The sequence below is a fragment of the Mytilus californianus genome, unplaced genomic scaffold, assembly GCF_021869535.1.
Source record: "Mytilus californianus isolate M0D057914Y unplaced genomic scaffold, xbMytCali1.0.p SCAF_9, whole genome shotgun sequence".
Lineage (NCBI taxonomy): Eukaryota > Metazoa > Mollusca > Bivalvia > Mytilida > Mytilidae > Mytilus > Mytilus californianus.
This window is the reverse complement of record NW_026262745.1, coordinates 85,279,456-85,423,634: the sequence shown is the minus strand read 5'-3', so window position 1 is coordinate 85,423,634 and position 144,179 is coordinate 85,279,456. Positions and strand designations below refer to the sequence as shown.

The following is a 144,179-nucleotide window of genomic DNA, read 5'->3' as shown; positions in this document are numbered from 1 at the left end:
GCGATTGTTGAACAATGGGATCAAATGCAAGCCACTGTTTTAGGTTAGAGTGAAGGTTGGTGCCTGTTAAAACGTTTAAACCCGCTGTATTTTTATGCACCTGTCCTAAGTCAGGAGCCTGTTGTTCAGTTGTTGTCGTGCTTTTGATTTTATTCCAGAAACGATTTATCATATATACGGTTGTCTCTTGTTGTCGTGAGTAAACATATCCATTAGATTCTTTCATGACTATGGTTTCTTTGATGTCCCCTGACAGATACAAAATTCATATTAATGGCCGTGGCAATCTATTCTATAATCCTTCGGTAAATTGGTAGTTCTCAGACAATATGTTGCAAAAATTGTTTATTCTAAATCGCATTTTACAGTTGATAGCATTGTTTGAATATATCGTTTCCTGAAATCGCAATTATTAATATAAATAGGAAGATGTGGTATGAGTGTCAAAAATTATGAAAAATTAAAAAGAATTTTATAAGATTTTCACAAATGGCTTTTAAAACTATATGCAATAAAATTATGAAAAGAAAAGTAGTGTTAGCGGACAACATTTCTCTTTGAATTACATGGATAAATCTAGAAGAATCTGAATATCTGAAAAAAAGGTAAATGAAAAACAAGAGTAGCGAACATCCTTAACGCTCAAGAGTTATTTACATCTATGGGTCATTTAAATATATGCTTCATTAGGTTGAAATCAACATTGTCTAATCGACATGTACTGTAAATTCAGAAATTATTGCGAGGTTTTTATTAATGCGAATAATGCGACTTCTTGAGTATCGCAATAATAAGAACTCGCATTCTTATATCAAACACATATATATATGTATGTAGCTTTTCATAAAATCGCAAGAATTAAATTCGCATTTCTGTTCATTTTTCAAAATTCGCAATAATAAATACACGCAATGATTTCTGAATTTACAGTATTCCAAATCCCGGAACATACTTACATAGTTGTGACCCTTCTTGTTGTCGGAAACTTTAAAATGGAAACAAAAAATTATGAACTAATTGAACAGAAACAATATTTTCTTCCCATCATTATTACTGTTATGCATATGCATGAGGGACTGGGTGGGGTTTACAGACTAGAGAATAATGGGCAATGCGGAACAAATGCAGAGTAATAGACAAAAATTGGAAAACAAAATAAAGAGTAGAGAATAATTGGGTGCTAAAATATAAAAATAGAGAATAATGGGCAAAATAAAAAAAAGAATAGAGACAATGGCAAATGAAGTTAAAGAATAAAGAAAGAATCTCCCATCTAGACCCTCATTTATATGTGTCATATGTTAAGTCCTAGTGATCATCATAAGTGGATCAAAGGATTCTGAAGTATTACTTTTAATTAATAATAATGTGCGATATTTTTATTATTTCGAAAAGTGTAATGGATAGCAATGCATAGGTAACGCAAAACAAATCGCATTTTAGAATTGATAGCATTGTTTCAATATATCGTTTCCTGAAATCGCAATTATTAATATAAATAAGAAGATGTGGTATGAGTGCCAATGAGACAACTCATCCATCCAAGTCACAATGTTTAAAAAGTTAACAATTATAGGTCAAAGTACGGCCTTCAACACGGAGCCTTGGCTCACACTGAACAGCAAGCTATAAAGGGCCTCAAAATAATAGCGCAAAACAATTCAAACAGGAAAACCAATGGTCTAATCTATATAAAAAAAACACCTATATATGAACCACACCAAAAACGACAACCACTGAACAACGTGGACCAGACCTATTCTCCTGGGTTTATTTCACATCAGAGCCATTCATTACAAAGTATTTCAATCCTACTGAATTTTACATTATTACAGCTCCGTGTGTTATAAAACTGATCAAACTGGAGAGATGGATTTATTGCATCATCATCTTTTTTTTTATAAATATTGGACTTATTGCGAAAAAAAGATACTAGTAAGGAGGAAATTCAAGCTTATCACAAACCACGTAAAGCAACAAAATTAGAATTGCACTTTTCTGCAATTGAAGCACGTGTGCATGTATTATATCATTAGCACTATTTAAACAGTCAATATGACACCACAAGTATCGTGGTTGGAAGATATAAAAACCAACAGAACACGAATGACCAACAAAAAGCAATATACATGTAGGAAAGATACACATGAAAATAATAACTTTGGGATGCGGCGGAGCTGCAAAACTTCAGATATAGCTGAAGAAAAAAAAAACAAAACAAAGACTTGTGCAAAAGAAAACGACAAAATACGAATGGCCAACAAAAAGCAACATTGGAATAATGTATATGTTTATGGCACCTGATTATTATTATAGACCGTATTGTAAACTCAAGATGCCTTGTTTTTTTTTGTGTACTTCTTAACCCCCTGACCATTTCTATGTATACTTATCTGACAAAGCTTTTGATTTTATTCCAGAAACAAACGATTTATTATATATACAGTCGTCTCTTGTTGTCGTGAGTAAACATATCCATTAGAGGCTTTCATGACTATGGTTTCTTTGATGTCCCCTGACAGATAAAAAAATCATATTAATGGCCGTGGCAATCTATTCTATAATCCTTCGGTAAATAGGTAGCTCTCAGACAACATGTCGCAAAAATTGTTTATTCCAAAGTAGATGGTTTTCTATCAGACTTTGTCATAGCAGTGCATTCCCCTCGAGCTTATGTAACTGACCAGGTCATGGAATAGAAGGAAACAGTTTTACATTTAAAGAAATCAGTCAGACAGATATATACTGTCAAATTGGAATAACAGATTTGTCGGCGCATGTCACGTTGCATGTGCTGTCTTTGTATGAATGTGCTGTCTGTACCAAAGACAAAACAGGAAAGATAACTTAGAAAAATGCCTTTTATCCCCGATTGATCAGCGATGTACATGTACACCTTTTATTGCCTGTGTAGAGTTTTTGTGTATATATATGTGAATATATATGATATATATATATATATATGTGAATTATGATATTTGATGACGTGATCAGCCATTTAAGTGATGTTGTGCTGTATCCAATACACCAAGTGACGCACTTTTGAATAATTCAACAAAAACACTAAACAAAAACTTACAAAAAAGAACCCCCGCTAAAAAAACCCTGAAGAGTAACAATGAGACATCTTATCGTATTTCAATTTTTTAGAACCAATAGAAAGGTTTGTGGGTAATTTCCTTATTTGTACATCAAAATGAAATAACGCTACGCCATTGGGTGGTTATCTATTGTTTAGAACGTTGTTAACCAATCACAACATTTTGGTGTACTCTTTAAAGATTTATCGACCATGCGTCACATTATATAAATAGCACTTAGCTGAGAGGGTGATAGAGCAGATTGTTAACCCGAGAAAACATTGTCAACTGAGGTGAAGCCAAGGTTGACAATTTCTTTTCGGAGGGTAACAATCTGCTCTATCACCCTCTCAGATATGTGTTATTTAATTTGTTCTGAATGTTCTGTTATTACTGTCTATTAAATTTCAAATTCAAAGTAATAAACTATGTCGTCTTGTACATAACAATCATTCGTACTTATTAAAGCGCACACTTGAGCAAGCGTCTCCGAGAAGGGTAATAGAGTATTTGCCATGGGATAGAGTAAATTGTCTTCCTCGTATTAACCAATCAAATCTGGCATTTTGACATGAAGTATAATAATTTGAAATGACGAATTTGACTTTTAATGAATGAAGAAAACATGTTTACTACAAAACGACCAGACAATAAACATATTAAGTTTACATTATCGAATATTTTAAAAGTCGGAATTGTATACTGCCTGCAATTCATATAAGATCTTACTGTTAGTGCCTCGCAGAAGGCATGTCATAAAGGGTCTGGATGGGGTCGATCTTCATTTCTGTATTCTTTCATTTTCCATTAATTTTGTTTATTATTGCTAATTATTGTCCTTTCTTTTATTTCATCACTCTGTTTTTCTCTATTCTTTATTTATTTTGCCCGTTATTCCCTATTTTTTTTAAATACTATCAAGACCCTCAGCTAGGACATCCATTCAGTAAATGACCCAAATACTTATATGAACGATTCAATATGAAACTTATTAGCTTTTTGTATTAAATTTTCGTGGAATTAAAAAACTAAAAGTTATCCAACAACTTCTTTTTTTAAAAAGTTGGAATTAAAGACGAACATAGTACCATGCTAATATACATCATTATACCTATGCCCATTCTCCGCCTGCTTCTGCTTCGGTTAACCTCATGTTCGCATAAGATCAGAGACAAAAATAAATGCCGTGTACATTGCAGGAAATTGTATTGCATTGTGCTGACTATATATGAATTTGGAGTAAAAGGATGAAAAAGATCCGGAATAATTTTTCAATGTTTTACGGTTCATCGTTTGTTGGTCCTATGTTTTAAGATTGTTTGATTTAGATAACATTATCTAATTTGTACAAACTCATTAAGCCTAACTTTAGGACCAAGTTTACACGAAATGAAAATCCCTTGATACGAAATATGTGCCAACTAAGCTCGAAGACAGACATTCTCGTTTTGTTTTATCTTCCAATACAAGAAAATAAGCCAGAAGTTCAAATCATCATATCTTTGTCTTGTACTGGATATCTAAACAAATAGAACTATAATTCTTTCATTGCTGAGTTGTATCCGACATAATTGATTGTAATTCCGGTAAACGAAATAAGGATCATACCGGCATCGATTATATAATAGAATCTCTGAAGCTGTTGCAACAAATAATGTCAATTTCAAAATTTTTCAATTAACGGAATGCTTGCCTCTGTCTCTGAAAATAAATCTTGATATAATGGAAGATAGACATGCAGTTTTTACGTCGAATTTTCTCAAAAGCTAACAACACAACACTGTTGTAAATAAGCCACTTGATCCAACAGTAATTATATAACGTCGATATGGAAAACATAGCATATATTTCATCTGAGTTAACTGGCATGAAACTTACATGCGTATTTATACCTTTCCTTGTTTTCCTCACTTGAGATTAGTGGGAATTTACAGTCTGCCAATTATTCAGAACATTTTTCGCTTTGAAAAGTAACAGGATACCAAAAATAGAATCATTTCTCAAAAGTTTTAGAGAAACCGACAGAAGCATGGCAAAAAATTTCCTTTGACATGAACATCACATAAAGTATTTCAAGAATTTACGATTCGTATGTCCAAAAATTTGATTTGTATACTAGAAGATGTTCATTAATTCCTATTTCATTCATTTGGATAAACACTGTCAAACTGTACCATTCTGACTCAACGCAGCGTTTCTTTTTCTTAGTTGAAGATAATATTAAAATAAGAAGATGTGGTATAATTGCCAATGAGAAAACTATCCACCAAAGTTCAAATGAAGTGAATGTAAGTAATTATAGACAACCGTACGGCCATCAACAATGAGAAAAAAACCCCGACATGAAAAATATAAAGCTTTTCGTGCCAGTTAATATGTTTGCACTATGATGATTGGTTGATTTTTCACGTGCAGTGGCAAATATTACATGCATATACTGGGTGATACTATGTTAGTATTTTATGATGAGTCCTTGTTGTACAAGACCAGCACGTTGATCCGGACTTTTAACAAGCTAGCTCGTAGAATGAGTGACATCAATATGTAGAAGTTCGTGTTGAGCTGAAGATTAGTTAGCCTGAAAATTGAAAACTCATAGGAACATTCAATCATGTCCGTTTCGGAAGTCTTTTTCATGATATATATATATAATATACACTGCTGAAGATTGAAATATTAACACTTGCATAAACGAAGTCTAGATTTTCAACGAAGTTAAAAATAAAATAACGAAAATAGTTAGCCATGGATGCTAATTTTTAGTTACATTTTCAAAAACTCTTTGAAGAGATCGGTATGTGACCTGTCCTAATGAGAAATTCCGTTCACGATGCAACAGAGCATCCAGTGGAAGTTTAAATGTCCACTTCTACATTCCAGTCGAACATATCACTTATATAGAATTAGTGTTAATTTGTTCTCATCTTGAAAATCTATGAAATATTTGCCACAGGATGTTAAGCAAACGACAACCAATCCATTGAAATTCCTCAAAAGAGTTGACAATAGGACAGCAGTCCTTTTGCGCCGATTGTTATTTTTCAAGATGTATCATTTGCGCCAAATATTATGTGTTCAAAGGTATCAATTGCGCTAATTTGTTGAATTCCTTGTGCCAATTTAACTGTTCTTATATCTATATATTTACCGTACGTAATAATCCTCAACAAAAAATTAGTAATCTAAGGTCAACTTTGCCAGAGGGTGTTGGAACCGTAGTTTCTTAATAATTTGTTAATTAAGGCATATCAAAAGAAAATTTAAGAAAAGTGTGTAATTAACCATGTCAGTAGTACGGAAGCACCGACTACGTACTGAGTTGATAATACCATCAGGGACATTCCACCGGCAGTGGTAGATGGTTTTTATTGTTTATTTAGGTTTCCTTTTATTATAAATATGCCCCGAATGTATACAGCTAAGGCTTTCCAAACTTTTTTGCCTGTGAGCATTCGTGATTAAGATTAAAAAGCCATTTGAAAGCAATGAATTTATAATGTCACAAGATTTCAAATAAATGGGCAATCATAATTACTCTGATTGTTATATTGAATATACACTTTAAGGCATAATGGCTATTTTCACTAGGCCAAAACAGTGAAGTAATTTTCCAACATTCGAGAAAATAAAGGGACATAATCATCCACATTAACATTTTCTTTAATTTCAAACGTGAAATTAGTTTTAAACTTGGTGTTACTATCATTGAATAGCATTGTTTCTATAATTGGTAGTGATATGAAACTTAAATCACCAAATGCTTCGACGGCGATAAATAATTCGTAATTTTATTCATGGAACTTTTATTTTATTTTAATAAAGATTACGATGAAATCAAAAGAAAGTTGATTAGATCTAAACACAATGACAACCAGGCAACAAGATCTTTTGTGTGGAGGCGGAATTGACTCAGACTTTTATTCTCTGCGGAATTCATATTTCAAAGAGTGCCAGTTAAATGAAATTGTTTAATTACATTATATTATTGAGGAATAGTAGAAAACTCAGTCAGATGATATTAGATGTCACGAAATCTTTCATGATTAGGAATTTTAATATTTTCTGTTCAAGGGATAAAAAAAAAATATCTTTCTCAGTTCATATCGTGCTCTTTGATCAGATTTCCCACGTTTTCATTTAATAAAAGAATAAAAGAAAATGTTGGATATGCTTTAATGAATAAGCAATCCAACGAAACAACATAAAAAAAAAGATATTTAAAGATCAGCATACGGACTTCAACTAGTTCAAAAAGAAAGTTTTCCAACCTAAGCTCCAAATTGCCCCGGTAGTTGTCTATCTCTTATATCGTCATCAACACAAGACTTTTCAAAATAAAACAAAATATTCAGATCTAAAAAATCTTAGCGATTAACTTGACCTTGAACTTAAGATTTTTTAATATATTTTTAATCAAATGCATTGATAAAATAGCTTGGTTTAATACTCATTTCGCGGCAAGGGTGTACTTACAACGATTGTAGCTGTAACAGACCTGTTTGGGCTAAACTGAACAGACATGCATCTCAATCGGGGATTGACGTCCCCAAAATTAACAATTAATACAAAAAGTTCTTTTAAGTGGTTTAACCCGGATCGAGGCCTCGAATTTGGACTGCCACTTGATAATACTGGAATGTTGGATAGAGCCAGATATTTTGTCTTGCAACAGGCCACCTACGGAATATTAAATAAGTTGCTGAAAGTTTTTTTTTAAATGCAGAGAGCATACATTGTACGTTAAAGTATAATGATGGCGAACCATGTCTTTGCACGGAATACGTTGATGTAATTATTGTAACCAAAGGGTTTTGGAAGTCAGTTTTATTTTCAAAATATAACCCAAACTCACGCTTACAACTAATATGTAAAGGTAAATTTACAGATTGAGAGTCTTGTTTCATTATTTTAGTAGTCCTTTAGGAATAAATTTGCAATTGTGTTATAGTTCATGAAACATAAACTTTATAATTTTAAGTACATTTTCGTTTCTAGGAATAATCATAAATACAGATAGATATTCCCATTTTTTTTGGAAACACTTTTAAAATACTTCATATTAATGTTTTCGCTGTTAAGACTCTAAGCTGTTAAGCTTTAAAACATATAAAACGTAATAACCGTCTCAATGCTCGCCTCGAGTATAGGAGGTCGATGTTTCGAGCAAAGGACGGTTTTAATCAAAGACTTAAAATTTGAAATTATCTGCTTCCGCGCTAAGCACGTGGCTTTTAGGAGAACGAACGAATACTGTTTATCTTGGAATCAGAATTATGTGTTTGGGTAGTGTAACATGTCTTTCTGTGGACTATTATGTCCATAACACGTTAAATAGATGTCCAAGCAAGTCGTTTTAGTAAAAAGAATACTCATATCGTATAAACATGTTATTGTCCTGGTATTCGTGTAATATTTGCCACTGGACAATAAACACCAATCAATTAAAACATAATCTTACATTACATGTATTTTAATCACCGTTTACGTTTTATAAAATTGAGAGTGGAAATGGGGAATGTGTCAAAGAGACAACAACCCGATCAAAGAGCAGAAAACAGCCCAAGGCCACCAATGGGTCTTCAACACAGTGAGAAAATCCCACACCCGGAGGCGGGCTTCAGCTGGCCTATAAACAAAAATGTGTACTAGTTCAGTGAAAATGCACGTCAAACTAAACACCGAAACATATAAATGAACGTTTTATGTCCATTACTATGTCATTCGCCTTTGCATTTCTTTTCAGGTTTTCCTTTTTTTTCTTTGCATATCATTTCACAAATCAACTACATGTATGCGCATACTAATCTGATTTTTTGCTGTTTGTTCTAATTTTGTGCTGTATTACCACTGTACAGATATTAGGGGAAATGTTGAGCGCGCACAAGCATATTAAACCGTTCCATGACTTTGTAATCCTGTAATTTTCTTTGTTCGTTTTCTGTCATAATTGTTTTTCGATCGTTTATTGTTGGATATATAGTATAAATCAAGCCGTAGATTTTCCTGTTTTATTTCTTCTTCATTTCGTTTTTCCGAGGCCTTTTATAGCTTGTATATTACTGTGCGGTATTGGTTTTTGCTCATTGTTTAATGCCCTACTGATCCCTGTAATTGTTTATGTAATTAGTTGTAGTTAAGACATATTGATAAATCCTAGAAGTTTTCCCCCAACAGACATTCGTATACATGAACGGAAAACAATAGGAATAATGGACTCTTTTTTGGATTTGCTTGATGATGAATATCAGATTGAAATGAATAACGAAATGTTTATGCTTTTTTTTTAATTTGCAATGAAATATTCATATTAAATATTCTGAATATAATATTTATAAGCTAAATTTTGTATCGAATTGTCAATTCCAATATTATTTTAAAAGTCATACATTGCAAAAAATGATTTATAGGAAAAGGCATAGGTTAAAATTATATAATCATATATATTTAAACTGCATATCAGTGAGTTAAATATTTTGTGTTGATAATGTCTTTAAATTTTTAAACAAAACCAGATTGAATTACTTTTCAAAATATTTCAGTTAAATATTTCAAGTCTCAGATGATAACACAGAATGTCATGTATAAATACTGGCCCGAAAAATATACATCTTTCAAACAAAAAGAATTAATTATCATCCGTTATATTTTGCAAAATATTTCTTAGCTTGAAAGTCTTGAAGAACATTTCTAAGATGCATGTTGGATGCGATAACAATTTTGTGAAATCACTACAATTATTGGTTATTGAAAGCTGTAGACCATTTTATTGCCTTAAAAATAAAAACAGAAAACCAATATCTTTGATTGTTTTGTTGAAATTTTGATATTTACATTATCGAATAAACACACAATCGATTGACAAAGATAGAAGTGCAGATATTTCCAACATACATCAAAGCGATGTACGAATTTCTGTCATAAACAATGAAAACAACACTTTATAAACTTAATGCGTCCGAAGCACTTTTCTGGATTTACCTTCATCAGGAACGCTCAAAGCCGAATATTTGAAAGCCAAGGATGTATAAAAACGAAAGAGCTATATAATCAAAAATGACATAAAATAATAGCCAAATCCTTCGAAGGCCAACTTTGAGTTGAAACCAAGCTTAGTTTCTTTAAAATTTCAAAATTTATAAACGGGCAAATTTATAAAGGTTTGTTATTAATCATGTCAGTATCGAAGTACTGACTACTGAGCTGATGATACCCTCGGGGACTGATAGTCCACCAGCAGAGGTACTTATTGGTGATAGAAACATATATATTCTCCCTTTGTTCCGCAGTAGATTAAGCGTGCTATAAATATACCGAGTGTATTGTCATATGACATAAACTTCACGCAAATGTAACCGACGTCGTGACGCTGGTGGTTTAAAGTACTTACCGGTACTTTCTCCGAATGTGACTAACCGAATTAGACTTATCATCGGGTTTGCACTTACATGAGCAACACGAATGGTGCCACATGTGGCGCAGGATCTGCTTACCCTTCAGGAGCACCTGGTATCACCCCCAGGTTTAGGTGGGGTGCGTGTTGCTCAGTCTTTAGTTTTCTATGTTGTGTTTTGTGTACTGTTGTTTTTCTGTTAGTCTTTTCTTTTTTTAGCCATGGCGTTGTCAGTTTATTGTCGCATTATGAGTTTGAATGTCCCTTTGGTATCTTTCGCCTCTCTTTTAAAGCTTGAGATTTAAAATAAGCCTAACAGTGTTAAGTAATTTCTGTTTCACTAAGTTGCACCCATATTTTGGTCACGACCAGTAAAATCAGGTGGAAACTCGTGTTTGATGATAAGTCATTGATCATGAGTAGCTAGGCAAATGGAAATTTTGTGTATCTAAAAGATAAAACAGACAAAATAAACGAAATGAACATTAAATAAAATATATCATCGCCGTTTACGCTGCTCAATCGTTTGTCATACACTAAGAAGACATCGTAGCAAACACTTATTACAGTTTAAATTTATTTACTGTAGAAAGTTTGAATCTTATATGAATACCACTATAAGAGTTTTCTTAGTTGTCATTCATATATTCATCAATTTCAACGTGATCTATCTTAGAAAAAAATCAAATAATCCTTTTAAAGAATTCGAAGACAATATATGTAAGACAGAACAGTAAGTCCATTGACAATGTTGACATTAGTGGATCCTCGTTATCATATTTTTTTCTTGAAAATACGAAATTGCGATTGAATAATTCTTATATGATTTGCATATCTACAAATATTTGAATCGCATTTTTCTCTTTAGACATTTTTGCTTTGGTTTACACTGCGCTTACTCACACACTTTTCATAAAAGTTCTTCGAACTTTTATTCAGTTTGTGAGTTAATCGCCCCAGTTTACACATCAATAACCTCTAGAAAAAATGTGTTTAATCCTATAATGTTATCTTGACATGATACTATCAAAAACCACTGTTTTCAACAACAACCAGGCTTTGTGAGAAGCGGCCTCACTGGTATTTTTTTATATAGATAAGCCAGTTTTCAAAGGGATCCCGTGTTTTTCATTTATATCCAACTTGGGTTACTAGTATCATTAAGGTGGTACCAAACACCTTGACTAAAATTAATTTGGCTCGTTTAATTTTCCTAAAAGTTTGACAAAATATTTACTTTGACCCTTTGACATAAATATAAAAATTTCAAAAAACTTGAACCACACACTATTATCGGAAAAATTTCATTGGATATATAGCAGTTTGACAAACACTAATTTTGATCATTGAGAAGCTTAATATTTCCTCAACAATAGAATGTGATTAAAACGTTCAGCTGATTTTTACAGAGTTATCTCCCTATTAAAACTGTAATTGTTTTAAGGTGGTACATAACACTATAGTATAGTGTTATATACCACCTTAAAACAATTACAGTTTTTACATAACGGAAACCTTGTGTTCACTTATGTGACATCCTCGAGAGGGCTCAACTGCTGTCACATACAATGCTCAATTATCTGGTGCATTAAAAGTGGTACCGTTTGTGTTATTATTGTTATCATTTTATATTAGCCTTAACTAATATTGTTACAATAAAGATGTATTCCGGGCATCATAAAGAATTGGTCGAACGTTGTCACGTCAACGCGTCACATTTGATTGCGAACACATGCTACGAATCTCTTAACGGACGTTTATCAATTATGACCCTATTGAAATTGATTCATAATCGCCTGTGACTAGTGAGTAATTTGACTGCATGTGTCACGTGTGAAGCAGGATATAGTTTATACTTTTCGGAGCATCTGGTATCAATTGAATTGGTTACACTTCCACATGCCTAAAGCCTTTGTGCTTTGTGTTCGCTATTTAACGTTGGTTGTTTTGGTTTTATTTGGTTCGTCCCCCTGATTCATTGTTTTTCGTTTATTTGACACATGAATTGTCCATATTGGTTTGGATTTTTTTTTCGCCTGAACAATAATGATTTGATATCTTTCGCCTGCTTGATATTAATTGTGGATGGGTGTAAATTTACCACTCTTCGTTTTTTCTCTTCAGAAAGAGACTTGTATTTTTAGTAGGATATACATGTCTAACCCTACAAGGCATGTTAGTTTCCCAAAAACCGTCTTTACCTTGGATTTTGTTGCTCAGTATTGTGTTGTCTGTGTTGTGCTTGTTGGACTGCTGTTTGTCTGTTAATTCATTTTTCTTTTGGCCATGGTGCTGTCTGTTTTTCTTCGAATCATAAAGATTCCTTTTAATATGTATTATTATGTTTTTAAATACCCTGTTGATATCATCTTCCCATATTTGCCATGATAAAACATGGAAAACTTCTTTTCTTAGACCAACATGCCTAACAGCTGAACATGTATATTAAAGATTACAACCCGTAGTAAAACATGAAACTAATCTGATAACAACATTTCAAGTATACAAGTCAAACAGTCTTCGCTTTTATTCCTTTCGTTGGTGTGACGTCATAGTTATTTTAAGAACCACACCGAAGGAAACATCAAGGTTTCATTCCTATGGTTTTTTTCAATAGATTCACTTGAAAAATATACCAATACGCTTATTAAGTAAACCGAGCAAAAGAAACCATCGAGACTGATTCTGCGATAAAACTTGTGTTGTTATTAAAACGTGTTAGACACTTGAGACAACTTCATTCATACGGATTCAATTGTATTTCCTTCCAGTATCGTCATCAGTGTGAACACGTACAATAACATTAATTTAACTTAGAAGCAGATAGCTTTTTCGTTCATGCTTTCAGGCTGACAGCATTATACTCTACCGAGCGGGACAACCGATATCACTTCCGGTTTTGGAAGAATTTTTCAACGACATAGCTTTTTAAAAGTAGTGCCTCTCTTTGTGTTTATAAACATGCACGTTCCACTTGTTTAATTAAAGGCACACACTAATCAGTTTTATTAGCCTCAAGGTTTACTTTTATCTATTGGTTAAGGACTCTTAACAGTTTTTTTCTTCCACTCCAATTTTCATATTTTTGCGTTTCTTCACAATCATTTGCATGCAAATTTTCCGTCAGGTTTTTTTTTTAAGGCAAAATGGAAGCTTTTCGTTTCCCAGTCACCTTTTGCGCAACCTACTCATCTGACGGAAGTCAACTTTGCAGTGCTGTGGTAGGATGTACGAGTAAAATGTATGATTGCAGTATATTTAAAATTTTGAAGGATATGGAAATATCTAAGGTTTTTTTGAAAATTCGTTGAAAATGTTTCTGATTTTTCATATATTGTCGCCTAGTGTGAACAAAAATTTCCGGTTCCCATAACGAGACAACAACGAAGCATTAAATATAAGAAAACACAACGCTGTAAACGCATGAGCGATTGGATGTTGAAATATCTAGTTTCTTATTTCAATGTTTGATAGAAAAAAAATATTATCTTTTAATACCAGTACAACATTGATTCAACGATCATTTGTCTTAACGTCAAAATGAAACAGATAAATGTAAACAAATCTGTGAAATGAATGATGCAATGATTTACGAGGAGGCGATTTATATTTCATAGAAAAAAAAATCAATCTAGGAATTGGGTTAATGTTTTGACTGCTGGTGAATTAAAAAAAAAACATAACTTCGGAAACACAAGGACGTTTACACTATTAATTTTCAAATATTGTTACAATGTTTTAAACATTTTATATTTTTTTGAAAGGAAAGAGAAAAAAATGCTTGTTTGCTTTGAAAATTTGTTAAAACAATGTTAACAATGTATACATGTAATTGGAAATTGCTTGATTAAAAAGTTGAAAAACATATTTGTCTCGTGAATCGTGTCTACAAACTATAAAGAATATCTGTACTCTCATAAAAGTGTAAATGGGTGAAGTTGTTCAGAAACTTGCCTGTCGTTCGGCGTGTTCTTCGAACTTAATTACAGACATGTAATTAACAACCTATCATGAAAATAAACATCAAACGAACAAACATTACAAACATTACAAAAACAACACAAAACAACACAAAACAACACAAAACAAGACAAGACAAGACAAACCAAGACAAGACAAGACAAACCAAGCCAAACAAAAACAGATAAGAACAAAAACCGAAAAACAAAACAAAACAAATAATAAACATAATAGAAAGCATAAGAAAAAAATACCTTGATATATAAAGTAGAAAACGAAAATTACTTTTTTGATTATTGGTATTCCAGTGATTATAGCATGAGGATATTTCACAGGCGTTCACAATCGAAATATTGATAACAAACAAAGAGACAATTATAACTCGAATGATACATCGCCCTCTTAAGGGCAGTGTAACCCAGAGGGGCGTTAAGGTAGTGATCGTAGTTTGCGAAATATATCGACTGGATTATTCAGGTAAGGTAGAAACGGTTGCTAGACAACAGTCGTTTGACCTGACTCTAGTCTCGATCATCCAGCCGCTTAATTTTCAAAGTATCGCTAAATTAAGATACAGACTTAAGTCAGGAATCTGATGTTCAGTAGTTGTCGTTTGTAGATGTGGTTCATAATTGTTTCTCGTTTTTCGTTTTTTATATAGATTAGACCGTTGGTTTTCCCGTTTGAATGGTTTTACACTAGTAATTTTTGGGGCCCTTAATAGCTTGCTGTTCGGTGTGAGCCAAGGCTCCGTGTTGAAGGCCGTACTTTGACCTATAATGGTTTACTTTTATAAATTTTGACTTGGATGGAGAGTTGTCTCATTGGCACTCATACCACATCTTCTTATATCTATTGAATATGTATCATGACCATTTACTTTTTTTTGCTATTTTTAAAAACCTAAGGCCACTAGTGCTTTTAGGTCTTTTATCATGCAGTGAATAAAAAATTAAAAAAAATTCTCAAAAATCATATGTATGGAGGTGGAGAGTTGTCTCATTGGCACTCATACCTATATAGCTATAGTATTGTCCTATGACGTCTACATTGGATTTATTAACTGTTACAGTTCTTCGGTTTTTTTATTACCCAAGCATGTTGTCGTTTTTATTATGCTAGCCTTCTACTAGATAATAAGATGGATCTGGAATTTCCGTAATGCAAAAATGAAACACCACCCCATCGTTACAACAATAACCGCGGAGAAAAAAACAGACATCTATAGACAAAATCAAATTAAATGTTTACACAATCTGTTAAACTTTTTATCTCTAAGTAAAGCTAAGTAAAATGGGAATACAAGAGACTATAATAGCTTACTATGCGGTATAAGTTTTGCTCATTATTGAAGGTCGTACGGTTACCTATATAGTTGTTTACTTCTACGTCATTTGGTCTCTGGTGGAGAGTTGTCTCATTGGCAATAATACCACATCTTATTTTATATCATCATCACCAAGTTCCTTTAAGGTAAAAAATTGGAATATAACTGAAACAACCACGAACCCGACTACGCGCTGTACATTCGTGCGTTATTGTTCGCGCATGCGTTAATTTTTTTGGTCATGCGTTCAATATCCATGCATGCATGCATTGGTGATTAAACATGCTTTACTGTGTATGCATGCGTTAATGTTTCGGCATGCTTATAGTTTCTGCATGCGTTAATGCTCCTGCATGCGTTAAAAAAATTAATATTCACGCAGCATACTTTAGTTTTCATGCACGCGTTATTACTTAATCATGTAATAGTGATCATCCATGTGTTAGCGTTCAATCATTCTTTAGTGTTCACTCATTTGTTAGCTTTCATTATTTATCACCTTTATTGAATATGATTTTCTACATCCCACGCAATTGATTAAAAGTCTCCAGTAAATTAATTAAATTTACATCTGCATATAGCTTTAATATATTTCATCCTCCAACACACAATATATATAACATGGCCACCTTAACTTAATTATATACATCATCAAATTCTTGACAATTCCAGATAGCTTATTCCCTTGGGTTAGCCCGATATGTCTATTGTCTCTAACTTTAGCAGTCGGAAAACAGACCAACATTTCTGTGGACTGAATACAAATTTCACTTCATTATGACATTTACACTTGTTCTTTCAGTTTGTGTCATAATAAGTGAAGCAATATTTGTTTCTTTTAATTAGTTCCTCCATTTTCTGGTTGTTGTTGTTTTTTTTGGGGGTTTTTTTTTTTGTATGGATAATTTGTTTTTTTCCCGTCTGTTACACTCACAGTTGGAAACTTCGTCATATCGAGAAGCGTATAATGATTTTTTCATGATTTTGCGCTGTGGGAAATGATTTAGTTCAGTGTTTCTGGACGACAAAAAATGACAAAATGTAAACATTGTATTTTTCCTAAAAGAAATTATAAAGATAAAATTTGACTTGTGATTGAATTAGCAATGTTTATAGCAATTATGTTAACTGTAATTGAAAAGTTTGTATTATATAAGTAATAATATGACACATATGTGTGTCCAGGCTTATGGAGGTACCTAGTTTAAAATGGGTTAATGGCATATTTATCCAGTACATACTGAGAAAAAAAACATCCTGTCAAGTTATAATCACAGATTTGTTGAAAAAATAGTGTAATGGGTTTTATGTATATCTAAATAAGGAATATTCGATTCAATTTTTTTATTAACGGATGCATTTTTTAGAGCATTATATATTTCATTGGCGCTGAGTAATTTCTAACGGCCTAGTCTAACACATTTTCAAATGTAATTTGCTCTTTGTTAGAACATGCAATTTAAACTTGCAATGCAATATTAGTTTAAAATTTGTCTAAATCACAGCCTGCATGTAGTAGGTTTTTTTCTTTTAAAGTTAAATTATGCAAGTCTCTACACCAACATATCATGCGAAGCGTTACGGTTTATAATAATTCTTTATTATTATACTTCAGGTCAAAATGCCAGATTTTGATTGGTTAATACGAGGGAGACAATTTACTCTATCACATGGAAAATACTCTATTACCCTTCACAGAGACGCTTGCTCAAGTTTGCGCTTTAATAAATACGGATGATTGTTATGTACAAGACGACATAGTTTATTACTTTGAATGTGAAAATAAGTAGACAGTAATAACAGAACATTCAGCTTCGCCTCAGTTGACAATGTTTTCTCGGGGTAACAATCTGCTCTATCACCCTCTCAGCTATGTGTTATTTATATATTGTAATATAAGTAAAACATAATATATAAGGTGCAGTTTTCAAAATGACTGCATTTATTGTACTAATGAAGCAATTTTAATCATTTTATATATGAAAACTCTATAGAGCAGATAATTTTTGATTTCAAACACTTTGAAAGCTTGTTTATCCATTTATTCAGAATAAAGTAATTTCAATTTCAAACAAAAACGTAAAACTCGAGAAAAAAAAAAAAAAAAAGAATTTAACCAAAGTAAAGTGGTTTACCTTCTCCATACTTCTCCACAAATACTTCGAAACGACAATTAAATATCAGAGGAAACTGAAAGAAGTATGTGAAAACAATCGTTAATTTGTAAGTGATTGGTTTACTTTCAATTTATATATTATTTTTACCAGGCTTCAACTTATGATGTAAAATATGTTTTAAATCTACCATGCTCTTCTTTGGACTTCTGTAATAAATGTCTAATATGTTTCTGTACTTTCTATTTACTTAAATATGGTTATTTTGAGGATTTGGACTCTTAATAATTTATCACATATCTTCCCGTCTATTACTTACATTAGTTGACTGAACCTTACATAGACAAACCGTCGTGGTATTCTTATAATTTTCTATATCCATTTTTGATAAAAAAAAAAAAAAAAAGAAAGAAGAGGAGATACATGTAGCTATATACTAGTATTTGATATCCAGGTGCAATGGTTTACCTCCCTATACAACTATAAAACCAGATTTCTGCATTCTAGTTTTTTGTCGGAACTATACTAGTTGGACATCGGAAGTTCAGGGTGGTCTGCATCATATATCGGTTAGTACTGTTACAGACAAATAAACCATAACCAAACAGGGTCCTTTGACGTCTACGCGACATAACACAATTGTTTTGAAATTATGTAAGTGGTACTATGATTGATTTTTTAAAAATTGTTTCAACTCAATTTTTCAGTACTACTCAGCAAATCAAGCATTGCAGAATTGGGGATATTACAGAATTAACAAAATTCAAGATCCATCTCCAATACAAATATTGAGTGGGGGTGGACAGCTTTTGAGGGAGGTGGGAGATGGGGGGCGGGAGGTGGGAGACAAAAAATAGGTGGGAGAGAAAAAAAGATTCTAAAAGTGGTCGGTGGGAGAAAGGGGGGGGGGGGGGAGGTGGGAGAAGGGTATCCCCCTGTCCACCCCCTCAATATTGGAAATGATTTTCATCATAATTCTTTTGTATTGAAGGGTTGTATCTCCAGAAAAACTCCATAAGCCTGGAAATGTAATGACGGGTCACATATACGATCGCTCGATAACGTTCATTTTTTTTAAAGTTCTGCTATTGTCCCTTTTCTACATACATGTACATCAATTCGATATTTGTTATAACGTACACGTGTTTTTAAATGTACTGAAAGAAATCATAATTTTGGCAAATAAGTCAATATTTTAAATTATAAAAATTCAGTGTCATGGTTTGGTTAAGTAATGCCATTGTTTAGTTATGTTTGTCATGGTTCAGTTTTGTAATTCATATATTATACATAAAATGTTCTGAGTGTAGACAATTTAAGTAAGACAGTTTTTAGATAGTTCCAATTTGAAAAATGAACATGAACGGTAAATGGCTTGCAGGCCAACAATACTGAGATATTAACACAGACGGGATTACGAGGGTTCTTACAAACCTTCACCTTTTCTTATCGATAGACGAGATAGAAAAAAAAAAAGAAAAAGACAAAAACGCTCAATTTCAATATTTAAAATACTCCTTTAAGTGAAGCAACCACGCATTATATCAATAAAAAGGTTTGTAGCTACTGGGAGCTAATCCAAATTACTCAAATTGCTGATGTAAATAATCACTCTAATATTGGACATTGCATAGACAAGCACAATCTTAACGCAAAGCAATGGAGAAAATTACGCGTTTGCGCAATTCTAATTGTAGCATTTGTTAACCAAGAACGCCCATTTAAGAAATGGGAGAGATTCAGTCTGTTTATTCCAGATCACAGTCCTCGCTAATGACAACATGCACCAACCACGCCTCATATATACAGCATACTGGCAGATATGAAAATATTTAATTAATTATACAAGATTATCTGTACTAAAAATCTAATTTTATTAGCTTAAATATTTAGCTTGCTGATGAGAAACTGATTGTAGTGTAATAAGAGCCGAACATTAAATGCATTTAGATATTTGTTGTGCATGCTGTTGTTGGCTATTATATAATGAGTAATCCGAAATAGATTTACTTAATCATACGCAATATAGATTGTTTGGTTGACTTACTCGTTCAAATGAAAATGATAGAATCAATAAGTCCAACTAAATTTGATCCCTTGAATGATTAAAATTGACGCGATGGTATGTTGCGATAATACTCCTGAAATCAGCACTTTAGGGTGTCACTTAAAACATTTACACTTTGTCTCGTGTTCATGTAATGCTACCGGTAATCACACTTATTTGATTAAATTGAGAAATAGAGCCGGAAATAATTTGCTTCCGACCAATGGTACTTTTGACATTTACATCTCAATTAAGTGCGTAAACTGTCAACAAAACAAGTCATAGCCATGTTATAAGGTGATATTAGCATTATTGACTGTGAGGCGACAGATTGTGTTCAATTATTGGTTAAATGAGTTGATGGTTTAAGTATTACCACAATTTGTCCCGCTGTGTTATTTATTTTATTGATGAATGATAAAAAACAGATGGAGATTGAAATATTTCAAAAAGTTTAGTACGTACGGAGCGATGTCCATAAAATTACTGAATAATTTTGAACCGATCGGTTATTCCTGAATCTACTATGAAACCTTGAAAATACACACAGAGTTATATAGAGGTACACAAAGCTCAGAGGAAAGTTTGCTTCGATCTATTTGCGAAATAGGTGAGCAGCTTGGATGTCAATTAAGTAACCCACCGTTAAGACATTTTAAAATCTTTAAAGATGTATACCTTATTATGGAGAATCTTTTTGTGCAATACAGACCGACATAAAGCCATGTCAATCAAACAACATGATTATCTAATTGGATGAGCTGATCGAATAGATGATCAATGAACATAGCACTTTATAAATTTGTGCCAACAATATCCGAATAATTAGGATTTTTTTCATATATCAATTGAGATGTCAATGAAGCCAAACTTTTGATTGATTGATTGATGCTTGTTTGATGCTGTTTAACTTCACTTTCAGCACAATCGGCTTTAACGTGGCGGATATTTTTTACTGATGGGAAAAAATCGGAGTGCCCGGAAAGAACCACCGACTTTCGACAGGAAAACTGACATTCTTTCATAGATACAAAGATTTACTTAGTAAATTTGGCTGTACCTGTAGAAAACTGATTAAAAACGGTATTTCACATCCTAAATTTTACGGTAATATTGTACTTAAAGCGCGGAAATCACTATGTGATCCGTGTAAACTCATCGAACCTTTAAACAAGGTTATCTTACCAATGTTGTAATTAGATCTTTGAATATAGTTAACATTGGCACTAATATATATTTTGTCATTAGCAAATTAAAACATTAACTAAATTTGTATTCATTTCAAACGGGATGTATAAAGACACACCCACGTTCATTTTGATCTATAAAGAGGTTATTATATAACTACTAACTATCCTCTTACTGGCTGTCGATACATTTATTTTTGGCATTGCACAAGTCATGTCTTCTTTGACTGTCCATGATGTTTAAATACTAAATCCCTGGGATGTGGTTTAGTTGATTTTAGTCTCTGATGCATGATTTTTTATTATTAATTGTTTTTGGCTTTTAACTAGCTGTCGGTAACTGACTGCGAGAACTCTCAAATCGTTCTTTCTTGTTTATTTGACCTGTTGATACTAATTGAAATGCTTTTTTGTTATTCAATGTTTACCTATTCAGGGTTATATCTGGTCTATATACCAGCTTTGATAAGTGTTTGGTATTACTATAAATTTTCACTTCTTCTTACTATGAACATCAAAATTATTTATTTTGTAAAAATATTTCCTTTCTACATTTGAACTGTACACGTATATCTAACAACAAAATTATTTTCATTTACCTGTGTTTAAAGTAATTGCAAATGGCTGATATTTTTGTTCAAGCATATTGTTTTTCTTAAATTGTTTAACATTTCACAGCGGTATAACATGTAACTTTAATTATTTTTCCCTTAGTTTATTTATTTTGTATTTACATTGTATCATAGATCAAATTTATTTGTTCAGTGTGAGTTCACTGGTGTTAATATGTCTTTTGATTGAGTTAAGCCATTTCAATTGATATTTTATAGTGTGTATGTCTATGTTGTGATGTTACACTATTGTTTCAGATAAGGATGAAGGTTTGGTACCATTAAAACGTTTAAACCCGCTGCAATTGTTTGCACCTCAGGAATCTGATGTTCAGTAGTTGTCGTTTGTTGATGTGATTCATAAGTGTTTCTCGTTTCTCGTTTTTTATATAGATTAGACCGTTGGTTTTCCCGTTTGAATGGTTTTACACTAGTAATTTTTTGGGGCCCTTTATAGCTTGCTGTTCGGTGTGAGCCAAGGCTCCGTGTTAAAGACCGTACTTTGACCTATAATGGTTTACTTTTATAAATTGTGACTTGGATGGAGAGTTGTCTCATTTGCACTCATACATTTGTGTACCACATCTTCTTATATCTATTAGTTGATTAAGATTGGAGTCGAACATTGTGAAGGATTCTAACTCAAAACCACAGTGTTGACAGGCTAGCAATACTGTACAGTAGATGAACTACTATGACCAATCTGCCACTTAGTTCCTTGAATTTTACTAAAAAAGAATGCCGAAAATTTGGTGCCGACTTCACAAACTATTTTTTAAAAATGTATGTGTAAGTAACTTGTATCTTGATGATAAAAACCACCTGGCCCTGCTTTAATTAGAAATCATTCACGAAATCAAGGTGGTTCTAGTTTCTTGCGATGTCCGTTTGCTATAGATTTTGTTTAATTATGATTATCTTAAATACATTTTTCTCTCTGATTGTCTGTGATTTTCTATATCAAATATGGGAAACAGCTCAAATTTGATAAAAAAAAAAACACTAACTTCTCATGGCCCTAAATGGAACATGGAATAAAATGTGATATTAATACGAACGCTCTTTGCAACGAAACTGTATATATATATATGTATATAACTGTACGTGTTGAAATGTTAACCATAAGCGCTTTGTAACGTGTCCTTGAAATCCTGTTATTGTTTGAATAAGAAACAATAACTTTTTTTCAGCGTAATATTCCATCTTTCCAGCGCAACATTAAAATTTTTCCAGTGCATATTTGTCTTATTTTGACGACAAAAATGGCTGTAAATTTTACTATAAATCACCTTTTAAAAAAAGGGGGCGCCGCATGCGCCCCGTCTGAATCCGCGCCTGCAAAGTGTTTAATGTTCACTGTATTACTGGACAAGATATAATTTTATTCATGCCAAGTATTTTTTTTTCGAAACAAAGGTCAATTCTGCACAATCTTATTAAAATATATGCAAATTTAACAAAGACAAATAGGGGACAACAATGGTGGTATTACCCCTTTTAAGGCAATATGCACATGCATTATATCATTGACTTTCAAATATTCGGCTTTGGTCGTTACTTGTGAATTGAATCCAGAAAAGTGCCTCGAACACATGAAATTTATACATTTTTTCCCTTGTATGTACTCTCATTTCTGAAATAATTTTATGCTATTTCATTGAAATTTTGTGAAAATGGAATATTCTGAGGGGATTACAAAATATACATTACAGACAAAATTGCCGTTTTAAAAGGGCTGTACATGTACCATGAATGATTAACGATCTGTCTTATTAGTAGGAAGAGCAGTATTCTGTGTTATGGGGAGCTTTTCTGACTTATTGAACTCTTGGAGTCAATGGAGTCAGTAAACTTTTATGAAAATAGTTCAATCAGCTTCAAAATGTCAATGACTCATTTATCATCAAATTCCTTATATACATGATAGCTATAGTTACCCCAAAATTTTGAAATTGTAACCTAAAATGATCAAATTTTTAGGGAAGAAGAAGTATAAATGGACCAAAGGGAATTTATAATGAAGACATAGAGATGCATTCGAGATGTTTGTAATATTTAAGTATTCTTTTGTATCCTATTTAACTGTGTTCGTACAAGCATTTCTTCTCAAATAGCTGTATGATGTCGTTTTGCATCATACTAATTTTCTTAAAAACAATTAAACTGATTATGGCAAAACTTGACAGTCATCCTTCAAAAATTCAGTATTTCAAAGGAAAAAATCTCAAATAGTTTTTTCAACATTAATGTCTTATATATGATCTTTCCGTGAGGGTTGTATAGGCAGGGATACAGTTTGTTCCACCTTGGTGTTGTTTCCCTTTACAAAAATTCTTAAATTGGAAAAATTGACCGTAATTTAAAAATGGTTTAAAGAATTCAACTTCACGTGTAATACTTGTAAAGGAATAACGGTCGAAAGAAATTACTTTTTAAAAAGATTTTTTAAAAGATTTTTATAGTTTGTTCTTATGTTGTGCTGTTACACCACTGTCCCAGGTTAGGGGAGGGTTGAGCGCTCACAAACATGTTTAACCCAGCCACATTCTTTATGTACCTGTCCCAAATCAGGAGCCTGTAGTTCAGTGGTTGTCGTTGGTTCATGTCTGTCATATTTGTTTATAAATTAGGCCGTTAAATTGAATTGTTTCATAATTTTCATGCGGGGCCGTTTTTATAGCCGACTATACGGTATGGGGTTTTCTTTTCTCATTGTTGAAGGCCGTAAGGTTGCCTATAATTGCTTACATCCACTTTATTTGAACTTGGGTGGATAGTTGTCTCATTGGCAATAATACCTCATCTCCTTATTTTTGTATATTAGCGTAAAGTCTACTTATTATGATCATTATTTTGATAATAGACTTTAAATGGAATATTCATTCTATTTATAGTTATGTATTCCATTTTATTCTTCTATAATGAGGTGTAGGTAAAATTTTGTCACAGAAGGAAATTATGGAGGCAATTAGCACATATCCAAAGTAGGCTTCGTTTGTATCATTCGCACAGTAGTTATTGCTACGATATACACTATACCCATAAGGGTGTGGATGGGAGTTTGCAGAATAGAGAATAATGGTTAACAATTATATAGAATAGAGAAAAATGGACAAAAAGATTAAAGAATAGAGAACAATGAGGTGCTAAAATACAAAGAATAGAGAGTAGTGAGAAAGTATAAAGAATAGAGAGAAATGGCCTAAAAAATTAAAGAATACAGAAATGAAGGACCCCCTCCAGACCCTCATCAATGTGTCATTATATATATTTTGATCATTTGTCAGATATATATAAACTTTGTACAGTAGACTAGTACACAGAAACTAAGAGTCCAACGCTATCAATCACACTCTGAGACAATGTTGGCTTTTGTCTGCTTTAGCTATTCTTTTGGTGGTCCCTAATGTATGGTTATTTAATTGTTATGCGTTTAAATGTAAAGCAATACGTTTTTGACTTCCATGCTGTTGATTCTTGCCTATCATGACGGTTAATTAGATAAAAATACAAATAACGATCAAAGAGAAATATTCCAATTACGTCATTGTTAGACAATCTAGTATTATTATGATATATAGTTTTTCATGTGACGCAATTTGTTTTTGAAGTTTTTGCTATTTTCGGCCCTGTTGGGGAGACAACTGGTTGATTTACCAAATTTTAACATGTTATACAAGCAAGTCTGGTAAAAGATCCTTTAGTTACTTGATCGTAGTGAGAAATGAAACATTCAATGCTTAACAAACAAATTACAATTGTTCAGAAACAATTTGACCTCAAATTGGCAGCCATGTAAAGGGAAATAACTCTATTTAACGTCTATCAAAAACTAGCACTGACATTTTTGAATCAGTTTATTCCTAATTTTCCTTGGAACAACATGTTGTCAAATTGTGTTAAAAACACAAACAAATATGGTTACAGAAGATTCAAATTTACATTCTGCATTGAAAGATAACTCAATTGTGGAACGGTACAATTTACATGTTGAAGTTGGTTGTAAACCTAAATCAGAATGATTTCCCTCAAGTACACATGCGCGGGGTTTTAGAGAATTACATAACAAGCCCCTGACGTCTAAGCACAAGTTATAACATCCCTTTTACACTACAATACATTAGTATTAAAACAACCCAATATAAAACCATTTCAATACTTTTTATTGTACACGAATACAATTTCAAAAAAAAAACAAAAAAATAAATCTCAAATAGCTTTTTTTTTTAGATATAAACAGCAGTTAGGGTCAACTGTTTGACTAAGATTGTCCGAGTTAGTATCTAGAACATGTCACAGCACTCTGAAATTGTTATCTCTTAGTACAATAAACTCAGTTAGACGGAGAGACGTGTGAAACACTTAACCACGTCCTAACAAAACAAACAAGTTTTTTTTTTAATCTCAGTTATAACTACTACCTATTCACCGTATCGATTCTTATATTGAAACTTATTATATCAACAGCCGTTTCTTTTATTCACACCTACTATTGTATTTTGCACTATTGTATACAATAAAGAGAAAAAAATCCGATGTAGATTTCTGAAATTATACGGTTGTCGATTTCTAGTTGAATATTACATTATGAAATGTAACTTCGTTTATTTATCAGATTTTTAAAACGATTTAAAATTACCACCTTTCAATCGTAATCGATACGTCTATCTTAAGAGTATACATTTATATACAATATATTTATGAATTATTGGTAATTTTATGCTTAATTTATGATATATCAACGTCTGATATTTGATTTAAAACCACGCTCATCCTATACCGTGTGTAAATACAAATGACACGGAATTTCCATTTTTCTATCGGAGTGTTTTCTTCATTTCCATCAAGTTGCTATGGATACTATGAAATCAACAATATATTCAGATGACAACCATAATGATTTATCCGAAATCACGTGGTTTTGCGTTTAGTCCGTTAGATCAGATTTTATATATACACAACAGGTATTCAAGAGAAAAAAATTAATAAACCTCAGAAAAAAATCATTTTACACTTGAATGGTGTCAATTCTCATGTGATGTTAATGTGTAATATGGAATTAAATGGGCTTTATTTCTAGAAAATTTAATTAATTACAACTCAAGCTGATATACAGAATTGTCTTGTTTTGGTGAGAATTACGAATTATATAAATATATATAAAAAGTTAACGGAAAAAGACAAAAAAGGAATTATAGTGAAAAATCAATTTAAGAGGATGTAAAATATTATTGAAATAGTTTGTGATTTTCTTTATAAGGTAAGTAGTTCATTTTTTTCATTTCTATTATGATACATATGTATATATTATTGTACTTAACCACTGTCAAAAATAATTTCAAACATAAAATATGTTGATTTTTTTTTTAGATAAATTGAAATATCTAGTACACTGAGGTTTTTAGGTCTTTATTAACTCCAAAATAGCAAAGTCTTGTACCACCTGAATATAATATATCGTTTTAGAATAATACTATTACAAATTTAAGAAAAAAACTGTTCAATGATATTGGTTTGTGTACAGGTCAAACGCCGTTTTCGGTTTTTTTTAGAAAACGAAATACGTAAATGGTATACCAGTTGACTGAAAATTACTTTTTTTTTTAAATAACTCTTCCGCGAACTAAGTTAGTAGATCGAATTTGAAAAACGAGTACCCGAGAAAAAACGAAAACAAGCGATACAATAATCAAAATTATATAAATATGTCATATTTCATTAAAGATGTAACCGTCTGTATTGTAAAACCAACATATAGGTTTTTTTTTTGTATATGCATGTATATAAAAGTTATCACAAACAGTTCTATGCATCTTAAAGAGATTGAATTTACGAAAGATTAAATTCACGAATACTTAAAATAGTATGTCCCCATTTCTATATTTCTGAATGTGTTTTAAAAGTTATAGACCATCATTTTGTATTAAAATGAAAGGATTATGCAGGTTAAGGAGAGGAAATAAAAAGTAAACGAAAGAAATTAAGCTTATAGTCATAAAATTGCCATTGATGGTTTTATGCCTCCATCTTAAATCATGATATTAAGTGTGTTAGAGGCATTAGTGCGTTGTGATTTTAATTACTCTTATTGTTGAAATTGACATGGCGTAAATAAAATTGTCGAATACCCATACAACAGGTCTTTTATTTATGACAGTACGTTATCTTCTTAAAATGGTAATGTAAACAAACTATTCATAAAATCAGCAGGGTTTGAAATTTGATTTTATGGGAACTTTCTTATGTTCCGCTGCGGCAGTTTTCTTTCAGTAATTTTCAACTGTATATTGTGATTTACTTATGATTTATATTTGAGGCATGCCAGACACTTTTGAATGAAAAAAAAGTGTCGTCTTGGAGTCGTTGAGCTATTATCATACCATGATCTATTAATTACCTTTAAAAGATCAAAAGTAATTGAATGTTGGTTGTTCTAAAAAGCATTTTTTTTCTGTCCGAAATATTTGATCGCGGCAGACCAGACTGATTGACTACCTGTTGGATTGAGAGTTTGATCGTTTAAAGATTAAGATATTGATTGATTGATCGAACTGATTGCTTAGTTATCAAATCGCGTATGCAATTGATCGTCAGTTAGATGCCATGTAATGGAATAAAGGAATTTAGTGTTTATATATATATATTACCCAATCTCCAGGGCCTGATCTAGGATTTTTGAACGTAGGGTTTAATTGTTGGAAAGTGAATAAAGTTCGTATGGTGAAATTTTTTTACGATTTTATGCTAAAAAAAAAGTTTCAACCAAAATGGGGAGTAGAGGGCGTACCCCCTCCCCCACTTGAATCCAGCAATGATGTCCAAACACCCAACACAAAGAAACAGCTTTCATTTATGTTATTAATTTAAAAGTCACAGCATGGTGAATAAGCTAACATATCAGTGCAAAACCAAGACGACCCCGAGCGCAGTTCTAAGCCGATTTATTTACCAGATGTCGCATACAACTCATCTGTAATTGATGAGCAAAGATGTGGAAATTGTGTTTAAAATTTTTCGATATTAAAAATGTGCCTAATCTTTCAGCGATTTAAAAAAGGTAAACATTGCATTATCTTGCAAAATTAATGAAAACGTCCTCCAAATGAATATTACATTTGTTTCAAAACACGAATGAAAAGACCAATGTAAATAGTGCATAAGAAATTTCATGAAAAAGACAAATCTAAAATCTTTTCCTACTTTGGGGAAGATTTAAAATGTTAAAACTTCTAGCCGATCGCTAGATTACTTGATTCGGTAAGTGTTTTTTTTTTAAATTACGTTGACAATAACGAAATGCTTGTAGTACAACCAAGAGGAGCTGCTATTTGATTAGCATAAAAGTGGGATAGTTATTGCCCACAGTGTTTTAAAGAACCATTAAAAAATCTGACAAAAGTCAAACGCACGTACTCAAGTTTGATTTAACTAGACTGTGTCTGAAACAACTGTAGATCTGCACATCTTAAAGAACCAAAAACCGTTCAGATAAAGTTTGTTGTTTTCAATGAACAACAAAACAAACAACAAAAACAGTCGTATATCCATATTTCAATGAGTGCTAACATCTCATTTAATATTTTATCCCAATGATCTTTAGATTCAGGACACTACCGAAAGTAGAAGGTCGGCATCATATTATCTTGACCTTTTCCTCGATATAAACATAGACTAGAATCAATGACAAACTTGATGATTTTAACTTTCCTAATTCCAATTGTTCACCTCTATTCCATCGGAATTGTTTATATGTTAGACTCTTGCATGTTCACACTATAGGGAATTCATTAACAGGGGTGTGCCCTTCCATAATTAAAGACAGAGATGTTGGGAAGAACGACTGACATCGACTTTTGTATGTTTGTCTTTTTCCATTTTAGCCATGGCGTTGTCAGTTTATTTTCGACTTATGAGTTGAATGTCCCTTTGGTATCCTTTGCCTCCCTTTTACAAACGTTTTACGGCCACCATCACGAATTGTTTGACATGTTGTCATGGTCTTGGATCTTTGGATACCAGTGTAGTCGTCTGATCTGACTATAGCCGATTGTGTACTACTCCAAATTGTGACAAAAAAAAAACAACACTAAAGTGCTTATAATAAATAGAAAGACTTGTTTCAGAAACATTATACAATATTCCGTTTTTCTGCAAATCAATGTGATAAACTTATAAACTTATGGCATTTTTAAGAATAGTAAGTGGATGTAAAAGTACGAGCTCTTTCAAGTGTTCCTTGCGGCATTACTTTGACTTCCCTGATTTTTTTTCTCTTCGTTGTAGATGGTGAAAATTTTCATGTGGCAATCATTAAAAATTTCATTATTTTATTTCAATCATGGGATTTGCTCGTTATTGAAAAAAAGGAATATGGGATAGACGCGTATACGCCATCAAGGGTCTCGGGACGATATATAACTTAACACATTATAATTTTATAGAACTTATAAAAGCGGTATACTACTGTTGCCTTTATTTTATAGACATCTGCCAATTTTTAAATACTGCATGTTTGCCCTCAATATGTCTCTTGGGTAATTTGTGTCGTTGAGTTTCTGTCTCGTTGACGCGTCTACCGCGCATATCCTTTTATTTATTATCAACATCACCATAGACAAAATTGATTAAACATTTGTATAATCTAAATGGAACAACATGGAATAAAATCAATTAATCTAATGACAAAAGTGCATTTAGTTTATTATTAATATTGTTCGCTATTTATTGTCATTCTTTATGTACATCGATAAAGTCATGACCTGCAATTACAATATTTGAACTCTGCTAAAGCAAGCAGGAACCCTGTTTTATTCTTTCTCCGGAAGTCAGACCTAGTCTATTATTAAACTTCCTTAGTCACGCGAGCGTCTCTGGGTTATGCGAGTTCGATTCACAATATGGCTAACACTGTTTGAACTGATTATGCATATATCTTTCATTACATTACAGGATCTTTTTATCCATAATGAACAGTCCTATTTACAATTATAGAAATGATAATTGGCAAACTATTTTATCGTGTGTCAAGAGTTGAAGGACTTTTCAATGGTTGTATAAGTACTCAACATTGTCTAGCATTTTAGACTCGGTAGAACAGTGGCATACTGTATCACGGGGTCCCTAGTTCGTTACCCGGCTAATATAGTGGCGATTTGTGAAGGAAAATAATGTTCTACTGTTTCATGTACAACAGGAAAGAAGACGGAGGGAATTTGTGGTTTATGCACTAGAACTAACATATGAAATTTTCATTTGTGTACTTTATTTTAATAGTTGGTAGGCGGTTTTTAGAATGAGATAAATAAAAATCAAACGCGTCCCCCGTTCTATCGGCCTCACGCAAGCGAAATGTTGTTAGTACTTGACTGTGAGCTTTCTTTTTAAGCGAACTGGAAGTTTTGTCTATTTGGAAAGGGTTGAAGAGGGGTTATGGGGAGGGGAAGAAGGGGAATGGCCTATGGGGAGGGGGCTGGGGATATGAAATCGAAATTGATTCTTTTTCGTGTGCTTATATTTTATACGTACTTTGTAACTGTAAAAGATAACTACAGTTTATCTTAAAAATTATTGAAACGAGACAATTAAAATGTGTTTTATGAGGCGGGGTACCAGTACATGCATATTTGATATCGCGGCATATTTTAGTGTAAATTTGGTCAGAAATAAACTCTCAATTTTCTTGAAGAATGTTAAAGATTTGATAACAAATTAATGTACCAGCTTGCAAATCGGAAATACTCAAACAATATCATTGAAGTTTTTGTTGAAGAAAATAATGATTGCAATTTGATATTTATTGATGTTTTTATTGAACGTTATACTATGATGGAATGTTAATGTTTGGCTGCCCTAGGGATTAGGATAATATCTATCCAGTCATCGGATCAATATATTTTGATGGTAGATTAATTTCTCAGGTGGTTCGATTTCATTTTAAGTAGACGACGATGCCCCTATGTTATCTTTTATATCCGGATCTGATCCGTATTCATACCGCACACACATCAGTTAATTTGAATACCTTTACTTCATTCGTTTGTCACACAGTTTGCATATTTTAAATATTTACAATTTTCATTAGAGGGACTTCGTCCGGTCCTTAATTATGTTTACAAATACATATGTAGCATCATTACAGCCCTGTGCTTGGCAGTGAATTTGCTCTTTTTTAAATACTTAACAATTTAATACATGTTTTCTTCAATTTTGTGAATTTTCACTGATCATTAAGAATGCACGTTAATGCAAGTTAGCGGATGATTCAGTTTTTTTACGAGAAAGAAAAATATTATCGATACATTACTTCTGCGTATGTGATTCTTAACACTTATTTAAAACCACTGTTGTGAAAAATAGAAGCCAGTAGGGTACACCGTACCCTCTAATTAGGTCACAAGGTCACGTTTAAAATTGTCTCGTGTCACCAGGTCGCTTTTAAGCAAAATTGACAGGTTAAGGTTTAACAATATACTTGTGTTAAATGTCGCAGGTTTTCAATGAGACGTCAGGTCGTAAGGTCGTCCACCATCACTACCACCCTAAACAGGGTCGAAGTTCAAATTTGATCATTATTTAGCCTCATAATATAAATCTAAGTTATAGAACACTTAAAACATAGAACAATCACGGATTGAGAAGAAGTTAATAAAATATTTATATACTATTGAGACGAAGATATTCATAGCAGTTTTTTAGGGTATTTTTCGATGCAATCCGAGATCTCAGATTTGCTATAACGAGGGTCGCACAGAATTAATCGTGATTCAAAGATTAAATGCATTTCTTCTATTCAACCACACGATATAGTAACAGTTTTACTGCATTTCAAGGCCAAAATTTGGCTAGGACTTATTTCTCGTTTAGAAATACCACAAACAAATACTTATCTGACCAGAATTACTGTACTGTTAATTATAGATTGTACCCATGCGGTTTTATTGCTGTTCTTCATCATAATTTTACAGTAAGTTCTTAGCTTAGGAGCAAAAGCTCACATTGTGCTAAAAGTTCAAACGGGTCTCTACAATCGCGCTTGAAAGGCAAAAGTTTAAAATGAATAAAAGAGGAAAAAAAATATTTTGGTTCTTTAAGTAGACATCTTTTCAAGTGAAAGATATTTCATCTTGATCTGTAAGACGAATCCAATTCACTTTCAATATTGACAAATTTATGGATAGTTTTATCAATTCTACGAGAAGTTAGCACAGCTTTTCACTTTCAATAAGTTAATAACTCGGTACGAATTTGTCGTTACAATTTTATTAAAAGCTTGACAATTGATTTTAATATAATAACAAAGCAATAATTTACGTCAATGATACAAGAGTAAAGAAAAACATTTTCCCAGGAAAGGATAAGATCTGTCAAAACCACGACTTGCAATTCGTGCAATACAAAAAGAATTTAAATGCAATGCAAATTTAAGCAATATAATACCATTGTCTTTACACGTCACTTCCTTTCCAAACACTTAAGGCACTGATCACTCCGTTTTTTTGGTTCGGTTCTTTTTTCTGGTGGAAGGGTTGGATAAATCATTTGATTATAACTATGTTTTAAAGGAAAACATGTTTTTGAAGGGAAATGAAAAAAAAAAATTGTTTCTTATGAAAATTCGTAAAAAAAATAATCTTGCTCCTATGCATTTAAGAGGAAAAACATTTTTTTTTCTTAATTTAAGTTGAAAACAATTGTTTCTCCCGATAGAAGGCTCATCCTACATCCACAAGAAATAAATGCTCGGCGTCTAAAAACTTATTAAATCTGTTTCCAATTGTCATATCTACTGAAGATATGAATGAACATTGATTGTTTGAATTGAATAATCAAGACATAAATATAAACATGTAATCAATAATAGTTTTGATTATATAACGATAGGTTTTTCTGTTGTAATGCACAGATGGTGACAGTTGCTTAAAGAACCGATTGAGATCTTTAATTACTCGCCTCAGATTGTTGGTTTACTAAAGGCAATCTGGTTCCTAGCTGTAAAAAGAGGGGCGAAAGATACCAGAGGAACAGTCAAACTCACAGATCGAAAACAAACCGACAACGCCATGGTCAATAAATAAAAAGACAAACAGACAAATAATAGCACACAAGACACAACATAGAAAACTAAAGACTAAGCAACACGAACCGCACCAAAACTGTGGGTGATCTTAGGTGCTCCGGAAGGGTAAGCAGATCCTGCTCATGTTATTACCAATCTGGTAAATAGTCTAAGTAAAACTGACTCCCCAAAAATGTACCAAGAACTAAGAAGACGATAAAACCGCACAACACACGCAATCAATTTCTAATCGAATGAATGTAAAAAACATCGACCAATGAACGGAAAAGAAGGCTAAGATGGACTTCATAGCTTACTGTGTGGTATGCGTTTTGCTCATTGTCGAAGGCCGTGCGGTGGCCTATAGATGCTACTTTCTACGTCATTTGATCTCTCATACCATATCTTCTTATTTTTATTTACTTATAGTATTCAAACTAATTTTTAAAAAAGGGACCAAAAGACTTTAATAAAGTCAAAACATGAAATAAAAACATGCGCCAACATCATGGAAAAATTATTTTTATAACGATAGATGGGGCCATTATGTTTCTGGTCTAAGTGTCCGCACATCCATTTGTCCGTGAATTCGTCTGTTCGTTTTTTTCCCGTAATGAGGTTAATTTTTTGGTTTAAAAGAGGGGCGAAAGATACCAGAGGGACAATCAAGCTCAAAAGTAGAAAACAAACTGACAACGACATGACTAAAAAAGAAAAAGACCAACAGACAAACTAAACTAGATAACCATTAAGTTGTAGTTTAACCACTGTATCACTAGCCTATCAACACAAGGTTGTGAGTTCGAATCCCGCACGGGGCAGGTGCACTTGACTGCAATCTTAATTGACTAGGACTGTCAGTTTTCCTCCCGAAGGTCGGTGGTTCTCTCCGGGACACCCCGGTTTCCTCCACCAATAAATACTGACCGCCACATAATAACCAATAGTGCTGAAAGTTGCGGTAATATCACTCAATTGATCGATCAACTTAAAACTTAGTACACATGTTCATTGAGGTGTGCACTTTTCAAAATGTATTTCCAAATTAGGTTTTTGACACGGAAAAGGAAAGGTGAAATGTGACCGAGGTATGATGTCCTATGGGCACATATTCTTGTTTTCCTTTTGAACTTTGTACTCGTCTTTATCTGTAATATATTTGAAATTAATAAAGAAAAAAAAACTACTTAGCACTTGGGGTTCGATTTAATCTTGTTTACAAACTAAACAGCGACAAAGGATATTCTGTCAGTGTTACATTAACTAAAAGCAGTAAAAGCATCTACTATGATTTTATAAAATGGTTTTTAATTTCATCTATCAAAATCAAAGAGTTCTTTAGACTAAATTTTAAATAATATTTACGTCTATATAAACAAATCACTTGAATTATCTCCAGCGAGCAAATTCATTTTAATGTACTCTACTTCAATGCATTTTATAAAATATAATAAAAACTTTTCCTTTGATAAATATTGAATTTTACATCTTTGTAAAACACAGCAATTCATTTTTGAAAACCATAGCTAATATCCTAATGGATTCTATCGAGTGATGGATCCAATGACGTCACAGGTTGCAAGATACTACTGCAGGATATTATGAACTATCATCAATATCTTAGGTCTCAGAATTTATAAGATATTGAACACATTTATTTGTAGTGCAGGTGATCGTGTCCACAAAATTATCTTAAGCTGTGTTTTATTGACCTCTGTAGTTCCTATATGATTTAGCTAAACTATTTAAAGCTAAATTTAAACTATAAAAAGTTTGTTGCGTCCAACGTTATTTTCTGCTTTAACCTTCGACGGGAATACGCGCACGTGAAAAAAAATGAATGCCAAGGTTGGATTTCTACTTAAACATGCGCAAAAGAGTCTAAAGAATGAAAAATTCATCTAAGGTAAACTTTGCCTGAGGGAGTTGGAACCTTACTTTTTCAATATAAGTTCTCCATTTATAGCAACACGACATGTGCCACATGTAGAGCAGGATTTGCTTCCCCTTCCCGAACACCTGAGATCACCCCGGTTTTTGTTGGGGTTCGTGTCGCTCAGTCTTTGGTTGTCTATGTTGTGTTTTATGTACTGTTGTTTATCTTTTTTTTTATGGTCTTTTTCTTTTTCTTTGTCATGGTTTTGTCAGTTTATTTCCGACTTATGAGTTTGAATGTCTTCTGGTATCTTTCGCTTCTCTTTTATCAACGGTGTTCACTTTTAATTGCAGAATTATATTACAAAACATGAGTTGATTATACCCTACTAAGTCTACTAAGTCCCCCAACAGTGGTCTCTGCCTATTGCCAGAAAATTAAAAATAAAAGGCAGAAATTTGTTGAATCCGAATCACTTTTCTTGTGCATTCAACAGGAACACCCATACACAAAAAAATTAATCTAAAGGATGTGTAACTACCTAAACACATTAAGAGCTATATGGTCAAAAAGAGCATAAAATTTTCAGAATAACCAAATTCATCTGTCAATTTTGACTAATGGAGTTATGAATTATTTTAAAATCATTTATCAATTTATTAACGCTGTCTAAATTTAATTGCAAAAGTATTTCATAAATCATGTCAGTACCTAAGCACAAATTACTGATTTGATGATACCACCGGAGACTTGCAGTCCATCAGCAGTGGTATCGACCTAGTGCTAGAAAAGAAATAATACCTCATAAATTTGTCATTTTTACGCATTTCTGGTTTTATCTTCAGACTTTATACTAAATATTTTAAGATGAAATCAAAAGATATATAACGACCTAAATATAAATAAGAAGATGTGGTATGAGTGCCAATGAGACAACTCTTCATCTAAATCAAGTACTTGGAGTTTAGTGTGACGTCCATTTTCACTGAACTAGTACACATTTTTGTTTAGGGGTCAGCTGAAGCCCGCCTCCGGGTGTGGGATTTTCTCGCTGTGTTGAAGACCCATTGGTGGCCTTGGACTGTTTTCTGCTCTTTTGTTGGGTTGTTGTCTCTTTGACACATTTCCCGTGTCCATTCTCAATTTTACTTTAAGACCTGTCTGATCAAAAGGGTATACAAGGATAACTTAAATTCACCAGAGGGGAAACTTTGCCTGATGGAGTTGGAACCTTAGTTTTTTTAGAATGATTTCTCAATTTATCAACTGAGAATTTAATTGCAAAAGTACATGTATGTTATAAATCATGGCAGTACGATACACCGACTACTAATTTTAAATATACAATATCAGGTCAATGTTAGAAAAATATAAACTTTTTTGTATGTGGCTTGGAAACTGGGGAAGGGCGAGGTTGTACCGAGGCCTTCCCCAGTTTTGTGCCGAATACAAAAAAGTTTATATTTTTCAAACGCAAACAAAGTGACAATGAAATGGCCAAAAACGAAAAAGGAGTACACAAAACACAACATTATTTCAGGAGCTCCGAAAGGGTAAGCAAATCCTGTACCAGTCGTGATGCTCTTGTAAATTAAAACCTGGTGATAAGTCTAATTCGGTAGGTCACATTCGAGGTAAAGAGGATGAGATGATGAGATTGTGATTACAACAATTGGAACATATCCGTCGTCATCTGTGAAACAGATATGCCATAACGGTCAACCACCTCATAAAAAACTATAATAGAACGGTCAATATAAAAATGTAAATAATGCGTAGCTGAGAGGGCAATAGAGGAGATTGATACTCTAAAAATAGGTAGTTGAGGTAACAATCTGATTTATCACTCTGTTAATATTATATAATGGATATTGAACCAACATTTAATATTCCAGATAGTTCTATAAATAAAAATTGAACTCTGCTTTATGCATTGATTTCAAATGTCAATACTAAAAGTGATCCTTTGGCCGCAATGGACTTTATATTTCAAACTATCAACTAATTATCGCTATCAATATTTAATGTTGTCGTGAAATGTTTGATATTTAATTTGTCCAATCTGAAAATTAAAAGATATCCCTCAGGAACTGTTTATTGTTAGATGGCATTTAAATACCTGAAACTTTCGAAACAACGCATTTTAGAAATGTGTTTCCTTTAAAATCTACGCATAAATTGCCTTATTGGAAAAGTATTGTCCCTCTGTATTACACGAAGAGCATATTTGCTTCATTTTGTCCCTTAATGTTTATAAATTGATTAATTAATCAACCAAACAATCATATATCATTTTTACCATCATATTTCACATTATGAATCTGTGTATCATCATCCACAATGGCATACATTTAAAACTCGATGAACAATTACTAATCGAGTACTCGTTGGTTTTATCGAGCGATACTCGAGTACTCGCTCGGGAATATATCTACAAACGGAAACACAAAATACGTATTTTACATTCTGTGGTTTGTTGTTCAATGGACGAAAAACCATCTACATAAGTATCTGGGACAAGGAATTACACACCATAATTAATAGCTCATTACCAACTAGTACTAATTATGTTAAAAAAACAATAATCTAATCCGTACAATTTAATAAACACCTATTTAAAAATTATAACAAGAATAACCATATCAAACAATAGTATTTGGTAATCGTTACGAAAACACCTTGAATGTTTACAAAAGCGTAAGGATTAGAAGTTTCACTATTCACTGAGGGTTACCAGAGGATGCAACGAATTTAAAAATAGTTTATTTGGAAACATTTTCTTGTCAACTATTATTTGGGACACTTTGGTTTTGCAACTTTGTAAATTACAGTCCCCTAACCTGGGACAGTGGTGTTAGAGCACAACATAAAAACAAACTATAAAAATCAGTTGAAAATGGCTCAACTCTTCAGATCTATACAAAGCAGAAACACATCTAACAAAACACAGACCGGACGTGGCAGGATATTTATACATCCCTAACAACAACAAAAAAGACACAAAGTACAAATCTGAGAGTACTCACAGTTACTGACAGCTAGTTTAAAAAGCCAATAACAAATAATAAAAGAAATCGTGTATCTAAAACTAATATATCAATCAGTACACATTCAACATCCAATGGATTTAGTGTAATAAGTTTATCTATAAGATTGATAAGTATGAACGGATCGTATATAAATTTCAACATCACCGTAAAATTTAGGATGTGCTATTCCGTCTGAAATAAGCTTTTTACAGGTACAGTCAACCTTGCAAAACCAATTCTTTGTATCTATGAAAGAATTTAGTAAAGGTTTTAAGTAATTTAAGGTAATAAAATACCTGACCTTATAATCAATAAATGCCTTCTCAGTCTTTCAGTCATTTTTTAGGATTATACATTGCGGTAAAATCAGTACTGGTCAGACTCTTCGCTTGCTGTCAATTCAGTTCTATTCAGTATGTTCAGCTGCCTTTTAACCAATTCAGTCTGATGATGACGTGTACAGGTAATCGACATCTACTGAACAGTCTGAACATATCTATAGGTTGAAATTCTGTAAATATAGACAATGCAATTTCCCATAGGAACTCCCTTTGCGGCTAAAACTGTGACACTTTTACTATGAAGTTTCGTGAAAAATAATATCCTAGAACGGAAAGTTTATATGCACTACTATTTTATTTAAAGGTCAAAATATAGGGCTGTGCGGCATATTTTCAACATTTATATGCCCTGAACTTCTAAGAGTTTAAACTTATACTAAAATTCTATACTACCCTTACCTCCATTTTTGGACCTCCTAAGAATTAAAATTTAGGCGCTACCATGTTTATCTATACTGGTTACATTCCCAAGTGATGTCTCTATGAGATGAAACACAGAGATCATAAATGGGAACCAGTACGTTAACAAATTAACATATCTATGAATATTATATATCTCCCCAAAAGAGGCGTGGTTTCAGAAACAGCTGTATTTACAAAGTGCAACCTATACAAACATTTATTCAAATAGAAAACTCTCTAAAAACACTTTTTCTCACAACAATACTTATGTATCAGAATTATAGCCTTAAAGAAATCACTGCATATACTCAAAGTTTCCTTTTACAGTACATTTTATACCCCTACCCCTGTTTCAATTTTTGAAAGAATTTGAAAACAAGACTTTAATTATTGCCAGCTTACCCTATGTGCATGTTTTCTGACATGAACTGTCTAAAACCTGTTTGAAACTATTCTGTTACAAATTGAAAGCATTTTAAAATACTATAAATGTAATGTTTAGTAGTTAATCATTCCAACATTCAAGATTATACAAAGTATCCAATCCTGCCTGTGTCTCCAGTCCATATCTTACTGTATGCCTATTTGTCAATGAAAGTTCACAATTTCTGCATCAAATGGTCAGTTTAGAATTCATGTTACAACAGTATCATCCCTAACCATATATCTAACATAAGTTAGTTAATATATGAACTATAAGTGTTTAAACAAAGCCATATTTGCAAAAGTTGTATTTATGAAGATATCAGTCTGGTGCATAAATGCACTAAAAGTTTGATAGAAATGACTGCTTACATCTGATTTTTGCATAACCTCCTAGCACAGTTATTGTTTTCTTTACGAAAGACCTTTGAAATAATAAAATCATAGCATTTAGAAGTTAAATTATCTGTTTTATGACCCAGGGGGAGGCATTTTTCTCTGTTTTTTGCCCCTGGGGCCTCACATTTCCTAAATGTTTTCCCTGTTTCTAGCAATGTGGAATATTTGGTACATATTTAGGATAGAACACACTATTGTAAGTTTTATTGAGGTCTTTTTATAATTCTAGCTTGTACTTTTTATGCCGCAGTCACAAAAAAGCACATTTAGGTGTTACGGCTTACTTTTGGGTTATCGACAGGACAAAAACACCCCACCAAAAATATTTAAGAAGGATCAATGAGTTGCAATGACTGCGAAGAGTAAATATAAGCACGCCTGAACAATTTAAATTACAAATAGGCATATATTATGAATTTATTTTTAATTCAGGGCTTTAAGTAAACAAAACATACTGTAAACTGTGAATTTATGCTGAATCATCATAGTTTAGGTCTAGGATTTTCTCAATCTTCATGAAATATTTATAAAACTTCATATTTGAGTTAAATTCTTCAAAATCTCTGACATAAACAAGATTTTGTGAAATTCTGTATGTTCTAATTTTTAACCCTATATAGGTTGCAATTCTGTAAATATAGACAATGCAATTTCCCATAGGAACTCCCTTTGCGGCTAAAACTGTGACACTTTTACAATGAAGTTTCGTGAAAAATAATATCCTAGAACGGAAAGTTTATATGCACTACTATTTTATTTAAAGGTCAAAATATAGGGCTGTGCGGCATATTTTCAACATTTATATGCCCTGAACTTCTAAGAGTTTAAACTTATACTAAAATTCTATACTACCTCCATTTTTGGACCTCCTAAGAATTAAAATTTAGGCGCTACCATGTTTATCTATACTGGTTACATTCCCAAGTGATGTCTCTATGAGATGAAACACAGAGATCATAAATGGGAACCAGTACGTTAACAAATTAACATATCTATGAATATTATATATCTCCCCAAAAGAGGCGTGGTTTCAGAAACAGCTGTATTTACAAAGTGCAACCTTTATTGACTGGAAGCGAATTGTCTGAACTGTACAGAATTTACCTCAGTGAATAATTCTGCAAATTGACTGCAAGACTGAAAAAAGACTTAATAATTTGTTGCTCAGTCATTTGAGAACTACTCAGATCAAAATGACAGTTTCAGATCAAAATTGATTGGCTGGTTCTTCTCTCTTTTTCAACCTCTTTCGTCATTGCTTTTTTTGGTCAAAAACTAGAAGATAGAGATCTTGAGTGACAGAATCTGTAAACAGAAAAAGTGATCGACAACGATAAATTCAGTCATGAATTCAATTCAATTTTAAATAATGTTTGAGAGTGTTCATTTGTTGAAAATGACACATGATCTTTATGTTGTTTTGTTATATTATTTGTTGAGTTGCTATTTTATTGTCGTACCAACATCGCTTATAATTTGTACTTTCATATTTATATGAAATAATTTTACGATGGTTACCCAAATGATTTATGAGTTTCGAACAGCGGTATACTACTGTTGCCTTTATTTACCACGATGGCTTCCCAAAACGGCTGGCTAAAAAACTGCACGAGTTGCACTTGAACTGTGAACGCTTAACAATTACACCATATAAAGAGAGCCGTTATAAACCAACAAACCAATAAAAATAGTTGTGCGTTAGTTTAGCTAGAAAATATTATATAATAAAAACAATTGGAATAAATTGAAAATTTCAGTCACAATGTGTAGTGTCCTTATTGACTATTTAGTGATCGATACTCTCTGAGGCATACTAAACAAACCACAGTTGTACTTTGACACACTAATTTATTTTTTTTTCAAACACAAATTCAGAACTTCTCGCTATGCTTGGATACATAAAAGGTGAAATGAAAAGGAAAATAAAAGGAGAAGAAAACAGTTCCCTATTTTTTTTACCTTGGAGTTTGGCAATTTTGTTATTACATTTTTTAGCTGGATCTAAATTGTCTCAACTCATGTCATAGACATTCAGATGAATATTTCAAAATGTGTAAAGCCAAAGAAGTGATTATCTGCAATCAAATATAATCTGGTGAAATGAAATCGATCATATATTGACCTCTAGATGCATTTTTTTTGTGTCGTTGGCTTGTGGTCTTATTGGCTTGTTGTCTCATTAACGTATATTTAGAATTTTCCATTATCCATGACAAATAGCAACAAGTGTCACTGTGTAATGGCAACTCAAAAACAACAAATATCGAAGTATCAATAAATAGTGACATTGAAAGACCAACTTGATCAAGATTATCTCACTAGCCAATCATCATCAGTTTTCCACTGTTCTTCTCACATCATTAGAGTGTCTTATTGGCTTTTGGTTCTGATATTTCCTCGCTGACACATCTTCAGAACGTTTATCTCATAACATCGTTCTTTTTGTTCTTTTCACATCACCCAAACGCTTGTTCCTCACAGTAAATACGAATATTTAAGCAGTTAGATGTGTTGTGATTTTCAGTCTCGATTATTTACATCAAAAGGGGGAGTTTTCTTCGGTACTGACCTTTGCTGTTTCCCTTGGTAATGTTTGATTATGTAATAATGGTTCAGTTTGACTTCTCCAGGTCTCAAGTTTGTGCATGTTCATAGTACAATCTAATTTACACTATGATAGTCGTACATTTGTCTAATCGTGAGCTCATTTGACTTATCCTTTCCTTTTAAGGAAACAATTGTAAGGATCAACGGCAATCCTTGCATTTTTTTTTTATGGTTTTGTTTGTAAATTTAAACACAGCTACTAAAGTTAATACCCAATAGTAATCACTAAAGACTTACAAATATCTCAGTGGGCGGTCATTATAATTCACGTTAATTCTTAGACAAACAACAGAGTAATGAATTTCCTAGATGATTAATTTGACTAATCAAGTACCAAGTCTACCAGATGTTGACAAATATTGATTTATTTAGTGAAAATGAATTGCTTTATCGTGGGATATTTCACAACATATGTCTCGTATTTACCGATCAAAAATCACAAGTGTGTTCATTATAAAAGCAACAATTTCTGAAATTTTTCTTTAATTTTATGTCCCAGGTTAATGAAAGGTATTAACACTGCAAAACAGTTTCGTGAAACTTAATCACTGATGTCCGCTATTTTGATCATTATATCTACGTGAAGTAGACACAATGGATGAACGATGGTTCTTTAAAAAGATGATATGAGCTCCAAGCTTCATCTGTTTTCGTTGGTAAGAAGCTTTGATTCTAGAAAGAAGCAGTAGTTAACTATAAAGCCGACGTGAGGGACACTGTTTTCGTTTTGGATATTGTCTTAGTTGATAAATGTTGTATTCGGTACAAAAGCTACGATTCTGACAACCTATGTAAACTGATATACAACTGTTTAAAATCCCCTATGCATACAATAAAATACTTCCAATGTAGTTATATGCGAACTTTCAGGTCGATCAATACTGATACACATTAATTAAGAACTGCAGGTTTATCACCGTGATTAGCAATGTAGTTAGAACCTTAATATTTCACTGAGTAGTACCTTTTTATTATATAATATGTACCTTTAATTGTTCAGTGTGAAGATTACATTTCGATATCGATTTTATTTATGGTTTTATAGACCTATTAAATTATCAAAGATCTGCCATGAACACAAAATTAAAAAGAAGCAAAATATTTAGATAACACATTAGACAACCACGGACTTTGATCAATCACCTATACCTGTTGGGGAACGGTGTATAATGCACATCTTTAATTGATTAAGAAGCTACTATCTATATTTCGACAAATGCAAGCTAGCGTGATGGATTATGTGATGTTATATTACGAAGTTTAAGTTAACTCGGAAATTGGAAATATAAACAGAAAGTTCACGGTTCTATACACACCTTTTAAAATATCATAAAAGCTGAATTCATAATTATTATGTTGATAAAAAATAGAAGTAGAATATCCTGCAACAATTAATTAACGCCATGTGCAGGACTCAAAAGTACCAAATAAAATTCATTACCATTTAAAGCTTAAATCATAAATAAAGTTGATAAAAAAAAAAAATGGAAAAGAAAATTTAATCCTGCTACAGTTAACTAACGCCAAGTACAAAATTAAAAAATAGCAAAATAAATACGTAACCATTTAAAGCTTAAATCATAAATATTATGTCGATTAAAAATAATGAAAATAAAAGAAAAATTAATCCTGCAACATTATCTAACGCCATGCAGGATTTAAAAAAAAACAAATTAAATTCGTGACCATGAATGTTTATGACAAGATCGTTTATTTGTGTTCTTCTTATGCTACATGTTATTTAAAAGAAACAGTAATTTAAATTCGTGCAGTAAACAGTTAAATAACAAGTAAATCTCTTGACATTTAGTGCGTAATATTGGAATAATAGAAGCATTAACGTATTTTTTGTATACTCCTAGTTCTCGGATAAATAAACATGGTGTTCGCCGAATTAAAAGTTAGCAACAGAGGGAAACAGTCATCATGCATAATATTCAAAAATATTTCTGAATATTATAATGAAAGTACGTAAGTTAACTGTGTAGAAATAATGTTTTAGAAACCAACGGAAATTCTTTAAAAAATACAGTTATCCCTATAGATCTTGAAAATAGTTCCCTTCTAGCATATCGTTCGTTCATTTCATTAACTTCCCGCGATATTACTACCACTTCCGTTTTAGTCCATGACGTCATTTTAACTGTTTTATTTGATAAACATATTGTTACCTCGAACGAAATTGTATGACTATGTTGGTTCATTGATGCCAATAATCTTTGAAATAATGACGCTTCAGTAATATTTTAGTATTTCCTTTTATATAGAAGAAGATTAGTAAACCAATACCAACATTAATATTTATGTATGTTTGATAGCTAGTTACTATCGTAAAACTCAATACATTTCATTAAACCCACAGATATCTAGTCTAATTGACTATTGTTCTTTTATTATGGAATCAGTTGTTTAGTATATTTAACCTTGGATGAAAATTCATTGGTGGTGTCTGTGGCTTAAATGCATGTTATGAAAGAAACGTTTTTAACAACGTGTTTTTGCAATTACTTATCTCTTGGAAGTTATAACTTAAAAGGATTAAAACATCAACACACCATCCGTAACGAGATTCAGATCAAAGTATTGTTCGATTCGAAGAACTATCAACACAAGTAGTATACATACACAGTTGAAAGTTCATCATACCGTTCAAATGTGAAAAAAAGACAAAATTAAAATCTACAAAAAGGTTTACGAGTTTTTATTGTCAATATCAGATGGTGTTGGATTATGGGAATGTCGCTGTTTCGGTCGTTCTGATTGGTCATCCGGATTGACGCTATCTACAAACACACTAATCAGAGACTGTCCAATCGGAACGTAATTTACTGCCGGGACGGAAGTTGACTTTCTGCATTTGTTAACTGATTGAAATATAAATTGAGTAGTAAAAATAATGTTCGTGCAGCTCGACAGATATCTGTCAACCAATTGTTATCAATAAACTCCGACAGTCTCTAAGTCTGCTGTTTCAAATCCATTTCAATTTTGTTTCTTATTTTGTCAAATCAAATTCTTATGCTTATATAGTTATATCAGTCCAGTAATCTTGTTTAAACGTCTTGATTGAAAACATTGCAAAACAATGTAAAAACGTCTAAGTTTATATTTGCAAGATCATACTTGGTGTGACTTAAGGAAACAAAACAATATATTGCTTGTCCTCTGTGCATATTGAGTATATTGGGACTTTCATTTATCCTTGGTAACTTAAAACACTTCGAATAGATAAAAAAGTAAAATAACAAAAATACCGAACTCCAAGGGAAACTCAAAACGGAAAGTCCTTTATAAAATGGCAAAATCAAAAGCTCAAACGATACAGGCATTTCCTTACGTAGAAAATGGTGGTTCAAACCTTGTTTTGTAGCTAGCTAAATCTTTCACTTGTACGACAGTCGCATAGAATTCCATTATATTGACAACAATGTGTGAGCAAAACAAACAGACCTAATAGGTAAATACGTCAAACATTGGTGTTCAGCAGTCAACATTGTAATATAATCTTAATCACTATAAAAACAAATAACTGTTGCAACAAACAAACACAAATGGCATAAAGACAAAGTACATCAGCAAAAATGAAAGACAAGAACTCAAAATTGACCATAGCACAATAACACAATGGCGGGATGTTTAAGTACCAATCCACGTCATAAGTACATTATCAAAAATGGATAAACAGTAAAGATTAAAAATATACAAGGACAAAAAGGAGAAACTTTACACGTAATTAAGATCATAAAAAAGAGGGGCGAAAGATACCAAAGGGACATTCAAACTCATAAGTCAAAAATAAACTGAAAAACGCCTTGGCTAAAAAAGAAAAAGACAAACAGACAAACAATAGTACACAAAACACAACATAGAAAACTAAAGACTGAGCGACAAGAACCCCATCAAAAACTGGGGGTGATCTCAGGTGCGCCGGAAGGGTAAGCAGATCCTGCTCCTCATGTGGCACCCGTCGTGTTGCTCATGTTAGTACAAACCCGGTAATAAGTCTAATTCGGTAGGTCACATTCGGGAAAAGAGGACGGGATTGTAGCTACGACGTTATGAACATATCTGCTATCATCTGTGAAACGGATATTCCGGAACGGTCAACCAACTCGTGATGGCGTCCGTAAAATTTATGAAGGGACGATTTCAACTTCACCACTTGGAACTCTTGGTTTAATGGCTTCATTCTCTATCAAGGAAATCATGGATAGGAAATACAAGCCCTGGCGTATCGTATCAACTGGGAGATACATACTCCATATGCAGGCGCTGCTGGAATGTTGCTACATAAAAATGGAAAGTTCACAATTTGGAAGCTGAAATCATCTCTTTTGTCATAAAGTTTTGTTTTCCCTCATTGTCAATTTGTAGATGTAAGTCCAGATATAAGGCAGACTTAACTGTATCTGTTGTATCCTTTATCTCAAGTTCGATGGGATAGATGCGTTCAACATAGTCCCCAAATTATGAACTATTTAGTGAGAGAACATCATCTATGTAGCGGAAAGTTAAGTTAAAGGATGCTAACTTCTTTTCTTCCTTCCTAAGAAGTTCCTGTATGATAATAAACAACGTCAGTACCTAGAAACTTAACTTCAAGACCATCATGTATTATTCATGTTATTTGTGAAGTTGATTCGGAACATTTATCAACAAGGTCTTGGTATCTTCCGATGAACTTTTTTAGAAACAGGACGAGACGTTCTTTGACATTACCTTGACTCATCAACTTTCTGCTCAGACACTGGTGACGTTTTATAAAGTCTGAGTAACAGCTGCAAGCTCTTGAATACCTAATGAGTTGGGAAATAATAGTCTGAATGTATACATTATATGTTTATGAGTTGGAATTAGGTCAATAATGATCGAACCTTGGTTATTTCTGTGGTCAATTTTAACTAAATAGTAACATAACAAAAATACCGAACTCTAAAGGGATATTCAAAACGGAAAGTCTTTTATAAAATGGCAAAATTAAAAGCATAAATATATACATAAAGGAACTTAAAAAGCAGATAAAAATTAAGGGTCCATGTGCTTGTTTTCGAGATATAAGCCATTGAAAATTTGGCGGGAAATGATTCTCTCTAGACTTTTCATACATTTAACATTGGCACCTTTTTTTCTTTCAAAAACTATGAAAAATTAACAAGGATTTTATAAGATTTTGAAATATGAATTTTTAAACTTTTTGTAATGATATTATGAAAAGAAAAGTAGGGGTTAGTGGGCAAAATTTTTAATGGCACTACATGGATAAAACCAGAGGATTCCGAATATCTGGCAAAAATTCATAAAACAAGAGAAGCGAACATCCTTAAAACAACAAATATAATAGTTTACATTCAAATTGTTATAGATGTAATCTAAGTTCCACGTAAGTCCCTGATCACATTTAGATATATTAGCAAAATCTAAAATAATTTCTTTACATTTCCAATTTAAAAGTTAAAATTCTATAGGCTTCGACATAAATATTTAAAAATGATATACGACTTTCATATTGGGGAAAATTTCTTTTACTTTCAAAAAATATGAAAGTACTGGTAATTTGATTGTACTTATAAATAATGATTCTTCGTTGTTTTATGTTGCTTATTATTCAGTTTTCTGTGACTGTTAAGTGCTTCTTTCAGATATGATGATGTCTTTGACCCTAACTGTATTTACATACAAGTTCTTCTCCGCCTGATGGTATTTGATTGCTACTGTGATATCCATAACAACTGAGTATGAACTCGCATGGCGGGTAGTGCATGCATAGCAGGAGACGCTTATAATTAACCTGTACACCCACCTAGTTATTCGCTTCTTTTGAAGTTCATTCGATGCCCCCAGATTTTGTTAATTTCCTTAATTTGTATCTTCTTAACCGATTTTTTAGCTTTGAACATTAGTAAACTACTGCTGCCAGAATTTATCATCTCATTGTATAGTTTTGATTGTAACCGTTGACATTCAATTTTGTCTGATATCAGGATTAATAAAAATTTCTATGATGATTGCTTTTTGTCAATATTGTAACGGATATATCAGAAGGTGTCAATTTCGAAACATTAATGTTAATTAAAATCTGGATTACTGAAATAGTATATAAATACCAGATATCTAGGTAACCACTCTATTTATAGTTGTCGGGTTACGGTGTCTTCGATGACGACGTAGATATTAGATTTACTTGTGTGAAACAGTTTGTTGACATGTACAGTTACATGATAATTTCAAACTCTTAGAAAATATTGTTTCACATTCGAAAATAAAGTTATTGGTTTTCAAACCTGACAAGAAAATGGCAGTCAAATAGAAGCAAATAAGAAAATTCTACTTTATTGTGAAAGGGCTAAGGAAAATCAACATCACGAATTCACTTAGCCATAATTTGTTTGAAAAAATAACAAAATTGTCATTAATTCTAGCATTTACAATAGTTAATACCAAGCGATGACTTGCTTTTAGAGAGATAAGCGCACGAGCTTGACATTTATCCAACCAACGTATGTAGTCAAATGTTACAAAATTTAAAACTATTTAACTGCCACAGGATTTTATAATTTTCTGGTAATGATCAGTTACTGTTTTATGCGAGTAATTTATTCATTCAAATGAATATGATTTTGGTGTTTTGTTATAATAGTTTTATACGTATTCAAAATTTTGTAATGACAATTCCATCATCAAAAACTATACCAATCTGTGACACAAAGACGAATCGCTCAATTCAATGCTGCGATGAATTAATTAAATACAACTCCCGTTATTTCATTTTTATTTTCTATTGGTTTGAATAATTCGATTTACGTACACAAAGAATAGAAACAATGTTCTAATCTTGATATATTTACATTTTTATACGATTTATGAATCAGTGCAGACAGACCGGAAACGGAACCGGAAGCTACGACAAGGACAGCGCCGGCAATGTAAAATAACACACATGACTTAAAACAAAACTAAGCTGTTCTATAATGCTAGACAACAAAACTATATCTAACAATGTAAATATTACGTTATATCTTCAAGTGTGCCTTGCAAAACCCTCTTTAACTCTTTGAAATACAACAAAAGTTTTATTTGCATTTATTATTACTGTTGCGTAATTCATAATCATATTTGTATGAACAAAAGAGGAAAGGGTGTATACTTCAATGAGATTCATCGAGGTGTATACTTCAATGAGATTCATCGAGGTGTATACTTCAATGAGATTCATCGAGGTGTATACTTCAATGAGATTTATTCGATTATACATCGTCTATACAATATTGCAGTCTCTAAAACTCTAAATCGCCCGATCAAACAATTGTGAATGAATTAAACAGATACTATCAATGACTTTGTCTAAATATTCGTACCAAATGCTCTCAAATCTAATAACAAAAAAGCCATAACTGCCATCTTAAAATACACCTGTGACGTACATCTTTTGTTTAAACTCTCCATTATTTTTCAGGAATGGAGAGTTATTTTGTATTGTTCATCTTCATTCATCCGGACGTTTTTCCCTTTGGATATTTCCATGGGCAATTTCTTAAAATGTGTTCACCCACTGAAATAATTCTAAAGGACGTAACGCGATATCGAATGAAAATGAAAACTTATTAAAACGGCTGATACTGGTTTTTTTTTAGGTGGGATCGTAGTAATACAATGAACACTAAATATCTCATTTTTAACAAACATCTTTTATTCTTGAGTCGTAATTCCATCGCATAAAATATAGTATCGAGTGCGCTAAAACCAAACAACACTATCCGAAATGTGTTTTCCGATGCAAATCTCGGCTGAATTTCTGTCACAGATAGTATACAAGCGGGTAAAAACGAATATCATTCATTGCGTGCCATTCCTCTTCTGTGCATCTACAAAATATTAACTGCGCTTACTCAGTTGAATTATGTTTTAATATTGAACACATTAACATTATTCAATAACGAAAAGTAGAGAAAAACTATATTTCACTAAGTCTTAATGATTTCTTTTTTAATTTTATCGTTTAAAATCCTTCTCCTTGAAATTTGAAATATTGTATTTTGATTTTGTACAGCAAAAATCGTTTGTTGCATTTTAATATATACATTAATAACAAAAGAGTTACTATGATAGTTTCTACGATAATATTGTGGTTTAATAGAATAAATATTTTAAGAAAATGAAATGATCAAAATGGACAAAATGCGGTGTATTATTTAAATGCTCGTTGTTATATACAATTTAAATATAGTACTAATGATTATACAATTTAAGGGGGTATGGATAAAATTTGAATGAGGTTTCTATTAAATAGTGGGCGCGGTTTTTATTCAATTTTTGACAGTAACGCGTAACATAATAAAATTATTTCAGTTGTTTTTATATGTCCAGTGGAAAATATTACAGATATATCGGCATTGCAAATGACGTAGTTTTTCACTTTAGTTAAAGACATACAAATCGGAATCAAGAAATGTTTTTATTCATGTGGATTTTTTAAAAACCTTTTTGATTCCTATCTGATAATAGGGAAGAATGAAAAATACTTCTAAGTTGCCTGGATTACTATTTAAGACTCATCTAAAAAATGCATACAATTTAATATAAAATAATTGCATTTGGTATAATTATATAAAAGAAATGGGTGTTTTTAATTGACCAAGCTATTTGTCCTCGGTCAGTAATAATGGCCTCGGAGGCTGTAATGTCCCTCGGCGTTGCCTCGTGCCATTACATACATCCTCGACCATAATAACAGGCGTTGTACATATAGCAGGAACATTATCAAAACACTCATTAATTAATACAATAGTAATACTAGTAGGAGGTATAGCTAGCTATAAGACCAGGAGTTACCCACAAGTTTCTTGGGAACATGGCTATCCAAAGTCAGGAATATGACAGTTGTTTTTCCACTCGTTGGTTGTACGAGTCGAGCTTTTGGTATTTTCATTTTTTATGGACTTCCCCTTTTTGAATTTACCGTGGAGTTCGGTATCTTTGTTACTAAATTTTTCACAACTCTCAACATCTATTGCTTCACGCTCAACATCTACTCCATCACTCTCAACATCTATTGCATCACTCTCAACATTTATTGCATCACTCTCAACATCTATTGCATCACTCTAAACATCTATTGCATCACTCTCAGCATCTATTGCATCACTCTCAACATCTATTCCATCACGTTCAACATCTATTGCTCTGTTTCTGTTGTTTTACAAAGTTTAATATTATACTGTTGTCAATACCATTTTAAACAATCAATAGTCCTTTTCTAATATAGAAATTGCATGCACTTTTAAGAGATTAAAGAGGTTTTTAAGGACAGTTTGTTAATAAACATGCTTCGACAGAATATCAAATGGAAGAAAGCAAAAAAAAAATGTATTTCTTGACATTTGCAATTCACCCCTTTTATCTCTGTCAATTTTAAAACAACTTGTAGGCTGAAATCACATTATATTGAAAATGGCAATTAGATATGAAAATGAAACTTTTATTTTATTACGTAATGTTGTAAAAGACGTGGAACTCAAACTAACATGATAAGTCACGTGTGTTTACAATTATTTGTTAAGTAACTGATTTGGTCTGATATGTTTCAATTTCAAATGCTGTTATCGCTAAATCATGTTAATACGTTAATAAGATAAATTTCACCGTAAACCAGTCGTTAAACTGTTTCTATGGACCATAGATAAACGTACGCGGGGTTATGTCAGAAAGTATACAATAAAAAATGATAAATGGCAAATATCAATCAATATATTCAAATATTTCTGGAACTAAATTGTCTGGTGTAGTGTCAATAAAAATGTTCATGGTGTGAACAGGTCAAATGTTTAATTTGACAGGCGAAATTTGTTTATCTTGGAAATATTTTTGTCAGGAGAATATGGAAATAGAAGTGCTAATAAAATCCACTTTGATCAAGTTTTGTTGACTAAAGCATCTAATATTTTATTCATTAAAGGATAAACTGCCTGAAACCAACATCTAAAAATATTAAATCACAAAAATAGAATTTTTCCCTGCATATATGCATTGTGCATGGAAATGAATACCAGCTTACACATCCATCATCCATCTATTGAACTTTAGATATAAGACTTAAAGTGAATTAACGCAAGGATTTTGTCTGAAGTGTAGATACAGGGTATCAATTTAGTTACTCAAATCAATGTTATTTTCAAACATTGAATAAAGAAGCATTGTATGTTCTCAAATCGCATGTAATTCCGTTTGTTTGCATATAACCCAATTCCAAGGATAACATATATACATGTATATGAAAAATATAACATCACGCTTAAAAATCCCACCGAGAGTTCATCGTCTTAGTACTAGATAGCTCCCCATGTTGTTCTGTTAGCCGGCCTATTTTCTTATGGTAAAATTAAACGAAGACTAATTGACATGTGTGCTATCAAAACTGATTTTATTTACACAAAAATAACTGCAAAAAGTAAAAAAACAAAAATAACCAAACTCCAAGGAAAATTCAAAACGGAAAGTCTCATATCAGTAAATGTCAAAATCAAAACTCAAACACATCAAATGGAAAACAACTGTCACATTCCTGACTTGGTACAGGCATTTCCTTATACAACTGTCACATTCTTGACTTGGTACAGGCATTTCCTTATACAACTGTCACATTCCTGACTTGGTACAGACATTTCCTTATACAACTGTCACATTCCTGACTTGGTACAGACATTTCCTTATACAACTGTCACATTCCTGACTTGGTACAGACATTTCCTTATACAACTGTCACATTCCTGACTTGGTACAGGCATTTCCTTATACAACTGTCACATTCCTGACTTGGTACAGGCATTTCCTTATACAACTGTCACACTCTTGACTTGGTACAGGCATTTCCTTATACAACTGTCACATTCCTGACTTGGTACAGGCATTTCCTTATACAACTGTCACACTCTTGACTTGGTACAGGCATTTCCTTATACAACTGTCACATTCCTGACTTGGTACAGGCATTTCCTTATACAACTGTCACATTCCTGACTTGGTACAGGCATTTCCTTATACAACTGTCACATTCCTGACTTGGTACAGGCATCTCCTTATACAACTGTCACATTCCTGACTTGGTACAGGCATCTCCTTATACAACTGTCACATTCCTGACTTGGTACAGGCATCTCCTTATACAACTGTCACATTCCTGACTTGGTACAGGCATTTCCTTATACAACTGTCACATTCCTGACTTGGTACAGGCATTTCCTTATACAACTGTCACATTCCTGACTTGGTACAGGCATTTCCTTATACAACTGTCACATTCTTGACTTGGTACAGGCATTTCCTTATACAACTGTCACATTCTTGACTTGGTACAGGCATTTCCTTATACAACTGTCACATTCCTGACTTGGTACAGGCATTTCCTTATACAACTGTCACATTCCTGACTTGGTACAGGCATTTCCTTATACAACTGTCACATTCCTGACTTGGTACAGGCATTTCCTTATACAACTGTCACATTCCTGACTTGGTACAGGCATTTCCTTATACAACTGTCACATTCCTGACTTGGTACAGGCATTTCCTTATACAACTGTCACATTCCTGACTTGGTACAGGCATTTCCTTATACAACTGTCACATTCTTGACTTGGTACAGGCATTTCCTTATGCAACTGTCACATATTAAAACGAATGACAATGAGACTATATAGTGTGAAGCCTTAATCTCGGTCAACCTACTTTGCAGTACTACGTATTTGATTTGTTATTTAATATTTTTACATTCTAAATATTTTTACATTCTAAATATTTTTACATTTTGGCATTGGATTTTAGGCTAATAACTATCAATCCATCGTTATAAAACGTTGACCTTGAAGTCATAATTGCATACTTTTAGAACCTTTTTTTTCTGTAACATAAGGGACCATTAATGCATTTCATTTCAGGCAAACTGTGCAATAGGTCAATATATAACACGATCAACAATATTCATGCATATGATATTAACAGTTGGTATACATAATATTTTTATAGCTTACCTTTCATTTTTTTCAGATATGTATTTTGTGAATATTTAGAATGACATCATCGAGTAAGCCAAATGAAAACCTGACAATTCAGATACCAAAGACAGTAGTAGAAACAGATTTAGACGTGATAGAAAACGGAGGTATAAGTCCTCAGTTATCAATCCGAACAGAAGATGACGCCTGTTCGGAAATAATTCGCATTGATCCTCAAACTCCAGATGAGAGACCTTCGGCTCTAGGAAGATTTGTTCAGACACTTCAGGTTAGTCGTTAGTGTTGTGTTGGATGCGACTGTCATACAAGTGAAAGGTTCCTACTTACCCCTTATCCATCTAGACCACACTTCGTAAGATTAAAACACGCCACAAAAAAACCTTCAGAGTGCAAAATCTGCAGTTTTGATTATAATTATGAAAAATCTGCAGTTATGTTAATGTTAATCAAAATCAACTAAATGAATAAATTTAAACTTTTGTTTTATAAGGTATCGTTTGTGGTTCGTGCTTTCACATATTTACAGGTTTTGCTCTTTAAACAAACCACAGTTTATTTCATGCGCGTTTAAAAGTAATATAAACTGTAAGGTGCACAACCATCCTTAGTCATGTTCGTATTCAAAACAATATTTAAGTGACAATCCAATCTGACTTTGTTTATTTAGATGTAAGCGTCATATAAAGACGCATTTGGGGTTTATATTTGTGCGTAGTTAATCCCCGAACTTTAAAGTGCACTTGGTTACATGTCCTCAAGATCATTCAAGCATTAAAAAGGATAATAAAGTGCATTTCTTGTGAAGTAAAGTGGCCTTTATGACTTCCGTTTGCTAAAAAAAAATTATAAATTAAATACGGCTGCAAAAATATGAGAAAAAAATAGAAATACAATGCAATACATAGTACTTAAAAGGGGGGTCTGTATGGGGGTCATTCTTTTCTATACTCTTGAATTATTCAGGTCATTTTTTTTTTTTTTTATCTTTTTGCCTATTATTCTCTATTCTTAAATATAGACTCTGTTATCCTCAATTTTATTTTTTGGACCATTTTTCTGTAGTATCAGCCCATGATTCCCTGTTCTGTAAATCCCATTCAGATCCTTCTTAAGCAGTTAATAATATCAACACCTATTGCACTAAAATACAGAGCTTCGATTCTTTATTGAAGTCTACCATGCAGTAATAAGAACATGTTAAGGGATTAACTTTGTATACAGAAGAAGTTTATTTTATGCAAATTTACCTGTTCACTTAAGAACTACTGCATATTAAATCATGTCAAATCATAGTTGACTTCATACAGAGAATTATGAACGTGCATTTATTTAATGCAAGATATTCCAATAACATTGACTTCGTGGAGGGAATCTTCATTGCACTGACGACAAAATATGATTACACATCAAAATAGTTACACACAACTTACAAATTTTGGCTACAAATAATCTTTTTGAAAAAGAAATAAAATTCACAAAACTAGCAAAAAGACTTACAAATATTTCTTACACAGCATTCCAATTTGTGGTTTCTGGGACACTTTACCAGAGCTTTCTCGAAAAGTGACGCTTTAACGTAAATTTTTCTTGTGGCATCATATTTTTTTCTTTTGACGTCACTGTCTAAACAGCAGCATTTTATCTATATTTGAAAAAACAAGTGAAACAATAAATGTGAAGGAAGGAGATGGGCTGGTAGTTATGACTTGGTATTTTGATTGCCAAAGAAAGAAAAGATCATTTTGAATTGTTTCACATTTTTGTCTTGCCGTGGCCTTTTATAGCTATCTTTGCAGTATAGGTTTTGTTCATTGTTAAAGGTCGTACAGTTCCCTATACCGGTATTGGAGGGTCTGGATTTGGGGGGGGGGGGGGGGGGGTTCCTCCATTTCTGTATTCTTTATATTTTAAGCCATTTTTCTCTATACTTTATTTTCTCGCCCTTTATTGTCATTATTCTCTATTCTGTGAACCCCATCCAGACCCTCATATTTGTTTTATACTATTCCTTTGGTTTCTGGTTGATAGTTGTTTTAATCTAGAAATCTATTTCCTATTTTTTGTTGTTGTTGGGTTGTTCTTTAGTGGATATAACTTGTTTTAACATGATAAAGGCGTTGCATTTACTAATCAGTTGTGAACCTTTTAAATGGATAAGGTTTTGGAGAACTGAAACCAGATCTATGCCAAGCTGGAATATTTTTCTCCTTAGAGGTCGCTCGTAAGCAAGTGGTAAATTATAGATAAATATTTTCAAGAACATACTACACTATAATCCTGCATTACAGATTTTCATTTGCTTAGGGAATTTCATTTAGTATAGAAATCCACTAGTGTTTAAACAAAAGCCAGAAACTAATTTAATATTAACCTATTAAATAATCCTCAAACAAAGCAATATGCTCTGAAACGTTAATAATGTACTCTGTGAAAAGCAGCATTTACAATGATTTTATAACTATTAAACTCTCTTAACCTATCCCACAGGGCAAACTTTTCAAACACACATGCTTTATTAGAGAACAGTTTTTGTTCAAATATTGTTTCATATTGCTTGCGCGAGTTTGTTATTGACCTTTGATGGAAAATATGTTGTATTGTCTTTACATTCAAGGACAATATGCTGACAAATATGTTAAATGAATGAGAACGTTCCGAACACATCTTTACATTTAAGGACAATATGCTGACAAATAAGTTAAATGAAACAGAACGTTCCGAACATATCTTTACATTCAAGGACAATATGCTGACAAATATGTTTAAATGAAACAGAACGTTCCAAACATATCTTTGCATTTAAGGACAGTATGCTGAAAAATATGTTTAGATGAAACAGAACGTTCCGATATGTTAAAATGAAACAGAACGTTCCGAATATGTTAAAATGAAACAGAACGTTCCGAACAGTTGATTCAATTAAGATATCACTGAAATTAGTTATTTCAGAACCATCAGGAAATCCGATGCCATTTGATTGTTAAGCGTGTTAATAAATTCCATTTCTTGTGCTTAACTTTCAATATGTCGAGTTCCTTTTTATTATCAAGATGAAGAATTACAATTAGTTACAATTAATGTTGATATTTTTTAAGGAATGAAAAGTATGTTCATTGGTGTGAATAAGTTCGTGTTTGGTCTATAAATAGCACTGTACCTTACCCTAATAATTTAGTCGTTATATATGTTGGTGCTACGATGGCAAGAGATCGATTACGGGGAACCGAATTACTCAGATTACGTTATTAGCAGGATTTGATTCCTAAAATTCTTTGATTTTAGAGAGTTAAGCAAATAAAACAAAGTATCCGATAAATCGACCAATAACATACGACATCTGTTTTTTTATTTACTTTTTTTAAATAAATGGATGTTGTTAAATTTGTTGACAGGAAGCTTAACAATTAGGCATACAATGTTCTTTTCGAATATACTGCAGATCAATGCTAATTTTCTCATATGGATATCACAATTAGGGTGAAAAGGTAAACCTTAATCAGAACATACTCAGTCTGTTGCAGATAATTCTTATTTTGTACTTTTGCCTTGATTACTCTTCCGTTAGTTCATTCTTGACGAAACAAATAGGTTATAACATAAAAAAGGAAGAAAACTAATTAAGGTTACAGCTGTTTACAATCAAGTTGTATCGGCCCAAACCTATATGCACTTGAAAGATCATCAAGGGTCAGTGAAGCCCCAATAACGTGTATGAAATATCGGTGAAGACATGAATCATAATCCGGAAATATTTGGCTCTATCAAAATGCATAAATGTATGAATTTTTCCCACTTTTAATTATCTCTCTTCCAAGATGTGTAAGGATACTTGATCGAATCTTTAGATAAAGCAAATTGTTACCAGCAAGAGGCAACAAATAGTTTAATCTATATTCAAATACAATGCCGGAATTAGTTAAAGTTTTGCCGACATTTCATTCTTACAATAGTTAAGAAATTACCTTTCATCATTTCAATAGTTGGCACCATTGTGTCAAACTGTGTTAATCATGAGGAAGTCAGACCGAGGCTTACTTATGGAGTTGGTTTTATGAAAGTCTAGGCCATGTGCATGGCTTAATATTTATGCTTGGGTTTTCTTAAAAATATAAGCTGCACACAGCTAATAATATGATGTTAACTTATTTACCAAAGTTGCACTTACACATTAACATGTCCCTGTTGAGGGAATCTGCCATGTTGTAAAACATACGATTTTCCGCAAATTTGCATATCTGATTTCCAAATAGAACCGTGAAAATAATAAGACCGTCCTCTTTCCCAGGTTACACCTGGTCTCATATCAAAGGCAGATTAGAAATTCCTGCAGTTCTGTCGTTGTGATACAGCGTAGAGATATCAACCCAATTGAGGCATCCTGACATAAAAATCAAACATGACAGTATATACAACAGAATGAGAACCTTGCAAAATAAACCCTCTTATCTAATTTCATAGTGTCAAAAGTTCAATAATTTGAAGTAATGAATTGTTTAAAAGTTTTTTTTTCTGATTTACTTGTAGATTGTAATAATGGTTAAAAAAATCGTTTTTATGAATAACTTCTCATGCAATATCGTCATATATTTTTGAAAATTGCTGTCCTTTATGCTCTCTTTAAACGGTGACTCAGTTTGCCATATACTTTCGTACGTATACTGTATGGTGCAAGAAAAGTCAACAGCGATCGTAATAATAAGGGGGCCTCAGTGGCTCAGTGGTCTAAGTAGTTCAACTACTGTAATCACTAGCCTGTCAACACTGAGGTTGTGAGTTCGAACCTCGCTCGTGCCGGTGCACGCGACTTCAATCATGATTGACTAGGATTGTCAGTTTTCATACCGAAGGTCGGTGGTTTTCTCCGGGGACTCCGGTTTCCTCCACCAATAAAGACTGACCGCCACGAAATAGCACAATAGTGTTGAAAGTGGTGAAAAACACACATCAATCAATCAATCGTAATAATAAGTTAAGACCATGTTCTTTTTGTAAAAGAATAAATGGAAAAAGTGCTGAAATGCCAAAATGTCAGGTTTCGTTAAAACAAAAACGTCAGCAACTTGTATTTCAATGTTTCCCATATGTATACTTAACCAATGGTGTCAAGAGCATGAGTTTTGATTTGTTTTGCCATTAACAAGACCAGTAACTATTTGATGTTTCAATAAATGGTCTATTTACAAACGTACATCAATCTTATAAGTATTACACAGGGAGACATTATTTTCGCATTGTTCAAACATGACAGTACTAATACTCCGGTTAGCATGTCCCTGCGGTGTACTCGGGTTGTAATTGTTACAGTGATAAAGTTTATTGAAAGTCGATACAATCATTAAGAGTAACAGGAAAGTCTCAGAATGCTTTCTCTAAATGGATTTTTTGTATTTATATTTATAAATGAACAAAATATAGGTTATAAGATTTAAAGAGATTCTTTATACTTGAATTTATAAAATCTTAATGAAATAAAATTTAAAAAAAAACAAACAACAAAAAACACTAAAGAATTATTGAATTATATATCAGCATAATACTAAATTATAAAGTCAAATCAATTATTTCAGTCAATTATATTGTAGGTCCTATAATATTTATTGAAGTGAACCCTCTAAAAGGAATAGTATGGATGGACATTGTCTACATCATCTCTAAACCCCCATTAACCCCCTCCCCTAGAAAAAAGGAAAACACATACACACATACGCATGAAATACAAAAGAACGCAACCCACAAATGACACAAGGGAAAACATGTCATTTTGTAGAATAGAGATCGAAAGTATTTAAATAAATGAAGAATATAATTTTCTAAACTATTCGCTTTTTGTATTAGATTTTCAACAAAACTCAATAATTTACTGTTTTCGTCATGAAAGTAAATGATCATTGCAGTATTTTATTTGTCTGTGTTTTATTTTATCTTTCTATAATTTGATTTTGACTCTCTGTGTGCGCTTAACATTTAAAAGTGGTTTTATAGAAACTTTACAAATTAAGTGCTAATTTCTGAAAAAGTATATCTTGAGATGGTCCCTTCACGACATCTTGTTTTGTCCGGTCACGAGTGTTTGCTATATGTGGTATTTAATTACAAATTTGCTTGAATACGTTTTTATGATAATTGCAATGATAACACTAATCCAGTAATTCTTTGTTGACTTTATTTGGTTATATTAATATCAAGTTGTTTGTCCATGTGATCGTAAAGAGGAATTGGTTTGATCAAATCACGTGAACTTTTGCCTTCTGCTTTTTATTACTACAGTGATCGATGACTTAATAGTTGTCATGTTCAATTATTTCTTTATTATGATTGGTTGTATTTCTTCTTTGCCTAATAATATATCTTACCTTTAAAACATACAAAAATGAATTGATCGATTGATTGTTGTTTGCATGACGTCCAGTGGCAAATATTTCATGCATATCTATTAGATTGTGTCACATTGGATGTACTGTACCCATTTCGATCGGATGTGACTGCACATTTAAACAATAGGACCTCCTTCTTAGAATTGATTTTAATGCAGGACGGGAACAGTAGAATTTATTTAATATATACCCTGGTCGACATATGGCATTTTCCGTTTAAAAAGAACTATGTCGTACCTTTTTTACTGAGTTAAAAAAGGCAAATAAAAAATACCAAGAATATTTGCAAAAACTAACTTCTATGTTGTAGTTGTCTATAAAAGATTTGCATTCTGTATAAAGTGTGCTACTGAAATACAACACACATTTAACATAGTTTATCGAACATACATGCAATGGGTTCTAGTACGGTGCAAAAATCCAGTTTCAGCGTAAAAAACCTTTGAACCAATAAAGAGATATTGAAAGATTTTTATGAGTATATAAATCTAATTTTGAATTGTACGTGTATTTAAATGCTGCTTTTTCCGTAACAATACTATCAAATATGCTTGAAATAACGCAATATAAATATTTATATCTCTACCTATAGATCATCAGAGTCCTATATACATATTATTAGTAAACATGGTTTAATAAGAATGACATTCTAAAAATTTTATAGGCCTTTAAAAAATCATTTGTTTCAAAGAAATTTGCAGTAAAGCAAACTTATCATAGATACTGTAAGTACATGCATGAGGAAGTACGAAAGAAATAAGAAAGTTCCGAAAATAAAACCATAAATTAGGATCCCGCTGGAGTCGGTTTCACACAAAAAAACTTACGACTAAGATTGATCGTAAGTCATGAATAATTCAGTATGTTAAAGGGGCTTTGAATGGAGTCTTTGGATTTCTTGAAAAAAAGGTGGCCCAACACAGCTTTCGTTGATTTCTTACATTACGTGATTAAATGGAACAGTGGTTTCAACCTTCGAGCCTCCTTTTGGGATCCGCATATTGGCAGTCGTTTTCATTCTGTATTTATACAAATAAAAATTCAGAGATTATCAAACCCACTATTTTACTAGAAGTCAGGAGAGGCCAAAAAATCGTCGTCATGCATCAATAGACCAATAAACAAACAAACAAACAAATTATACAACGAAACTAAATTTTCATCATAGAAAAGATCTAAACGTTTACGTGTACAAACAACACACACACACACCCTTAAAGTGTTGGACAATACGAACTACCGCCAGAAAACTCTCGTTTCCGTTCCCGTTCTTTCACTCTCTTTCTTTCTGAATTAATGGTGTAATATTTTTACATTGTATTTTTCCAATACAATCGATATCATAATATACATTTCCATGGCGATATATGATATATTTGACCCTTTAGTGCATTATGTTATTAAACATGTTATATGTAATGACTTATGTTCGTCCATTTGATACGTGACATCTGGCCATTAGTCGTATTTCTCTCAAAGATGATAATTTAAGCAATATCAAAGTTCTGTCATCCCTTCAATTAATTTTCTCAGATTTCCCCCAGAAATCAATTAATTGTCTTGAAATACATAAAAATAAAGTATATACAGATAGACAATTAGCCAACAATATGGCATAGTCAACGATGAAAGGATAGAACAACGGTATCTGATCCTTGCGGTATTTTCTTTTTTTATTTCATTAGTACAACTGGATTAAAAATACCCCCAATAGTTCATTATAGATCTAATTGTACGATTGTAATTTTTGCCTCTTGTTCAAATAATAAGATAAAAAAGTCAAAGAAGATACCAAAGGGCCAATGAGATGTAGAACCACTTATTCGCGCCGGGTCAGAAAGAACATACAAGAAAGTATTACATATTGTAAACAAAACAGTTCCCTCGCATAGCTGTAACTTTGTCAATAAGTAAAGTATTTGTCTAATTTTGTTAAAAATTGAAATCTTCAGGCCTTTAAATCATTAAGGAACACTTGATGAAAGTTTCCTTTAAATTACACTGTTCCTTTAATACCTACGTAATGTAAAAAATATATATGAAATTAAAATAGGAGGGCATATTTGGCCCGGCATTAAGATCATCAGTATACCTGCTTTTATAATACTTAACTTCCGGGAACCAGTGCGCTCTAATATGTATAATAAAGAATAAAAAAACGTACATATAAACAATAATCCACAAGCACTGAACTGAGGATTTAATTTAAGCATCATCTTGCCCATGCACTTTAAACCAGATTAAAATTGTATACGTCAGACGCGCGTTTCGTCTACAAAAGACTCATCAGTGAATCAAAAAAGCTTAAAAGGCCAAATAAAGTACGAAGTTGAAGAGCATAAAATTCGGGTCCCCGCAAGATGATTGGTTACTTTTCAATATGTACTTTTCATTTTTTATTTTCTTTGTTTTTTCTTGATTTCTTATATTCATTTTGCAGTCTCAACTTTTTTGTTTACCTAAAACCAAATTTAGTGCTTCGAGCCGTTGTACATATTCCGATAATATCAATTTACTTTTCTTTGTATCTTTCTGATTAAGTAAGTCATAGTTACTTAAGTTCAACTACCAATATTGAATCAAATTCTATCTGAATATAATACTACAAAGCTTACATAACTTTGTTTTGTCAACTGTAACCCAAAACCTACTGATTTTAGATTATATATGGTAAATCTTTTAAAACCTCTTTTAGAAAGATCAGATACACCTAGTTATTTTTTGGCTTTTTAATTTACATATATCCCAGAGAACGATATTTTATCTGATAATTAATTATATCATTCATTCCCACTGGAATGATTTCCATATTTTCAAAAGATAGTCTGAAGCACTATTTCTGACGGATTAAGAAGATTCATGCGCGAAAACGTGCTGGCTCGCCATCAATCATTGATATATTCATTAACAGGTAGAATGAAGATCGTTATATGCTGTATTAATCAAGAAGCTATACAAATGAGAAATTTTACTAAAATATTGACCCTCAGAGGGATTTTTGCTTAATAATTAATTGAACCAATCTCTTATTAAACGTCGAAAATATTAAAGGTCAGATGAATATTGCAAATGAAATTCTTTTGATTTCTAAAAGCATCAGACAAAAGTATCGGAATGAAAACTATCATTTGAACTTATCAAATCAACTAAGCTATCAATCCCATTGATAAATGGATTTTAGTATAAGATTGACTTTTTATCCACATTTCATCTGAAGGTCAAGATTTAGGAACTGTAGTGTGTGTATATTTATATATATATATATATCGTTCGTGACTGTCAAGGGCGTTTAATTGTGTTAATTTCGGCACTCTTTAGACAACCAAGATATTATACAAGCCGGACTGACCGATTAATTCAGTCGTTATATTTCGCTGCTCTACGATGGCAAGACAAGACAAGACAAATACTTTATTAAAGTCTCACCACTTGTTACATATAAAATATACCGCATATTAAAACACAAGTTAACAAGAGCCACTCTATAAAGAGTTATGAGAGACTATAAAACATTTTTTCTTAAAATATAATACAAATACAAGTCAACTTTCATGAGTAAAAAATACATTTTCGCTTTATTAAAATTTCATTGCAGATTTTGGCAGTATAAAATACCATATTTTCATTTGTAAAAAGAAATATCATTTTTTCATTATCAGACATATGTAAAAAATTCTAATCAACAATACTAGCACGATTAAAAATAACATTACGAATATCTGAATATACAGGACAGTTTAACAAAACATGTTTTTCATCATCAACGTCATCAGTACAATTAAAACATACTCTATTTTCAATATAAATATTTTCAAAACGACCAGTTTTAATTCTGATGGGTGCTACACCACATCTAAATTTGGCTACAGCACTCCTGTATCTACCTGGTATATTAAAAATCAAAAAAATCAAAAAAATTTTTACACCATATACATTTTTGAACATTCTATTTGTACGTAATTTATTTTTATTATTTGACATAATTTTTTCATACCATTCTTCCTTAAATTTTTCAAAACATACATTTTCGATATTCTTAATTAAATCCTTGTTCAATATAGCACCATTGCACAAATATTCCATATCAAGTTCTTTAAACTTATTTTTTACTCTACATTAATCTTGCAAGTAGAGAAATCGATTACGGGGAGGGTCGAAATTGTTCCGGATACCAACCAGTCATTTTGTTTATTCAGAAGTTATTGGATATTTGAATAAACTGCAAGCGAATTAAGATGTTATCACTAAATTAACCTCAGTTAAAAGTTTGATAATGGATTTACAGTCTTAGAAATTATATAGTCTTGCCAGACATTCAAAATATTTAAAAAAAAAGATATGAAGGGTACGGTAATTAGACAGCAACCCATGGACAGAAATACATTTATGTTAAAAGCATCTTAAGAGGAACATACAGATAGACTGGTACCTATACAATTTGTCGGGCTCCAATTCATCCCGTCGATCTCGATTATTATTTATCTCAATGTTAATATTACATCAAAACAATATGTTCAGTGTGAACCTATTTTTTATTGCAGCCTCCACGGGTTGAGATCTCGTGGTCAAGGTTATTGATAGACATCATTTTAGCATACCAAAAGGTTTTTCGTCTTACATAAAAACCAAAAAACACATACAAACAAAGAAAACATCACTCTGGCCTAAGTTGTCGCGTGATCCACATGATTTGGTTGAAACACCTGTCATCCAATCAGAAGAAATAGAGTTGAATATCATACTTAAGCATCTTTAAGCAGACGGTTAAATTTCAATGTTATCTTTATGCTTCGTTTACATCATGATTTTTGTAGACTTCTGCTGTTGTCAGATTTATTTTTACCACAACGGGCACCAAGTGCTATCTAAATAAAGAAACAAATAACCTTATCAGAAAATTCAATTGTTGGTTTATCGCTTTTAGTCTTGATTTAGTTTTCCCAAGTGGTGGTATTCTCAATTTATCTAGAATATACAATTTATGGTGTCTGATACAGTGATTCATTGAACCTTCCTTTATTTCATTTCACCTGAGACAATGTGATATCGAACAATTTTATGTGTTATTGCTTCATTTAATCCTGAGCTGATAGGGGTGTTTTTTTTTAAATCAAAGTTTCGTAAATCATAACTCTGATATGACAAGCTATTTGCTCCGTTTACAAAAGTAGCTGATTTATCCTAAATTAACCTTAGCAATTTAACATAATATCGGGTACTTACTATATAACTGTTTCAATAGCCATATTTCTTTTTACGAACATAGGCGTTTCCATATTTCTAAGAAAATACAATATTCGGAAATATGCATTACACCAAATCAAGATGTTTCTTTATTTATTAAGATTGATGTTTTTCACCATGGCTTCAGTTCGATACTATCTTTCACTGTGCGTTTAAAAATACTATTGACAGTAAATTAATTGTCCATATTTGATTACATCAAGCTTGGTGTTATGAGGGTAGGAATGCCCTTTATCATTTGTAAAAAAAAACCTTTTTGATACTGTTTGTCAAATGAGACTAAACTTTTTATCATTATTCGTCAAATTACATTTTTGAGCTACCGTTAGCGCCATACGGAGTAAATTGTTTATCTATGTCGTTATTTTTGTCAAATGTTTACCATAATTCGTCAAGGGGCCACTGCCATTCCCTCATTCATATATTTGTCTCTTCTTATTCTATTTACGAGGTTTGAACATCGGTAAAATATTGACTCATTAATTCATAAATATCAGACAAACAATGCGTGCATGAATGCCAATAAAAACACGTTCAATTTTTAAATTAGAACAAATTGCGAGAATACAACTACGTATGCACGCTCATCTGTAATCAGATCTTAATATTTCAATGGAATTTTTCAAATCTGTATACAATTTTTGAAATCTGTATACATTAACATAATGTAAGGTATCACAGATTATCCTGCAATCGACCTTTCTACTATACTAATACAGGTGTACAGATAACACGAAGCGATATACGTATACTAGACGTATATAGTCTCCTCGTATCCTGCTTCTGTTGCGAGCGAACGGTTATGTCAAATTACTGTTTATGTCACAGTTCAATTTGGGGTCCTCATTGTGGTCCGCGTTTAAGTCATGTCGATTTCTTTCAAAAACAAATTCAACGATTGGGATGGGGAAAAATGTACAAAATTAATTGCAGGATAAAGATAATAACGGTTTAGTGTCTTTAAATATCAGCTGTATTTGTACTCTGCTCGAAACAGGAGTAATAGCTCGCTGAAGCTCGCATTACACCTGTTTCTTAGCCTCGTACAAATACAGCTGATATTTAAAGACACTAAACGGTTATTGTCTATTTACACGTAAGAGTATATTCTATATGTAGACATATCAATAGTTATGAATATAGAAATCGATGTCAATTTTGAAAGTGTCTGAGAATAATCTCCTTTGCAATCTTAAAAAATATATATATTAATAAATAATTTAAATAAAAAGTTCCAAATCAATTAATAGAAATGTATTACTTTAAATTTTAAAACTTATTAAGACTAATTTATAACCTTCAGCTATAGACCTGTCACCTACATGTAAAAGGTTATATTGACGACAGATTTTCTATTAAAATATCAAATAACAACTCATACAATATGTTGTTAGCTTTTACATTTTGCTAGTGAACACTCCTTGTATTTGAACAGAATGAAGACCTTCAATCATTTAACTTCCTCACATAATAAGAATTCCCTCTGGTGGACATTATTCTATTCTTAACAATGTCTAAAGTGACATTCTTTATGTGTTTGCTAAACATTTTATAATAATGTTTCCTTTACAAAACGTATCGTTTCTAGCCCGCAACCGATTTGTAAGTTATATCTTCCGTCATTGCAACTCATTAGAAAATAAGTTTACGTTAATTAAGTTTTTTTAATCTTCTTTAATCAATATTGTTTAAATTACGATTCTTGATTAGCGTTTCACCCTATCATATCAGGGTCTGGATGGGATTTACAGAAAAGAGAATAATGTGCTAATACTGCTGAAAAAAATAGGCCAAAAAATTTAAGAATATAGAAAAATGTCAGAAAAAATAAAGAATAGAGAATAATGGGGTGTTAAAGGGCAATTTTCATAAAGAAAAGAGAAAAATGGCAAAAAGAATTAAAAAATACAGAAATTAAGGACCCCAACCCCCACCCTCATCCAGAGCCTCTGTTATTCTATTTAATTATGTCATTACAACGAAGCTTATTTGTGTGTAACGTCTCTACCAATTACTACTTGCTGTTTACTCTTCAGATCAATATGTCAGCATACCTTTACAACGCTTTAAGATGTAATTGCAATTAGTGTTATTCGATTATGTTGTTTGTAAGAAGAAAATCAGTCTAGTGGAAAAAAATGTCCGCATGGTTATTTGGTTTTAAGGAGTTTTAACAAGAAATACTTCTTAATCTTAATTCAGTCAAAGGCATTGGTTTTTTAATTAGAATGTATTCGATGTTTTATGTAGGTTAATATAGGGTTATACACATTTTTGTCTAGAGTTTATTGGTGTATGAACTGGGCCAATTAACTCACTAATTGAATAAAAGTCCGAATGATTTTTTGTAAAGTTTATGAATGTAAAGTTTAAAAAATGTATTTTATCCTTAAAATTCTCAACCCCCAAAAAATTTTATTATTATTTTCAAACTTTTTTTGGAACGCTGTGAGTTCATTGACGGTGTATCGCGCATGAACATATGACAGTACAATCGACATATATGTCTAGATGCGTGTTAGGTTGTGAAAGTAGTTCCGATAACATGGTCTAACAAGGGGACAATTCCAACGAACCAACCACATTCAAACATTTGTAAATATGCAAATCATACAAGAATTATCAATACAAAGAACAAACTATGCCGTGTTTAAAAAATACTATTATAATGATTGTTCGTTCGTTATTTGGTAACACATCAATATGCGTGGTTGTTCTTTTGACAACTTACCTTATCACAACTTAGTTTTTGCGATTAGGCCTTTAAAGCCAACTTGACGGAGATTTATACTTGCGGTTTTGTAAATATGTTGATTTATTCATATAAGAACAGACTATGTTTTACATATTTACCAGTGACAATTTATATTTGCGTTATCGTACGCATTTTACTCGCAAAACTCACGTGAATAAATCGCTCGCAGAAATGAAATGGTTAACAGGATTCCAATGCGGTTAAGATTTAAAGGGTTGCTATTGTCCACAATTGTTTAACAGATTTCTCCTTTCTGATTTTTGAATTTAAGGGGCAAGAAGTGGCATAATCATACCTTCTTCTTTATATCAAAGAGATATATATCCCTGAACGTATATAGACCACTTTTATTTAATATCTAGCATCGTTACCCATTCAATTAAAAGATCAACTTTGATATGAATAATACTTGTCACTGGACATTAAATAAGTCACAAGCATTGATTTCGATACTTTGTAAAACAAAAACAGTATTGATTTATGGTCCATCAATTATAGCAGTGGTATAAATATCGAACATCTGAGGCTTGCATGGTCTATCTACATGTAACAAACGAACAACGCCATCGTACCTTTCAAACCGTATACACAGATATATATATATATATATATACAATGTAAAACTGTATGCTGTAAAAGAAAAGACGAGTTTAAATTGTATTCGGAAAGTACAATTCCAACAATTTTAAGATGAACGTTCAGAAACTTATGTTTTTATGTCGCTAAAGGTATGAGTCAATATTCAATTCACCATTCCATACCACATTAAAAGAAAAATAACAAAGAGAAAGATTACTCGAAAACAGTCAAATCTGAACTGGGTATATATCCGTAATTTTATTTCAGTTCTCCAATGCGAATTAACGATGTTAAATCTGCATGTCCAATTGAGTTTAGTTCTCTAATTGACATATATCGGTATTGTCATGTTTTTAAATTTTGATTTCTATGTCTGTCCGATTCCATTACGGTTACATTATCTCATTTATAGAGACCGTTTTCAAAGAACAATTTCGACTAAGAATAACTTGTCCCAGGCAAGCAATAAATGTCAAAACTACAAATTGAAAATTGTTACGAAATTGCGAAGATTACTATTTTATTTTCCAATAAAAGAGATTTTTCCTATGTTTTCTAGTGCAATTTATTCTTAAAATCTGTTAGAATTCAATTACTTGTTTCCAAGAGCCAGTGTGGAAAAAAATGCAACATATTGAAAAATCTTTTGTGTTACTATTTAATATTAGGTATGGAAACTTCATCAACATTATAACTGTTATTCCAAGGGGATTTCTTTGTCTGTATTCTGCATTGTAAAAGCTAACAGGCCGTAAATCTTAAATGTCGTTATGCTATTAATTTTGAACAATATTATGTTACACAAAGTCATTTTTACTTCATCCTCCATTTAATTACATAAACACAGATGGAAACCTTAATGAGACAGATAGCTATCCAACCACACAATTAATTAATAATAATAAAAAATAGTTTATAAAGTCAAGCAAACTCTAAATCGAGATTTTAAGTTAATTCAGGGATAAAAACCAATTCACTTAAGATCAAAACAAAAATCCACAATTAAGACTTAATTTCCTTACATTACAAAACACAGACATATACATGTATACAGCGAGAAACAACCACAAAAGACTTTCTCTTATAGTTGATGTGTTTCCCTCGGTTTTGGTTTGTGACCCGGGTTTGTTTCAGTTAAATCGATTTATGACTATTGAACAGCGGTATACTACTGTTGCCTTTATTTCTTACTTGGCAAAGGCAAATTGTGATGTGGTATGTTTAAGTAAGCATTCTGAGATGAGGGGGTAAACGTAAATGAGACAGAACAATGAGAGTATATGCTTGATTTGGATAGAGTATTTGACAAAGTCTTTTTGTTTTTTTCGATCACTGAAATAAAAAAAGGATAGAGGGAAGGACGCCCATTATAAAAATTTGCACTGACTCCTCATTGTGCCTTATAACACTTGTTTTATAGACGACAACGACAAAAAAAACAACGACATAAAACCGAAGATAACGATTAAAAAAATGAAATTAAAACAAAAACGAAAACGGAAAAAAAATTTCAAAGAAACAACCTGATTGATTTACGAAATAAACCATAAACGATAAAAGATATAGTTTCAAATCAGGAGAAAAAAAATGTGCTAAATCATGACAATTCATTCCCATTGGATTGACATACAAATATGGTCATATGACCTTCTTCCGTCTGACCGTTACTGTGGATCGAGGATGAGAAGAATTGTATTATGTTGCGCGGAACTTATGAATATAAATATTATACGGTTGAACTTACGGTTGCAACGAGGAAGATCAATAAAATGACGTGCATGGAGAGTGACACGCTCTTTTCACGTTAAAGACTCTTGCAACAACTATTAAGGGGCCCGTTTGTGATTTGTGATTTTTTGTGTTTTAACGCCACTTTTAAGCACCGCTTTTGGACTATTTCGTGGCGGCCAGTTTTTATTGGTGGAGGAAGCCGGAGTGCCCGGAGAAAACCACCGACCTTCGATAGGAAAACTGACAATCCTTGTCAATTAAGATTGGAGTCGAGTGCACCCGCACGAGCGGGGTTCGAACTCACAACCTCAGTGTTGACTGGCTAGTGATTACAGTAGTAGCTACTTAGACCACTCGGCCACCGAGGCCCCCGGCCCGTTTGTGACATAATAAGGTGATTTTTATGTCCATATCCAACATATCCTCTTTTGAAGTGGAATTCTACATTTTTCATTCTCCATCCCAAGCCACACACTTTGCAGATTCTAATTTTGATGTATTGCATAATTATTTGTCGTCCTTAATATCCTTGAAATATATTTACTAACTTTGCCACGATTAATCAAACAATCCGATTGCCTATGGTTAATAGTGTCAGATATCAGTCAACATGCGCTTACTCAAGAAAAGTTAACATCAGAATAATTTGAAAATAGACATGCAGTTATAACCGAAGGCTAGGTAGGATGGATGTTTAGATTTATGTTTAATGTACAGTGGCAAATATTACTAACATGTTTGTGTTTAACGTCCATGTAACGTCCAGTGGCAAATATTACTTGCATGTCAGCGCTAAAGAAATAAAACAGCACGTTCAATAATTTCATGCTTCCGCAGCGCTTTTCTGGATTGTCAGGAACGCTAAAACAGGTTAATGAATACGATATGAATATGACACACTGAACTTGATTTTTAAGGTGCTACCTCATGAGGTAACAGTCAATGCACATGAAAACATGTCGCCCATCCCGTACACGTTATTCTGCTTCAGACCCAAGCAATCTCAGTGCTTTTACGTCTAATACAGTGGTCATGGTGTAAGAGCAACAAATACCATTTTTCCAGTCTTTGGTTTGAAGCAGTCAAGGTTCGACTCCACCACCTCAAAACACTTGAGGCGAGCACGCTAAATAGTCAGAGACCGCTAAGGCTGTTCGTATAGGTAGGAGTAAATTGAAAAAAGTCATGTTAGAAGCTGAACTGAGTTGAGTTTATTATGTGTTTCACTTTGACGACATAGTAATAAAGTAAAACAACAACCTCTATAAACAAGGATTTTCAAAGGGGAAAACTAAAACACATTTGCCCCCGATAAACCATACAAATATAAACAAAGGATAGAGTAAAAAAGACTAAAAACCAAAAGCCAAACGAAACCGTGTGTATTTTCTATTGATTATATTGATACAAAATTAATATTGACAAAGGTACAAGCGTGAACTTTATTTTCATCCATTTCTTTTATTTCATTTCAACACAATATGTCGTATCCATTATAATCTATCTGAATTTATGTTAGTGTAATAGTCCCAGATTTATGACAATGAAAATAGCAACTTAAAGATATTTGTAATTCATATCTTGAATACCATTGAAGAAAGGGAAATATTAAACAAATAACAAACAATTTAATCTACAAATTGATTCGCTACCAGCTGCCGCCAATCATTGTTAAACAATTCTATTGGAATTCTACCTGCGACAAACATGCTAATCTTATATCTACGATGCAGCTCCCCATACACAAAGGGTAACCCTGTGGCGGTTCAATGACTCGTGGTGTCATTAATGCGATAATTAACACCAACATGGCACTAGAAAGCCAATAAATTGTCGCGATATCAATATTGAATCACATGATCATAGATTAAATGGCATGTAAATAGGTGCAAATTCTGTAATGGTTTATTAGGCAGCAAGTCTATGAACGGTTTCATTTCAATAATTGCAATTGGAGAACTTACTAGAACAGGTATCATTATTACGAAACTGATTAGACCTACGAGTTTTATATCATTGATTATGTAAACAATCCGGTTACACGGAAGGATTATCAGCAATAAAGATAAATTTATACTTTCAATAAGTAAAGAAGGCTTTGGTTCGGGAATCAGTGTTTCTTCACACGTAAAAGTGAAACGTTACCCCAGTCGAATTGTTATTTCTTATAATCTTATTTGTAGTTCAAGCAATAACTAAAAGGATATAAACTAGCTATAAAACTAGGTTTAATCCACCATTTTCTACATAAGGAAATGCCTGTACCAATTCAGGAATATGACAGTTGTTTTCCATTCGTTTGATGTGTTTTAGCTTTTGTTTTTGCAATTTGAAAATGGACTTTTTTTATGAATGAAATAGTTGCAACTCTAATCTTTTCAAATAATAATCAATCAATCAATCAATCAATTAATAAACATCTAAAATTCACTTCGAAACCGACCTTCTGCGATTCAGTGTATTAAATACGACTTTAATATCAAATAGGGATTGAAAGAGTATTCGAGAGTTCTGAAAAATTGGTCGACATATAGTTTCAATTCAATTTGACGAATCACAGCTACCGGTATAGGCTCGTAACACTACCGCTATGGGTTCGAGACACCAACGGTATGGGTTCGAGGCACTTCATGTATATACCATTGTTGGTTCGAGACACTACCGGTATACCGTAACGGTCACAGAATAACGACGAAAGAAAAGAAAAATGCATTCATATCTAATCTCATCAATGATTATATTTAATACAGATTAATTTTCTATTTTTGTTCATGTGTGTCTTTTAATGTAAATATTTTGTTTCCATAATTAATACAACTTAATTACATAAGAGTGTAACGTTTGTAGTTATGGGAAAACCGTATTAGTTCAGTGGACCATTTATGTAAATTTCTTGTAAATATTTTCCAGGATCTGAATAAAAGTGCATTTATTTTATTCCTGAATTCGATCAATTTTATTTTAATAGTGAACAATCTACAGTAACTGGCATGTTGTCGACTTTTTCTTCACAATAATATGATTAAAAGAGTATAAAGATAAGGAGATGAGGTATGATTGCCAATGAGACAACTATCCACCAAAGTTCAAATATGGTGGATGTAAGCAATTATAGGCAACCGTCCGGCCTTCAACAATGAGAAAAACCCATACCGTATAGTCGGCTATAAAAGGCCCCGACATGAAAAATATGAGACAATTCAATTGAGAAAACTAACGGCCTAATTTATAACAAAACAATTAACGAAAAACAAATATGACAGGCATAAACCAAAGACAACCACTGAACTACAGGCTCCTGATTGGGACAGGCACATAAAGAATGTGGCGGAGATAAACATGTTTGTGAGCGCTCAACCCTCCCCTAACCTGGGACAGTGTTATAACAGCACAACATAAGAACCAACTATAAAGATCAGTTGAAAAAGGCCCAACTCATCAGATCGATACAAAGAAGAAAAACATCAAACATAAACACAGATCGGACGTGGCGGGGAATTTATCAAACCCTCATTTCTACAAAAATGTAACAACAAAAAGGACACTAAGTACAGATATGAGAGTACTCTCAATTACTGACAGCTAGTTCAAAGCCAATAGCAACTAATACAAAAAGCATGTATCTAAGACTAAAATATCAATCAGTACACACCCAACATCCTATGGATTTAGTGTAAAGACGTCATTAACAGTCAGAGAAAAACATGACCTTCTGCAATGCCAAAATAAAGGTATCGACAGACTGGAGTAACGTTAAAGTGCATATGTGTATAACAAAACTATTTAGTTTGATTTTACTGAAAGTACTGAAATTTGAGGGAGAAAATTTAAACAAAATTAAACAAATGAATCTAAAACTCAGACAGTTAATCAAATCAGTAACAAATAAATAAACAAACAAGAACTGTTACATGAATATGCCAATTAGAATTTGACTTCCCCAAAACGTGTTCATACCCAGAACGAAAAACGAGGAAATTTTGTTTTCACTATTTTTAACGAATCACGATATTTCGTTAAAGATATGTTGATATTTTCAGCACAAGTCAGGAAAAGTTATAGGTTTGCAATAAAATGATTGTCACTTTAATTTGAGCTTAAGACAAAATATCTATGAATACTTGAAATTTCAGACTTTAACATGGAAAGTAATGGACCTTGAATTAGTGGTTTTATTTCTTACACTGCTGTGCATGAAACCTGATGTGTATAACATATTGTTTCGATAGGTGTATGTCAGTATTACGAAGAAAACACGGTATTTCTTGAAACTTATAATTCCTTTCATAGTATATAACCATAACATGACTTATAGCTTTAAGTGTAGACCACATAGTGCTTCTCTAATGCAGTTTTTTGTACTTTGTCGCAAAACTAAAGAGGGTCGAAAATTAAATGGTAATTTACGTAATTGGACAACTTAATCACCCACAGTTTTTGGTGGAGTTCGTGTTGCTCAGTCTTTGGTTTTCTATGTTGTGTTTTGTATACTGTTGTTTGTCTGTTGGTCTTTTTTTTTTAGCCATGGCGTTGTCAGTTTATTCTTGACTTATGAGTTTGAATGTCCCTTTGCATTGGTATCTGTCGCCTCTCTTTAAATGTAACGAATTGAGTTCGCTGTAAAGTATTTGAAAATTCGTAAAAGAAAAATCTTGAATTTGTTATGATGAATAACTTTATAGATGTATAATGAAATAAAAATCCAATGTAACGAATTACAAAATCTGGAAACATATAATGGGATCTTTAAACAGATTCTTAAATTCGGCATGTTTACGACTTCTAGAATTCTTCGAGGGTGGTAAAGGGTTTTTTTCGTGCAACGTGTTTTGCCATTTTTATTTCACGTGCAGCCGTGAAAAAGGTTCGTTTTTCACCGTGTTTCGTGAAATCGGTAAAAAGATCAACCTACAAGAAATTTTTAATTGTTCGTTCATCGTGAAATGGCAATTTTATTTCGCGTTCTTCTGTGCAGATACCCACCTTAACGCCCTCGTTCTTCGTTTGGCTCCCAAAGACGTCGACATTTAATTTCATTTCAAATAAGTATGACAAACAAGAAAATTGCGTGTTAATATTTATCAGTTACAAAAGATTGGTTTTCAAACGCGACACAGACTTCAAATTAATTCATAAAAATCAATGTCTGTGATCAAGTTTGTTGCAAATTAATATGAAAAAGTGGTAGGATTTGTGTTATCTCGAGAAATTCCAGACTACAATTTATTCACAAATTAACCTTTCTGTACTTTTAATTTTGTGATTCCTTAAGTAGAAATTATTTGCATAAAGATCAGTTATTTTATACTTTACAATAATATTATTACAAAATTGCGTGTCTCCATTTTCATGATTCAGCCTCTTGAAATCTCGTGCACAGTAATTAGTTTTCTCGTTACTTCCGTGACTCAAAACTTGTTAGTAAATAAAATAATCATAGATACCAGGCTTAAAATTTTGTTCGCCAGACGCGCGTTTCATTTACAAAAGACTCGTCAGTGGAGCTCGAATCAAAATGTTAAAAAGGTCGAATAAAGTACGAAGTTGAAGAACATTAGATGCAGCTGATGGTTGTGTAATGCCGAACTAACCTCAACATTCGGAACAGACGATCGCCTTCTAAAAATAAAGTCTTCAACATATATATAAAGTTTTAAATATTCAGTTATTATTATACCTCTTTTTAGAATATTTGTTTCACTTATTTTCAAGGGGTCCAAAATCGCGGTCTTTCGTTATTTAGGTCATAGGTTTATGTTTCTTGACGTACATGTACACTTGTATTAAAGTATGGCATATTTACACTAAGAACATGATTACTTCGTCTTTTATTTGCAAACAAAAAACAAAACAAAAAAACCACAAAAAAACAAAAAAATACAGGATCTCGTCAGTTAATCATTACTGACCACGAAAATTGACTCTGATCAGGGTTGATTGGTTCTGCTCGGGAACTTCCCGTCATGAGATAGTTAGACAGAAGAACATGTACTCTAGTGATTTTAAAGAATAGCATTTGGCATGCTTAATTATAACATTTTCAGTTTATGTTTAGCCCAATAAAAATAACTACAAAAGATAGTTAAAAACAGCTTGACTTCCTTATTGCAAATCAATGCATAACATTTGAACGTTAAACGAAAATAATGTACATTTGTATTAAAATATTAAAATAATGTTCAGTCTACATTCAACCTGATAAATGTTAATCGAGGAAGCATGTAGATTAATTTTCACTTCCAGTTAAGAGGTGGAAAATAACGTTTACAGGTATTTGATGGACTTTTCATACAGTGATTATCTCTTATAAAAACGCGTTGAAATATTTACTAATTTCAGATAAAAAAAAAACTGATCAAAGATAAAAGATTTATAATTTTGTACGCCAGACTCGCTTTCGTCTAAAAAAAGACTCTTCAGTGACGCTCGAATCCAAAAAGTTAAAACGCCAAATAAAGTACAACGTTGAAGAGCATTAAGAGCCAAACAATCCGAAAGGTTTTGTCAAATGCAGCTTATTCATTGGGAAGAAAATCATTAGTATTTCGGGCGTTTTAAAGTCTTGTAAACAGTTGTTAAAATATATGACAATACTACTGGGCTGGTGGTACCCTTAGGGAGGAAACCCCCAGCAGCAGTGGGATCGACCCAGTGGTTGTTAAAAAAAACTCATCAACGATACCAGGCTTATAATTTAATACGCCTGACGCGCGTTTCGTCTCATATGTGACGCTCGACAAATTTAAAAGGCCAAATAAAGTTCGAAGTGGAAGAGAATTAAGGTTAAACAATTTCAAAAGATTATCTATTGATAGGGTAGAAAATCCTTAGTATTTCGAACATTTTAAAGTTTTGTAAACAATTATTATCAATATGACAATATGAATGATGATTCATGTCAACACAGAAGTGCTTACTACTGGGCTGGTGATATCCTTGGATAGGATATTTCAACCAGCTATGACATGGACCCAGTGGTTGTAAAAAACTCATCATAGACGGCTGTAAACCTTTTAAATTTGTTTTATACAAAGTCCTCATTACATCAAATATCATATTAAACCATTTGTATAACTCGGCATTTGCAGAAACGTATGTTGTTTTTTTCTCTACTAAATACGAAATAACGCTTGCATAGAATTACAAGAATAGTAGTCGACTCTGTTAAAGATGTTTATATGAACATGAGATATTGTCTAACTTACAACTACATTTGAGCATTTGATTATAATTTTTCAGAATATTGTTATCTGTTTGAAACTTTTCCACCATTTATATCGATTCAATGTTTCGACATTATTTGCAGTACATGTATGTGTACGGAAGCGAAATAGCGCCACACCAACTTTTTTCTTATATTTCTTCCTATGTTTGGGTTATAACGCAAACCTTTGCAAAATAACGCAAACCTTTGCGAAATAACGCGAAACTTTAACACAAACATAGGAAGAAATATATAAAAAAAAAAACATGTGTGGCGCTATTACGCTTCCGTACATGTGTGGCGCTATTACGCTTCCGTACATGTGTGGCGCTATTACGCTTCCGTACATGTGTTCCAAAACATATAAATATTTAAATCAATGTAAGCATTAAATCATATATTTGTTTAGTAGCCCACAATCTGTTACAACTATTAAATGTTCGTATAGTTGTGTTGCAACTGAGCAGAAATTGATTTGACCACCTCCTGACTGTCTATAATAATAGTTGGAATTTTCAATTTCATGCAGATAAAACATCAAAGAAACGTCTTAGTGCAGTTTAAAGTAAAATAATTCAATATTTTTCACTTACAATGATCATACTAACTTTCTGTGCAGTATTTGATTATGTACGAAACTATGGAAAATATCAATCTCTAAATTTAAACGGCTACCGATTCGCATAAAAAAATAGAATGAAAACAAAATAATACAAAGAACATATGATAGGTACATGTATATAAGAAATACAACATCTGCGCCATCTATTGTTATGAATCGTTTTGATTGTTTAATACTCACTCTCAAATATTTTTTATCTGATTTTTTTGGTTCTTATTGGATCTGTTTATTAATTATCCATTATTCATTTAAAAGCATTTAATTTGTAGTTTTGTTTCCGTAAATAAGTTCATCGGACCTGTTAATCAGAATATGTCAAGCTTCTTTTTTCTTTGCTTGATGATTTAAGATACGCCAATTATAGTCTCTAACCATATCAAAAGTAAATATGACAAAAAACAAATTTAATTGACCTCCTTGTTGTCAGTTTTATTTAACATTCTCTACGCATGTCCGTGCAGTTCTTCTACACTATGACACAAGTGAAAACTCGTATCTATGATTTCAGTAAGACATCAATGTTAGTTGCGTTGATGAGAAGGCGTACTTCTATTAAAAACATGACACATGGAAATCAGGGTACTTTCCCCCTTTTAGAAAACTTGATGCCAATGCCAGTTGATGAGAGTTACTCTAGTTGGTAATGCACAACCTTATAATTGTCTGTAGTTTTTTTATGTTTGAAATCAATTTTAGAGAGCTGGTTTTAGTTTTTAAAATATACTTGGATTATTTCTGTCTTCTATTTTTAAACGGATTTTTACCCCTCTTATTCTTTTTCTGCAATACGGTGGTTTCGCAACTCTTGCAACAAAGTTTTAATTAAATGCTACCAATTAAAGTCCGCTTGTTCGTTAAAAACACATACTAAAGTATATTCAAATATTCGAGTTTTTAAAATGTATGGTCTTGTTTATTTCTACACAATTTGAATATTTGCTGTATATATAGTATTTCCCTTGTGTTTGTTAACACCATTCAATTAAAAGATGTGGTATGATTGCCAATGAGATAACTCTCCGCCAGACACCAAATGACGTAGAAGTTAACAACAATAGGTCACCGTACGGCCTTCAACAATGAGCAAAACCCATACCGCGTTGTAAGCTATGAAGGTCTCGAAATGACAAATGTAAAACAATTCAAACGAGAAAACTAACAACCTTATAAATGTTCAAAACAATAAACGAAAAACAAATATGATATATACAGCATCAAACGACAACCACTGAATTACGGGCTCCTGACTTGGGACAGGCACACACATACTGTGGCGGGGTTAAAAATGTTTGCTGACGCCAAACCCTCCCCCTGAACTGGGACAGAGCCGGGTTTAACAGTACAAAATAAGAACGTACTATAGAAATCATTTGAAAAAGACTTAACTTTTTAGATCGATACAAAACACATAAAAACCCTACCAAAAACACAAAATACACAAAGTACAGATCTGAGAGCACTCTCAGTTACAAAGCTAGTCCAAAGCCAATAACAACTACCAAAAAGGCATGTGTCTAAGACTAAAATATGTTAAAATCAGTACACATACAGATCTAAAGGGTTTAATGTAAACCCGTCATTAACATTCAGAGAAAAACATGACCTTGTGCAATGTATACAAGTCAGCTGTACCTGAAGATCTGTGACAGCAGTAAAAGCGCTAGAAAATATGATCAATTGAAACCGTTATTATCTTTTATTAACTCACGTATATGTATATACGATCAACATTGCAAAAAATCTTAGGAAAATAAACATTCTTTAAAGTTTTTTATTGATATTTTCAAAGAAAGTCTGCCTTTATGCGATCTTTCTGCTCTGTTTGAGTTAAATCAGTTCTAGAAAAAAAAAATACTGTATAAAATAGATGGATTTACATGGAAAACAACGGAAACAAGTTCTGCAATTTATTTTACTGCAGGAATTTAAATATGCCAGAAAGCAAGAACAAAAGGTCACGATGCGTTTTGCTTGTTTTGTTTGAAAGAGTGCAGATTTCATGGTGTTTGTGTGGGAGATTATTTATGATTATCATGCATTAATGACATCTATAACATGACGTTAGTTTTAAATGTGTTAATTTCAATCATTTTCATTCATGCCAGAGCGTAGCGTATTATGATACTTATAATGTGGCGATGATTTTGTACTAAGTATCCATGAACTATTTGCCGCTGGACGTTGAGTCAGAAAGAATCAATCATAATGGTGGTAAAACAAGCCCCTAAAAAAGCATAGAGAATCTTAGAAAAATAGAAAAAATGCATTATTTATTGTAGGGGTCGATGCCACTGCTGGTGGACGTTTCGTCCCCGAGGGTATCACCAGCCCAGTAGTCAGCACTTCGGTGTTGACATGAATATCAATTATATGGTCATTTTTATAAATTTCCTGTTTACAAAATTTTGAATTTTTCGAAAAACTAATGATTTTCTTATCCCAGGCATAGATTACCTTAGCCGTATTTGGTACAACTTTTTGGAATTTTTGGTCCACAATGCTCTTCAACTTTGTACTTGTTTGGCTTTATAACTATTTTATTCTGAGCGTCACTGATGAGTCTTATGTAGACGAAACGCGCGTCAATCCTGGTACCGTTGATAACTAATTATTAACTGATGAAACATTTATCGACATTCATCGTAAATCCAAATGCTGAAATTTGAGGTTTAAAGTTGATTATATTACGTGTTCTAGGTTACGTTCTGACCTTTGATGTTGCTTGATGGTATTGCATATTGCTGATAGTATAAAGCGGCCTGAGCGAAACTAATAGTAAGTTGTTAATAAAAGGCCAATTTAACGTCCTTATCAACGCCTTGCTCTCTTCTAGTCTCGATCCTTTATCATGGAGTATGATTTTGGAAATCGCTCTCACGCCTAGCAAAGATATGCTTTTTACACCGCGTCGAAAAATACAGTTGAAGCATAAGTAAGATTACATAGATTGCAGATCAGCGCATGTGGTTTGCCTTTCACGGTTCAGTAACAAGTTCTTTTGTCCTTGATAGTACTGTTCATATGTTTTAATAAGTTCCATTTCAAGCGACAATATTTATAGTCAATTTTCAAATTTATGGCTATGGTTCCAGTTTTTGATTTGGTGCCTAGGGAAACATTTCATATGTAGTATGAGCATGATTTGTTTTGCGTGGTCTGTAAAATAAAACATTATGACCACGTCAATGTATCAACATGTTTGATAAGAAAAGGGGGTTGCAAAATATGTGGTTATGTCAACTTGTTAATCCGCTACTTCTTGAAAACGGGATTACAGAATTCATTCAACCGTGCACAGATGTTTCTACAGAAAATAAGGTGTGTGCACCTGCTATTCATAATTTATAATCTACGTGATTTGTATGGTGTTCTATTCCAAAAAAACAGTGACTTTAACCAGTTCTTATTCTATTAATAAGACACAGCGAGTGACATCTGTCCACCAAGAGTACGTCTTCATTTGAAAACACACTTTTGCTTATCTTTCATCAGCAAATGAACCTTCAATGGTCTTTTTAAACGCTGCGTAAATTTTGTTATAACTTAACACTATATAATTATCTAATTATTCTTTATATCCACAGGGGACACTCTTTTGAAAGACAAGCAAAATAACTTGTCTTACTGACCTAACATGTTATTTTATCAACGTCTTATTTGTTCTGATAAAGCTGTCACATCTAATAGGACCTAGAATCAATATGGGTGTCACGATTATTCTTTCCTTACATCAATTCTAGAAATTACACTTGAGATTTGTTTGATAGTATTGTAATTGTATTGATTTTGGCAAAATTGAAGCTTTGAAACTGATTAATTGTACAATTTGTGAACGTTGTCTGTGATATCTTGTCAAACAATAGAATTTTCTGTTTGGATAAGCATGTCATATGTGTTTGATGCTTTGATTAAATGTTCTACAACGATAGATAGATTGTAATTCGTTTAGAAATATATTTTCGAATAAAGAGACAAAGTGTATAAGACAGAAAGAGCGCCGCCGCCTCCACCAAAAGGATATAAATATGTTGTTTTTTTTTAAAGAATGAGTGATTCTAGTGCAAAATAATGACTCTCTGTTATAGTTTCTGTACGTATAAATATGTAATTCAACTGCCGACCACCACCAAAAGAGATCACATCAAATTTCAGGGGAAACAATTTGCAAGCTTTGCGTTTCATATTTGAAAATTAAACTGTTTCGAGTGAAGACTTGCTGCAGAGAAAGAATCCAAATATGTTTTAGTCCTTAAATGGGACACTTTTATTATTATTATTATTATTAGGTCTTTCCACTTTTCTGTGGAAAGACCTATTGTATTTGTTCTGATTATTATTATTTTCTTCCGCCAAATTTTGTTCTCGCGTAACATTTTTGTTTCGCAATATGTCGCTAAGATATTTCTTATATAGTATCATATAGTTTATGCGCTTTTTATTTTCACCCATGCTAAGCCGAACAATTTTCTTTCTAAGAGTTATCTCCCCGAACACTGTTTTCCTTGTGACTTCATCTCCACCGTAACCGTAAAGGAAAGCGACAAATTTTTTTTATAAAATTGCTTGTTACATGTATATCCTTCGCATGATTTGTCCTATTTTGACCGAAGCAATATGAACGCTCCATATGAGAGTTATTTCCCCTTATGTATTTGATATAAGTGATATGCATTTCTATCTTGTAAACCATAAGTGAAAGAGACCTAGGATCTTTTGATTTGAGGCCCTTGGTCCAAAAAAATGAAAATTAGGTCAAGGTCAAAGGTCAGGGTCATATTCTAAATTTTGAATTTGGCTTTTTTTCACTTATTTCCAAAAACCGTATAAGATATCGACAAATTATTTTTACTAAATTGTTATTTGCGACATGTCGTAACACGTAATTTTTGATTGCAAGGGTACGTTGAACGTAAAAGGGAGTTTTCTCCCCTCTTGTATTTAAAAATACGCGTATGGTGATATAACTCATTAACTAAATATAATTAAGACCTATGGTCTTTTGATTTGAGGTCCTTGGTTTATGACCTTGAAATTGATCTCAAGGTCATAGCTTAATTTGACGTTCTAGATTTTGACCTTTGCTTTTACCTCATATGTATACATGATAAAGCCATGAGACTTTTGGCAATAGGTATCAAACCATTTAACCTTGAAAAAACAACCAGAAGTGACCTTGTGTAAACCGGAAGTAGCTATATTTTGTACTTTCTTAATATAAAAGTATATAGAACCAGATATTTTTGGAATCAGTGTCAAGTAAATATTCAGATAGTATCGGAAGTATAATTTTTCAAACCGGAAGTAACGAATTATCTCCCTTATTTAAAAAAATATTGTATAGAAACCATATATTTTTGGAATCAGCATACAATAAGCTATCATTTGACCATTAAAATGACATTTTTAAACTAATTCTACTACTTTCATATTAAAATTCATGGTTTTTGGTGGAAAGACCTTCAATTGTTCTCTGAACAATTGGTTTTTAATTATTATTATTATTATTATTGTTGTTGTTTTTGTTGTTGTTGTTGTTGTTGTTGTTGTTGTTGTTGTTGTTATAAATAATTTTTTTTTTTTTTTTTCAATATTTCAAACAGGAAATAAATCGAAGCAAATCACGTGATAACGGATTACATCAAATGGATACGAAACATTAGATTTGAATTAATTTGTAAAATAAAATCGTCATTTTGAGGAGAAAAAATATTTGTACACGGAACTGTTGTATCAGAAGAATCAATTATTGGAATTCTTCTGTATAATTACAAAGATTACGTTGGATTTTAAAATCGTGTAAAATATTGTTATTTGATAGTTTTCTTGGTAATTACGATAACAGAAGCTGTCGCAGGATTTCATGGAGCTTTAGATTAATCGTCAAAAAGAATAAGACATGTCTTTTGTCTTGTAATGTCAATGACATTCAGACAATGATATTCAGAAAATGAAATTAAGGCAATGACATAAAGGCAATGACATTAAGACAATGATATTCAGACAATGTTATTAAGACAATGACATTCGGAAAGTGATATTCAGAAAATGATATTCATACAATGACATTCAGAAAATGATATTCAGACAATGACATTCATGCAATGACATTCAGACAATGACATTATTTATTCATCGATTGCATCACGATAGGATCCATGTTAGTTTCTTAATGTAATTAAAGTTTACTTGGAATTTAAAAAACGAAGTATCAAAGAAGAATGGAAATAGGACACATCATATGAATCTATTGGAACTCGTAAAAAAGCCACTCGTAACTAAAGAAGAATACTTTACAAAAAATAAGAATTGTTTCATGTCATTGACATCTGATAACTCTCTTATCCAATGCTCCTCGACCCCACAAATAAAGTATAAATAAGAAAAAATCACAAACTAAAACACACAAAACATGACACGAAAACACAAATACAAATACAAATGTGTTTCGATTATACAAATACAAATGTGTTTCGATTTGTCATTAATCAGGACCTTGGTTTTCTCGTATGCAATGTTTCACATTTTGTAATGTCGGGGAGGACCTTTTAAAATGACTATACAATACTGGTTTTGCTCATTGTTGAAGGTTGTACGGTGACGTAAGATTGCTTACATCCACAAAATTTTGGTGGATACTAGTAGTTGTCATATCACATTTCCTTATTTTTATTCCGGTTTGAAACAAATTATGTTTAATAAAATTGTAACTAACTAAGATCGATCTTCAGGTAATGAGAAACTTTAAACGAAGGCTGTGTGTGTCATCGCTAGGATTTCGCCAGCAAAGCGAGTAACGTTCACCAATATAAAAATATTAAGGTGTGGTATGATTGCCGATGAGACAACTCTCCACCGGAGACAAAATATGTATATATACAAAAAGTATAATACATTTATTTATAAACCTTTAATTTTTCAATTTGTTATTTTTATAATTTAAGGTGATAAAAGCATGGGCATCAGGGAGATGGAAAGCACGGACGCTGCCACAGCGACCAGATTCGTTTTTGGAAAGAGTCGCAATGGGTGGAACAGAGGCAAAACTGACGCCAGGAGATCGGCGGACAAGAAAAATCTCAGATATCAGGTAAATATGATTAATTGATTGTTGGTGTTTAATACGACTTACAGCACACTTGGCCGTATTAAAGTGACCCGTTTTTTGTGGTGGAGGAAGGCGGAGTACCCGGAGAGAAAAATAGAGAGACCTGATACGAAAAAAGGTCCCGTTGATTAGAAATAACAGTATTGAATGTTATTGGTTCATAAGAACACGTAATGAACTTGACATTGTACAGTCACAACATCTTTGTCATTTATCTTATAGGCACCACCATTCATCTTTTGTGAGGACCATTGTTTTTGTTCTTTTGACATACTATTTTTTTTTAAACTTTATGCGAATGCAAACTATTTTTTCACAATAACATGCAAGAACAAAATTTGTTTTTTCATGCAATGTTGATTTTGATTTTAAATATATTTTAGATAGAAACAAATTATTTTTGTTTCACTATGATCCTTCTGAAACATTTTTTTTTGAAATGACCGACCCCCTCCCCATATACACACTTAAACACACACAATAGATGGAAAGAATGTGCTTTAATAAATAGGTATTTAATGAGCCAACTATATTTTGTGCTTCTGCTTTGCGTAACTTTTATTCTTAGATTATGCAATTTGACAAACTTATAGTGGGCCCAAAAGTTCAGTCTTTATAAAATGCTGCTTAAATGTTTAAATTACGTCACACTTAAGAAGAATGAAAGACAAATGTGTATATTAGGCATGCTAAGAACCAATAATTTGATATCAACATGTCTTTCTAGAAATTAATGCTCTTTTTCAGACATGCTTTAAACTACATTAAATGCAAACTATAAAATAGCAGTTAAACATATCGTAGCTATGTATAAAACCTTCCAAATGTTGTACAGAGTCATCACATAACAAATAAATAAATACCATACTGTCAAAATAGCAGACATGAGGATGTACTGTATAGTGAATAGTTAGTCATCACAGTCATGTAACAATTACAGCTCTCCTACGAAAGTCTTGTAGACTATTGCTGACTATAGATATAGAAAATGTCGCTATTGGCAGATCTTAACATGTCGAATGAAAGCCAATAAATAATGCAATTAATCGCACATTTGTATTCCTTCGATAAATTGCAGTTTCCAAATACTTTGTAGGATTTTTGTTTCAGAACGTTTTTGTGTTTTACATGCATACGTCTGGTGACAAATCTCACAAGCATAATTCCTGGACATGCATGAAATATTTACCACTGGACTTTAGAAAACAACAATCATTCAATAAATCTAGTGCATATTCAGGATTCTGGTCGTGTTTACTCTCGGCAAAATCTCACATCTTCTCTGCTTTTTATTTTTTTAAATCTGGTTCCAGTATCATTGCACACATACCATTACACTTCACCGTTATTGTCTAAGTATACATGTAGATGTTCTTTATTTGAAATGTTTGATACTGTGAATATAGAAAGAAAAACAAAACTATCGTAAGCGGTTAGTAACTATATAGTAGGTATAAGAAATAGTTGAACCACCATCGAAGTACTATATCTTATTTCACCCTATCGTTTTTTTTTTTCTTTGTTTGATTAGCTTATTATTAATGAGTTTTTTGCCTGTATAGACACAATTTATTTTGTCCTCCATTTCCCAGCGTTAACAGAGAAGGTTGTTTACAATTTCTGATTAATTTTAGAAAATCTACATGCTCTATGTCGATTGCCCATTTAACAGAATTGTAATTTAGTAAATAAATCAACCGCATTATTTCCCGAACGGACGGTGTCCACTTAATAGAAAATGTCCTTGCACGGAAACACAAATCAATAATAAAAAAATAAACAATTCGTATATGTCTGACTGAAATTAATTGGAAGTCTGTACACTAACATTTGTCAATTTCTCCGTCAATCCCGCAATGAATTATGGGATATGTTTATATATATGAATGTGTTTCCTCAACGAAAAAAGCATCAAAATAAAAACTGGTAGACATTTCAATTCCATAATAATCTATTTCTTTATCTTGATCAAGAATGAGTTATTATTTTTCTGTCGTAGTAATCTTGAGGAAAGAAAATATCTTAATTAATAAATCTGCATCTGGACTTTTCTTGTTATCGGCAGCAAAACGATCTGACAAATGTATATTTTTTCTCAATGCCTTAAGCTATCGCCCAAACAAATTGAACTGTAAGAACTTACCAATTCTATACGAAACAAATGTCTCTGAAAAAATGGGATTAACTTCTGCATTTGCATAGGCTGATTCTTATTTTTTATCACAGTCAAGATTGAAAAATTACAGAGTGGAAATCATTAGATTGCGTTCCTAAATATCTTGATATAAATACCTATGTGAAATGTTTAAATTAATTGTTATAAAGCATGTAATCAAACATTTTCATTTCCCTGAAACACGACAAAAATTGAGATCATGTGATTAGCACGGTACAATCTTGTGATTTATGTAATTACAAGGTGACCTCATCACGCGTCCAATCAAATTCCTCGTGGAGGAAGTTCGGTACAAAACTTTCTAAGAAATTATCAATGAAAATCTCCAATAGACGAAGCCTGTGAAATACATTTTCCCATCTTGAGTGTATTAATGAATGTCTTTTATACTGTGAAGCCATCTACACGTGGAACAAATAGAAACATCTATGGTATTACAGACGGAATCAATGAAACAGAAAAATATGCTTTTTGTGAATGAGAGATTTCACAACATAAAAACTAGTATACATAATGGAAAAGATGCGACATGGTGTATTAATTTATCACATTAAATCACTACATGCATTTAAAAAAAAAGATATTAATTACAATTCTTCATCTCAACGTCAAAGTGAGCTAGTCTTCAACGTAGAGCAAAATCTCACACCTCATCGTAAATTCAAGGCGGGCTTTTATTATAAAGTAACCCGTATGTAAAAATAAGAAACCTTCAAAAACGATTTTTGGTTGTTCTTTCTCGGTCACTTCAGTACATATCTAGTTTGAACTGAGATATTATTAATTGATCAAATGAAGGTTATATGTGCCCATACTTTGACGCGAACTTTTTCAAATAAATCAATTTTAATTCCACCGAGCTTTAATGAATATCGTTTATCATGAACAAGGCAGGAAATTTCCATAAGTGTGATAAATAATGATATTAATACTTGGCTCCATCATTTGAGCTGAACGGCAAACATTGTTTTTCCATTTCAATATTGAAACAGTAAATAATGGATTGCTTTGCATTTAATTAAATAAAATTCTCAACTCGAACAAGGTCAGAAGATTTAAAAGAAACCTGGCTTTTGATATATAAGAACGTATCTAAGATCAAAGACGTATGACTTTTTTGTTGAAATTCGATGCAGATTTTATTCATTTTTAATAATAGTATTTAATAAAGATAGAAGTATGGAAATAAATGCTATCGACACTCTTGTTCCTTCTTGAAACATGAATGGTACCATTGACATTGTACCATTGTGAAAACGATTTCTGTGTTAGCAACTAAAATAGCAACAATGGTACGCTGCGTAATGACATTCTTATTGAACAAGTATTTATGACAGCAACCAAACCAAACACATGCACACTTAAACTGGGAAAAAAGAAGAAAAAATAAAGAAACTGGTAATTGGTATGTGTGTCAGTTTCTTAGATAAAGGAGTTTTTTTTAAAGAAATATCACTAACTTAATATTTGTTTGATTTATTGTACAAAATATTGAAAACAACACGTTTAATAATTGCATGCGTCCGAAGCGCTTTTCTGGATTTACCTTCATCAGGAACGCTCAAAGCCAAACATTTGAAATCCGAGGGATGTATAAATACCGAAACAGTTGAAGAGCTATATGACAAAAATACATAAAACAAATAGCCAAATTCATCTAAGGTCAACTTTGCCTGAGGGAGTTGAAACCTTAGTTTCTTTATAATTTCAAAATTTATAAACGGACAATTTTAGAAAGGTTTGTTATAAATCATGTCAGTACCGAAGTATGTTAGACCCCTCTAACAAGAAATTTGTTTTGCATGCACACGTATAAAAATTGCGGTTTTTATCCAACGCAATCATAGGTTTGAACGCTGTTTTCAATTTAGACTTGTATATATATATATATATATATATATATATATATAGAGGGGTCTAAATACAGCACAAACAACATTTTCCAAAAGACCAAAAAAGTATATTTTAACAAAACGCATTTGACTAACAGGTCGAACAACAAATGTTCTTAAACCCTGCTGACTGCCATTGGCGATTGCCAAATAAACGGATCACCGATGTGATAAATGGATCTTAATTATAAATTTCATACTAAACAGAAAACAATAAACTGGCGGAAAAGATGATATACCGCAAACAAAAGGTGCAAAGGTTTTTGTACACCATATCCGGATTTGGACAATTAATGTCTCTTCAGTGATGTTAGGAATCGAAACGGTATTTGGAAGGCCATATAATTTACCTCAAGTTAGGATAGACTCTTGAATTTTGAGGAGTCAAAATAGGATGAACGGATCATATAAACCCGAAGGCAAATATAATACAAGCCCAAACGAAAAAATATAAACAAGTCTAAATTGAAAACAACGTTCAAACCTATGATTGCGTTGGATAAAAATCGCAATTTTTATACGTGTGCATGCAAAACAAATTTCCTGTTAGAGGGGTCTACATACAGCACAAACAACATTTTCCAAAAGACCAAAAAAAGTGAGAAAGTATATTTTAACAAAACGCATTTGACTAACAGGTCGAACAACAAATGTTCTTAAACCCTGCTGACTGCCATTGGCGATTGCCAAATAAACGGATCACCGATGTAATAAATGGGTCTTAATTTTAAATTTAATACTAAACAGAAAACAATAAACTTGCGGAAAAGATGGTATACCGCAAACAAAAGGTGCAAAGTTTTTTGTACACCATATCCATATATATATATACCTGCACAGCCGGTCGATTTTACTTGCTCCCAAAATTAACTTCATAAAGAAGGGATTCCGGGAAGACCGATAGTATCTGCCAATGGCCACCCAACCGAAAAAATATCCGAATTCGTTGATTACCATCTTAGACCACATGTTAGAACAATGTCATCCTACATTCAAGATAGTTTTTAAAACAGATTATTTGAAGGAAATGGATTCATTAAATCCCTTACCAAACAACACAATTTTGGTATCGATGGATGTGTGTTCTTTATGCACCAATATTCCAAAGAATGAAGGAGTAGTCGATTGTGAAAAAGTATGGAACAATCGTAAGGATAAAAATCCCCCAACCGACTGTCTGGTTCAGTTGCTGAAACTAGTGCTCGAAAACAACAATTTTATATTCAACGACCAGCACTACTTGCAGATTGATGGTACCAGTATTGGAACCAAAATGGCACCTTCTTTTGCAATATTTTCATGGGGAGTCTCGAAGAACGCATCCTTTCGAATGTACCATACAAACCCTTGTCTTGGATCCGTTATTTTGATGACATCGACATCAAATGGAACGAAACTGCAGAACATCTACAAGATTTTCTAGATTTCTGTAATAACTTTCATCAATCTATAAAGTTCACATTTAAGTTTCAAAAAATAAAATTGCGTTTCTCGACACCACCATAACTTTAGAAAACGGAGACATGACAACCGACCTTCACACCAAACAAAAAAAAAAACAACCAATTTCTCTCTCCGAAGAGTTGTCACCTAAAACACTGTTCCCGAAGCATTCCGTACAGTCAAGCTATCAGGTTAAAGCGGATTTGCTCATCGGAATCAAAATTAAACCACCGTTTGGGACAACTCAGACAACAACTTAAATCAAGAGGTTATAAGAAAAAAAAACATTTCAGAAGCTTTCGATAAAGCAAACGAAAAAGACCGAACAAACCTACTTGAATATAAAGAAAAGACGGCCCAGACAAATAAAATTCCGTTTGTTGTCAGCTTTCATCCTGATCTGGCAAATCTTTCATCTATTGTCCACAAACACTGGCGTCTTGTTGAAAATGATCCTTCCTTAAAAGAGATTTTTCCATCACCTCCCGTTATGGCTTACCGCAGACCCAAAAACCTCAAAGATATTCTAGTTACATCTAAAGCATCTAAACAAGAGATATCGACAATAGGAGGTTATAAACCATGCGGAAGAGGCAATTGTAAGTGCTGCAAAGTCGCCAACATTGAAACCCAATTCGTCAGCACAGTCACAAAGAATAAATACAACATATTCATAACATCCAATTGCAAAACGCAAAATTGTATTTATGTTCTAACGTGTGGAACTTGCAAGTTGCAATATGTTGGTGAAACAGAAACACCATTCAACATCCGACTGAATAACAATCGGTCATTTTATACAAAAGAAAGAAACTGCCCAATCACAAGACATCTTTTAAGAGAAGGGCATGATTTTGAAAACGTCACATTTCAAATCATTGAGAAAAACCAAAATTGGGACACTCAAGGAAGACAAGAGAGAGAGAGAGATTTTGGATGAATCAGTTACGAACTCTTGAACCTGATGGATTCAATGAGAGAGACGAGAAAAGATTTAAAAACAAATCAAAACAATAATCTTGAGATTTGTACAATTTACAGAACATCAATAAATTTGTTAAACTTTTACCCAAACTTTGTGTAGTTTAAGCTACAAAAATATATATTTTTTTTTATAGAACATCAATAAATATATTAAACTTTTACTCCAACTTTGTGAAGTTTTAAGCTACAAAAATATTTTTTTGTCATGCATCCGATTTCACCTTGATAGATGCACACGCCTTATGAAGCTAGTTTGTCTAGCGAAATATTGCGTATTTCTATCTAAAATCTAATAGAACTTTTAAATGTATCAATTAGCGTGTTTAAGTTATATTCTTAGGCATTTATATAATTTTAATTCAGTAACTGTATCAGTTTATTTTCACAAGCTGATCCAAGCCTAAATAGATTGGATGTTGATTGTTGCTATTTTTAGACATTATATATATATATATATACAATATGTTAATATGATCCGTTCATCCTATTTCGACTCTTCAAAATTCAAGAGTCTATCCAAAATTGACGTAAATTGTATGGCTTTCCAAATACCGTTTCGATTCCTAACATCACTGAAGAGACATTAATTGTCGAAATCCGGATATGGTGTACTAATTTTCGCACCTTTTGTTTGCGGTATACCATCTTTTCCGCAATTTTATTGTTTTCTGTTTGGTATTAAATTAATAGTTAAGATCCATTTTGTTACATCTGGTGATCCGTTTATTTGGCAATCGCCAATTGCAGTCAGCAGGGTTTAAGAACATCCGTTGTTCGACCTGCTAGTCAAATGCGTTTTGTTAAAATATACTTTTTCACTTTTTTTTGGTCTTTTGGAAATGTTGTTTGTGCTGTATTTAGACCCCTCTACCAAGAAATTTGTTTTGCATGCACACGTGTAAAAATTGCGGTTTTTATCCAACGCAATCATAGGTTTGAACGTTGTTTTCAATTTAGACTTGTATATATATGTATATATATTTATTTAATATGTGATATTTGCCACTGGATATTAAGCTAAACCAACAAAGAAATGTATTACACACTCAGAGGGAGATATTGTCACCATCGGAATTTGAGAGATTATAAATTTCTTCTGATATCAGATTGATCTCAGAACAAATCTTTTCCAAGACTCTGTTTAAAATGAAATTTATTTAGAATATACTAGTAATACATTGGTTTAGCCATTTTTTTTAAAAATCAAAATGACTTTGTCTATTGAAATATGCGTATGCAAATTCATAAAAATACATTCTAATGCGTGCTGCTCGTTTTCATGGTTAGACTCAACGAGGTTTTTTTTTGCCTCCATATATGTTGAACGATATTTCGAGTGGAATCATCTCGCTAGTAATGGACACAACGTTAGTTTTCAATCACCATGGAAACGTACCGAAAAATTTGTAAAACAGCAAACCAACGGTATAATCAAAGATAACAAAGAACAAAATATTACAAGAAATAAGATTAAGACAACTATTGATAAAAAGATGAGGCATGTGGAACACTTACCCCCCCCCCCCCTTTTTTTGCCCTTTCGAAAAAGAAAGAATGAAAAAGGAAAGATAAGAAAACGCTGTGGCTGCTCACCAAACAATCCTTCAGATTACAAGAAACATGCAATTTCCGTTAAAAATATGTTTTTCTTTTCAGATACTGGAAAGGTTTTGTTGTGGATCCGTCGCAGTCTTACTACTATCGTTGGTTATTTGTTATATCTATTGCCGTCCTTTACAATATTATTTTCATCATCGCTCGAGCAACATTTATAGAGATGCAACAAGAGTATACAGCTTTATGGTTCACTCTGGACTACTGTAGTGATTTCTTGTACATATTAGATATGGTTGTCTCTCTCAAAACAGGTATTTATAAAAAAATATAATATTTAGGAATCTACCATTTTTAAAAGGAGTGTTCAGGATTTTGCCACTGCAATATATATACTCACTGTAAAATATTGGTGCATTTGGTACGGTCGTTTCTGAAAATATGCATATATCAACTGATTTTTATAGTTTGGTCTTATGTTGAGCTGTTACACCACTATCCCATGTGTGTGGGAGATTTGGAGTTCCCGCAAACATGTTAACAATGTCGCATTTTGCATGATTGTGTCTATTCCAAGTCAGTGGCTGCCGTTTGTTGCTGTTTATTATATTATTTTTTTGCTTATTGTCTTTTACTTAAATCAGGCCATAATTTTCTCGATTAAATTGTTTTACATTTCATTAATACTGATTGGGCATTGTATATCTTGCTATGTGGTATGAGTTTGTCTCATTGTTGAAGGCCGTACTGTGACCTAAATAGTTGCTAACTTCTACGTAATTTGGTCTCTAGTGGAATGTTGTCTCAGTGACAATCATACCACATCTTATCATTTATACATTTAATAGCATTATCAGGGGCATTTTGTCTGCACATAATGCGAAATTTCAACAATTTATGTCTCTTTAGTGATGCTCGAGGACAAAATATTTGAAATCTAAAATCTAATACAAACTTCTAAAAGCTGATAACAACGTTGATCTTGATATGTAGCCACGACGAGTTTGATGTGTAGCCGTTTGCACTCGATATGAGTTGTCTGATTCATTGAATAATGTCATAGATCAACATATCTTACTTCAGATTCCCAAACTTTTGCTTATTTCGGTACAGTTTTCTCTTTACAAATGTTTTATCGTCCAGACATCTTGAACGATCTGATAATTATACTCTATATATTCTTGCGTCCCTACTTTCATTCTTGCTAATGGAAGCGTATGGACAAACTATCTTGTTAATAGAAATGACTCGAAATAGAAAACCAGACCGAACCTTAATATAAAAATAAAGAGATGTGGTATGATTGCCAATGAGAAAAATATACACCAGAGTTCAGGGACCAGATAATGACTCTATATCATACCTCCTCCTTTGTACTCTTCATATATATTTGGATAAAATATGCTATATTCAGAATTTCAAGGAAATTACATATGTCTCTTTTTTTTCAAACCATGTAGTTTATGATATAAATCCATGTTTGAATTTTATTTAATATAGAAATATATATCGTGTATAAAATGTTTTATCGAAAGTGTCTGTGTCATTTTGGGTTTAAATTGATTTCTACAAATAGCATCAAAACATTTCAACAGTCACTGACCATGGGTGTTTTACAGTTTCAACAACGTTGTAAAATCAGCATTTCAAACCAGTTTAACAAGCTGTTTGATGTACTAATGCCATGTATAATTCCAGTTTTATTTATTTGATTTAATTACAAAAAGACATAACATTTGGATGCGTTCTTGTCACGAAATCAGATAATTGTTTTGTGTTTGATTATTTAATCCAATATCTCCGAAATGTTCTTTTATTTTCCAATATCATTCTAAACAAGTCAATTAACTGTTCAAACAAAGTCATATATATAGACAAGTAACGATATGACATTTCGAGGGCAAATTAACCGCCATTCGGAAGTAATGACATCCGGGAGCATAGATTTGTGCAGGCTAATTGTGACAACATTTTTTGTGTATTAAAAACTTCATCCAATATTTATATTTAATAGAGAAAAACGTCAAATGCGAAAGAGAAAAAAATGGCTTTATGTCATCCCTGAACGATTGCACGAGAATATTATCCGCCATTCGGAAGTAATGACATCCGGGAGCATAGATGTTTACACGCTAATTGTGACAACATATTTTGTGTATTCAAAATATAATCAAATATTAATATTTAATAGAGAAAAATGTCAACTGCGAGAGAGGAAAAAATTGCTTAATGTCAACCCTGACTGATAGCAACGTCATTCGGAAGTAATGCATTCGGAAACTGAACATCCGGGTACATGACAAATGATGGTTCGCTAATAGCGACAAAATGTTTGCGTTTTCATCAACTAGTTAAATATTAGCATTTGATAGAGAAAAAATATCGTCTTCGAGAGAGGTGAAAAAAATGATTTGATTTTCATCTTTACTGTTAAAACATAAATACTCCAGACCTATATATGTTGAATGAGAATTAGCGAAATGATAATGACGTATTGCCAGTTTATTTTTGTTATTTGTTGGAAATCATTAATTAATAAATAGTCAAACAGCAATCAACCACCCTTTTCTCCTCTAGCTCCGGTTGTCTTTTGACGTCATACAGGTACAAAATGTATGAGTATTTCGCAGACGACACGTGTTCACGTGCTAGCTTCATATAAATTATCCGCTCAGTTAATAAATTTCTGAAGTAACATCCGAAAAGTAACATTTTAAGATAATGAGATCATTTTAAGGCTATAATTCAGAATCTTTTAAGGTTTAATGGCTTTTAGATATTGTTTCCTAGAATCAACAGATCTATTGACGACGAAAGATTTATGACTTCTCTTGTATGCGAAAAAAAGCTTTTAATAGGAAACAATTTTCCATAAAATGAAGGAAATAAGACAAACTGTAGTCCTTATACAACCTGATATTTTTCTTTCTCACGCATGTCACGTGAATTAATATTACACATAATTGAATAGATAAGATATATGTTAAAAGAAATATACGACTTGCAAATCTTTATTTTTTGTCTTCCATGACATGTATGATTATTCAGTCTTATTGGGATCGGTACAATCATCTTTTCCTACACAAAGTTGATAATGGATTGGCTTTTTCCTGCTGTTGTAACTCAAGTCAAAGCTTTGAAGAAAACAAAAATGAAGGATATTGAACAATACGACAGCTACACATACATGTACCAAAAAAGCCAAGTAATTAAAAAAAAAAAAAAAAAAATAACCTTTGTCTCTAATTTTTGATTGATCGATATTAAAATCAATCTAAAGATACTAGTTTAAAACCCCGTCACGTTAAAGTGTCGTAATAAAGACAGGAACTTATAGTCAGGGGACTGCCTTTTAAAATATTTTGATATTTTTGGTTATAATTTAGGGAATCTAGTATTGACGACTGATCTTTGATAGCATTTGATAAATTAAGTCATGATTTGTTTCTACTCGGGGGCTATTTAGAGCTTTGCGTATTATAAAGACAGTCATGCAGGTATCTGCTATTCGGAAAATGTATGTTGACCTAGATCTTGAAGTCCTTGGGGTTTATTGTCTCATTTAAATGTATCCAACATCTCATTTTATTTATATTAAATTTGGATGAAACGCATTTTGACAAAACGACATTGATTTAACAGGGTACAATCCGTAGTATATTTTAAGTATTATTATAGTAAATCATGTTTTCCGTAAAAGAGCACTCTTGAAAGGGAAATTCAACAATTTTATTTTCAGGAAATCTGAAAAAAGATCAAACAGATATAGTTATTGCTTATTTATTCTAGAGATTACTTCTATTATGAAAATAAGAAGATATTGTTTGATTGCCAATGAGACAACTCTACCAGAGAATGGCCTTCAACAATGAGCAAAACCCATACCGCATAGTAAGCTATAACAGTCCCCGAAATGACAAGTTTAAAACAATTCAAACGAGAAAACTAACGGCCTGATTTATAACCAAAACAATAAACGAAAAACAAATATGATATACAGAAACAAATAACAACCACTGAATTTAGACAGGAACATACAGGATGTGGCGGGGGTTAAACATGCTTGCTTGCGCCAAACTCTCCCCCTAACCTGGGACAGTGTTGTAACAGTACAACATAAGAACATATAAAAATCAGTTGAAAAGGGATTAACTGATCCACATCGATACAAAGCACACAAAACCCCTAAACAAACACAAAAGACACAAAGTAAAGATCTGTGAGTGCTCGAAGTTACTAAAAGTTTATTAAAAGCCAACAACAACTATTGTCAACTAATAAGAAATATTGTGTCTAAGACTAAAATATCAATCAGTACACATACAACATCCAATGGATTTAGTGTAAAGACGTCACTAGCAGTGAGTTTGTGAATTGAATATGTTATGCAATCGATATCTAGCAAATTCATCTTGAACTTGTATTATGATGAATTGTTAGCTCCTTTTACACCGTGATACAAAGAACAGCAATAAAAGCTCTGTTCATTAGGTTTTGTTATTTGTGCGTTGCGTTTTTTGGTCATGAATTGTACCACTGTGTTGACGCTTCGGTTATAATGCTATACTACTGCTCCGTTTTTATCTGATAACTATTATGACGAGCAATGAAATGTCTGCCTCCAATGAAGGCATGTTTTTATTACAACTTATCCCGAGAATCCCGAAAAGATCTTTAGAAAATAAAGAATAAGAGAGCATTGTCAGATGTACGCGAAGAGCAAACATAGTGTCTATAATTTGATCAAGTTGAATTACGCCTAAAACAACTGTTTAGTAAGTAGGTACAATAAAAACTCGTATATATTTATCTTTAATCAAATGACGACTTTTCAACAGTATTTGTAAGCGCAGTGTATAAATAATTTTGTTCTTGTCTATTTTAGGTTATCTTGAAGAGGGTCTTCTTGTCAGAGATTTTTCAAAACTTCGAAAAAATTACTTAAGTTCAACAAACTTCAAAACAGATCTACTCAGCATTGTACCTACCGACTTTTTCTATCTAATAACTGGTACCAGTGTACCAGAGTTGCGGTTTAACAGAATTTTAAGATTCAATAGACTTTTGGAATTTTTCGATCGCACAGCAACTCGTACAAGCTTTACAAATATGGTGCGTATTCTGAACCTTGTTTTGTACATATTAATTATCATTCATTGGAACGCATGTATATACTTTGCTATGAGCAATGCAATAGGATTTGGAAGTGATGGTTGGGTGTATCCAAATACCACAAATAACCCAACAAATGCACGATTGACTAGAAAGTACATCTATAGTTTTTATTGGTCTACATTGACCTTGACAACAATCGGGGAAACCCCGACGCCAGAAAGAGACATCGAGTTTTTGTTCGTTGTTGTGGATTTTCTTATTGGTGTTTTAATATTCGCTACCATTGTTGGCAATGTTGGTAGCATGATTACCAACATGAACGCAGCGCGTGCAGAATTTCAATCAAAGATGGACGGGGTTAAGCAATACATGGAATTTCGAAAGGTTACGAAAGAATTAGAACAACGTGTGATTAAATGGTTTGACTATTTGTGGACCAATAAGAAATCATTAAACGAAGAGGAAGTGCTGATGTCACTTCCGGACAAACTAAAAGCGGAAATTGCAATTCACGTGCATTTAGATACGTTGAAACGGGTAGCGCTATTTCAAGACTGCGAACCAGGACTTTTAGTTGAATTAGTGCTAAAATTAAAACTGCAAGTGTTCAGTCCTGGTGATTATATTTGTCGTAAAGGGGATATAGGCAAAGAAATGTACATTGTCAAACGAGGACAATTAGGTGTGGTTTCCGATGATGGAAAACAGATTTTCGCTACTTTAAGAGAAGGTAGCGTGTTCGGAGAAATAAGCATTTTAAACATTGCAGGGAACAAGCATGGTAACAGACGAACCGCGAATATCCGTAGTATTGGATATAGTGATTTATTCTGTTTATCAAAAGATGATCTGTGGGAAGTATTAACACAATACCCTGATGCAAAACAAATTTTGATAGACAAAGGAAAGAAAATTTTAAGAAAAGACAACCTTCTAGACGAAGAACTTATGCAGCAAATGGAAGCTCAAGAAGAAACAACGGACCAAAAGCTACAACGCATTGATGGCAGTCTAGATACACTTCAAACTCGATTTGCACGTCTGCTTGCCGACTTCAATACAACACAACAAAAACTGAAGCAACGAATCACAAAAATAGAGAAAGTGTTACGAAAAGATGAGGATACTATCTCAAACTTTTCTGCGTTTGATAGTTGATAGTAATATAGGTAGATAAAATAACATATGTGTGCGTGCTATTAAAAAAATATAATATGATTGTAAGACACTTTGAAATTATTACAATAACAATCAATCAGTGATCAAACGGTAATTTTTCAACCTTAGATAAATTTGATATGCCACTACACTATATACGTCACCTTTTTTGCTGGCCTACATGCCAATGCCATACCGGGCAGAAAGTAGGTAAGTAAGTAACAAACCATATAATGCGTTACAAATGTTGTTCATATCCTAGTGCAGTGGATTTCAAAACATACATTTTCGTGATCTTCATAAGGAATGTGTGCCCGTATCTCATTTTTAGCCCCAATTACAATAATATTATACTTCAAAAGAGGGACGAAAGATACCAGAGGGACAGTCAGACTCATAGATCGAAAACAAACTGACAACGCCATGGCCAAAAATAAAAATACAAACAGACAAATAATAGTACAGATGACACAACATAGAAAACTAAAGACTAAGCAACACGAACCCCACCAAAAACTGGGGGTGATCTCAGGTGCTCCGGAAGGGTAAGCAGATCCTGATCCACATGTGGCAGCCGTCGTGTTCAATAGTAATTACAATCATCGAGTACAATTCTGGTCTTCGTTTTTTGTTCACATGGGATATATCTCGGATCCCCTGTAACGGTAACCAATCAAATTGCAGGATTTGCCCGGATATTTCACTCCAGTATCATATTCACCAATGATTGGCGTTAACTATCTCTGGGATAAGATAGGCTTAATATCAGGGTTTAGCGTTATTGTGATATTGTTATTATAGTCATTTTGGTGTTTTAGAATGTATACATTTACATTATACATGTATTACATTACATTGCGTTACATAATATCATTGTATTACATAACATTACATTACATTTTTTTACATAATGCGTATTTTATATAGCCCATTTGCAGATGAGAATTTAAAGCGTTCATAAAATGCTTTATAATAATGATATTTTACTATTGCTCAGATACATGGTATATTAAGCAAAATATGGTCCTTTTAATAAACAGTAGTAATGGAAATCAGTTGATCAAAACAACTCGAAAAGTGTGAATAGAACAATATTTAGGGTTTACAAGAGATGAAACGCATGTACTTTAAACGGAAAATTAAGATATTGCAAATGAAAGATTTATTCTTTATACCAAATGACAAATATGTAATTAAGGAATCACGTAAGTTATGCATTCGTTTAGTAAGTTTTATTTTTAACAATCTTTGAAACCTATTTATAATATGTTACAAATGTTATGAAATTAACATACATAGGGGAAACCCCCAACCAAGCTATCCAGAAAAAAAGATGTAAAAATATGAAAACATAACTATGATTTAACTATCTTAAACCATTCTGAACCATTGTAAATGACAATAACCATTATAACCTTTTCAACCTAAAACCATTTTAATACCTACACTGACAACCCAAGACAAATCTTAACTTTACGAACTGATCGTCTCAGATAATTTTTGTTTTTATTTTCAAATTTAATTGATTATAATATTGTACCTTCTACATTATACCTGCTTTAGTTATGGTTGTTTTATATACGTATCTCGTACCTTTCCTTGTCGCAGCACACAGAGACGGATAAGAAAATCCTCCGCCAGTTTAACTCAAACAGGACGTCAAATTATTTAGCACAGTGTAAAAGGTACAGCATAGGGACTTCTGTAAAAGCATTAAGTATACAATAGTCAATACAATACACAAATGGGGGAAGTAATTTAGAATAAATAATTAAAAGTTATTATAAATATTTTTAATATTAAATTGCCTTAGTGTTTAAATATGTTATTCTTTCCTTTTTAAATTTTAAACAAAATAAATAACTGCTCTATAGAATAAAGTGATCCTCAAATGACGTTAAGCATGCAATCTTTTTATTTTTAAAATATTTTAAGATATTTTTAAAATTGGTTAATTTTTTTATTACCAATTTTTTGTAAGTGTTATTTTCATGCTCTGTTAAATGTGTTACAGTTAAGTAAAACCACGAAGAGGAAGTATATAGACTTTAGCCTACTGTCCAATCCATTTTAGTTATTTCTTATTAAAATGTGTTTTAATTAAAGTAATGTTATATAGAGCAATTTTTCAGTTTTGTCTTTTTTGTATCCTTTTCACGAAGGCGTGATCTGTTATGTCAAAATGTAAACAATATTTTTATTTTGTGCAAAAATATGAAAGATAATTTGAGCTGCGTCGGGTAGAAATCGACCTTATGCAAGTTCACATATACATGTACATGTATAATACTTTGAATGATTTTGGAACATCCAAAAACGAAATAAAAGATGAATGTTGGTCTGTTTTGTAGGGTTCTTACTAAAAACTCAATTTTCAAACAGTTAGTAGCTAACAGACTTTGCATAGAGAAATTTTCAACCAGAAATAGGATAACAGATGTATTGATATTCATTTGTATAAGGTCGATTTCAATCCGACGCAGCTCATTTATTGATAACAAGGAACTTTACTGTCTATCATTGGCGCTGCTGTGCGTTTTCATGCCCTTTTGCAAAAGGGTAACATTATTTATACTTTAGCGATCATGACTTGATCAGTCTTTTTAAGTGTCTTTTACAGTGTGGTGACTCATATTATAAACGTTTTTTTTGTTTGTATTTTCAAATTGGTTAACAAATTCTTTATTGCACTAGATAGTTGTAAACAAATAACCATGCATTCTATATAGTACCGACCGTGCAAGACCCTCATGGGTAGTAAAGGTCGTGAAAAACCACCCTCATCATTCTATATAGGTTTATCACTGTGTGTTAGTCTTCAAATTAACCAGGGGATTCATTTGATTAATTTTGTGTTCTTCTTTGGAGTTATACATTGTTTTATTAATTTTCCATTTACTATAACTTTGCAATTATCTGTTTTCTCCGAGTACTGTTTGTTATTTTTCATTAATTACTGTTTAAATCTCACGTAATATTGCTGAAGGTTGTCGATTCTGTGACGTCAGCTATTTTAGATTGTCTCAAATGACATCGTAGTAGGATTGTGAGATATAATACATCCCACACCATCCATTTTATTTCAATAATCGCATGTCACTTACTTATAATAAAGATTATTATGTCTATTTATGTAAACGTTTCTTTCAGAAAATGACAGAATATTGCTTATATATCTATTAAAAGTTCCCAAATGTAAAGCATTTCCTAGTAAACAAGTTTGATACATTATTATATTGCAGGATAAATGTAACATGGTTAATATCGATAACATTAAACAAACAATGAAAGCTGAGAAAACCAACACGAGGTTTCATAGAGAAGAGGTATAGGAAATCTTAATCTATAACCTTAATTTCTAATTTATTTTAATAATGGGGTTTTGGGGGGTGGGGTGGAGGAATTCTATTTAGATCCTAAATTGCTCGAAAAAAATAATTTATTACCTCTCTCTTTCAGCTTTCAGAAGAGGAATGAAAAAACTGTTCTTTCCTTTGAAAATCAAGAAAAACAAAACTCAATGTTTTTTTTAAATGAAAGTGTTGTTCCTATATGTTATTGAAATTTTTTTTTTAATTAATGTAAACAAAAATATGTTCGAAGAAAAAGAAACAATGCTCCCCCCCCCCCCCCTCCACACCCCCATTCCACACACACACACACAAGATGCATGATCAGAACCTAGTTTTATATTTTGGTTGGTTTATAGTAAATAGTAAAGTATGTAGAGAAATGTATTCGGTAAAATGGAAAGCAAGCGGGAATTTACCAATTAATAAACAAATCCTCAAATCCTCAAAGATAAAACATTACAGCATTTATTGAATTTTATGTTATATTGTAGTGGAAATGGTTGATGATTTTTGACAGATTCAATAATATGCGTAGTTTTCCTTCGATGAAAAAAGATTGATTTAATTATAAGCAAAACATGGAACTAAAAGAGTCATTACTTCTCAATATCTATAAAGCCTACGTCATATTTACATGTTAGTACAGCACTTTGTGCAAAATACAGTTAACATGGTTTTTATGAATCCAGATATTAAGGATTTTCAATTATACACTTTTAAATGTTTTGTATAATTTACATGTGTGTCTTGCCTTTGAAGGCCACATACTTTTAAAATAAGCCACAAATCTTTATTTAGGTTGTTCTTTACTCATCAGAAAATTCAGCAGTATTACGAAACCCTCTTTTCAAATTACTCACCAAATATATCTATTCTATTAAGGTTTCAAGTTTAACGTAAAAACCACTCCTGTGAAATATTTATGACGAACGATATGAAAATAGTTGAGAATAATTCCATTTGAAAGTCAATATTCTTTTTCATGTCATTTAACACATAATTCATTTATATCTCAGAATTATGAGTTTTCAGAAAATGATTTTTTAGATAAATACTGCAAAGTGCTATCGCAAATTATTAGTTGTCACGTTTTTAAAGAATATAGAGATAATGCATGGCGTAACTTCAATTCAACACAAGTGCGCATGACGTCAATCTTTTGATTGTACTTCCTGTTCATCTGTTTTTATCTTTTTAGTATAATTTTCGGAATTTACAATTCTTGTAAGAGTAAGGCATACTCAGTAACTCAAATATAATTTAAAAAAAAAAATTTAGAAGCATAAGTGTCATGTTAACTCATCTTTTGGAATTGCATTGTATGCATAGAATTTTTTCCACAACAAAACATACGAATTTTGTTTTCATTTACTAGGGAAAATGGGTAGAGGTATAACGACACAATTACTTTACAGTAATGGAGCTTTCGAGAACATTTGTTACACTTTTTAATACAAAAATTGACGACTTGGTCTCGATTTTTCATTAATGAACCTTTATATGATTTTACTGGTGTAAACTGAGAAAAACTTTTTAAAAGTGGAATATTGTTTTATCAAATTGTGTATGTATATATACTAAAATTCAAATTTGTTTTTGATATAGCCATTACGACTTTCTTTCGGTGTTTTATATAGACAGATCCGAATTTGGTAACTGAAAAAGTTAATAAAGATATCACGATGCACACCATTTTATACTTTCTTAGCGTTTTGTTTTGAGCGTACTTGATAAAAGTAATATAGCCAAGAAACAAGTTTAAAATTCTCAAGTTTAATAGTTTTTCTTGGTTTAGTAATAGTTACCTCGCTAATATTAAAAATACAATAAAATTGAAGGGAACAACATCTAATTATTTGTAATGTTAGGAATAAAAAATAGTTTGACAAGTAGCCAACCCCGCATACACAGAATTTCTTAGTTCAATGTTTCCATAGGATTTAAAGAAAGCTGAAAAAATATAGAATGACACGAAACATCACGAAGGAATACACACACCATACTCGAAAAAAAAAGATGTGGAATCTGTCGGTGTTGTACGTTTAGTTCTTCAGAAAACGTCTATTGGTATATAGTTTTACTCTATCTAGTTTCAAATATAGTACATGTAAGCGGAGCTCTTTGAATGCAAAAATACTCCATGGCGTCATGTTTTTAAGTTCTAAAAAGATTTTAAGATTAAGAAATTCTCCATTGTGTAATGTTTCCCTGGTCTAATCTACAAAAAAAGAGCTCTTTTTGGTGGCAGCTATTGCAATTCTAAACAAAGTTTTTTTTTGCGTAGAAATCACACTTTGTTTTTTTGCGTAGAAATCACACTTAGTTTTTTGCGCAGAAATCACACTTTGTGGCATCATGATAGTGAAATGCATTCGTGATAAAACACCTTACTAATAGTTCTACAAAAACTTAAATAAAAACACTAAGATTATTGAAATCAAAGTGGTACAAAACGCCAAATGTGTAGGCAAAACTTATCTGTAATACATATTTTTGTCGATTATGAAACAGTTTTCCTCTGTATTACATGTAGGTCTTAATGGATAATGTGTGTACTAGTAATAAGATGTCTTACTGCTAAATAAACCGCAAAGATCGGAAATAGAAACTCGGGGCGAGGTTAAATGCCTGGAAAAGGTCATAAATTAAAACTTGTTTTCTTAGAAACGACAAACAGAAAGTTACTTTAGAGATAATATTTCATCGGTTATTGATAAGGTTTGATTGATAGCTTTCCGTCATTGAAAAAGAAACAAGAACATTAATTATATTTTTGATATATATATAATGAAATTGATCTGATATTGGTAACTTAAAAGTTTTCTTTTCTTAATAACGACAAGATTTTTTTCTATTTAGAAGTTATGGATTGAAACGAAAAACTAGTTAAACATCAACTGTATTTACATCCACGAAGAAAAGTAACTAAATATATGACCTATAATGGTTTACTTTTATAAATTTTGACTTGGATGGAGAGTTGTCTCATTGGCACTCATACCACATCTTCTTATATCTATATATGAAATAATGAAAGAAATGACACACACAAGCTTATTTTGTGAATTCTATTTTTTTAATTACTTCAAATGGCATATTGCAGGAATCATATGTTTATCTTTTATATGCATTGAAACTATAGAAATGTATGCACGACTATGGTCTGTGATATTAGTCCTTTTTCAGTTATGAAGGATTTGATTGGCCTCGATGTGATAAAGGAAGTCAGTATATTGTGTGTTTATGATTTTCAATAATAGAAGGAATGAACATGTCAGATGTATTCATATTCAATTTTACTTGCTTTAAATAAATACAATAGCTTGGACACATTCATGATAAGTCAACGCCTTTGTTTATTCGACACCCCTCCCCCCTCCCCAATCAGTTGAAAGAACTTTTGGAGAAATAGGCCTCTTATTAAAAAGCATTTTGGACTTTGGGAGAAAAAAGCCCTCTTACTTAATTGGTACGGGGAAATTGTTCTTTTTTAATAGTTTTATGCATATAAAAAGATTATTTTAAAATATGTAATTCTACTCAGGTTAAAGAAATGTTTCTCCAAAAATAATGAATAAGGAAATAACGTTAACAAGACAGGAAAATAGCAAAAATAAAAAAAACAACAACAACAAAAAAACACCAAAAACACCAACAACAAAAAGACATATAAAGGACAACACACAGTTTTCAATAATAGCCAGGTTTACCTATTCTGACATCGGACTCGGACTTCTTTTAAACTGAGTTTTACTGTGCGTATTGCTATGTGTTTCTTTATTCTACATTGGCTAGAGGTAAAGGGGGAGGGTGGAGATCTCACAAAACATGTTTAACCCCGCCGCATTTTTGCGCCTGTCCCAAGTCAGGAGCCTCTGGCCTTTGTTAGTCTTGTATGCTTTTTTAATTTTAGTTCATTTATATGTTTTGGAGTTTAGTATGACGTCCATTTTCACTGAACTAGTACACACTTTTATTTAGGGCCAGCTGAGGACCACCTCCGGGTGCGGGATTTTCTCGCTGCGTTGAAGACCCATTGGTGGCCTTCGGCTGTTGTCTGCTCTTTGGTCGGGTTGTTGTCTCTTTGACATATTTCCCATTTCCATTCTCAATTTTATTCTCAAATTATGCAATATATCCAGATTCAGACCGTGTGACATTTATATAAAAAAGCACAAAATCTGTATTAATTCAAGTTAACGTTAAGACAACTGTTTTTGTATTGTAATATTGGATGATATAAACTTGCTGAATGAAAACTTTTTTTTTGCCAAAAAAAACAATATTTTGAAATCATTATTTACAAATAATTTATTAGTTTACGTTGATACAATGTCTATGTAAATATATCTGGCTTCAATTTGATCATACTGGAACCTGCACAAATACGCTGTAAAAATACACATCATTATCGCATCTAACCGTAAGACGTGTGACGTAACACACGCTTTAGACAAGTCGCAAGAGACACTTATTATATAAATATGTAATATTGTAAATGTTATTATATGATAATCAAATATTTATGATTAATGCAGACGTGTATATAGTTTTGAAATATCATGTTACTATAAATGCAAATAGTATTTAATAATATAGATTCAGTCAAAACCATGTGACTATCGTCGAAGCTTGTTACTCTAATATTATTAAAATATATTGAAAATGAAAAAGAATATAACCACCATCAAGACTGTCATCCTATTACATTGCTAGACAAAAACAATGTTTACAAAAAAATAAAAGATAGTGAATAAACAAAAAATCTATATTCATTTAATGAGACAATCGCCCCATTTAAATAGATTCGATCGAAAACGTTAACATAGAAATGTATTTCAAGTTTGAAATACATTTATTTTTTAAAATGGTAAAGTCAGCTTTAGAGTTGCAAGCTTCTATAGTAAATATAACCACGTGATTGACACGTGATCAGCTTTGCATCAAAGACTACTAATTCTGTGTTAGTTTGTATATTCATAAAAAAACAACACTGTATGATATTGTTATTACTATTGTTTTGTTAAACTGTAAATATATGATAATAAAATTGTTTCACATCAATTTTTTCATTTGGTTTATGATATGATATAAAGTAGATATTTGTTGTGAGTCTTAATAGAAGAACAGCCCATTTAGAGCCAAGATGATGTTGAAACTGTAATTCGACCCTTGATTAAGTCTATTTATTGCTTTCGAACCTCATCAAAAGGTAAGCTTGACTGAAAAAATGCCTGGTAAACATCAATTGCCTTATTTAAAATCTTGCATTATTTGATTTCCATATAGGATACATGCTCTAAAACTGAAGAAAAATAAAGTATGCGATATTTTTCATTCGCATATCACACGTTTTAAATACGAACTCCATCAGTTTTTTTTCGCGGGCTAATCTTGGGAATTCTAGAAATATAAAACATTTAAGAGCATAAAAACCAAACGAACATACACCATACACAGTCTTAAGATCAACTTTGCCTGCTTGAGTTGCAACCAAAGGTTTTGTGGTCATACTTTTTGATACTCGAAATGAAAAAAATAACACCACACAAATATAAACTATTAAAATCATGCTTATATACAATAATGTATTAGCTACTGGTTACCTTATATATCTTTATTCTGTCAAACTTTACCATTACAATGGTATACAGACACTACATGACATCAATAATACAGACATAAATACATGAATACACAGAGCAAAATATGTACACTATTTACAATTATACTGATAGTATTTAGCCAGGAGGGCACACATGGGAATTTATAAATCTAATGAAAGTACACAGCTTTCTCAATTTAGATTTTATATTTAAATTCATAATTTTCTTAAACATAATTATATTTGGACGATATACATATATTTTACCAATACATTCGTTTCTTTTTACTGACATCTCTGTGCACATCATAATATAATGATACTCATCTCCAAGATCTTTAGAGTTACATAATTTACAATTTCGTCTATCTCTCTGAATATTTGTCCATCTCCCTATCTCAATGGGTAATTTATGGTTGATGGTTCTAAATTTGCATAAAGTATAAATATCACGAAATTCTAAAATATCAAAATAGTTCTCAAACCCAAAAGTATCCTTAAAAATTCGATAATTTAATGTCTTCGAACATGCTTGCACATTTGAAAACCATGTTTGTTGAAACTGATCTTGGAGTGATGTTCTGATTGTTTTCTTTAACCAAATGTCACTAATACATGTTTGAGATAACCACATAAAAGATAATCCCGTTTCATTAAAAATGGATTCAACATGGTTTTACCAACTAAACTTTACATCGTTTTCATTTGACAGCTTAAACAGTAGTTTATAAATGGTAGCTGATAATTTAGTCGGTTTACCACATACTAATTTCACCCAAAATGATACCATACAGACTTTAATATCTAAATTGATGGGATATCGTCCAAGTTCACCATATATTACACAATTTGGGGTAGAAGACTTTAGGTGCAGAAGAAGCTTACAGAATTTTAATTGAACTCTCTCCAGAATGTCGTTATTCCCAAACCCCCAAATTTCACAACCGTACAATAAGACCGGTTTCACTAATTTGTCAAATAAATCTAATTGACAACTAATAGATAACCCATGTTTTCTTCCCTTTTGGATCACCTCATACATTGCCTTTGTAGCTTTTTCTGCTAAGTGTTTTCTACAGTGTTTAAATGTGCCATTTCGTGACAAATAGATCCCAAGATAGTTGAATTCTTGAACGATATCTATAACAGAGTTATCATATGTAAAACTGAGATTTTTGGGTTGCCTTCCATTACTAAAAATTACAATTTTTGTCTTTTCTACATTAACTTTCATTTTCCAGACATCACAATATGAGTGGAATTTATCTAGCAATAATTGAAGATTTTTGCCGATTCCGCCATTAGCACAGTATCATCTGCATAGAGGATTGCAAACAGTTTAACATAAATATCTAATTTTTCTTCGAGTGCATCTTCAATAGTGTTCAAACCAATCAAGTTCTCGTTGATAAAAAAAGTTTTCCAAATCATTTAAGAAAAGTGAGAACAGAAAAGGAGATAAGTTTTCCCTTTGACGTAGGCCAATATTGCATGGTACGGCATCCTCGGAATCTGATATTAATTCAGTAGCTTTGTTTCTATTTTGTTTTGTTTTAATTTTTTGGGGGGAGGTGTTGGGGGGTGGGGGTTGGTCGTTATGTTTAAATTATTCTTTTTTTCTTAGACACCTCCTAAAAAAGATACTGCGAATGTTATAAAAAGATACGATTCTTACACAATGTTATTAATTGTTTGTACTCATTTATTCATATTTATAAAAGTTGATCAAATTCAGCAGTCGTAGTGTAAGAACCGTAACCAACTAATTGGTGGTAATAGAAGAGAAAATGGAAACGGTGAATGTGTCAAAGAGACAACTACCCAACAAAAGAGCAGCCCAAGACCACAAATGGGTCTTCAACGCAGTGAGAAAAGGCTAGAGATTACTGACTTGGGACAGGTGCAAAAATGTGTCGGGTTAAACGTGTTTTGTTAGACCTCAACCCTCCCCCTATACCTCTAGCCAATGTGGAATAAACAAACACATACCAAAACGCACAGTAAAATTCAATTTAAAAGAAGTAAATATTCAAATGCGAAAAAAAAGTTAACTCACAAAAATACTGAACTCCGAGGAAAATTCAAAACGGAAAGTCCCTAATCAAATGGCAAATCAAAAGCACAAACACATCAAACGAATAGACAACAACTGTCATATTCCTGACTTGGTACAGGCATTTCTTATGTAGAAAATAGTGGATTGAACCTGGTTTTATAGCGCCAAACCTCTCACTTGTATGACAGTCGCATCAAATTCCATTATATTGACAACGATGCGTGAATAAAACAAACAGACATAATAGGTAAAAATGTCAAAATAGGGGTATATCAGTCAACACCGTATGAGATGATTCAAAACATGTTTATTCCATTTGTATCACTCTGTTATTCTGTCTCATAGCAGTGATCGTGAAAAACGCCATACTTAATGGCAATGTGCATGTATTTATATCGAGCAATGCTATTTAGTTGGGTTCATTGTTTTTTGTCCTTAAACAATTTTGTTACCAATCGACGTTGTTGCAATTTTGACCAAATTTACAAGTGGTCGATGCCACTGCTGGTGGACGTCTCGTCCCCGAGGGTATCACCAGCCCAGTAGTCAGCACTTCTGTGTTGACATGAGTATCAAGTATGTGGTCATTTTATAAATTTCCTGTTTACAAAAGTATGAATTTTTCGAAATACTAAGGATTTTCTTATCCCAGGCATAGATTACCTTAGCCGTATTTGGCACAACTTTTTGAAATTTTAGGTCCTCAATGCTCTTCAACTTTGTACTTGTTTGGCTTAATAACTATTTTGATCTGAGCGTCACTGATGAGTCTTAAGTAGACGAAACGGGCGTCTGACGTATTAAATTATAATCCTGGTACCTTTGATAACTATTTACACAAAGTCAATAAAGTAAAAAGTTACCATTTTAAAATTCTAGTTATCAGGTTAACATTCTAAAGGAAGGCGTATTACAATACTTTTTCTAATGCGAATCGTCCAATACTTAATTTGGATATGCATGTTTATAGGTCATAGATAATAGATTCATTTTTGCTTATATGCTTTGTCTATATAGTGTCGATATGTCATTTAGTTTTTCTTTGTTGACATAGTTGTTTTTTTCTTATAGTGATTAAGATTATAACATAATGTTAACTGTTGTACCCAAATTTATTTTATTTTTACCTATTTTGTCTGTTTGCTTTCCTCACACATTGTTGTCAATATAATGGAATTCTATGCGACTGTCATACAAGTGAGAGGTTTAGCCAGCTATAAAACCAGGTTTAATCCAGCATTTTCTACATAAGAAAATGCCTGTACAAAGTCAGGAAGAAGACAGTTGTTTTCCGTTCGTTTGATGTGTTTGAGCTTTTGAATTTGCCATTTGATAATGGAGTTTACATTATAAATTTTCCTTGCAGTTCGGTATTTTCGCTATTTTACTATTTGTATTTTCAGCATCGAAAAGCATCTGAATTTAATTAAAATTGGTATACAGTTAACAATAATAAAAAAGTAACCCTCTGTCACAGCTATGGCAAAACAGGAGGCGTTTATAGAAACATTTAAACATTGTCTTTAAAATAATTATTAATAGCAAAGTAATAATTTAACGAAATTACATTTAGGAATAACTTGCTTTCATGTATAAAAACTGTTAATTGGGAGGTATTTCTTCCAGAATCGTTAGTGTTTTACTAGAGTACTCACATACTTTAGATCCTTATTGGAATGACAGATTGGACACCAAAAGTATGCCCGTCCAACTCAGTGACATTACATACATATTTCACAAGAATTCACATTCTTGAAATTATGATTGATTGGATTTTATATGTTGTCTGCGTTGTCTGCACTTCATATATGCGCATGTCTTTGTGACAAATTGCATGCTGGGTTTTGTCTTCTTTTCACAGTTTTTTGCTGCTTATATGCGCGCATTTCCTGGTAATGTGGTATATAACTTTATTTTCAATAAACCATATACATGGATATAGAGGAGACTTTTATGTACAAATATGCGCGCATTTCCTGGTGATCTGGTGAAGGAGGACGTGTTTGCCATCATCTTGTTTTCAAAGTTGTCTCCTGTTTACATGAATGTCCTGATGATGTGCAATTGTTTCTTGTGATTTATTTTTGGGGGGGATGTATTTGCTGATTGGTTTTCGACTGTTGTATTGTATTAAATTGATGCGTTGGTTGTCCTTTATCACAAATCAGCTATGGTCGTTTGGGGGCATATGCACTACATCCTGAATACGAAGAAGTTGAACCAGAATAATTGAAAGTACTGTCCTCTTAAATGAGACAATAATTATAATAAACGACTAGAAACCTATTAAACGAGTAGAGATATTCAAGGTTAACAAATATCTTCATTGGCAATGTTTACACAAGGTGTTTAACCTTCCAGAAACAGTTTTCTCAAGCATCACAGAAGAGACATTAAAATTCGTAATGCTAATTCTATATTGCAATCTTTGATAGACTTGATGTTACCCAGTTTGTTGTTTTTGTGTGTAGATATAGGAAGATGTAGTATGAGTGCCAATGAGACAACTCTCCATCCAAGTTACAATTTATAAAAGTAAACCATTATAGGTCAAGGTACGGCCTTCAACACGGAGCATTGGCTCACACCGAACAGCAAGCTATAAAGGGCCCCAAAAAATTACTAATGTAAAACCATTCAAACGGAAAAACCAACGGTCTAATCTATATAAAAACGAGAAACGAGAAACAAGTATGAACTACATAAACAGACGACAACTACTGTAATCAGATTCCTGACTTAGGACAGGTGCAAACATTTGCAGCGGGATTAAACGTTTTAATGGTACCAAACCTTCTCCCTTTTCTAAAACAATAGTATAACATCACAACATAGATTTGTTTATGTTTTCTTCCCAGTGCGCAAGTGTTCAAGTTATCAATTATGCGAGTTTGGAAAAATACTATGATCATAATTATTTTGACCTTTACCGTTTGACAACATGTTCTATTGTTATCAATTTTGTATATAAATAGGTTGGATAAACCCATTAAGCGTATAACAATTCGGCATGCTAGATTAATGCCTACTTCATAAATGCGTACTTCCCAATCAGGAATATTTGCGTCATCTCGCAAAAGTCTGCGTAATAACGCAAGCATAGGCAGAAATATTACAAAAGTACGTGTGGCACCAAAAAGGCTTTTAGAGAACTCGCAAACACTGAAAGCAAGTTCAAAGCAATTTTTTTTTTATCAATTATTATGTTAATACAAACACACTTATCAATGGAAAAGACCAGAATAGTGAAGAGCTATGAATTATTTACTAGTCCTTTTTAAAATATATACAGATATGCCATTAGAAATGTGTCATATATTATATGGTACCTCAAGTAAAACGTATTTAAAAGAGATACAGTAACTGGACCATGTTTGAACCGATATTGTATTCCATTAAAAGTTGAGTTACGGTTCTTACACTACGACTGCTGAATATGGTCAACTTTTATAAATATAAATAAATGAGTACGAGCAATTAATAACATTGTTTGAGAATCGCATCTTTTTATAACATTTGCAGTATCGTTTTTAGGAAGTGTCTGAGAAAAAAAGAATAATTTAAACATAACGACCCCAACCCACCCCACCCCCTAATCCCTCCCCAAACAAAACAAAATAGAAACAAAGCGTAAACGATGTTTAGACCCAGTGTTCACATTTTACATTATTTTGCACATTCTAGAAAATCAATGCCTTTTATGATGCAATCCTTTTATCATAAGACATTAATCTTGTCAAAAAAGCAAAACAACAATACCGAACTCCAAAGCAAAGTCAAAATGTGGGGAAGTCCATAAAAAATAACAAGATCAAATCAGAGATTCTCTGTTTTTAGATGAACCTTTTTTTTTTTTGGAAATCTTGTAGAAATCTACTACCATTAAATTAAACCAAAGAGATCCCCCTTTGAAAACTGATATTTGTTACATGGTGCATTGATGTTTCGTTATAAAATATTCAATAACCTTGCTCAATGTAAAATGTTATTGAAATAGTTCTTGAGTTTGTTTATATTAATAAAATGTTTTATAGAACAGGAAGCAGTTATCGAGGAGAAATGACTCCCCATTAAGAGCAGACTATTTTAAAGTTAAGTGAGAATATCATGAATATGTTGTCCCAGGCCAGTAACTCATCATTTTCTATTATCACTTGCGGCAAAAGGTTTTAGACCCTATGTTTTTCAAAGATTTATATCATATTTTCAAATGTGTATCATGTTTATGCTGTTATGAAATATGTATGGTTGACTACCTATTCAACCAAAATAAGGAATTAAGAACAATCAAGCAAGCTGACATGTTTAATCGTAAAAAATACACACACGACAAATAATACTCATCATTACAATATTGAACGAATAGCTTTTTCACTTCTTTAAACAAACATTCGCCGCTACAGAAACTTTTCATTTTTTTGCACTGTTTCATTACAAAATCATTCGATTGATATCATATAAATAACACATAGCTGAGAGGGTGATAGAGCAGATAATGACCCCGAGAAAACATTGTCAACTGAGGCGAAGCCAAGGTTGAGAATGTATTTTCGAGGGGTAACAATCTGCTCTATCACCTCTCAGATATGTGTTATTAAATTTATTATACTGAATGTTCTGTTATTACTGTCTATTAAATTTCAAATTCAAAGTAATAAACTATGTCGTTTTCAGTGTACATACTATTTATTAGCGCACACTTGAGCAAGCATTTCCGTGAAGGGTAAAAGATTATTTGCCATGGGATAGAGTAAATTGTCTCCCTCGTATCAACCAATCAAAATCTGGCATTTTGACATGAAGTATAATAATTATAAATGAACATGTTAAAACATAAAAGGTTGGAGAAATATCCAATTAACAACGATCTCCACATCTCATCTTCTTAAACAAAAATGAAATCTGGAATCGGAACCAATCGTTTTTATAGATTTAGCTAATTTCTTTATGTATTTACGTTACTAACATTTTAAAAGTTCAAAAAAGGTTTACAAAATGCCCAAACAAATACACATCTTGTCGAATGAATTTATTCAAACACAAATTATGTTATAGGAAACAAAAAAATTGGCAAACAAAAGAAAAAAGTAGAAAAAAAAGAAAACAAGAAGAAAACAAAATTGATGACTTTGTATGCTAAAATCATTTGACTGTTTAACGGAACAACGCATTTTATCAAAAATTTTAGAGTTAGTTTCGTAAATATGTACATCTTTTCCAATCAATAGCGTTTCAATATCAATGTGTATGTTTATATTTATAAGATCGTTAAAACAGTTTTTTGTCTCTGAAAATATTTTGCCTATATACCTTAATATAACACAGGCATTTGCCTCTGAAATATGTTTACCTTCAGAGACAAATGCCTGTGATTATTAACCAGAGATATTCGTTTGTTGTTATATAGTTGGCATTCTAGAAAGTAATGGATAGCATCAAACATCGCTTTTCTCTCTGTTTTTAAAGCTCATCCAAATAAATTTCCCTACACTGTACGAATATTGTATATATACAAGTATGTCCATCTGATAGCGTAATGCAACAATGGCTTCATTATATGCATTGTGGACATCATTAAAGGTTCTGGATTTTATCAGAAGCCGAAGGATTGGCTGCATTGATAAGTAAATGGGACTATTATTCATAAGAATGAGCATATTTATAGTTTTGTGAATCCTTGTAATGATTAACGAATCAACAAAAACCAAATATTAAGTTATCTATCAAACCATGTTATCAGCCTTTTCAAACAAACATTTATTACACTGCACTAAAATAAAGACAATGTTGTATTTATAACACTACGTAGAGATAAAAGTTTACAATATGGGTGGATCAACGTGTTTGTTTATTTTGCTTTATATTCGGTTTTGTGTGTCTTTCTTGCTGGAAGGAACTACAGCAACGCCATCAAATAGTTTGTCCGAAAACCATTATACAACACTATTACAACAGTATTCTCAAGTACTTAATGTGCTGGTTGAAGAACGACAGCTTCGTCAACGCCTCGAGGAATCCGTTACGCAAATGCACACAGAATTCACAAGCAAGATGAACCACCATATTCTAAATGAGACGGAAGTCTTAAAAATAAAACTTACAAAAATCGAAAAGAAATACTTCAACTTGAAGCAGGAGTTTGATAACCTTACACAGGATTATACTACAACTCAAATGGAATTAGCACTGTCTAGAAATATAACTGACCGCCTTAAAAACAGATTAGACGTATTGAGCCATTTGAAAGTTATCACTCAAATTCAGGATATGGGCAATCTCATGAATACCACAAACAACATACAGCACCAAGTTCAGTCCAATGAAAATCAAATCAAGGCCTTGAACTCAAAACAGCAAGCCAGAAACCAAGATTTAATAGCATTGTACAATCAGATTCGTGGTGTAGAGAACACATTACACAATGGTAAGTGATTACATCTTTGACAAATTTTATGAATGGTACCCATCGGTTTGTAAATTCAATTTGGGACAGTATAACCATTGACGAGACTCCACAGAGTTGTAAATACAACATGTTTAATTAGCTGTAGCAGATGACCAAAGTATGAAATAAAATAACAAAAATATCGAACTCCAAAGGAAAAGTCAAAACGAAAATTCCTTTATCAAATGACAAAATCAAAAGCTCAAACACATTAAACGAATGGAAATTAATTTTCATATTCGTGCCTTGGCACATGCATTTCGTTATGTAGAAAAATATAGAAATAAGCCTAGTTTTATAGCTAGCTAAATCTCTCACTAATATGACAGTTGCATAGAATTCCATTATATTGACAACGATGAGTGAACAAAACAAACATTCATAAAAGGTAAAAATGTCAAAATTTGGGGTTCAGCAGTCAACATGGTCAAAATTGTGTTATAATCTTAATCACTATAAAAACAAACACTTATGTCAATAAAGAAAAATAAAATAGTATATAGAAACTTTCTAGACAAAGCACATAAACAAAAATGAAAGACAAGAATACAAAATTTGACCATAGCACAATAACACAATTGTGGGATGTATAAATATCGAGCCGCGTCAAAAGGATATTACCAAAACTGGAATAAACAGTAAGGTTGAAAATAAACAAAGACAGATAAAAAGAACACAGTGACTATAATACGTAACTTAGATAATAAAAAACGTCAGTACCTAGAATCTGTATTTCAAGACCACCATGCATAATTTGTGTGAAGTTGATACGGAATACTTATAAACAAGGTCTTGATATCTTCAGATGAACTTTAAAAAAAAGGACGAGACGTTCTTTGACATAACCCTGCTTCATCAACTTTCTCATCAGAAACTGGTGACGTTTTATAAAGTTTGAGTAGCAGCTGCAAGCTCTTGAATACCGAATGAGTAGGGAAACGTATATTCCATATGCGGGGAAAGTTGGTATATTGCTGTTAAGGTGAGGGAAATTTATAATTGCAAAATTAAAATCGTCTCGTTTGTCATAGATTCTGGTACTGAGATGACCGCTTAGGTCAAATTCGAGGTATCAGTCTAAAAATGAGGCAGAGAATGATGTGTCTTGTTTTTTTAATTTCTAGTCCTGAATGAAATAATAATGGAACCCAATCAGAAAAGTCTGAATTGTTATTGGAAATAACATTATCAATATATCTGAATGATCTGGCTTCTTTGACGGTATTATGTATATATTAAGTTCACAATCAAAAGTGGTTACAAATTCACATGTTAAATTACGAATTTTATATTCACAAATAAAAGTAAAGAAACGTGTGTTTTGATCAGTCAACTTGTTTTATGATTCCACTGGATAGTTACGCTTATATATATATATAAACAAGTTTAAATTGAAAACAACGTTCAAACCTATGATTGCGTTGGATAAAAACCGCAATTTTTATACGTGTGCATGCGTGATTTTTTTTTTTGCCAAGTCTGGTACTCAACATTCTCAGCGTATGTCTGGTCATAAAGTGTGAACATGCGATTGTTGTTTTTAGTATTATTTACGTTTTACAGATAGACAAACTTGCACAGATACTTTTGGTGTCTTGAATGCAACGCAGTTGAGTATGCAAGAAAAAAATGATAGTACATTTGGTACGTATTTGTTTCCAAAATGCATTTAAAAAATTATCTTCGAAACTAGAACATCATTTTGAAAATCATTTCTTACCTCTTTATATAAGTTATAGTAGTTTATCAATGTTTGAATATCACAAATCAATTAAGAGGACAAATCAAAGTAACAAAGAAATAATGACGGAACTCCAAAAGGATCGAAATAGGCTGCGTCGACAGGGTAAGTGCCTCATGATATGCAAGCATCACCTGTCATACGAATCGACACTCAGGCAAAATTTCACAATCGGTAAAATTACACATTAGAAGACTATTCTGGTGTCTAAGACCTCGAACACATGCCGCCAGTGAGTTTAGCCAATCCCAAATTGAAGTAAATTATATGGCCTTCCAAATACCGTTTCGATTCCTAACATCACTGAAGAGACATTAATTGTCGAAATCCGGATATGGTGTACAAATTTTTACACCTCATGTTTGCGGTATACCATCTTTTCCGCAAGTTTATTGTTTTCTGTTTGATATTTAATTAATAAATTAAGATCCATTTTTACATCTGGTAATCTGTTTATTTGGCAATCGCCATGGCAGTCAGCAGGGTTTAAGAACATCCGTTGTTCGACCTGCTAGTCAAATGCGTTTTGTTAAAATATACTTTTTCACTATTTTTGGTCTTTTGGAAAATGTTGTTTGTGCTGTATTTAGACCACTCTACCAAGAAATTTGTTTTGCATGCACACGTATAAAAATTGCGGTTTTTATCCAACGCAATCATAGGTTTGAACGTTGTTTTCAATTTAGACTTGTATATATATATATATATATATATATTGTATCAGTCAACCAATTCGTGATAGTGACCGTAAACCAAGGATGTATTTGGTACTATATAAATCCTTGGTAAAACTTACACAGTGTCGATTTCGGTCGATCTTCCACATTGCTCTGTTAGAGCAGTTTTTGCATCAGGGGTATACCCCTGCTATTGAAGTCCGCGTAGCATAAACTTGCACGAGCGTACAGTATACTAAATTGGGTTATGTATACGCAATACGATGAAGCAGAGACTATGCTACTGCTGAAAAATGGGAAGTTGACAATTGGAAAAGTGAAATCATCACGTTTGTCATAGGTTCTTGTTTGAATACGGCCATCTATGTCAATTTCGAGAAAAAGATCAAAATATGAAGCATACCTTCTAGTTTCGGTAGTATCCTTAACATAAGTTCACTGGGATATTTTTGACTAAGGCAGTTGCTGTTTAACACTAGCGGTAATTTTAGCAAAACACTTCTTAAGTTTATACAACGATAAATTAAGGAAACAGTACGTTACCGAAGTTTAAATCTAATAAATATATGAAGAATAGACAAATCAAGATAAGAAACAAAAACTGAAATTGAACTTCAAAAGAAGCAAGACTATGTGTTTCCTGCTATGCATTCATCACCAGCTATGAGAATCTATATGCACTCAGCAAAATTTCACAATACAGAATAAGACATAATCGGAAAGATCAAATGATTATTTTGGGATAAAGATCTCAGACCGCAAAACATGTCGCTAGAGAGTTACGACATAAACATCCCATCGGCCAACCAATTTGAGATGGTGACCGTCAAACTTACGTTGTGTCGTTTTCAGTCGTTCTTCATCATAATTCTGTTGGAGCAGTGTTTGTGTAAGGAACACACGCCTGTTAATGAAAGCCATATAGATTGAAAGTGCACGAGCGTAATGTATTAAATGAGATATGGAAGCGTCATATGATTTGGCAGCGGGTCTGTTACTGTTGAGAAATAGGAAGTTGCCAATTGGAAATTTAAAATCCTCACGTTTGTTATAGATTTTAGTTTAAAGTCATCAATCTGTACGAATATTGAGTAAAAGAAATGAAGCAGACATTTAGTCTCGGTAGTTTCCGTAACCTTAAGTTCAGAGGAATATATGAGATGCAAGCACTCAATGAAATGTGAGCTATTGAGTATCAAGACATAATCAACCTATCTAAAAGTGAAATTAAACGTTTTTGCAAAATGATGATTTTTTTTTGTCTTTGAGAAGGTTCCTATGGCTCAATTCAGCTTCAGAAATTGGGGTGTGTGAGTGCAATTGTTAGGTTTTGCAAATTGTCTGGGTTTTTCTTTCTTATAATAATACTTTAAAATCTGTCGATGGCTTTGATCGTACATCCAAACGCATCTTTTGGAAAGGTATCGTCATACAGTTAATCTTACAGATTTGATATTTAACATAACCTATGATACTACTAATTGCAAAATAACAGAACAACAAAACAAAGCAATGAAAAGTACAATTTGAAGACAAAAACTAGGTAAGGAAAACTTTTACCATCAAATTCTTAATATGAAATTATCGAGATACTAAGGTTCCAACTTCCCCAGACAAAGTTGAACTTTGATGTTGTTGGCTATGTGTAGGACTATTTTAAGTTATAATCTCCTCAAGTAAGGATATTATGGGCTTTCACATTTATAGGTTTCCTGAGGTAAATTCAGAAAAGTGTTTTCGGCGTACCAAATTGATATATCTTCATTTAATACCTAACGAGAACGGCAATATCGTTTCTATTTTTATTTATTTTCTTGGTACTCGTGGTTGAAATCACAGAAAAGTTAGACTCTTTGAATTCAACTCTAGCAGATACCCAAAGAGATATTATTCAATCCAAAGAGGGACGTAAACAAAATGGTAAGTTTGCAACATGTATACTTATAAAACTCTTTGTTCCTAGTGAATCTTACATTAATTTAATTAATTGATTGGGTGTAAAAATAAACAACAAATCCTTTGGTCCTTTGATGTAATTACTTCTTGTAGTACTAATGGCACTCGTCGTTTAGCGGATTAAGAACCAGTCTAAATCCACATGAACTATTTCTATCCAAATAGGATAAAAATGGCAATTCTGTTGGATCGAAGAGATCTAGGAGAATGCAAATGTTGATGTTGCCATAATTAAACACTATTAATATTGACATGAAATACTATGAAAACTGATAATGTGCCAAGCTTAACCGATTAAAATTAACATAGTATACTTAGACAGGTTTAGACGAAGTTTAATAATTAGCTTACTTTAATTAGGAAAATGGCTCTTCTGTCACGAAATAGAAGTTCCAAATGGAAAAAAATATTCTGGAATATTATTTTCACTGGAATAAATATTACAGTATATGCTCCTAACGGAATGAATGGCATAGAATATTTGTTCCAACAGGAACAGATATTATGACATTGTTTATAACAAAGTTTCCATTGGAACTATCAACGTATATTTGTTCTGCCTGACAGACGCTCCTCTAGAAACTTTGTTATAAACAATGTTATAATATCTGTTCCTGTTGATACAAACATTCTATACTCTTTATTCCGTAAGGAACAAATACTGTAACATTTGTTCCAATGGAAATAATATTACAGAATATTTCTTCCACTTGGAACTTATATTATAAATGAACTTCTATTTCGTGACACTTCAACACACTTTAATCATCGTTTGTTAATGTTTCCTTGCATCTATGCCGTATAATGCTTAAATTCTTACGTTACACTCATTGACGTCATTTTCACCGATTGACTTCGGGTAACTCATTTATTAAAAACATACAACGCTGTGCTTACTGTGAATCGATTTATGCGTCATTGACACTTTCGAATTGATTTTGAAACAATGAAACGACTTAGACATTTATAGATATATTGTTTTAGATGTTTAAAGATAACCTGACAAAGATAAGAATTTAAATGCTAATTGAAAAACACAAAATGTATTTATTTGTTTAATTAAAATTCTCCCAAAAAGTTTCACGTTTCTTAAATAACCTTCATTAACAACGATTTTGACCTAGCTTAAAGCCACTCCAGTGGTCTCGTAGTATTGTACTAAGCTCAACTTTGGATGGTTGTATGTCTGTTCCTAGACCTGGGCAAACCAAATATAATTTGAAGCATCTGCTTCTCAGTTAAGGACGCACTAAAAGAGAAAGAAGAGAGCAAACACTGGTAATTTAGGAATCAGAATGTCCTTGAGCTGTCAACTAAGTTGTAGAATAGCTATTAACATCCGGGTCATCGAGTGTAAGGCTGTTACAAACCATTTATATCACGTTAACATGTTCTTATCCTACATATGTATGTCGATGACAAAATGTAAAGTGGATTTTGCCACTGAGTGTTTAATATCACTCCAACCAGTTTAGAAATTTATAACAAGGGTCTAAAGCCCACAATCCTTGCTAGAGACAGTTTATATTTGACTCCATTATTAATTCCTGTAAAACTACAGTAACTCACTGGATTTGTCTTGTCTATGTTACACATACGAGGATTTTGTTTACAGAAGTAAATAGTAAAATAAATATAGTACACTTCTTACGATAGGCCTTTGATTTTAAGTTTCAATTTATTTTTAGTGTTCCTTACAGCACTAGCTAGCGGTGTCCAAAATTTTAATTTGTCGGAACAGCGCATCACCTTTCCAGTAGTCAAAAGTTACAATGGAGTTTCTGACATTGAAGCATTTAAAACAACCGGAACGTTTACCTGCCATTTTCAAGGATTGTACTTTATTGCTGTATCAGTTTCATCGAATAATAAAAATGGATATTTTGAAATAAGGAAAAACAACGTTATGTTATCGCGTGGATTTACAACTAACGGTGACACTGGTTTTTCATTTACAGGAGTTGGAACATTGGCAGCAAACTTACTTAAAAATGACCGAATAACTGTGAATAGAGACTTGTTTATGTTTTGGATCAGCAATTTCCACGCTTATGTTCAGTCTTCTTTCACTTTAGTTCAGTTGAACTAGTAACTAATTAATACACTATTATTAAGAATATAAATAGTTCGTTCTTGTAACAAAATTTACAGTGTTGCCTGACGTCATTCTAACAACGTTGACAACAAATAAATAACACCAATACCTAGCATATTCTTTTTCATCACAAATAATTCAAAGTCAGAGGCCTGTATTTTAGTGGTTGGCATTGATTGCTCTCTATCATAATTGTTTTAGTTCATTTTTTTTTGTCATAGAATCAAGATTTTGTTTTCTCGTTTGAATTGTTTTAAAATTTGACATGTCGGGATCTATGCGATATTGGTTTTGCTAATTGTTAGACTAAGCTGGCAGATCGTTGATTCGTGTTTCTTATTTTATGTTAAAGTAATATCATCCACCAGGTCCCATGATAAAGATGTGAACAAAAATTGTTAAATCTTACTGTATGCCTTCAACAATAAGCAAAAATCAAACTGTTTGGTAAGCATTTCCGAGATTACATATCTGAAAAAGTTTGAATCAGAAAATCATATCAACTTAATTGCAGACTCATAAATTGTGACTGTACATAAAGTATGAAGCGTGGTTAAACAATGTGTGTGGGCTTTTTAACCCCGTAGCCTGGGAAAAAAGTAAAACAGCATACATTTATGAAAAGGCTGTAAAAATCGTTCAACAATAACAACACATCTATCCCAACCTAAGAGTACTCGCAAGTTAAAAAAAAGCCATGATCTACCTGATAAAAATTACATTCAATAGTGTTAAGACGTCTTCCCCTGTAGCGAAATATGTCTGTGTTTGGAATGTTCATGATTTACCTGTCTTTTTGTCAGCGAATTCCACGAAGTAAGGAGTATCTTCTTGTTTGGATATTTTAAAGAAAATCTTCCGCATTGTTCGATTTTTTTATTATATTAAATGTTTTTTATTGTTGATATAAAAAAAAACATACCAAAAAAAAAAAAAAAAAAAAACGCGAATCCAAAACACCAGAATGTTAAAGTCCTTTTAAAGATTTATCATGTCTCTCAAATTGTGTATGGTCGCGGCGCAGTGGAAACGTATTAAAGTCTACAGCTATTCAATTTGATAAAGAGTTACTGTTCTTACGCCATATTTATACACTATTATTATATTAAATTTAAAAACAGGGGTTACCGACTAAACAACGTACGTTAGGAATAGAAATAGTAAAAAAGTATGTGCAATAACCATATATGTTATGGAACTCAATAAAGTGGACCGACCACCCTGTCCCCTCCTTAATTCGACTTAGAGTTTTATCTTTTTTTATGAAAAAAAAAGACGATTCATAACTTACAATAAGATGCACCTTCTAAGGTTTAGAAGCATTTCTTGTCTATAATACCTTTATGTAGCGTCATAAAATCATTACATTTTACTGTGATTGCGTTATCGCATTCCTTGCTATGAGAAAACCGATGACGCTCTTCTTGAAAAGTCGACACAATAAATAGTTTCTATACCCCGGTAACCATACTGTTTAAAAGTTATTTCTAAACCACAATCGTATATGTTATGGAAACTATCTGTCAAACTGTACACTTTGAAATATACATGCAAATACATAAATATCTTATTGTCATTATTTATGGAGATACTTGCATTAGGAGCTCATTACCTTGAAATTTGAAGAAAAGAAAATCTTTGTTGCATATTGACAAAACAATTTAGAAAAATCATGTACATACAAAATCTTAAACTCTTTCAAGTCACTAATTTTAGGAGTGCTCCTCATACATGCTATAATCATTATTATGTGCGTCACTGATGAGTCTTATGTAGACGAAACGCGCGTCTGGCGTATTAAATTATAATCCTGGTACCTTTGATAACTATTTACAATTTTCTTACATATACCTATTTTCCACAACTCAGTTTACGAGTACACCAGTCTGCTCATTGTCACGTCGACTCTCATATTAAATATGTTAACATTGTCTGATTTTACCAATTTAAAAGTTCTGTCTTATTTAAAAGAAGGCTACCACTTATGAGTTTTAAGTATCAGTATAATCTCGATTTGTTTTTATGTATGTACGGTCTTCTCGGTGTGCTTGCATTAAATGTTTACATCGGATAAGGTCCGTTTTAATTTACATGGTAACTTAATTTTAAAAGTGTTGATCTTTGAAGCATATCAATCGATTTTTTTATATTTTCTTACCGGAATTCTCTTATTTAGCAGCATACATATACCAATAAATGAAATGTTTCAAATTGAAAGAGGCGTACATCCAGTAGAAAAATTAATTGGGTTTGGTACGTGAGGAATTAATTTGCATAGCTAAATAATACTTAATTAAGCACAAATTACATCCATAAGAGGGTCGAAGGCATAACAATTACATGTAATAACAACAATATAATGATGACATTTACATTTACATTAAAATAAAACAAAACATTAAACACAACAAATGACCTCAAGTGCCCCCTGTCCTCAGTTCCATAGACTGTTTAATAAAGGAGCCTAAAGATTTCACTTGCTGACTAGTGATTGGATTTAGGATATATTTCATTTTATTATCAGAAAAATCTTTGTATTGAGTTTTTATTTCATTAAAAAAGACATGTCATAAATCATCATTTATTTTACATAATAATAAGAAATGGGATTCATTATACAGAACTTTGCACTTATTACAAAGTCTTTGAGGGCGTGGAATATTTTTATATCTTTCAGTTTCAATAGCGAGGGAATGATCACTAATTCTAAATTTGCATATAAGTTTTCTTATATCAAAATTAGGGTATGTCAAATAAACATTCTTGTTTATATTCAGTTTTTATATGCTTAATAAAAATTTGCATATAAGTTTTCTTATATCAAAATTAGGTTATGTCAAATAAACATTCTTGTTTATATTCAGTTTTTATATGCTTAAAAACAAAAGAAGTTTGCTATTTTGGTCAAGAGATGATATGTTATTGTCATATAGCAACATGTTATACCAATTTTACATTAAACCTCCATGACCTGCTTTGGTTTCTTTTCGTTTGCTATATTAAGAATGAAATGCTACCATTATATTGTGATTTCTTCATCTCTTAATTATAGAGTATCGTTGGTCATCTCAACGAGATTGATTTTCTCGCTTTAGCCGGTACGGCGAAAGTGAGAAAACAATCGAGTTGAGATGACCAATGATAATCTGTTTATCGCTATTTTACCTATGACGATTATTGCTGTTTATCAGAAAGTTTTCTTGTGAATTTACAATCAATTGTGTCCTTGTGGCAAACAAGTTAAACATTGAAGAGATGACGTTTTCGGTGTTTGAAAACGAGGTATTTTTGTCATTAGAATCACGACTGCCTAAGATGGCAGCAGTCCGATAAAAGCATGTTAGTATATCAATATTCATTTGTAATGATAATAGAAATATATTTAATGATAAAACCATATCTATTTAAACTTATTTCGAGACCGCAATAGTTCGTTTTAAAAATGTGTTTTGTGTTTTGTGTTTATTGTTCATAAAATAATTCACCGTTTCAGAATCTTTTGCATATTGGGCAATATTTTCAAACGTGTTCACCAAAAACAGTGTGATTGGTTAAAAACGCCTTAAATATTATTGTTATATCATGTATATACTAAATCCATTGGATGTTGGATGTGTACTGATTGATAATTTAGTCTTAAATGCATGATTTTTTTATTAGTTGTTATTGGTTTTGTTATATTGCCCGCCAAACATGTTTAACTACGCCACATTCTAATTGTGTGCCTGTCCCAAGTCAAGAGCCTGTAATTCAGTGGTTGTTTCTGTTTCTGTATATCATATTGGTTATTCGTTTATTGTTTTGTAAAGTTTGTTATTGTGTTGTGCTGTTGCACCACTGTACAAGGTTAGGGGGAGGGTTGGGCGCCCGTCAAACATGTTTAACCCTGCCTGCCACATTATGTCTGTTATTTAAGGGCTTTGATTTGATATTGTGCATTGTTTTGTCACTGGATAAATTAATGACATGGTATTCCGATCGAAGTATTTTGTTACTACTATACAGTATATATATATATCTATTAGTCATTATCACAATGATTTAACCGCAATATTTACAGACGTGAAAATCATCTCAGTTTTTTGTTCATTCAATAAAGTGCAAAAGATTGAATGCATTTCTAAGTAATGACACTGTTATCAATATATACGTTATATATACATTTTAATATACTTGAAAGACAAAGCAACAGAAAAATTGAACAATACATAACGATTATGTAATGGGTCTTTTTACCAAGGGTTTCAAATAATTCACATAAACGTTTATCGTGAAATAATTATTACACGACGCAGATTTTAAGAAGGGTTAACATCAAGTTTTACACAATGAGAAGAACAATATAAATTTGTTTGTTTTGTTTTACCTTCGGTGAGGGGTTTTATTCTTATTGGAGGAAAACACAGCAAAACCATCTAATGATTTTACCGACAATCATTACACGACTTTACTGCAGCAGTATGCGCGAGTACTTAATATGCTGATTGAAGAAAAACAGCTTCGTCATCGCCTCGAGATATCCGTGACGCAAATGCACGCTGAATTCACAAATAAAATAAACCTCCTTGGAACGATGCATGATGGTGAGTGACATAAAAATAGGATATCTTTAATGAAAGGATTAGTATTCTGCTTAAGCGGAGGAAGGTAATTTTTGGCTGTACAACATCTGATCAATGTAAATAATACATAGTCATATATAATCATAACATGGCATTACATGTTCAATTACATGAATTATTAATTTAAGCTTTTTACCTAGGTTGTTTCGAGCCGAACTGCTGATTCCTCTGTAGACGACACTCGTGTTCTGCGATTATAAGTATTATGCAGTAAGAATCAGTTCTAATCTCTCTTAGAATCTGCGAGGAGAACTGTTCTGTTCTATAACAGTCCCCCTGACACCTTTAGGCAGTTCTTACCAAGAGCATATTCTGCTTATTATGCCAAGACCAGTTTTAGACAGTCGATTGTGTTGGACAGACATACCTTTTCAAAGAAAAATTATTTATTATTTTTAGTATAAATAATTGAAATATATCTTCCTAAAAACTTAGGCATTTTTCTAGGTTACTGCCTCTGACTTCAATAGCTACTAAAACTCTTTCAATTCATCGGAGAGCTGCTCTTATCGTTATTTAAAATTGTTATACCTTAGGATAGATTCTTATAGTACTACATTAGAACTGATTCTTACTGATCTAACTTAAAACAGGTTTATACAGTTCCAAAATAGAACAATTCTAGCATATAACTTATCTAAGCTAGAACTGTTCTATATCAGTTCAGAACAGTTCTATGACTAAAGAGAAGTTATAATTAACTCCAAATGTATTTAACCTGTCTTTGACATTTAATAAGGTTCATTTTTACATTAGCTGTTACAATCGATGCATTCTTAATTATCAATTAAATAATCGTCCATTTTTTCAAAAATAAGTTTGTAAAGTGTTATAACAATTGCATGATTGGTAGACTCAGCAACGTAATATTGCTGGTACGGACTCTAATGAAGTTTTGGAAACGTAAAGGAAGTTTCTGTTCTTCTTTTTAAGTTGAAATCCCAAAGGTGTACATAACAGACCAATGATTGTTCAGGCTTTTCTCGTTTGAAGGTGTCGATGGAAAACTAGTATATTTTGAATTTTCAGGTGAATTGTTAATTCTTTATTCCATTATTAAGCTGTATATGTAAAGTGTTTTACACACACAAAAAAAAAAAAACGCTTCTGTTTGTGGCATTATCTGCAAGGACAACAACAGGTTTATCAAGAAGGTAATACAGGTGCTTAGCAATATTTAAGGTCTTTACAGATAAATTAAGAATGAGTTTTTGTAAACCATTTCAGCTTTTAAATAAATTTAACTCTCTCTATGTGGAGTTTCTAAGAAGAGAGGCGGAAGATGCATAAGGTATTTTTCAACTCATTAGTCGAGGACAAACTGACAACGTCATGGCAAAAACGAAAAAAAGGCAGTCTTCGAAACACTTAATAGAACCTAAAGAGTGGACATCAATTTGAACCCATAGGAACGTCGACATAGTAAGCCTTTCATTGTAGGCTTGCAACACCCATTCCTTGCGAATCCACAGAGTCGATATATCACGATCAGATTTTTGAAATTTATATGTTACCTTAATTTATCGATTATTGGGATTTAAACTTCATACTAGTACGTTACTGTTGCCTTATTTTGATGACCCTTTTCGGTATGTAAAGATCTATGACTAAAGAATATGTCTCCAGTAATTTTAGTCAAAAACACATCGTATCGGTCAATCAATACTTGATAGTAACCGCAACAGTTATGAAGTGTCTATTTCAGTTGTTCTTCCTCATATCCCTATTTGAGAAGTGTGTGTGTCAGAATCACATCTGGTTACTAGCAATTAGATCTGTATAATTTAATGATGCTTACATTTTGTATATTCCAGTGATCGTATCATTAAATATGCATTATATATAACTTGAAAATTTGCTGAATATAATGTGACCTATCGAATTAGACTTATTACCGGGTTTGCAATAACATGAGCAACACGACTGGTGCCACACGTGGAGCACGATCTGATTACTTTTCCGGAGCACCCGAGATCACCCCTAGTTTTTGGTGTGGTTCGTGTTGCAGTCTTTAGTTTTCTATGTTGTATTTTGTGTACTATTGTTTGTCTATTGTTCATTTTCTTTTTTTAGCCATTGCGTTGTCTGTTTATTTTTGACATATGAGTTTGAATGTCCCTATGGTATCTTTCGGTCCTCTTTAAAACATACGCTTTCTTAAATTTTCAATGAGATGTAAATGTACTAGGATAGGGGCAGAGGTTACATGTATGTTGCTAGGAAGAAATGGGAAGTTGACAATTGGAAAGCTGAAACATCATGTCTGTTTTTAGATTTGAATCAAGTTTTTCATCTGGCTCAATAGCTAGAACAAAACAAATTGGTTGTATATTTAATGATACGATCAATGGAATATACTAAATGCAAGCACTCACTCTAAAGTGGGCTACATTTTATTGATAATATCATCAAAATATATGAAAATGAACGTATAAACTTTTCAGCGTGCTTTTTCTTTTTTGTCTTTGAGAAGATAAAAGATATTCAGTTGACTTAATTCAACTGTTATGCATATCCATAGAGGCACTATCACAACACTTCAGAGTAAACACAACGGTAAGATTGGTGTACTCATCTATATTGTTTTTCTTTTGTGAGATAAAATTACGGTTCGAAATTATTATGTCTGTTCTTAACAGAGTTTTTGCCTTCACCTTAATGTCTCAGAACTAATGCATAATGTACCTAGATGCCCATCTGCTAGAATAGAAAGAAAAATACGGATATTCCCTTAAACTTGGACATTCCATCTCTAACTATTATGATATTTCATACCAACAATGTGATAGGACAAATTCAGGCCACTTATTAACTGGATTATAATAGAAGTAAAATGTTTTCATTTCAACTTTGTTTAATGATTTTAACAGAAAGTGGTTGGATTGTAATGTTTTTATACTTCCCAAGTACGGTAACTTTGTGTGAATAACTTAAAATGAATGAAAAGTGTGAAACCAATGAAATGATTGGAAAGTTGTGCTCCTTGAATATCACTACAAAATATAATAGAAATTTGCATATTCAAAGCAGGTTTTCAATGATAATTATGAAAGGTTTGTCACACTTTTAATTAATATTATCATGTTATATACAAATAAACAGATGTATCCTTTCCATTTCATTCATTACATGTTTTATAATATCAACGCCGTTACGGTACCGATTTTACCTCGTCTGATTGATTATTTACTAAGCGACCATTTATCTTCAAGGCATATGTTGTCATAGGGTCAATAAAACATTGATCTAACCAAAAAGTTTTATTTGTATAATGCCATTTATACTTACCTATTTTAGTGTTCCTGACGGCAGTGGCCAGCGGGCATGGTGTATTTAGTGTGTCGGAACCGCGCATCACCTTTACATATATCACAGCCTCTAGTGGAATCCCAGATTTATACAGATTTAAAAGGGACGGAACTTGTATCTGTCATGTCAGGGGATTGTATCTTATTGCTGTATCAATTTCATCGAATGATAAAGATGGATACTTTGAAGTAAGAAAAAATAATGGAATGCTTTCGCGTGGATACATAACAAACGGGAATACGGGGTTCTCACACACCGGAGTTGCAACAGCCGCAACGACGTTACTTGAGAATGATATCATAACAGTTAATAGAGCTGACAATTGGTATTATTACGTTCCCAATTTCCACGTTTTTGATCATTCATCTATAACAATTGTCCAAATCAGTTAGTTATTTCTTATAGCTCATAACATAATCCTAATCATCGAATTTATTGATTGATGTGTTTAAGACACTCTGCTATTTTAGTGTTATCATGGCGACCAGCTTTTACTGATGGAGAAAGCCAGGATATCTGATAAAAAGAACCGACTTTCAACAGAAAAACTATCTGGAATCTCATGATCTTCCATTCAGACTTAAATATTCTACAATCATGTAGAACAAATGATATTGTTTAAACTTCATTTTTGAAAGTACTATTATTTTGATTCAATATTCTACTCGCAAAAACAATGTCACTTACTGGGTAGAACTGTATAGCAAAACACTGAATGAAAAGCACCGCGAATTCCTACATACTGTCGTTAAAGGGATTTGTATAGATTCATGTACAGCTACAACATATATAAATATGAATCGCTCTTTAATTTATATGTATATAATAACTTTGTTTTTTTATTTAATACCATGCCTGTCATATATATAACCTATTCTAGTTAAATCGTTTGACCTGATACCTAAGAAAATATAACAATGTACATGCAATTTTGAACCTAAAATTCCGACATGAAAAACATAGAAACATGTCTTTGGTCATATGATATTTAATGTGTATGGTATGACGCTAACAGATATATCAACAAGAAATATTTATAGTTCGCGCTAAATGCAACCCCTAAACAAAATTCGAAAGTAAAAAACCTTGATCAAGCAACTAAGATGTGAAATGATTTGACCATTGCCTTACCCCCACCATACCAGTAAAACCCACTCATTGAGCAATTTCATGATAATTAATAATATTGGTATGATTATATTGAAAATGAAATATTTTAAGAAAATTGTGGTTGTTTGTAACCTTAACATCCAGTAAAAGAGGGAATTTTACATCGTCATGCAAAGCCATACCTGTCCAGTAATATTCATTTATCTAGCAATCACATGCACGATATTTAATGATTATAATTATATTCAAAATAAATGCATTAAAAATATCAGTAGTGTTTATCATTTATAATATTTGTAATTTTTGAACGGAACTGCGACATCCGACATTTTGTTCATATAGCCTTTGCCTTTATAACCGAACAAAAATAGTACAATAAGGAAACATGTTGATTGATTGGTGCTTAACGCCACTTTCAGCACTGTTGTGCTATTTCGTGGCGGCCAGTTTTTATTGGTGGAGGAAGCTGGGATATCCGGAGAGCACCATAGACCTTCGGTAGGAAAACTAACAATCCTAATCACTTAGTATTGGAAACGAGCGCATCTGCCACAATCGCAATCTCAGTGTTGACATGCTAGTGATATAGCTGTTCGACTTCTTAGATCACTCGGCCACCGAGGCCAATAAACGCTACTACAACTGTGGTGGAAGTGTTTTCAATTGTGTTTGATAATATTGGTAGCTTCTGTCGAAATATAATATTTGTGTTACTTTTTGTAAGTGTGATGTCTTTTTCACATGTTCCTAGACTCAAAATCCATGGCCTTTTATTTCTTACTTCTTGGTAGGATTGTTGAAAGTCGTTTCTTTAGTTTTTATCGTTCTTGTCATTTGGTCTTTCGTAGATAAGAATATTTCATGTGAAAATCACATGACATATTCTTATTTTTATATCTATAAATAGCATGTTCATTTTCCTTATATATATACATTTAAACACAACAGTTTCGCATTTATCTCAATTGTCGAAGTTACTTCAAGTGAAGAAAACACAATTTTGATAATAATATCTTTTAACACACTATGAGCTACGTTTTCTGTGTTTCATCATACTGACCATAACAACATCTGAATAATAGCTTATTCTTTTCTGACCACTTTTTGTTTAAATAAGACAGTTCTTATAATTCCTTATATGTTTGACAACGGCTTTATATCTCTTCTCCGATGCTCTTCAACTTCGTAGCTGATTTGGCCTTTCGACTCTTTTCATAAGTCTTATGAAGAAAAAACAAACTTCTGGCGTAACAAATGATGATTCTGGTATCTCTGATGTTTTTACAACCACTAGGTCGATGTTACTGATGGTGTTCGTTTCGTCCGAGGTATAGCTAGCCAAATAGTCAGTATTTCTGTATTGACACGACCAATAAAATTAATACGGTCATTTCTATAAATTTACCGTGTACAAACCTTTACATTGATCGAATTGCTTAGGATTGTATAACCCCAGGCATAATCATGTAGTAACAAAGCCGTATTTGACATAATATTCGGAATTTTTAGTTTGAATGCCATCCAACTAATGCTACACGTATCACAATCTTAAATAAGAAACCTATCCCGTCACAATTGTCGCAATAATGAAAACATCGCAAACATTCGTAAAATTACAATATTTCGATTCAAGCATAAATTGATGAAAACAAAATGCGTGTCTGGCGTTAGTTGATATTTTTTTGTGCTTCGTACTCTTCTGATGGGTAAAGCCATTTTAGACACTTAAATCTTTTGTATGAGTACAGTGATATAGCACCGTTTATTTACCCTTTTCCTCATCTGTAGAGATGCATAATATGAAAAATATTATGTTATATGTGCCAATACTAAGGTCAGCATATTTAATTTAAGATGAATCCATTGATTACAGGTCTAACTCATTTCCTAACATTTAAAGAAAAGGGAAGATAACACACAGAAAACAATCACAAAGATTTTACATACAATTATACAATGTTAATGTAAATCAAGGATATGTTCTAGTCTTATAAATTGAATAGATACAAAATAGAAATAATAAAAAAAAAATGTACGATCGCATTGACCGTGTGAAACCTGGTGCTTTGACATGGTAAGTTTCTCTTTTTATGAATGCACCAAATTTAATGCTGAGACTTCAGTCTACTCCTTTCAGCTTAAGCATGCTTCATAAACAATGGCTAGAGGTATAGGGGGAGGGTTGAGATCTTACAAAACATGTTTAACCCCGCTGCATTTTTGCGCCTGTCCCAAGTCAGGAACCTCTGGCCTTTGTTAGTCTTGCATGTTTTTTTTAATTTTAGTTCATTTATATGTTTTGGAATTTAGTATGACGTCCATTTTCACTGAACTAGTACATATTTTTATTTAGTGGCCAGCTGAGGCTCACCTCCGGGTGCGGGATTTTCTCGCTGCGTTGAAGATCCATTGGTGGTCTTCGGCTGTTATCTGCTATTTGGTCGGGTTGTTGTCTCTTTGACATATTCCCCATTTCCATTCTCAATTTTATTCATTTCATAATCAGTTGATGTTTTATATATATATATATATACATGTTTAACACACATTATGTCTATTGTTTTTTTCATAAAAATGGATTGTTACAGAATAAACGATTGATTTCTGCATTTCGTGTAGCAGAATATTCATTTTCAACCTGTCTAATCCTAGCTTATTTATTTTTAGCTCTAGCTGGTCAAAGATATTCATTTTCAAAATCCACCGCCTCCCCAATCCAAAAATCAACGGGGCTTCCACAATAGTACATTTGCAGTCCTTTTTGTCGTAAAATCCCCATTATACAATGTATGAATAGAACTGCACCAGTTAACTAATCGTTCAATTTGCATGACTTTTGTCTTACAGACCTAAAATAACAATTTAGGGCCTCTTACAGGCGTAATCTTGTTATATTACATTTAATATTTCTACCTAAAATATAAAAGGGGACAACATACATGCGTTGTCGTGTGCACGTTTTTATCCTAAAATAATGTTTCTTATCAAACATTTACAACTCAACAGATTGTTCTCTGCTATATCATAAGTGTACATTATACGCACTACGTACACCAAATTATTCTTGAACTTCGATGCCCACAGTTTACTGAATACAAACAAAACTTTATACATATCGTGCGTCCGATTCGCCTTTCCAGACCCACTATCATCAGGAACGCCTAAACTCAATGTATATGAATGAATAATTAAATGAATAAATAGTTTATTCATGTGCAACCTGAATATAAACAATATAATGTTAATTGAGTATTAACATATATGATAATGATTCAGCCAGCAAAATAGGCTTATGCAACACTATCATTTTTTTATCTTTACATGTAACAGATATAAGAAACTGAGTTTAAAATTATAACTTTTTAAAAATTGCACATGTGTATTGTCTTTATTGTGTATGTATATGTTAGCCGCAATAAGTGAAATTAGGCATTAAGCTTAAATCATAGGCAATAAGCTAACGCCTAGGCATTAAGTTATTGAAATTTTTAGGCATTAAGCTTATTTCCTGAAATCTGATGATTTTTTAACCTATAATTGCCAAACATCATTTCAGGCAATAAGTTAATTCTTGGATTTTTGTTTATCTTCCAAATATATGTTCGGTGAAATATTCTTGATGTATAATACTTTTAAAATTATATTCCAAAATTTAATATAAACTGATTTAAAGCTCTACATCTTTTAGTATGTTTCGTATTCAAAACAGAACTTACTCGTATTTCTTTGTGGTATAATTGCTCTTTAATGGTCGAGCCGGTTTGAGCTAGTCAAAAATAGACAACTGAAGATAATAAATTATGCCAGTCACATCATCTTTCCATCTGTATCCATAAATATAAATACATAACGACCTCGTGCAATTGGATTTTTCTAGGTCTGTTTGATTTCATGTAATATGTTAAATAAAAAGTTATGTATCGTTTTTACCTTATAAGACTGATTTTTTGTGGATCGAATCAGTCAACGAAATGATTCAACTTTGTTTCACTTTCAATGTTGACATTCTTTTCCTTTTAATGGCTGACCACGATTTACACATGTGTAACCAATCTTTAGCTGTTGGGTTAAATTGAAGGTCTCATGAATACGGATTCAATGAGGTCGAATTATTCACTTGCAAGTGAATAATTGATCAGCAATGTTTCTTTGCTTATTTTAACAAAATTGAACCAAATTGGTTTCGAAAAACGAATTATCATTTAATCATTTCACTTATACATGTTATATTAATGATTGAACCAAACAAAATCATATTTTTTTTTTTTCATTTCTCGTAGCTAGTGCCCCTAAAAGCGCACCTGATAAAGGCTTATTTAGAAAAGGCGCGTCAAAACAACGAAATTTATAATGAATGCATTTATTTCACTTACTGAAAACTGTATTATTATTATTGCAAAAAAAAAAATTGCTTCTGATGAATAACACGGTAGGTATAGTGTCCTGCTAGGATCGTGGTTTTTCGAGTGAATAGGTGCACTTTTTTTTTTAGTGTAGATCGGGTTTTTTCGAGTGATAAAACATGCGATGAGGTCAATTATTCTACTAAAAGAGGCATGTCCCCGTCCCAAAAAAAAACATTAATAAAAAAACACCACACACGCACACTTAATCCGCCCCATTTTTATTCCCATTGACAATAAAATTTGAATTAAATTTTATATAATATATAAATATATAATTAACAATGAAATGAATAGTTCATCAGCTTAACACACTATATGTATGTTAGTCTCAATCCAAATTGTCTATGCTTACATTAGATTGTTGACATCACGAATATACACTGTACATATAATTCATAAGATGTGACAAACGATAATATATACAAATGAACGATACTTGTTTATAAAATGTAAGTTTTAGTACACCATTATCAAACTGATGAATGCATTTTTTAGTATCAACAAACAAAAGAACTATAAAAATTGGACCTGCTTTGATACTATTACTGCCCTTTTACTAGATAACATTTTTGTTCGCTATGGAGATTCCGTATATCGTTAAGTTATCGGAATTCCCATGGGGACTAACTGTGCACTACTTATTGCGGACCTGTTTCTGTATTGTTATGAGTTACAATTTATGACTAAAATCAACAAAGACCATCGAAACAACATCTGATTCAAAAATTTAATAACACTTTAAAACATTTGGATGATATATTGGCTCTCAATAATAACGACTTCAGTATGTACACTAAAGAGATTTATCCTGCCGAACTGACTTTAAATAAAGCTAATACTAACAATGAACACTGCCCTTTCCTGGATCTTGATATCTATATCTTTAATGGGAAGCTTAATACCAAAATGTATGATAAAAGAGATTATTTTTTTCATTTCCTATTGTTAATATTATATATATATCCATTTTTAGATTGTGACGTTCCCTTGTCACCATCTAATGGTGTTTATATATCTCAACTTTTTCGATTCGCTCGTGTATGTAACAACGTATTTGATTTTAACGAAAGAAATGTCTGTATTACTGAATAATCATTACACCAGGGTTTTCGATATCACAAACTAGTCAAAACAATTACTAAATTTTATAATCGGTACAAGGACATCATTCGTAAATATAAATCAACATGCAAACATCTTGTACGTTCAGGTATTTCACATCCAATCTTTTATGGTAATATTCTTTACAAAGCACAAAAATGTTCACATTCACCTCAGAAGCTAACCAATCCTTTAAACAGACTTATTCAGAAGGGATATAGTTACGATACTGTTGTCAGGTCATTAAGGATGGCATATTTTGGTATTAATATTGATTAACTCATAGAGTCTTTGCATCGAAAATAAACACATTTATTCTAAAACCAGTTGTTGGCATGATACGGGTTATGTTCTTCTCATATATGGTATGATGGTATGATACTAAACCCCTAACAGGAGGGATTGTGCTTGGTTTTCATATGATGAAGACATAATCTTTCAATCAGTTTAATTGAGGTCTGGAGCTGGCATGTCAGTAACTGCTAGTATTCCTTTGTTAATTTATGAATCATTGTCATTTTGCTTAGTTTCTTTTGTTACCTATTCTGACATCGGACTCGGACTTCTTATAAACAATGTTTTACTGTGCGTATTGCTATGTGTTTCTTTATTCTACATTGGCTAGAGGTATAGGGGGAGGGTTGAGATCTCACAAAACATGTTTAACCCCGCTGCATTTTTCGCGCCTGTCCCAAGTCAGGAGCCTCTGGCCTTTGTTAGTCTTGTATGTTTTTTAGTTTTAGTTCATTTATATGTTTTGTTTTAGTATGACGTCCATTTTCACTGAACAAGTACACATTTTTATTTAGGAGCTAGCTGAGGCCCACCTCAGGGTGCAGGATTTTCTCGCTGCGTTGAAGACCCATTGGTGGCCTTCGGCTGTTATCTGCTCTTTAGTCGGGTTGTTGTCTCTTTGACATATTCCCCATTTCCATTCTCAATTTAATTGGTTTCCTGCCTAAAAAGTACTAAATTTGAACCTTCTTGTATTGTTTTTAAACGTAAACACACTGACAAATAACATTTTAAGCTAAAGGAAATTTGTATAATCACTCGATAAAAAACGGATGCACTTGAAAAAACACAGACTGCTCTCGAAAAAACCTGACATATAGAAATGAAATCAGTCTCAAAATGTCGTTTTTCATGCAATAACGAGAATTTTTGTAAAGTGTTTGTATATCTAAGGATATATAGATTCCATGTATGCATTTCCTACGACATTTGCATTGGTACGTGTATAGAAATGGCTTTATTCTGTACTTTGGAATAAAAGCATTGTGATGCTAAACTTAACTTTTTTAACGAAAAATTATGCCGGGTTGGTAATATCTTAATATCTCAAATACTAACATACATTGTATAACCTTGTTTATTAAACTCAAGCTTCCTGACCACCTGAGTTGCATTGCATTGATACAAATAGCTGTGTGAAAACTGTCGCGTGTCAACAATTACGGTTTAAATCGTGTAAACAACAAAACAAAATTTTGGATTAAACTAAAGTTATTATAACATTAATATTCTGATTGTTTGTTTTTCATTTTGCGGTTTTTATTACAATGTAGTTTCGTAGATTCCTTTTTCCGGTTTTGTTTGTTTTTTTTTCGTTCAGCACTTTCTAAGCACCCGTACATAGGTGCACTGCAGAAGCGATAGTCATACATCGTAAATGCTTCTTCATTCTTCTAAAAGATTTGGTATCTTTTAAGTATAGGTTTTATCATGTTTTCATGTCTTTTTGCACTTTACGAGTATAAATGAACACTTTACAGCATAGATTACACACTTAAGGATTTATAATGTACCCTTGTGTTGATTCAATTAAACATGGGGTGGCTAGGATGAAATTTGAAAAAAATAGGCAGGACAGGAGTTTTGAGTTTAAAAAAAAAAGGCAGGATGAGACACTTGCAAAAAAAAAAGTCAGGATGACAATTTAGGTAAAAAAAGGCAGGACCGAATTGAGTGAAAAATAAAAAGGCAGGACAGAGATTACAACTAAAAAAAAATGCAGGACAAAATTTTTCATCCTAGCCCCCCCACCCATAAAAATCAAATGGTAGCTCCCTTAAAAACATAACATAATTTTGCAGTGCACTTTTTTTCATTCCTCCAGAAGGTGCCAAAATAAGTTGGGAAAGAGGTTTGAGAACTTTCCTACAGGTAATAATTGAAGTGAACTGTATTGACATGAACAATAGATGGACAAAAGATACCTGACAATAATTGGTGATTTAAACTGTGTACCTGTGTGGACCATATCAAGTGAAACGTAACTGTTTGTTAATTTTATCATCTTCTGCAGGGACGAAAAAAAGTGCACTGCAAAATCCAGTTAAGTTTTAAATTTTCTAAAACATACAATGCATTTGAATTTTATATATCTAGGGCATGCAAGTCTTACAGCTCTTCTATAAAAGCATGCAAAGCAAACCTTTGATCAACTTGCTTGCTATGTTTGCTTGGATGTTTGCAAACAATAGGTAGGCGGAGTTTCAGTCTGTTTTATATATACTGGGATTTGATTGGACAATAAAAATTGACATCCAATGAAGTTAATGTTTATTGTCCAATCAAATTCCATTATATAGTAAACAGACTGAAACAGACTACCTACCTTTTGTTTACAAACATCCAAACAAACATAGCAAGCAAGTAGATCAAAGGTTTGCTTTGTATGCTTTTATAGAAGAGCTGTAAAACTTTTCCAGATGTACAGGTTTGTCTGTACTCAGAGTAAATTTCGAGGTGAAAATGCAGTCATTTTGGCCAAAGGGTCCACATGAACCTTAATGTTTATCACTCGTATGTTTCTGAAAGTCAGGTTTCGGACGATACTATTAATATTACATACATCACATTTATGAGGTTAATTAATAGTATGTGCTCTCATGTCTATCTGTAAGTTCTGATTAACACCAAACCCTTTACCACATATATCACATTTATGAAGTTTATCTCAATTATATGTTTTCCTCTGTGTCTGAAGTTACCAAGCTTACTTAACAGTATACTACACTCCTTCAAGCCTTAGGTTTTATAACCAGTGTGACTGTGTTCTCATATGCCCATTAAAGCTCTCACAATAGCTAAACTATTTATCACATACATCACATTTATGGGTTTTATCACCAGTGAGCGTTCTCACATGCCCATTGAAGCTCTCACAATAGTTAAACTCTTTATCACATACATCACGTTTATGAGATTTACCACCAGTGTGTGTTCTCATATGCCCATCAAAGCTCTCACAACAGCTAAACTTTTTATCACATACAATTGTACATCACGTTAATTGGTTTTATCACCAGTGTGTGTTCTCATATGCCCATTAAAGCTCTCACATTAGATAAACTCTTTATCACATACATCAAGTTTATGGGTTTTATCACCAGTGTGTGTTCGCATATGCTCATTAAAGCTCTCACAATAGCTAAACTCTTTATAACATACATCATTGAAGACCCATTGGTGGCCTTCGGCTGTTGTCTGCTCTATGGTCGGGTTGTTGTCTCTTTGACACATTCCCCATTGCCATTCTCAATTTTATTATCATGTTTATGGGTCTTGTCACAAGTGTGCCTTCTCATTTTGAATGCTTGTGGTAAATCCAGGAATGTGACAATTGTCCATTCGTTTGATGTTTTGAGCTTTTGATTTTGTCATTTGCTTAGGGAATTTCGTTTAGAATTTTCATCGGAGTTCGGTATTTTTGTTATTTTACTTTTTATCGCATTACGGCATACCATATAGGTGTCAGACCACCAATTACTCCCTCCAATTTAGAACGTATGTAAAAGTAGCCCTACTCTGACACAAAATAGTGCTTTTGAGGTCATTGTTTACCTAAACTAACCAACAAATTTGCTGAAATGAAATTTTTGGTGAAAGAGAAATATATTTAGACCATTTTGAGCCAAAATTTACTAGTCTATGAGTTTGAATTAAAAATTCAGAATTAATGCGCTCCATAGTATACTAATTTATGATTTCCAGAAAACCAGGGGTGGTTTTTGGTAGACCTGTGTTCCGAAGGTCAGATTTTTCTTATAAGCCTTTAACCTTTAAGAAGGTTGAAAATTGGCATGTAGAAACTTGATACATGTAAGATTCAGGATATACTTGGTTTCTATGAAGTTAAACTTAAGGTAAAATATTTAGAAAGCTGTGAAAATTGCTAAATTTGGTTGAACAGATAGGGATTTTTAATTGGTGGTCTGACACCTATATTCAAGAAGTTTAACACACTGTATACATGGTATATGAGTTCTCGTGTGCCTACGAAAGTTCAAACTACGGCGAAAACCTTTTACCACATACATCACATTATAGGGTCTACCACCGTGTGTTTTCATGTGCACTCGTATATCATTGTTCCGATTAAATTGTTGATCACAAACATTAAATTTATAAAATAAAGGCTCTATATAGAGCCTGTGTTACTTCATCTTGGTCTATTTGCTTATTCAACTAATGACATTGTCCAACATTGTAGACGAGAATAGAATTCATGACAATAATCTCTGTTCTGTTGATTTTGCATTCCATACACCAAATATAGTTGACCTACATGTAGCTATTGCTTAATATAGGACTTGCAAAACAGACCAAAACACAAAAAATCAATATTGACCAATGAACCATGAAAATGAGGCCAAGGTCAGATGAAACCTGCCAGACTGACATGTACCCATTACAATCATTCCAAACACCAAATACATTTGACCTACTGCTTATAGTATTTGAGAAAAAGACCAAATACCGTAACTTTAACCTTACTCACTGATCCATGAAATGATGTCGAGGTCAGGTGAACTCTGTCTGACAGACTTGTAGACATAGCAAGGAACCCACATATATATCAAATACAGTTATCCTATTACAAGTACTCATAATAAGTGAGAAATT

The 144,179-nt window shown here is 32.4% G+C and overlaps 1 protein-coding gene across 1 annotated transcript; it reads left to right on the top strand.

The window, feature by feature from the left end:
* Nucleotides 1-54,911: 54,911 nt before the first annotated feature.
* LOC127714014 (cyclic nucleotide-gated cation channel alpha-3-like) lies at nucleotides 54,912-102,537 on the top strand. Its single transcript, XM_052219963.1, has 4 exons — nucleotides 54,912-55,124; nucleotides 86,307-86,452; nucleotides 94,622-94,833; nucleotides 99,405-102,537. Exons 1-4 carry the CDS (start codon nucleotides 54,912-54,914, stop codon nucleotides 100,790-100,792), a joined length of 1,959 nt encoding a protein of 652 aa, XP_052075923.1. The 3' UTR covers nucleotides 100,793-102,537.
* The last annotated feature ends 41,642 nt before the right edge of the window (nucleotides 102,538-144,179 follow it).

What these genes read in the sequence shown, in the direction of transcription:
- LOC127714014 (XM_052219963.1), top strand. Translation starts at nt 54,912, where the DNA reads ATGACATCATCGAGTAAGCCAAATGAAAACCTGACAATTCAGATACCA. An exon ending in GATTTGTTCAGACACTTCAG is followed by an intron (nt 55,125 to 86,306) that starts GTTAGTCGTTAG and finishes TTATAATTTAAG; the next exon opens with GTGATAAAAGCATGGGCATC. An exon ending in GGTTGTCTCTCTCAAAACAG is followed by an intron (nt 94,834 to 99,404) that starts GTATTTATAAAA and finishes TGTCTATTTTAG; the next exon opens with GTTATCTTGAAGAGGGTCTT.